The following is a 144179-nucleotide window of genomic DNA, read 5'->3' as shown; positions in this document are numbered from 1 at the left end:
AATAAAAAAAAGGAAAAGTGTTTTGGGGTAAATATGTCTCCTCTGGATAGCTTAGCTCTTTCCTTCTTGGCACTGTTACAACCAGGGAATTGGGAACTCCAAATTCATCCTCTGAAAAGGACCATGAGTTCATTCATTCTTCTAGTTATTGCACAAACAACTATTGAGAGCCTCTGGTGGGGGCACTGTGCTGGGGGCTGGCAGTTGCTGAAATGAGCAAGGTGAACCTGTTCTTACCCTCAGAGAGATTCCAGGCTCCTGGAGAAGACCAGCAAATCAATAGAAAATTGCAGAGCAGCGGTAAGTGGTCTGTTTGACAAAGTTAAGGTCATGGTGCCATAGAGTGCAGAGGAGGGTGTAGAGACAGGTATCAGAGGAAGTGACCACAATACACAGATGGATCCATTGTCCTCTGGGAAACATCGTGATGAAGATAGAAATGCCAGAGCATCTAGGGAAGCAAGTGCTTACCCCCAAGCAGTCCTATCAGATGGTACCATCTCAAGCTCCCTCTCCTGCCCCACTCACTCAGCCTACTCATGCTATCCATTGCAGGACGGCAAAATCACATTTTTAATATGGAGCTCACATGATGTAGCCTTACAATAAAGAGAAATCAGAACCAACACGTGAAATTCTCTTTGCCATTTGCCAAGGTCAGGGCGACTTTGAGACAGACGCGTGTGTGCCTCTGTAAGCACCACGCGGCCTTGCAGCATGGCAGGGGTTCCGTGCTCTGGACAAGCCTGAGCATATAAAACCAAAACTGACATAGTTTGTGGTTGTCTGTATGCCAAGTTCCTCCTATTTAGGGATCCAAAAGTGACAAGGAAGGTACAATCCCACATCTGATTTTAACCCAAGTTGAAATCAAATTCATTCATTCCTCTGTAGCAGTTGCTGCTTATCAGATAGAGACTTTTGCACCTTTGCACTTCTCTGGCATCTCAACTCAGAGGCCTGACCCTCATCGAACGTTTGTCCGATAGATAACTCTGGAAGTCCGAGCACATTGTTTAGCCTGGTGTTGTTGCAACATTAAGTGAAAGGCTGCTGTCTGTGCCGCCTACGTAAACGCTGCAACACACAACCCACCCTCAGCATGCAGAAGTAGTTATTTATTTGGGGAAGTGTGGTCTAGCGGTGGAGGGTTGTGGTCAGAGCACGGGACCGGAAGTCAGGAAGGTGCCTGCAGCAAAATCAACACCCTCTGGGACTTGGGAGGGTCGCTGCTTAGACTTCTTTAGTGCATGCTTTGGGCCTTCGTCTTTTTCATGTGCTGATATTCACTTAGCACCCAGCACAGAGCCTGGCCCAAAGTCATGTTCAATAAATATCTATTGAATGGATGAATGCCCTCATCCAAGCAAGACAAATGTATATTATTGGCCTTTATGTATACTTAGAGATCAAATAGATCTCTAAGTATAGATTCTTTAAAGATTCTTTAAGATTCTTTAAATCTTTGGAAAGGGTGAACAAGTTGAGTCTGTCATTCTTGAGTATGAAGAGGCAAGCATTGGAGAAAAAAAAAAGGAAATTAGCAAGCCATTAGGGCTATTTTCAGCTGGTCCAACTTCTGCGTGTAAAGAACACCCCAGTGGTCATGACAGAATATCAGACTTGCCCTTGTTTAGTGAACCCCATACATAAATGCCACATTGTCTGCAAAAACAATGACCATGTTACCACCACCCTCTAATTTATTCATTCTAAATGTCTGGACCCAAGGAGGAGAAGCATCCCACAATTCCTGCAGGACTCACACGCACGTGAACCCAATTACGAGTCTTGGGGGTCAAGGTTACTCACCCTGTGGCTCAGACAGCAAGCAAAAAGGCTGCCCCTGTTTTAGGAGAGTGGAGACACAGGATTAGCACCACCATCACCATACACACAACCCCCACCACCACTAATTAGTACAAGGGATTTAGCCTCTGAGAAAAACTGTTTTCCTTCTGAACAACTCTTGGCTTTTTGACAAGATATGATGATTCAATGGAATCCCCGTCCTGCTGCTAATGCCAGCATTTAAACAAAGCTCTGTGTGGTCCCTGGGACACACACCAGTTGGAGCCGATGAAACTGGGGAGCAGCTATGGTGTGTAAGGACACACTTCAGCCCAAACCAGCGGCATCTTCCACCACAACCGGCAGCATGGGACCCTCATTCTGTCAGTCCTGCCGACCTGTGCTGCAGAAACAAGAGCGCCCATCGGCAGAGTCTTCGGGTTGTCAGCAACTCAGATGCCCTGGGCTGAACTTCTGCAGCTCTGGTGGACTGGGCTGCTGAAATTCCAAAAGAACCCTATCTGGGTCACTGAACCTATAGGGCTACAACACACCCTGCCTGGAGACGTCAACGGCAGGTCTCCCATCCCCATGAGAAAACCTCACCATCATCAAGGGTGGGGCGGGGGGTGGGGAGGGAATGGCTGAAGAGGGCTGGCTCATGACGTGCTCCAGGGCGTCAAGACTTCTCAGGCATAGTTTACACCAGTTTATCCACCACCTTACTCAACCAGAAAGATCTTTAAAAGAGCCATTAATAATTGTAATACAAAAAAAAAAAAAGATCCCCTTTCCTAAACAAGAAAATCCTGACCAGTCTGTAGGAATTCAGAGTTAGCTGTCTTCTAATCTATAGATCATAGTTTCACCCTGAGACGTGAACACTCTGTACTATTTTACTACTGATTGTGTTTCACAAGGAAACTTCCAGGTCGACTCCCAGCAGAGGTCCAATTTTGTCCACTGATGTTTTACCTGGAGGGTCATTGAGTTACAGATTACTTAGGAAAATCCCCAAAATGACTCTACTGAAGAATTCCACCTCCAGACTGTGGGCCCACCCAAGACTGTGAGGTAATCAGTTAATACAGGGACCGATCATACACTGAAAGTCTACTCTCCCGCCCCATGGGACTCTGCATTAAATCCCAACAATGAACACTAAATCACAAATTCCTCCAAACCTGTTTAGTGGCTAATCTACAGAACTGCACTTAGAAAAAAGTCTATATGTCTTACGGGGTCTACCCAGCCTGGCTGACTGGGGCCCAGGCACCTGAACCACTCTCCCATTCACCCCACTCCAGCCACACGGGCCTTCTGTCTGTTCCTCAAATTTGCCAAGTTGTCTCTGCAGCTGGGCCCTTGTACGCACTGTTTCCCCTTCCCCCAGATCTTAACGTGTCGACTCTTCCTCATGGTCGCTATCTGCTCGAATATCACCTTCTCTCTGAAGCCTGTGCTAGCATCTGTCCAATGTTGCATCCCTCCTCCTTGCCCCTCGGTCACTTTCTGTCACCCTGCCTCGTCTTATTTTCTATCTAGTACTTACCACTGTGGTACCCTGTTTGTTTATTGAGGTGCTTTTTATTCCCTGTCTTCTTTGACGAAGCCATAAGCTCCACAAAAGCAGGGATCTTATCTAATTCAGTAGGTATCTGTCCTCAGTGCCCAGCTTCTGGACATGGTCACTGAATGTCCAGGATATTTGTGGAGTGAATAATCGTTACACAGAATGCTCATCGGCTATTGTCCATGTGGCTGAGAAGGCATCATGGGTCCCCTTTTTGGATAAAGGGGCTTGATGGGTAACTTCTTACCTGTAACCTCCTCAGGTGAGGAGAACCAAAATCCTTAATCAGCACCTTTTTAAAAACAAATCATTTTATTTATTTTTTTAAGATTTTATTTATTTTATTTTTAGACAGAGGGGAAGAGAGAGAGAGAAAGAGAGGGAGAGAAACATCAGTGAGTGATTGCCTCTTGTGTGCCCCCCACTGGGGACCTGGCCTGCAACCCAGGCATGTGCCCTGACTGGGAATCAAACAGGGACCCTTGGGTTCACAGGCCGGCACTCAATCCACTGAGCCACACCAGCCAAGGCTGTGCATAATAATTTAGATGCTTATAAACCCAAGGGGTGCACCCAATCTTAGTCCTGCCTAGACCCATCATGTCTGCCGTCTAAATGCTTCCACTACATGCCACACAAGAGGATATGGGTGCTGTAGTTTCATTTATTTGAATTGATTGATTCTACAGAAAGAAAGGAAGGGAGAGTGTGAGAGAAAGAGATATCAATTCGTTGCTCCACTTATTTTATGTATACGTTGGTTGATTCTTGTATGTGTCCTGACTGGGGATTGAACCTGCAACCTTGGTGTATGGGGACAACACCCTAACCAAATGAGCTACCTAGTCAGGGTCATGGGTGCTGTAGTTTTAAATCCACAACCACCCTGACCAGAAACAGTGATCAGCACAGTAACTACTGTCATCTGGAATGCTTATCTCCCAGGTCCTTTCTTTTCTACAAACTCAGCCTGATTCTACAAGCAACTTTTTATAAAATATTTGGGCATAACAGTAAAAACCTAACCAATTTTTTAGTTTAAAAGTGCTGCACTCTGGCTGGTGTGGCTCAGTGGATTGAGTGCTGGCCTGTGAACCGAAATGTTGCTGGTTCGATTCCCAGCTAGGGCGTGTGCCCTGGTTGCAGGCCAGGTTCCCAGTTGGGGGCATGCGAGAGGCAACTAATCTATGTTTCTCACATGGATGTTTCTCCTCCTCTCTCCTCCCTTCTCTCTCTAAAAATAAATAAATAAAATCTGTTTTTTTAAAGTGCTAAGGATAGGGACATAATAAAATTTTCATTACCCCAATCCTAAAATGAATATGGTACTCTCCCAAGCAGCTCACGATAGTAAATTGTAAAATAAATATTTATTTAAATAAATAAATAAAACTTATAAATACATTGAAATAATGCCAGGATGTAAATTCCATGAGGGGGAGAAAAATTGCTGTCCCCCCAGTGCCCAAAACAGGGCCTGGCATAACAGCAAGCGCTCACTGAAGAGAATGAAGGATACAGCCTTTCTAATTCTTCTTGGAGTGCTTCCTTGAATAACCCCTCCCAACACGTGCTTATTGGCTTCTTGGGCACACCTGCCATGATTGGTCACGTGGCTGGAGCCAGCTTGGCATTTGTTGATTGTTTCACTTGCACAGGACAGAGGACTGGGGTATCACAAGATTATCTGAGGCCTGGATACGGTGCCCACACCAGCCCCGCGTGGGCTGAGCCGATTGAAGTTACAAACAGAGCATTGCATGAGCTGCTGCCTGGTCAGACTGCTTGGCACCAAGGGAGGGGATCAGCCTACAGGATTCTTCATTTGAATCTTTGGCAGAACCATTCATTTCCTTTCTCCAGGTAATCACTGGGCTTGGAATAAAGCATGGGTTACCTGCCCAGAGAGTGCCTATGGATGAAAAACCTGCTTTCCCCTAGTCTCTGTTGGCCGTGAGTAGGAAACTTCGCAGGAGGTAGGGATTTGGGACTCCATTTGCTGCTGGTACTCTGCCATCCAAGTCAGGTTTATTTGAACCTGGGGCTTCATCCAGCTGGTGTCTGTCTGAGCTTGGAACTTGGAAAAGAGTAATAAAGCAAGAGGTTGTGAAACAGGCTGGGGAAATAGAGAAAACCTGATGATCTTCAATTAGCTCTCCACCTCATTGGCCTGCCAAAAGAACGAGCTCACCAACTGACAGCTCCAAGCCTCAGTGAGTATTTCGACACTTCCTACCCATTTCTGGCCTGTATGGTAAAATGACCAGATAAGTGCATAAAGAATAACAATAGAGAAAACCAAAGAGTTTCAAATTCAGTGATTTTAGATTGTATGTTTGGATAAGAGCAGCCCTGAGGTGTTTAAATCCCACATCTGGTGTGAGATTAATTTTGTTGTATTCTTATCAGATAACTCTATCCTGCTTTCATTTTTTCCATTGGTTTCAGAATTCCCTACAGGAAAGAAGGAGGTTTCACATACTTCAAATCATTATTACTTTACATAAGAACCAGAAAAAACAATTACCTGCATGGACTGGGGTATGGCCTCTACACAGTTAATTCTGTCTTAAATTACACAATTACTTAATTCATTTTTTCTGCAGTCAGTGCCTTTGTTGAGCACCTAGTAATAAGCTGAGCAGATCATTACAATGGAGGGATATGTTGTGAGTGGCTGTGTTGCTCCTCTGTATTGAGGGGAAGAAGGTGACATTTGTCAAGCGAATTCAAGGACAAGAAGGAACCCACTTTGGAAGGACAGAGAGCAAAGCATTCTGAGCAGAAGAAAAGCTTCTCAATGTAAAGTTAAGTACCTAGAAGCATAACTTGACCCCCCCCCCCACTCTGAACCCAGCAACCCTTCCATCCATCTGTGTAAGGCGCACCTCGAACTCTAGTGTCTAAGCTCCAGCAAACCACCCCTCCCTCCTCCAGGCTATAAACACCTACTTAGCCATCAGCGCTACCAAACTTGGCAATGTCCCAGCTCTTCCCAGTTTAGTTTCTTTCTTGGCTGTCATGCGATAACCACCCATAAAGATCTTTCTTCTAGATGGCTCCACGCTAAAATGATGGTTAATAAGATCTCTCTCGATAGCTTAAGAGTTTTAAATGAAAACACTGACAAATAGTGACGTAAATTGCCCTAAAGCAGGCTTTGAGATCTTCCAGAGCCCTTTTCAGAGGAATTTGAAAACAGGCGCATGCATTCCATCTTGCCTTTTGTTACAGAGCTATTGACAATAAACAGGGTTCAGCTTAGAATCCGTGCTGTAAAGCAACAGAACTCAGAACAAACAAAGCTTTTTCACCCCGGGCAATACTCCCCTGGAGTCTGCTGATACTTATACAAGGTTGGAGAAAGTGTACTTCGGAAGTTTATGGGGGACTAAACTCTCCAATGCTGGTCTGTTTCTTGAATTCTTTGTTATTTGGACTGTCCTGGAGACTACTCCACAAGCCATTTTTAGAATCCACCCATCTTCAGTTCCCGTAAATATTATGTCTACACAGAACTATGTGAATTATTTCATAGCTGGAATATGAACCAGGCTGTGAAAACTTGCTAATGGGAGTGACATAAGAAGAACATTAAAACTGCAATGAGAGAAAATGCAGCAGCAAAGGGAAGACGTATGTGTGTGTGGTGGGGGAGAGGGTAGCTCAGCCCTCAGACACTGATTATTCAGCCCCAGGCTTGATTATTTAAATCTAGCAGCAAATGTATGCTGACACATTCCTGGGGGCACAAGGGTGACTTTTATTACAGCAAGCAAAAGATGCCTAGTTCAATTCTCAGAGGCCATTTTTATCGTATTTGGTACTAATTGTTCCAAGAAATGAAGGCCATGGGAGCTGAGGCAGTGACTGCCAACCGTCAGTAATTCCCGGGAAGGAACAAACTGGGGGCCACTGCCACCGCGCATTCTGGAGCTGAGGGCTAAATCCAGCCTGGTGGCGCACCACCTTTGTCAGGCCCAGCCTCTACAGCATTTGTGGAAGGGCATTGTAACATGGGAAGCAAGAATTCAATAGAAGTTCCTAGTATTGTACATCTGTTCTCTGCCCCCATCTCTCTTCTCGGTGAAGCCTAGCCTTATCCAGACCTCAAACTTAAAAAGTCACATCCTCATAGAGGACTTTTCTGAGCACCCAGGTGGAGTTAGGAACCCGATAGAAGCCTTCCCTCCACCCAAGCTTTGCACTGATAGCACATACACCCACCATTTGTAATAGTATATACTTATTTAGAAAACAATTGGGCTAGTATCTGAAAGATAAGTTCCACAAGGATAGGGGTCTTCATTTTGTTCATTGGCCATTGGTGGACCCCCAGCACCTACAGAAGGCCCGATATTAGTAGCTGTGAATTGCTGATTGAATTTGTTTGGTGTCCATCTCTCCACTCCAGGAAGGCAGAAACCTTGCCTATTTCACTCATCATTGATCTTCTAGCTCCTAATGTAGTATCCGGTCACATATTATCTGCTTAAAAATATTTCTTGAATGAATGAAAATACAACAGCTAATATTTATTGAGTGTTGGCTCAAGGATTATGCTGAGTGCTTTATAGATAGCGTTATGTTATTTAATATTCAGCAAAATTCAGTGATATAGGTATAGTATTATGCCATTGTGGTTGAATAGGTTCAATAAATTTTTTTAAAATAATAATCTACCCTGGCTGGCGTAGCTCAGTGGATTGAGTGCGGGCTGGGAACCAAAGCATCGCAGGTTCAATTCCCAGTCGGGGCACATGCCTGGGTTGCAGGCCACAGTCCCCAGCAACCACACACTGATGTTTCTCTCTCTCTCTCTTTCTCCCTCCCTTCCCTCCCTAAAAATAAATAAATAAAATCTTAAAAAAAAACTAGATAGTCTTATTAAAAATAATAATCATCATCCTATCATTCTCTAGTCCACAGTGGATAACTGGGCTAAATTTTCTTCCCAATGTAGTAGATAGTGCCCTGGTGACCTGCCCCAGATAAATGAGTGAATTTACTTCCCTAGGTTTCTACTGGAGAGAGACTGATGAGAGAAAAACACAGTCTCCAGGGTCTTAATTACGTTTAAATTGCTTAGAATTAAATTATAGCCTCAGCTTCTATTTACATTGGGTTCTGGAGAGAAAGAAATATATATGTGATAAATAGATAGATGGATAGATGGATGACATGGGCAGGCAGATAGATAGACATTGTGCTCGTTGCATTGGGTTTACATGCAACCACTAAACATGTGAAGCGTTTCCACTTCTATCAGAGGAAACTGAAAGCAGGAAAATGTGGGCCAAATCATGCCCAAGATGCTGGTTAAACTGGCTCTGCCAGTGTCTCCTGCACCTGCCTGGGGAACCAGTTGGAAGGCAAGATTGTTCCCTCCTCTGGGAACCATTCGGCCCATCTGATCCGGCTGAACCAGGCAGAGAGCAGTCAATCATCCATCTTGCTTCCCCAGGTAAAACTGGAAATGTGGGGATGGGTTGGGCATGGTCCAAGCATTGCTTAGACCAATGAGAAACAAGCTGATTTGCCCCAGAGTGGAAGCAGTTCCAAGGGAACTACTCCAAGTACTGTGTTCCCATGATCAGAAACCCATCCTGGTGAAATTATATTACTTAATTTTACCAGATACATTGACCCAAAGATGTTTAGTTCAACAAGTGGTCAGTTTGATTAGGGAACTTAAACAATTCTTGATTTCTCCAGGTGCTCCTCACCACCGCCAGCGCTACCCCGGGGAGAGGGAAGAAGGGAGAGGACTGTCAGAGACAGGGAAAATAAAGGCAAGGCAGGGAGTTTCCACGGAGCTACATATATTCAGTTTTAAAAGCCTACCCTTTAGTCTTAGATTACATCCTCTTCTTGACTTTTTCAAACTGTCTTCTCATTTATAAAATGACAGTGATAATAAATGGTAGTTGTTGTCATTTTGTAAAATTAAAAGTTGGCAACCTGTATTAGTTCGCTTGACCGCTTTTTAAAAACTTGGCTGGTCCCAGAAACCCATCCGTGTGGGAGCCCTGGATGAGTGTGCATAGTGTCTTTGGAGGCTGTGAGTGAGGAGGGAGAGAAGAGTCTCCCCCACATGTGTGTGTGGAGCTACAGGTCTGCCGGGTGGCCCCTGAGCGTCCTCTCTCAGCGACAGGCACAGCTGTGAGAGCTGGCTCTCGGTGAAATGAACACCCTGCTCTGGACTCCCTGCCTGCGGTTTCTCAGACCTACCCACAAGTCCACTGTGCCTGTGTGGTGCCGTCTCACCTGCCGAGGAGGAAAGTGTCTGATAACCTAATACATGTGAAACTTTAGGAGCTTCCTTCTCATAAAGGAATCTGTCTTTTAAACTAAGCCCTGAGGGAAATGGCAAATGCTTACTCCAAAGGCACAGACTGCCGACAATAGGATTTTAGGGACAGGGAGGGAGTACATCATGGCAGAGTGCATCAAACCACACTGGTGGGCATTCATCCAGCCTATCTCTATACTACAGCCCTCAAGTCCACCTTGTCGCTGCTTCATTTACAGGTCACCTCATCTTATAAAGCACTTTTAATCTTGAAAATGCCTTCTGCTCTATGGTTTGTCAAAGCCCTTCCGTAGGCATTACCTAGTGGGACCCTGTAACAGTCCTGAGAGTGAAGCCGGGGAGATTGCTGAGTCTTCGTGTTTACAACCGAGGAAAGCCAGACTTGAGGAGTGTGAGCTGCAGGACTGAATTCAGTCCACAGATAAAAAGTATTGGCAGGGATGTGAAGAAAAGCGCAGCCTGGTGCACTGTGGGTAGGATTGTAAACTGGTGCAGCCACTAAGGAAAACGGTATGAAGGTCCCTCAAACTATTAAAAATAGAACTGCCACAGAACCTGGCAATTCTACTTCTGAGTATTTACCTGAGGAAATCAAAATACTAATTTTAAAAGATGTATGTGCCCTGGCTGGTGTGGCTCAGTGGATTGAGCAGCAGCATACAAACCAAAAGGTTGCCAGTTTGATTCCCAGTCAGGGCACATGTCTGGGTTGGGGGCCAGGTCCCAGTTGGGTGCATACAATAGGCAATGGATATCTCTCGCATATCAATGTTTCCCTCCCTTTCTTTCTCCCTCCCTTCCCCTCTCTCTAAAAATAAATAAATAAAATCTTTAAAAAAGATATATGCACTCCTATGTTCACTGCAGCATTGTTTACTATAGCCAAAATATGCAAGCAGCCTTGGTGTCCATCAACAGATGAACAGATGAATAAGAATGAAACCTTGCCATTGGCAACAACATGGATGAACCTAGAGGGTATTATATTAATTAAAATTAAGTCAGACAGAGAAAAAACAAACAGTACCATATGATTGCACTTATATCTGGAGTCTAATAAAACACAACAAATAACCAAACAAAACAGAAACAGACTTAAAAACAAAACAAACAGAAACAGACTCATAGAAACAGAGCACAAACTGATGATAATTGCCAGAGGGAGAAATGGGTGGAGGGATAGGTGAAAGAGGTAAAGGGACATATAAGATATTATAAAACAAGTAAGTCACGGGGACGTAATTTACAGCACTGGGAATATAGTCAATAATGTGATAAATTTGTATACTGACAAATGGTTACTAGACTCATCATGGTGATCCCATTGTAAGGTATATAAAAGTCGAATCACTATGCTATACACCTGAAACAAATATAATATTGCATGTCAACTATAACTTTTTAAAAAGCTGAATTCAGTCAGGGCTGGGATGTGGGAAAGGTGTGGGGCCTACACTTGCCCCTTGGAAGGCCAGGTAGGTCATGGCTCTTGTGTCTCCTGGCCTAGCACGAGGCCTCTTCGCTGTGGAAACCTGGAGGGAGAAGGCTCCACTCAGCGCTACAACAGCGAGGTGCTGGGGAAAGGTGTACCCATTAACAATAATCAAGCATTTATATACCAGTTGGTATTTCCACAGTACCCACTAATAATCACTGTGCCATTACAATCCTCTTGGCAGACACGTGGGGTCACTGCACTCTCCAGACACCATGTTACAGCCAGGGAAATAGGTGGGGTAGATTAATTACCCTGTGGTTTGAGGGCATCAGCAGCATAGCGGGACATGAAGGTCCTTAGGCTGACATGGCCAGCGAAACGGAGCAGCTCAGCCCAACCACAGGGCAGAGAGGGCCTGTGCGTGCGTGTGCACACGCAAGCACATATGGAGCAAACTGTTGCTTTTAGTGCCATCAGAACTATAATCTGTCTGGTATTTTCTGGATTAAAAACTCCCTGGGCCACACACATGGCCCAAGACCATGTTTGGGTTATGGTCAAAAGAACAAAACAAACAAACACAAAGAAACTAAGAAAGAAGTAAGTCTGGGATGTGGAGAAAAACAGGGAAACGTTGAGGTCATATGATGACCTTGGACAGAATCATAAAATCCAGTTTATACACTGGAGACAAATCTAGGTGCTGAGAGACATGCCGTCTTCCATCTTCCTCCCCGCTTCCTCATCCACACTGAGAATACCTCCTCAGTCCCCCCTTCTAGCTTTTCAGGTCATCTTCAGTGTACAATGTAAACATTGCCTCATCATTCCTCTTTCTGTGTAACTCAGACACATTGGCTCTCAGAGACCAAAACACTCTGTATTCCTGGAAATGTAAAGAGAGATTACAGAATTAGAAAGGGATGTTTGATGGCCCAGAAATGACTGTATATCAGCCTTCCAAATATTCCCTGGCAGTGTAAAGACAGGAGGGAGACTAGCCTAGCGATTTAATATATTTACAGGGTAAATAGTAAGCACTTGCAGTCTCTGTGACTTAATCAGAATGAAGTTCATTACAGTAAAGAGCTGTGCCCTTTGGTCCTATTTGCATTAAGCAGGCTCCCAATTTCATTTATTATCACTCACATCTGCGGAAACTGGAAGCTGTGAGGCTGGCCGAGGGGCAGGGGAAGGACGGTCAGTAAGAATGTGCAGGAGAGAGGATACGGGGAAGGAGATAGTGGGCTAAGATTAGAGCAGAGAGAATAGGTATCCTTATCAACCCCAATCTATGAAAGTAATTTCACTTTCTTGTTTTTAACTTGAGGTTTGCATCAGTGTCTCTCTTTCTGTCTCTCTGGGTTTTGAAAACATATTATCGGGTCATCTAAACCTTTCATGAAACACTTCAGACTTGTACGTGCATGAGCTAGTGAAGATTTATTATATTTGACATCACGACAAAAGATTTTAAGGCATTCTTTTTCAGCAGAGCTTGTCTGAATCCCCCGAGGCTGCCAGATCACTATCTCTTCCCAGATGGTAACTTGTTTTCATTGCTGAGAGCCCAGGTTAAGGTTAAAGCTGTTTCTGGAAACTGCTTGTGCCTCAGAATGTTTAACTCCATCAGTATGTTACTATTACATATGAAGGAACCTGGGGTTTTAAGACCAGAATCCTCTCTCACCCCATCCCCATCTCTGCCCTCAATTTATCTGTTTCTTTTGGAAAAGAGAAATGACCTCTCGTTTTGAATTAAAATAGGCAGAGAGGGCACAAATAAAAGTACCAACCCACATCCTTTGGGCATCTCTGGGCATCGCTGCATGGGAATACGGGTAAAGTACACCATTCAACAGAATTAGGTAGGACAAGACAGGGAAATGTAGCCAAATCCTGCAAGGGAGAGCCCTGAATACTGGCAGTGCTAGATATGGAAGGTCCCGGACTGGGCTTGAGAGCGTAAACAGGTGTAACTGTGGAAGTACTACTGGTCTCTGGTATGAGGCTAAGAGGGTACTCATGTACCCTCTGCAGAGGGTATGTGTGATGCAGAGTGGGATGCAGAGTGGGGCCGGGGGTGTAACATCACACACTGCGCCCTGACAGTTGCCGGGCCTGGGGGTCCATGGCTCCCACAAGGAACTTAGTCACAATGGAACTATGTCATCTGTTGAACTGTAAATGGTAGGCGCAAGCTACACGTTGAGCACGTTTTCTCCCAGATTTCAACCTTGGCGACGGACCTAGACCTCAGGCTCCAAAATCTGTTTGAGAAATAAACAAGGGGAAGACCAACAACCAAAACAGCAACACAGTGGAGCAGGCGCGGGAGACGAAGCTCCGCCTTTGGATGCCTCGGGCCAATCAAAAGTCTGTTGCTGGGGCCCAGTGTTTGGCCGCCTGACGTTGCCATGGAGACAGCGGAACGTTACACACCAAACACAGGGCGACGCTGAGGCCTAAGCACTATATCCACACAGACGACAGTGTAAACGTCATTCCCTCTGGTTTCCCCGCCCTGCCGCAGCACGCCAGAGGCGGAGGGAGCGACGCAGGCGTCACTGTCACGTGCTCCCTGCCCCACTGGGGCCTGGTGGGCGGGGCCTGTCGCTATGGCTGCATCTGTGGCTGTTATTGTTTGGACCTGGAATTAGAAAGTGCTGAGGCGGCAGTGGAGCCAAAACCTATTCTGGAACGGTTGCCTCCCGCCCCCGGGCCAGAGAGGGATCCCCAGCCCTTAGAAAGCCAGGACACCCCCTAGGCTGTCCCAGCACGCCTCAGCCCCAGGTCTGGAGCCAAGATCGCTGTGCTGCCTGTGACTCCGGCCCAAGGGCCAGACCCAGACCACTCCCTCCACCCTTAGTGGGCCGTAATTGTCAGGGTGACCTCCAGAACCGCTTGCCCTCCAGACAGCAGCCCACAGAGCAACCCTGACTAAACTTCCTTGCCCACGAGACAGGAACAAAACCCAACGTTGAAAACTTCACCACTCCAAGAGTAAATTCCAGAGTCAAGAGGAATTGGAAAGATGTTTATATTTGCCTTCGTATACTTTAAAAGCAGCAGTACATGGGACATTTATTCCTTAGACCTTTGTTGAAGACTTGAGGGAGGGGTGCCTAATAACCCCATTCAAGAACCGTTCTTTTCAACAGGAGAGAAAATTCCGAAGTCCCCGAGGATGGCGACCCTGAAAACTGGGAAGGCCTGAAAACCCTAGGTCGGTGGGAGTGAAGCGTTGATTCCTACATAGCTTAATTTCATCTTGATTGTACAAGCTAGGCGAGTGTGAGAAATCTCTCTGTGTGCCAGCCTCCTTTTCATTCATACAAGTCTGGAAACAGTTACAGGAAGGCTGCAGCAACAAATTGTAAACAAACCAGATCGAGTAATACAGGAGTGAAGGCAGCCTTGAGATGACGATATGAAAGCAACCACCCTGAACAGAATGTAACGTTTGAAAGATAAAGCACAGCTAAGGGATCTAGGACTTTGAATTTTCTCCAAATAGGATCTTCCAGCCTAGCTGAATTTAACCCAAATTTAAAAGTTATTTTTTAAACTATTTTTTAAAGTTTTTATTTATTTATTTTTAGAGAGAGAAGGGAGGGAGAGAGAGAGAGAGAGAGAGAGAGAGAGAGAGAGAGATCAATGTGTGATTGCTGGGGGTTATGGCCTGCAACCCAGGAATGTACCCTGGCTGGGAATCGAACCTGCGACACTTCGGTTTGCAGCCCGCGCTCAATCCACTGAGCTACGCCAGCCAGGGCCCTAAAAGTTATTTTTGAAAGAAAGCAGAGGGGGCATTATTTGCTGGAATTAAAAATAAGCTGGCCCTGGCCAGGTAGCTCAGTTGGTTAGAGCATTGTCTTGATACACCAAGGTTGTAGGTTTGATCCCTGGTCAGGGCACCTACAAGAATCAACCCGTAAGTGCATGGTTAGGTGAAGCAGCGAATCGATGTCTCTCTCTCTCAAATCAATACATTTTTAAAATTCTTTCTAAAAATAATAAGCTGTCGAGGTGAGTATGTAACGTCTTTCTGATGGCAGAAGCATAAAGAAGGATTCCATTAGAATGAATGGTGTCTGGGGTTGGTCGGGATTCCTCCATTCCTCCACCAACGCATATCCAATCCCACTTTCTGTCTCTGACAAATCAGCACCTGACGGTTCCCTTGCTGTCACTCCATGCCAGCCCTCCCTGGGCTCCCACTGAGGTATTTTATCACCTGTCCCCAGAGCACATCCGTTTCCTTCCAACATTCCCTTGCTCCATCCTCTGACCTACCTATTACTCACTTCCCCCCGACAGGCTTCTCTATACAACTCACCCTTCACTCCCTCCCCTCTCTGTCGCCGCTCCCAGGTTTCTACCCGCCAGATCGACTCTCCCCCAAACCCTTGCCCCATCTACTCTTCTCCACCATAATGTTTCTCCTGTCTGGCTCTTACTCAATAGAAGCCCTAGCCTTTTGTAAATGTAGGCCAGACACAGGAGGAAGAGCACAAAGAGCTGGACAAAGTCATCTGAATTTAAAAGAAAAAAAATCCCCTAATAATAGTTGAGATTCATGCTATATATCCAAGCATTATGCAGATTCTGCTTGTGACAGGACTGTGGGCAAGGGAGCAATTTACTAATTCTGACCTCTGCAGGGACATAAAGATGATTTCTACTTTTTTCTGTCAACTAATGATCATTGAGTCAGACCCCTTACAGGACTGTCAGTTTTCTTTCTCCTTTACCCCCAATACTTCACCTAGAGCATAAGGCAGAGAGAAGAGAGAAACCTCAAGTTCAGGTTCATGAGAAGGCCTGGCTCAAGGGTAGATTAGATTGAATCAGTTTGGGCATGGAAATAAAGTAGTTTGTGTTTTGTTTCAGATGGATGGGAAAGTAAGGCATTAATTCGATTTACCCCCAGACACATAAATAACCTATTTGCCATCTAGAAAAAAAAAGGGGAGTAGCAGTCCTTCTTGTCTTCCCTACTCTAAACTCAGGCATAAATTAGAATAAGCCAAGTTTTCTTTGCTGTAAGATTCTCTCTCTCTCTCTCTAGGTCTCTCTTTTAATTCTTCAGGCCAATCAGGGACACAGCGAGCCACTGAAGGAGAGTGTGGGGGAAGGAAAAACTGAAGACAAGGTTTGTCTAGTCTCCAATGTGCCAGGCCTATGAAGAGTGCTCTCCTATCCTCCCGGCATGCGTGTGAACTAGGTCTTCTTAGGCCCACTCTGATGATGGAAGACGCTGAGGAGTTAAGTGATTTGCCCAAGGCTGTGCTCCAGAGCCAGGCTTCCACCCCAGGTGTCCGTTTGCAGAGCTCTTGCTCCTCCCTCCTCCCCACGGTGAGGTTGGGTGCGCAAAAACTTCCACTCTGATCACTTGACAAGTTTACCTTTCCACCGTGCGAGCATAGCCCCTCTTTTCAAATTGAAAAGAAAAGGCGGGAGGGAGATTGAAGGTCTTTTGTGAAATCTGCTAGAACATCATGAAAAGGTGCTGACATGATAAAGTACAATCGTGGATCCATTCCTGCTGCCTTGGACTAACCTACATTTACCTATTGGCCCGAGATCCAAGAGGCAAAGAGAGACATGCCCCAGAGAACACGCAGCAGAAAAGTTTGGGCGAGTTCTGGGAGACTCTGACCTGCCCCAGGCTAGGGAGGCACTACCCGAGTTCTCAGGCTACCTGGGGAACTCTTCCCATATTTATCTGAAGCTGTCACTTAGGACTGGCCCCTCCTTTTTCCCCTCTCTCCTTCCCCACCCCTGACCCTGCAAAGAAGCATGTCCAGCACGAATTCCTCCAAACCTCAGATGCCTTTAGAATTTCAGTGTGTCTAAAAAGTTCCCTCCTTGGCACGCAGCATTAGTCAAGTTAAGTGGGTGGGGAGGGCATTTCCCGGAGATCCAGGGCTTGTGGGGGAAGGGGGCGACCTTCCTCCATCCCTGCCTTGGCAAGCAGCTTCTGGAGAGATCCGTGTGGGTGGCAGTGAGTACAGGGTTTCTCGATGGACAGGAATGCCCATGGGCCACACCTTCTTCAGCCCTCTAAGCACCTTATCATGTCTGGACCCGTGAAGGAGGTGGTAGTGCCAGGGAGTGGGTTCTCCTGTGTCTGGCTCCAACAACCGGTTTATTGTGATGATTCTATTTGTGTTCCCTGTGTTCTGTTTGACTTGGCAGCTGGAAGGGGAAAGGGCAGCAGGTTCACTCCGGTTTGTACTGGGCGGTCCCTGCAGCCACACCCAGGCATTAAAGCCAGCGGCTCGCACCAGGATGTCTTTACCTGAGGGCCCTCTGAGTGCAACAGCAAGGTGTGGGAAGTATTTCCTTTTTGCGGCCCAGCCAGGTGTGGCTGGCATTTCACCTATTCCTGTATTAGTAACATCACCCAGATTCAGGTCAAAGGGCAGGCTTAGGAGAGTCCAATCACCCCGGAATCCAGGACCAGGGGATGGTTGACAATGTCCATGGGGGCTGGATGACCCTGAGTCCCTACTGCTCATTGGCCACCTTAACCCCTGGATCTCAAACAAAAATCTGAGGTGACAATATTTTACTTTGGGGGCACTCATGTTTCCAAAGTTGACGTCTAGACTTTTCTAAAGCATCCAAAGTGGGGATTCTTTTCATACAAGATGGTAGCATTCAAAGAGAAGAATCTTCAGGGTCAAAAAGACTTAGTCTAGGACCCTGGGTTTGCCGCCTTATTTATCTGGTCCTATTATCTGGAACTAAAATCTCTGGCATGGGGGAAATACCAGCTAGCACTTCTGCTACTACATTCCTGGTATTGTTCTAAGCAAGCATTTTTATGAAAACTCCCTTCAGCTTCAAAACAACCGAGGTGAGGAGGTGAGTACTATAATTATCATCATCCCTTTTACAGATGAGAAACAGAGGCACAGAGAGATGAAGGAAATTGCCACAGGTCACCCAGCTAATAAGCGACAGTGCCAGGATTCCACTGCAGGTAATCTGGCCCTGGAACCCACGTGCTCAACCACGCTGTGAAAATGCCATTCCTAGAGAGCTAACACCGTGCCAGGGGCTGGAGATGCCGTAGGCAGCAGTCACAGGTATAGCCCCCAGCCCCTACCCTGCCGTCCCCACCCTTTGATTCTGAGCTCCCCAAGTCAACTTGAAAAGGCCCTTTCTACCCAGCCTAGAAACTGCCTTTGGCCCTGAACCCTGGGGTAGCCTTTCTTGAACGCAGGCATATCCTAGGTGAAGATGACACCATAGTCACCCAGCCAGGTCCTGGAAAAAGGACCTTCAGAAGAACATTGGCTTTCATGGCATCCTCACCTGCCCCAGGGGCAGGAACAAGGCCTTGACCAAACACACTCGGGGGTCCGTCTTGAAAGAGCATTCAACGGGGCAGGCCAGCAAGGGCCTCTCTGTGTTCCTTTGCATGCCGGGGGTGGGGGGCAGAACCAGGCTAGAGGGCAGGACAGGAAGTAACCACGCACGCTCAGCACGCAAGGCCACAGAGGTCTTGCCTGAAGAAAGTGCCCCTGACCTAGACAGCCAGGTGATGAAACCATTTCCTCTTCCAGAGAAGCCTCCAGGGCCTGGCGGGGCGCAGGCTTTGTTCACCAGGCCACTCCCTACCGGATGTGATAATGTACACTGTGGGCTTGAGACTGTTAGAATTACTTCTTAAATGGAGGCAAGGTGCAGATAATTACCATCGCCCACATTTATTGAGTGGTTGGCATGCTTTATGAGACTGATACGGATTCATTTATTTAATCCATAAAACAACACTATGAAATAGGTTCTGTGATTATCCTCATTTGCCAGATTAGAGACATGGAGGCATAGAGAATTTAGCTTCCCCGAGTCTGCATAGGCAACAAGTGAAATTCAAACCCAGGGCTGACGACTTCTGAGACTGTACTCTTAACTGTCTAAAGCAAAGTGGGGGCCCTTCCCTCAGAGGCAGTGGAGACACGGGACCAGGGAGGAGTCTTGAGACATTGCCACATCGGACTGGAGGGTTCAAGGCCCCAAAGTCCAGTTTTCTGGGGATCTTTAGGACCACCAGGACCTTGACTCTGGAAGTGTCACCTGATTCTCAGGCTCTCACTGGCCGCTTTGGAGATGCAGGAGCCAGAGAGGGCCTCAGTCATACCCTTAGGCCCTTTTGTAGCCCCTGCTTTCCCTCCACCTCTTCTCGATAGAACACACACACCTTGGTAGTATTTAATACCGCCAGCCCTGGAGCCAGACTCCCTTGGTTTTAATCCTAGCTCCGCCACTCATGTGCATAGTATTTATCCCCTGAATTACTTACTCTATCTGTGCCTCAGTTCCCTTCTCTGTAAAATGGGACTAACAATGGTACCTTCCTTACAGTGTTGCCAGGAGGACAACAAGATGGTGTGTGTGTGTGTGGCAAATGCTCCATAAATGTTAGGCATTATTATTGTGCTGGTAGTTCATTACTTCTTTTCATCCTTCTTTCTTGAGATGTGAGATGAGTTTGGCAAAACCTGGCTCTAATCTACTGTTTCCTGGGCTGTTGTTTGTACTCCTCCTCCCGTGTTCTCCCGCTGTCCATCCTTACATCGTCCTTTCTGAAGAGAGCCGGGAATGGATCTGTTTAGAATGGGGAAGAAATCCCATTAGATTAGATCAGGGGTCTTTGGGAAATCCTTAAAGTCAGTTTTCCTGAAAATTTTAGTAGGTCGACTTGGGAAGGCAGCCAAAGCTGTTCATTCATAACAGCTGCTGAGAAATTGTTGTCAGCACCTCCGTATGGATCCTCTCTTTTGGGCACCGAGGTCAGGTCAGAAGTCATGAAATCTGAAACAATTACTGAGCAACGGCTGTGTAGGGGATTGCTGACGGCAAAATAAACACCATGTAAAAAAAAAACCCACCTCCGCCCCCTTGGCTGTGTTCCCTGGGAGACTCTCACCTCCTTTTCTTAGGTTATCATCTCATTCTGACTCCAAACCACGTCTTAATAGATTTTAGCTTCTATTTGACTTCTAACGTAAGGGCCGTGCAAAGCCACGTGCCCACTAAATATAAGCTGCTGATGATGCGGGCCTGGGATAGAAGGGGAGCGACCTAACGGGTGGCTAGTGAGTGCTGCTGCACGGGAGAGTCGGGGTACAGAGGTGCCTTATCTCAAATCTGAACGAAGGAGTCTATTTCCTGCGAAGTCTGGTGAGGGGAAAAAAAAAAAATGCGGTTTGCCTCTATCACACAGAGTAAGTTACATTGGGTCTTAGCCCTGCCGTAGCACTTGAAAGGCCCGAGCAGCACATTTGTGGTTTGGTTGTGCTGTCCGACTCTGAGGCTGAACATGCCGCGTGTAGTTCACGGCTGCAGAGTTTCCAGTCCTCCTTCAAGCTCTTACGTTATGGTTCAGGTTGGCCGCACGTCTCTCTCCACTGTTCACGGGGAACCGCGGCCAGGTTCCCCCAACTGAGAGACAATATTTACAAAGGTAGCTGCTACTGAGGGGTTGCCAAGTGCCAGACACTGCTTCATCTGCCTCATTTCATTCATGATGCCCACTTCACAGGTTAGGAGACTGAGGCTTAATACAAGTGAAATAACTGGTCCAGGATGACACAAGTAGAAAGGTATCAAGTCTGAATTCACACCCAGGACCATGCCAGGTGACTACGAAAACAGAGTCCTTCTGTACCATGTTACACACCATCACCGTATTCTTTGTTCCCTCCACAGGTTTACCTGTGCTGAGCTTTGCCCTCTTGCACACCTACTGAGAATGTCACCTCCACTCCATCCACCCCTCAAAGACCTCCTCCCCTGTTCTGCTGTCCCAACCATTCTAGCGCAAAGTAATCTCTCACCCCTCTGAATGTTTTTATCCGAACCATTTATTCTTGGCACTTAACTATGCGCTATTTTGTATTTTTATTCAAATGCTTCATTGCATAAACTACAAGCTTCCAAAAATCAGGATCAGTGTACTCCCCCAGCACTTAGCCTAGAACTGTGGACACAGCAGATGCTCATAGCCCTTGGCACGTGATAGCTACCATAATTATCATTAGCACATTATTATTTTCCAAACCATTTGTGGGAGAAATAACTCCAGCAACTCCAAAACAGAGGACTTGGGTCACTACTATAATGAATGAGGTGGAAAACTGTTACATGAGATGATCAAAACAAGCCTAAGCAACCATAGGGCCCGCAGTCTTCTGCACCGTGCTATTTACCAGGTTTCGGGGTTACGCTTTGTTTTCGCTTGTGGCCAAGTCTGTGGTCTGGCCAAGTCTGTGGCCAGGTGGGAACCCCCATGGTGTCTTCCTATGGAACTCAGCGACCCGAACCGTTGCTGCGGGGGCCTGCTTTTCCTTTCTTTATTAAGAAAAGGAAACAGGAAATTGAATGTAAAACCCTCCAACGGTTAGTATCACACCGAAGTCGTGAATTTAACCACACCCCCCCCCAGGAAATGAAAGTACAGTTCTCACAGCGATGTTCCCTCTCCTTCTGTGACCCGCAGTGTTTTTCTGATGTTGGTTAGATAGTGAAGATGAGAGGGCTGAGCTCCGTGCAGCGGCTGTCATCTGGGATTTGTTGATGTGAGCACAGATTAACACAGATTTGATATTGCACAAATGAAGAAGGGACTTTCGTTTGCTGTGTGACAACATGGCTCTATCGGATGTCACAAAGTGGGGGGTCCCCAGGCAGATTCCGACCTGCTGACAGGTTTTCTTGTTCCAGCTTATATAATGTACTTTAAATTTTACTTCATTGCCAAGGCTTAAAAACAGAGATTTCGTACACGGTACACATGCAAACCCAGTGCAGGTCTGTGGCCTCCCTCGGGGGGCGGGGAATGGTGCTAGTGGGTGGGAGCTGACCCCTTTCAGTGGACATATGTCTTTGGTGTGGTGCAGGCACAAAGCTGTGGCTGCCTTTTAGATACGCAGAACCTAAGCCTGGCATCTCGGCTGTCCTGGGGGCAGGCAGACAAAGCAAATGAGGGCAGTTGATGGGCTGCTGATGCTGCTGCTCCTGTGTTTTTAACCTGCTGGTGCGAGTTGTCCCCCTAAGGGCAAGAGCTTTGTACAGTGTGCCTGGCATGCGGGCACAGGGTCAGTGCTCAGCAAACGTTGACCGAGTGAACCTGCACAGGGGTCACCGGTTGAACCCTTCGGGTCAGGGCATCTAGAAATGAGGCTCGCTCGGAGTCCCTCATGGAGTTGCTGCGAAGTCCTGCAGGTGCAAGACTGACCTGGGTCTGTCAGTATTTTTTAATAATGATGTCCTGCTGAGGTACATATAGGATTCCATGTGGATTCCATGCAGTGTTTTCTTTTAATTTTTATTTATTGATTTGAGAGAGAAAGAGGAAGGAAAGGGAGAGAGATCGACTTGTTCTTCCACTTATTTGTTCATTCATTGATTAATTCTTATATGTGCCCCCTGACCAGGGATCAAACTCACAACCTTGGCGTATCAGGACAACGCTCTAACCAACTGAGCTACCCAGCCAGTGCTAGTTTCTCTGATTCTTGTGCATTGAGGTAAAACACACAGCTTGCATACCATCAATAGACAGTTTTTAAAGGGCACGTGGGCTACTACAAAGGTGGTATAGGATAGTGGTTATAAGACTTGGGATCTGGAGCCAGTTTGCCTAGGTTCAAATCTTAGCTCCTCCACTCACCAGCTGTGTGGTCTAGGGCACACAGCTTAATCTCCCTGTGGCTTCATTTCCCCATCCATAAAATGAGCATATTAAGAGTATACGCCTCTAAAGTTGTGAAGATTACATTAGTTGATGGATGTAGAACATTTAGAGGAGCAATGAGCATGCAGTTAGCAGCCAATAAACATTAGCTAGTATCCTCACTACCAAGAGCCCTGGTATATGACTGAGAAAGAAGCCAAAATAAATGACAAGTGTGAGAGCCTATAATTTCTCTGTCATCATGACCCAGAAGCCAAATGTGCTACTGATTTTGAAATACCTTATATACTGAGCACAGAGGATATTGTTTTAACATGTTCTCATCCCTGGAAGGTGTTCCAGTTCATTATTAGTTTCTTGGCAGTTGGAGCACATGTTTTTCTAGGCGATGGTAGTAGGGCCTGATACACATAATCCCTTTAATACCCGCGCACCGAGTAAACCTAGTCCCCTCTCCTCCCCGTCATCGGCTGCGGGATCTTCTCTCCCTTTCCCCTAAGTGGCCCAGCGTCATCTCACTCAGGGGGAGCCACTCGAACCACTGCAGCTGTTCTGGAACTGCGAGCACGCCAACAGCCACCCTCCCCTCCCCTCTGCTCCCCCAGGCTCCGTGCACGCCGGCTCTCTCCTGTTCCCTCTGTCACAGCAGGGTGAGTGGCTGTCAGGATTTATGAGCCTAAAAAAGGCACTATTTAAAATTCTGAAAATTTCCCAGGAAGTGCCAGTTACATTGCCGCCTCTTCCACAGCCAGTTTGCTCCTGGGTTAATATCATTATGTTTCTGTTATCATGGGGCAACTCTGAGAACGGGGACAGAGAACCTGAGACAGCACACAGGCCCCACGCACACGGGTTTGTCTTTGGAAGATCAGTGGGCAGCTTGCCACGCAGTAGTACGTGAAAACGTTTGGGGCGGCAATGCCTTGAAAGCGTTGAAAAGATGGACCCTACTTTAATGAAGGCCAATAAGTGAAAGTGCAACTATTAAAACACATTTGTTAGGTGGTGATTAACCATCTTTTAAAAAAGTCATTTCCTATATAAAGTCTGTATCAGGGATTTCATTAAAGAGCCTTTCTCCGTACATTTGAAATCTGATTTATAGAATAGGGCTTCTTCTAATCCTGTCTTCGTTTTCTCAAAAATACCAGCGTCAGCTACCACCGGGACCCAAAGTGGTCTAATCTAAACCGGTGGAGCATGAGGTGCTCAGCACGCTGGCTTCCCTCCTGAGTATGACACAGCACAGGGAGCGGCCAGCCGGCGGCATGGAGCGGTCTGGTTCTGGGGGCGGTGGCAGAAGCACAGCTGCCTTGGCAGTTCCTTGAGGATTCCACAGGTCCAGCATGGATGGAGGTCAGAGGTCCCCCGTGAAGGACACTGGGGTCCATGTTCAAGTCCTCTCCCTCACTCCACAGATGAATGGTAGAATGGAGCACAAAATAGGCAGACACTGTGTAGACTGCAGGAAACATGCTGACCGGTGACCCCGGTCACTGTGACCACATGACCCTCACAGTAGCTATACAGCCCCAAGCAGCAAGGCTGCCTGCACTGACCCGGGCGGGGCAGGACCGGCCCCTCTGTCTTGGGCATTGGAGACAGAGATTATGGGTCCACCGGTATTGCTCATGGTCAGATTTCCCAGGACCTGGCCTTGCCTCTCCAATTTCATCTGTCCCTGATCCAGGCCTGGAGGGGTTCACACAACTTCTTGGAGAAGGTGCTGTTTGAGTTGAGGCCTAAAGGAAACTCAGGGGGGGAAATGGAAGAGTATTCCAGACAGATGAAAGGGCATTCCGGATAGATGGAAGGGTCCCTTCGACACAGAGAGGGCAAGAGAGTTTAACTCATTCGGGGAACTGCCACTGGGTCAGCCAGCTTTACGGCGTCAGGGGGTGCAATGAGGAGGAGAGGGAGGGGGTCTGCTTTGGGGAGGGTTGAGAGGGTTGCTATGTAAGCTGTACCAGAGAGAAAATCAGGCCCCAGATCACAGAGAGCCTTGTATGCCTGCTAAAGCATCTGGGTTTTCTGTGGAGAGAGAAGTGAAGAAACTTTGAAGAAGTTTATACAGTAGAGTGACCCGATTTGTGTTTTAGAAAGATCACTTTTGGTGGGGGCTAGAGGGAGACCGATGAGGAGCCAGAGGGGTGAGTGCCTGTCCTCAGCCGGGGGCAGAGGGGAGAAGCATGAGTGGTGAGATTCTGTTGAAGTTAATTATTAAGAAACTAGACACAGTGATTCATTCATACCTTCCCCATTCCTAGCTTCATTTCCCCATCCGGCCCCTGCAAGCCCTGTCTTTGAATCCGGTCCAGGGCCCTTCAGTCCTCCGTGGCAGGCTGCCAGATTCTTCCAGACTTCTTCATGGAAAGCTCCTGACTTTTTCTCTCTAAACTCCTTTAAAAGTGCTTTGGCCAGGAGAAGAGAAGGGTCTTCGGTGCCTTTCAAAGAGCAGCTAAGAAACAGTGCCCTAGCAGAGTTACTAGTCATGGGAGCCCCACTGCCGTGGCAGCTGCCAAGGACAGAAAACCCACATCAGAAACGGGAGTGCCAGCCCCGGGCCTCACATTCTGCCAGGATCCAAGAGCCAAGCCGTGTGCCTGCCAAGTTCCCGCTCCCCTGGGTAATGCCTTATGGGCTCCATCACCTCAGCCAGAATATGCCCGGGGTGATTGTATGTGGGAGACACGCAGCTCTCTGAGCACAGAACATCTCCTCTCCGCGGCTTAGACCAGGGGACGGGGCACATACCCGTGTGGTGAGCTCATCAGGCTCCTTCGGGCTTGTTCTGTGTGAACCATGCATATTGTAAGAAACCTGGTTCTTTTAAATTCATAGACTAATGAGCTGTATCATACTAGGATTCTGCTGTATGCTCATCAAAATTTACATACCTAAAATATTAAGATTGAATACTAGGAGATAGAAAGATACATTGGATATCAGACATGACTAAATCTAGCAAGCCCCTATCGTTAACACAGGAGTCACAGTACCAGCTCCATAGGGTTCTGGATCTGTAAGAAAAAATTTCCAAGAAAGATTTGTCTCCGGTGATGTGGGAAATGTCATCTTCTGTCATCGACCCATCCCTAAATTCAGGCTTTCATGTTTGTCTGTCTCACTGCTGGTCCTAATTCCGGATGAAAAATTCCTGCCACTCAGAGGCAAAGCTGTTTGTGTATAATGTATGAAACTCTTGGGTTCCTTCAAAATGAAAAGAGTTATTGAAGTGAAAGTTATTCTTATCGCCGTGCCAACAGCAGACCCACAACACCGACTCCCAAACACGCTCTGTCCGACGGCCCCAGGCACAGACACGCGGCTCCTCCATCAGCACGATCCTTCACACCCTGTCCCCCTGCTCAGCAGTGTATGCAGGGAGCACATGCCGCCTCCCGCAGCGAGCTGGCAGAAGGGCACGCGTGCACACACGCACACACGCACACAGCCCTCTAGCACACACCTCCCTTCCCATGCCCCAAGAGCCCTGGGGATGTGTGTGTGAATGTCTGAGCCGATGACATGTTGTGACAGGACACGCAAGCGTGAGGCAGAGCTATAAAGCAATGCAGGTCACGGCAATAGTCTTTATATAACCCAGAGCCACGGAGAGACCCAAAATAGCAGCCTCCCCGCTGCTCAGTTAGTCTCCTCCATCAAGCAAGGATAAAATTAGAGCAGGCACTGACGCGCACCTGCGTCTGCAGCGGGGCTCCTGGGAGACTGTGAGAGCAGGCTCAGCACTGCTGTCGGCCACGCAGACTGCCAGATTCTTCAGGCCCAATCTGTCACCAGACGGAGATGAGTGTCTGCGTGTGTGTGTGTGCACGAGCTGTTCGTGTGCCCTGTTGTGGAGCCCCGCTCTGGGGAGAACATTGCAAGGGAATGGCTTGGAGCTGGTGTAAGGAGCTTGGCTGTTTGGGGCTTGGAGAAGAATGTTCCAGGCTTTTTGGAAGGAAGTCAGTTTCCATACCAGCCCCCACTTTATCTCCCAGCTCTTTGCTGCCCTCCACACCACTTCTCTCTGGCCTGTATGGGGTCAAGTTTGGCTGGGATGTCCCTTCTTTGGAAGCCCATCCTGCAAAACAAAAGCAAAATCATACTACGTTTGTCTCAGTCTGACCAAACACACACCATGTGGGGATAAAAAAGGCTATACAAAGACATCAGGACGAGGGACAAGGCTGGGTGAGTTTGGCTGACTGTTCTGTAGGCCTCGGGACCTTGACCTTATCTGGAAGCCAAGGTTACTGCTCACAGGTGTCATGGGCAGAAATGCTGTCCAACTGAGGCAGTGGGGTGATCTGTTCTTTTTCTGCTTAAAGATGGGCAGGGCAAAATATTTTTCCCCCCAAAAATATGTAGTTAAAGGTTTGTTATCTTGATCTCTGGGTACCAGATATATAAATTCCAACGTAAATTCCAAGGGAGGAAGCATAGCCGACCCCAGGAAACAGAGACCAGAGAAATTACATTAATAGCACAGACAAGACAGAATGAACTGGCTGGTGTTCTGTTTGTGTTTTTAAGAAAGATCATTATGCTCTACTATGACTTCTGAAATTCTACTAGCACACGTTAATTTCTGGAGGTGGGGGGTGTTTCTGTCCTTGGAGTTCTCTTTTAAGTAAATACTTCAGAGACAGGCTGCTAGTGTATGAAACTATTTCACAAGGAGGCATCCGTGATTTATCAACTCCTTTTCTTTTTAGGGTAACCCGAGGAAACCCTGCAGCTCCCATATGGCCCAGAATCTTCACGGTACCGTCTTCCAAAACAAAACAAAACAAAACCATACTTACATAGGCAAAATAATCTGATTAAAAACTCATTTAACTTTTTATCCTCATTTTTATTTAAGTGTTGAGAAGAACAAAAGATAACATTAAGAAGAAGAATCTAATGAGTAAACACAACTACACTTCTGAACCTCCCCTTTCCTCTCCTCTCGGAACCTTGCAGCTGCTCTGAGCTGCCTAAAATTTCCAGACACTCAGCCCTGGTAAATATTTCTCCCTCTCTTCCAACTTCTCCCCTCTTAGCTTTTTATTTTTGTGTGGATGGACTAGCTCTCCAGCTTCTTTGATTGCTCTCCGCACACACGCACACACACACACAGCATCCAGAAGATGATTCAGTGAGCAAGAGTCTGCTTCCCCTCAGAAGCCCAGGCATGAGTATCCAGGAAGAGAGTGGATTTCCATCTTGTTAGACCTGCAGAGCTGTGATGCACTGATGGGTGAGGTCGGGGATCCCTGGAGAGAGACTTCCCAGGAAAGGACCTTTCTCAAGGAGATGGGGTGGAGGAATGGAGAAACACAAGTGGAGGGAGCTTTAAAGTGAAGTTATTATTGTTTGACAGTTTTTGTCTCGAGCCTACTCTGTACCGTCACCACCAGGCCAAGGACTCACTGAAAGAACGCGGTGCTCATGACTTAGTGTCTCTTTTCTCAGTCCCACGCCAGCCCGTGGCCCCACTGGACAACTCCACAGCGACTGAATAGGTTTCCCCAAGCTCTTGTGCCTTTGTTTATGGTTATGTCCTTTCTGTGCTTCCCTCTGCCTTATCCAAATGCTTCTCTTCCTTGGCAGCCCAGAGCATTTACATTCATTCTTCAGTACTCAGCTCAAGGGTAACCTAGCCTGGCACCTTCCTCTTCCTTTGGTAGGCAGAGTTCTAAAATGGGCCCCAGATTCCTGCCCTCCGGTGTGCCTGTCTCACATGCCCTTGTATACCCTTGAGTGTGGGTAGCTTCTGTGAATATGATGTGACATCACTCCCTTGATTACGGCAGAAGGCATTTGGCAGATGTAATTAAAAGCTGATTCAAAGAAATATTATTATCCTGGGTAGGTCTGAGATAATCAGGTGAGCTCTCCAAAAGAGAAACTGGGAACCTGCCCCCACCCTGCCCTGTCGAAATGAGACCCTCCTGCCGGCCTTGCAGGAGCCAAGCGCCATGTGGTTAGAGGGCCTGTGGTAAGGGCCACGGGGCAAGGACTTGAGAGCAGCAAAGGATTTGGAGAATGGTCCCTACTGACGGCCAGGGGGAAAGTGGGGACAACGGTCATACAGACTGAAGGAAGTAACCATGTGAGCCTGGAAGAGGACCTGAAACTCAGATGGGAAGGCAGCCGAGCAGGCGCCTGGGTTGCAGCCGGGGGAGGCCCTGGGCAGAAGGCCCGGTCGGCCCTGCCTGGACTCCCGGCACACAAGAACTATGAGATAATAGATGTTTGTGGTTTTAAGCCGCCGAGTTTGTGGAACTCTGCAATGCAGCAATAGGAAACCCATACCAAGCCCTACCCAAGAATGAATTCATTATCCTTTGGACCCCACAGCGTATTGTACTTGCCACCATCCCACCGTGCCGTAATTACCCCTGCACGTCTGTTGCCCCCATTATCACAGCGGTCCTAGCCTCAGTCTTCTTTGAGCCTGGCCCTGGTATCGGGGAGCTAGCAGGTAGTACTAGTAGGAAGTAACACATGTTTTCTGAATTCGTGGCACACAAAACAAAAATCACTTTTACCTTCACTTCCTGGGGATTTTAAGCAGAGGTCATCTTTTTGACCTCATATGCGGGTAGGCTTGGCTCAGTTCTCCATGAATATACATATATGTTTTTTCACTCAATTGTTAATATAATGTATTCCATAACAGCCCTTAAAAGAAGGTATTGTTTCAGATTTTTCCTCTAGCTTTAGGCTATAACACTTCTCTGGAATGTTCTGGGAATATCCGATCCCGTCTAACAGCACCTTTTTTGTTTTATAAAGAGAATTTTACTTCTTTTTTTTAAGACTTTATTTACTTATTTTTAGAGAGAGAAGGGAGGGAGATAGAGAGAGAGAGAGAGAAACATCAATGTGCAGTTGCTGGGGGTCATGGCCTGCAACCTAGGCATGTACCCTGACTGGGAATCGAACCTGCGACACTTTGGTTCGCAGCCCAGGCTCAATCCACTGAGCTACGCCAGCCAGGGTTAATGGCATCTTTAAAAGCACATAAAACAATGCTGATCCTTAGTGGGCTGTGGGCGGCTGGCAAATCTATGCTCACATAACCAGGCCTCAACGCTTAGCCAAATATCGTCTCGCCCAGAGGCCTCTAGGACGTCCCCCACAGCACACAGGGCATCTCTGCTGAATTGTTAGCCAATAGCCTCCGGATCTCATGTGGATGGTGTCAGTTTCACTGTTGCTGTACTGTCCCCTCAAAGACAGTTGCTCTGGCCAGTCCGTGTGGCCTGACTTTTGTTTTAGAAAATGCAGTCACTGAAGCTATGTAAGATCCTAAAATGGGACAGGTCTACGAGGCTGGTTTGCTAATTCCTGCCCCACCTTCATACACAGGTGTGTACACCTACCTACACAGGTACAGGCGCACGCACACACACCCCTTCTTTATGGGCTCCACTGGTAACATAAGTACCTGTAGCACGGGACAGAGCTTTTTATTCCTCTCCATGTAAAAAATAATTATGGAGCCCTGACTGCTGTGGCTCAGTGGATTGGGTGCCGGCCTGTGAACCAAAAGGTCACTGGTTCAATTCCCAGTCAGGGCGCATGCCAGGGTCGCAGGCCAGGTCCCCCATTTGGGGGCATGCGAGTAGCCACCACACGTTGATGTTTCTCTTCATCTCTTTCTCCCTTCCTTCCATTCTCTAAACATAAATAAATAAAATCTTTTAAAAAATAATAATAATTATGGAGTGAAAGCTTCCCATTGGGACTCTGGGTGTACCGAAGGCATACATTTTCTTCGCCACTGTCTTGCAACCCTGGGCAGAATTTCCTTTGGCCTTAGTCAAAAGGGAGGGAGGACTTCTCATGGATCAGGGCACCTGGGGGCAGGGACAGGAGAGGAAGTGAGGGTAGCGTGGGAGGCACCTCCCTGTGCCTTTGATTCAGACATTCCAGGTGCTTCCTAGGTGTAGACGCCGTTCTTTGAGCCTATTCTCTTGCACGCAGAATGGGCGAGACAATCATTCTGACATCATGGGGCTGTGTTTAGGATTGTGTGAAACAACGCCTGTAAGGCAGACAGCTCAAAGCTTGGCATACAAAAGCCACTCAGTCCCTTTCAGCTACTACCGTTATTTGACCTGTAATCAGGCTCCAAAGGGGTCTTGTAGGGTCTCAGAAACTGGGTGGAAATTGGCCCACTCCCAGAGTTGCTGGTGGCTCATCAAGTCTTAGGGTGTCTGGAAGGTGAGCAGGTCTGACAGACTCCTCGTTGCAGCCGTCCCCCAGTCACCTCACCCTCATCCCGGGAGTGGCAAGGAAGGTGTTTGGCAAGAAACCCAGAAGGGAGACAATGGGCGCGAATGATGAAACAGGAAGTCTGGTGTGGCAGAGTGCACCAGCGGTGCACCACTCGTGTAGAATGCCTAAGTCAGGCTGCCGACTGGGTGCTGAGCCATCTCCCAGTTCAAGCTTCAACAGAAGGTTTGTATCAGTGCCCCAAAATGAAAGAACATAGCCCTTCAGGTCACCAGGGAAATGGACTGGGTTGGAGACCAAGAGCTCATTTGACATAGCACAGGCTTTGGCCCTCTGGGCTCAAGTCTTTGGTCACCCAGTTATTATGCAACATTGGTACATTATTCAGGCTTTCTGAGCCTCAGCTTCTTTATCTTTCGAAGGCGCAGGACCATTGGGAGGGTTAATTGGGATAATATGCAAAGAGCCTAGCACTGCACCTGGCCCACTCCATAAATGTGTGCCCTTCCCACGTCCCCTCCCAGGTGTCTGGGACACCCCTCCACCCCTTCCTTGTCTCCCAGCTAAAGACGGTTGACTATGATGCCTGAGATGACGCCAGTCCTTGATTAGTTGATATTGCCACATATCTGGCCTTATCGCTGGCTATTGACTGTAAGACTGGCTGCTCTCTCCTCCACCTGGCTCCTTCCTGCCAGGTGGTTTCTTCTGACGCACTTGGGCAATGATGAAGGGTTGGGCCGAGTCACCTGGTGACAAGAGAATTGCTTTGAGCCCTGACAAGCGTGGCTCTGTCCGTTGGAGCATTGTCCTGTGCACCCAAAGTTCAACTGTTAGGTTCCCCGTGAGGGCACATACCTAGGTTGTGGGTTTGGTCTCCGGTCAGAGCACTTACAGGATACAGCTGATCCACGTTTCTCTCTCTCTCTAAAATCAATACATGTATACTCAAGCGAGGATTAAAAAAAAAAAAGAATTGATTTGAAAAAGCTTCTGCTTAATATTCCAAACTTATAGGAAGAAATTATTTTGAAAATGCGTATATATCTCTGAGTCTATAACATGCCTCTCTTGACAAATCTACCTCTTTAGGGTGCCCTGCCTAGTCCTTCCTCCACCATTTTGGGGGTTCCCAGGCTCCTCTTCGGGATTCTCTATGACTTCCTCTTCTCAGCCCATATCCTACGGGTTGGGATTCCAGGGTTCCCCCCACAGGCACGTGCGCTCCAGGTGCTCACTTATCCAGAACCTCAGCCGCAACCATTCTCTGCTGATTTGCTAATTAACCATCTGCTCTGGTACTCCTGACCCCGCCCCTGGTTTGTGTAGATGGCTGCTGCCTCCGGAGCATTTCTACCCGGTGGTTCCCCAGCCCCTCAGACTCAGTCTCCTTAACAGCACCACCAAGCAAACGCAGAGGCCCAAGCAAGCGTGAGTGGTCTCTCTCCTCCGTGAATTCTATTTCCCGAGTCTCTCTTGATCGTATCCCCTCCTTTCCTTCTCCGTTCCACAGTCTGCACTCAGGCTGTCATCGACCTCCCCTGGAATACTGCAACCCCTGCCCAGATGGACTCCCTGGCTCCGGCTGCATTCTCCATAACGCCCCAGAGGAGAGCTGTCTACAATGTAAATCTCCTCTGAAAATCGCTCAGGCCCTTTCTACCACTCAGGGTCCAGCCAGAGAACTGAAATCACACCAGCAAGTCCAATAGAGCTCATTTAAGATTTAAGATTAATTTCAGATCAATTATTTACTACCTCTAACGTTGTGAAGTAGGAAACTAAAAAGACAGAGAATGCTAAGGTATCACTGAAGTAGCAAATATAGGAAGGATCTATCACCCACCCCCAGGGCAGGGAGAGAAGGAGGTGGGGTAATTAATTTCCATTGCCTTAGTGATAAGGAAGCAAACTATTTAACATGCAGAGCTCTCACTGCCTCCTGCTGATTTCCCTGGCCTTCTCTGCAGACCCAGCACCAGCTGCCCCATCTTCCTCCCAAGTCTACAGTCCTTCTGCTTTCAATGCTCCAAGCTTCTCTGCTTGTGCTGCCGCCACCTGAAATGCTGCTCTCCACCCTTTTCCCATAACTCATCCCTCCCGAAAGGCCCAGTGAGGCTTCGGTCTCATCCAGAGAGGCTTTCCTGACCAGACCCCCTCCCCACTTCAGGCAGAGTTCAGTGCCCGCGGCCGCCCCACCTGCCTTCTTAAGGTTTACCATAACATCCTGGGCTTGTCATCACACTGTGTTGTCATTGTCATTTTAACCATCTATGAGTTCCATGGGGCCAGACAGAAAAGTCCCTTGTCCTCTTTGCATTTCCAGCTTTCAGCACAATTCCTGGTACATAGTATATGCTCAATAAACTGTTTAATGTTAGACTCATCACCTCTCATGTAAATAATAATCTCTCCCACCTGCTTTCCCCATCAAATCCATCCTTCCTTAGGGCAGCTCTGATCATATTTGTCCAATGATCAAAAAATATTCAGTGGCTCCCCATTGTCTGAGGAATAAAGTCCAAACTCCTTCACAAACCATGCCTGGCGCTTGTCTCTGACCTTCCTATCGCAGCTTATTGCCCTCTACACCCCTACGTGTACCATGAGCCCCTCCCTTGATGAGCCGCCCACTATTTCCTCAATACCTTGGACTCTCTCTCTCTCCGGATCAGAGTTCACTCTGTTACTTTTACCAGGAATACCTCTCGGGACTTCCTCTGCCTGCTGCAATTCTCCCCAACCTTCAAAGCCTAGTGCATAGGTTGCCTACTTCAAGAAACCTTCCACCTGCTACTTCAGTGGTGGAGAATAAAGTCCAAATGCTTAAAGGGACTTTCACATTCCTGTTGGGCCTGGCCCTCCTGCTCATTGGTCCAGCCTTTTCTCTTCCCACTTTCCTCCTTGCTCTGCCTGCCCTAGAATGCTGATCTTCTCTGGTTCCTGGGACGTGCCTCGCTTTCTCACAGCGCCGAGCCACTGCACAAGTGGTTCCCTCTGCCCGGGAGACTGTTGCTGCCGCCCCTTTACCCCCTCATTTTCCTGAAGCCCAAACCAAGTGCGCGTTCCCTGTTACACACTCACTCAGCGACTGCACCTGGATCTATCAGCTGGACTGTGCACTGCAGGAAAGCCAGCCCTGTGTGTGTCTCATTTGTCATTATATGCCCGGCAGTTAGCCAGTGCCTGGCGTGCACCAGAGGCTCGGTCACTGTAATAAATGTTTGTTCATTCACTAACAAGCTCCCTCATTTATAGCATTCTCAGCAATCTGCAGCAAAGTAGTTACTTTTGTACATTCCTCCCATTTTGATCATTAGCTTCTTTGAACAAAGAGAAATATCCTTTCATTTTGGACATTTTCAAAGGTACGCCGAAGTCAAGAGAATGGCACAGGGTCTGGCAGAAGTAAGGCCTGCCTGAGTGTGGTTGGCAGGGCAATAATATGGGTGTGATAATTTATAGTTTTAATTTGAACATTTCACTTACAATGTCCTATGGTGTGCTTGAGCGTGATATTGTTCTGTTACAGAATTACATACTTATGATTTTATAATAAAAGGTTTTGTAACAAAGCGGGGACGTTACTTGTGCCGGACCCTGTATGATAACCCCCTTTCCTCATGATGCTGCCTCCACGGTCAGCCACAGTTCTCGGCCTTCTTTCATCTCTCTCCCTTCTTGTTCCAGATTATTTCGAAGCACATCTCAGACATCACAAATTAAACACTTACTGAGGGTTCACATGTCTTGTTCATCTTTACTTTTCACATAACCCTTAGCTTAGTATCTGGCCCCTAACAGATGATAAATGTTCATGCATTTATTAGAGAAAAATGTCATTCATTCATTCACTCACAAAGTCATTTGACTAAGACTTATTGAGCAGCCAATACACACCAGGCACCATTGGCATTGACGATGGATTCTAGTGGGAGGATACAGGGAATAAATGAGTGAATGAATGAATGATGACCTTTTTATAGAACCCTATCGTGGTAATTTCTATGCAGATCATTAAACTGCATAGCAAGTGATTAAGTGGCTACTTAGAACAGGTGCTTAGGGAGAACCGCTTGAGGAGGTAACCTTTAGACTGAGTCCTGGATGGTAAGAAGGAACCGGAATGGGCTGCGGAGGCGAGAAAGCAGTCCAGACGTAAAGAACAGCAACAGCAGTGTCCCTGAGGAGGGACCGGCTTGAGTGTTGCAGGAACAGGCAGCAGGGCAGTGTGGCCGGGCTGAGGAGGCTGGAGGAAGTGGCAGGACCTGGGGCCTGAGGAACAGGCAGGCCACATCCTGTATTCAGGGGTATCCAGCTGCGGCCGGCGGGCCGCATGCAGCCCAGGACAGCTATGAATACAGACTAACACAAAATCGTAAATTTACTTAAAACATTATGAGACTTTATTTGTGATTACCTGTCACAATGTATGTAATGTGTGGCCCAAGACAGCTCTTCTTCTTCCAGTGTGGCCCAGAGACACCAAAAGGTTGGACACCCTTGCTAGGGCTTTATAAGCCAAGGTTTTTGGTTTTGTCAAAGCTTTGCTGGACACCCATTAGAAGTTTTTAAGTAGGGAAGTGATAAGACCTGTTTAAAAGATAATTTTGAGTTACGTGTGGATGATAAACCACGATTGCAATAGCTCGGGAGAGAACGGTGGTGCGTCAGGCTAGCTGGAAGCAGCGACAATGGACAGACGTGGGAGACAAAGGTGGTGCTTCGGAGCCAGAGACAATGAGTCCTGCTGAGGGAAGGGCTGTGGAGACGAGGGGAAGAATCCTGGTGGGGGAGGGGGGAAGGTCACTAGGCATCAGTGGCAGGAGGGGAAGTGATAGGGAAGCACCGGCAGTGAACAGCAGTGTGGCCATATGTGACACCACTGGGGTGAACTACGTTCACATAGTTTTACTTTAGAGGTCCGTCCCCACACCAGCCTCAGTTTCCTCTCTGTCCGATGGGCCTGGGGATACCATCTTCAGGGTTTCTCTCGAAGGAGAAGTGAGAGCGCATGAAAGGGCCAGCAGTGCCTGGCCCAGGGTCAGCACACAAGGAATGTGAATTCTGTCCACTGTCCCACCGCCAGCACGCCCCTCGACCCGTCGGCCGCGGCCTGCCTGAGGATCCATCCCCGGGAGTGGGTGTACTTCCGTCCCCGCTCTGGGAGTGTTACAGTTCCCAGGGAGAACTGATTCACCCATTCACTTGTTGGGTAATTCTTGTACTGTTGGTGCTGCGGACAGGAAGGTCTGGGACAACAGGGAAACTGCTGCCCCCAGGCTAAAGTTTTCTTGGGTGAGTGAGACCCAGAATTCCTGGGGGACCCGGACTTCCCCGGAGAGGGGTGAGAATAAGAGAGGGCAGGAAGAGAGAGAAGCTAGGCACTGCCCCTCGGTCCCATGCGGGGCCCAGGGACACAGGACCCCCTAGGGGCCCGCTGGTCTCTGCTCAGCATTCCTCCCGCCCCTCAATGACTCAGTGAGCACAACAGGCCCTGGAACTTTCCTTGACCAGGCCTGAAAGGAAATGCGCCTGGACCTCCCAGAACCAGAACCCAGGAGCAGGGACCAGGGCATCCAAGTGTTGCTCCTCCCACCTTCCCCTCCCCGAGCAGAGCACATGTGCTAATCTTTTTTCTTTTTTAAGTGACATGCATGTGTGTGTCTACACACACACATACACATATATATCCATGTGTCATACTTTATAAGCATGTATATGCATAGAAAGACAAAAAGAGACATACACTAAAATGTTAAAGGTGAAATTTCTCTGGGTGGTTAAAGTGTACATGAGCACTTTTCATGTATTTTTGTGCTGTTCTGTGTTTTCCACAACGCAGTGTTTCCTGGGTGTGCACGGTCTTCCATGGTCCCCCTCCGTCCCTGAAACGGCCTCCATGGGGGTCGTCTGCGAGAGAGCGGCAGCAGAGAGCGCTTGTCCTGCCGCCTGTTCACTCTGGTCGTTCCTTTACTCGACACACGTTTGAGTGCACAGCGGGCGTTACTGCCCTGCGGTAACACGAGACATGGGAGGTACAGTTCCTGTCCTCAGGAGCTTTCACATTCAGATTTTTAAAAATTAAAGCAGAATACTGCAAGGGGAAAAAATGAGTAAAGTGAAAAATAAAGGGTCCTGAGGAGATGAGGTGACTTCCAGCGGGAAGTGTCAGGGATAATTCCATGCAAGAGGCGAGGTCTGAACTGGGCCTTGAGGGCTGGGCAGGACTCGGGTAATGGAGGGGGTGGAAGGGTGTCCAGGCAAGGTGGAACGCATAAGCGAAGGCACAGAGGCAGAGAAATGCCAGGGGTACATGGAAAACAGCAAATAAAAGACACTCTGTGGCTGCCATGGCTAACAAAGTTTACTATGTATACATATAAATATACGTATACTCGCTCGGGAATTTGCTCAGAATAATCCGGTAAAGTGGATGGGGCAGTAGCATGCTCCCATTTCACAGGTGGTGAAAGTAAAAGTCTGAAGGGATAATGGCTCCTATCCAAGGCCACCAAGTAACAGTGGGAGACACAGAAAGTTCTCAGATCTCCTGACCCCAGGGCCGCTCACTCCCGGGAAAACCCATGGAGAGAGGTAGTTTCTCACCAACGGAGAGAAGCAGTCACTAGAAATATGCAACAGCATCCCAGTACTCACAAACAGGTGATCGCACAGATCCATCAGCCCACCGAGTGCCTGTCGATAGGCTGTGCCTCACTGCGGGGCACAGAGAACGGGGTAGGAAGCGGACAACGTGCTGTCAGCAACCCTTTAGGTGGAGAAGGATGCCAGCAACGAAGCAGGAGGTGGTGAAAGAGGAAAGGAAATGAACGAAGAATTTCACAGAACACAACCAGGAAGAGCATCATTATGTACAAATATGTTTGTTTGCAGGCACAGTTTCCAATGGCAAAAATAGGAACGTCGTCTATAATGTTTAAGTATAGATTTCAATTAAAATAATTATGGCGTATTCAGACCATAGAAAAACCTTTTCGCCCTTAAAAATCCGGAAGAGCGTATGTAACCACTAACATGCAGTAGCATCCAGAAGACGTGTCTTTGAGTGGGACGAAATTTCGTGCCAGCGCGCCCGAGACGAGCCCAGCCCTCCACTGCCGTGCACATGGAAGGCACTCCAACGACGGCTGTCGATGGCTACGGGATTATAGATTTTTAACAATAGATTTTTCCTCACGTTGGGAAATTTTGCAAGAATTCTAATCTGCTTTTAAGTCATATATATATATATTTTTTTTTATTTACTGGACTTCATCTCTGGTATTGCCCTTCCTTTACTTTCCTGCTTGGCCTCAGGGCAGCTCGCAGAGCAGCACCGAGGGGGAGCACAGCTGCCCGTGCAGCCTGCTTCCTGCAGCGCGCCTCACAGGGGAAGGCCTGTCCAGTCCACTGCCCGTCCTGGAGCTTATTCACGGCCGGTCCTCAGCCCCAAAAATAAACGCCCAGGGTGTTTCCTCTTCCTAAAGGGGAAGCAGAAGCCCCTGGTGAGCAGAGGGAAGGGTGAGCCCTGTCTAGACCATCATCCAGGGGGAATTCTGTCCGCACAGTTCCCCTCGGAAATCCCCAAACTCTGCTGACTCAGGCCACCCATTCTGATGGTGCCTTAGATCCCAGCCGTCCTTCCCCAAGGAGAGGCCAATTATTCTGGAGCCAGTGGGTGCAGTGGTCTTTCAAAGGACAACTTGCTCAGATAAGGTAATAGGTCCAATTACAGCCTCCCTGACTGATGGCCTGTCAAGTGCAGCCTTGGGCCCTGTCTAGAGATGACCCTCTCCTGCCAGGCTCTGGGGGGGTGGGGGGAGGACCAGGCTGGAATGACCTGAAGGGACTCAAAGAACAAAGAGACCTCTCAGGAATGCAGGTAAACAGGCCCCACTTTTTTTTTCTGAGGAAAAGAATCACTCGCTGGGCCATGTGGCCCTCTGCTCCCACCCCTCCACCCCCCCCCCACCCCTCCACCCCTCCACCCCACCACCAGGAGACTTTCCACAATGTCTGGTGATATTTTTGGTTGTCTCAGCCAGAGGGAATGTTTGTGTGCTGCTGGCATCCAGGAGGTAAATGGAGTCCTGGGGTGATACTAAACACCCCATAATACACAGGATAGCACCCTCCCTTGTCAGAGAATTATCCAGCCCCAAAAGTCAATAGCTCTGAGGTTGTGAAACTCCCGTTCTGAGGGGTGCTCCATGCTGGACAGATGCAAAGAAAGGGGGTCTGGGGAAATCCCCAGGCTTGGGGATCTCTGCAGAGGAAGACCAATGGCGGGGGGGGGGGGGGGGAGGATTTTCCTAAAGGTAAGAGCAAAGTTTCCAAGCTGCCAGTCTCCATCAAAACATGGCATAACTCTATTTCAAAAGTGTTTTTAAGTGATTGTCTTACAAGTAATTTTATTCAAGGAAAAAAAAAAAAGAATGTGAGAAAAGGTAGAGGACAGGAAGGAGAAAGGCTTGGATGCCAGCCAAGAGCTTTGCTCTGATTCTGAGCATTTAATGATGAAAGGCAGACTCTTTTGTCAAGAACTCAGCACATAAAGTAAAACAGTGAAATCCATATTTGTCTTGTTAACTTTTATAAATTGTCTGGAACCTTGGAAATACCTTTGACCGTGCCCGAAAGTCCATCAACACAACATAAACTGAACTGGAAATGTAACAGCACATGAGTTCATTTGACTAATAGGTGGTCCCGTGTCTGTGGTTGAGTTGCATCGGTGAAGATTCAAATGAACTACGTCTGCAATGATCACATCTGCCAGGTCTTCACTTTGCTTCTCCCAACACATCCTTGGTACTTACTTGGGTAGCTTAAGCCCCTGGTAGGATGACATTCTGTGTCCTCCTCCTTGGGCTCCTTTTCCAAGACCTAATTTGATCCAACAAGCATTTACTATGCTGTTCCAATGGGCCCAACAGTATGGTTGCTGCCGTGGGTGCATACATAGTGCATGGACACAAATTTGGGATTGGTCTAGGATGTGGGGACTTAAAGCTTGAAAAGAATGTGTTGTTTCTGATGGAAGGAGACACGAGGTGAGTGAGTGGGAGCTGGCTTGGGCTGGAAGATAATGACTCGGGGCATGAGATGATCCAGGACACCCCAGTGAAAAATGTTTATAAAGTCGCTGGGCCTGGAAGCTTGGATCTCAGGTGAGAACACGAGCTCAGGATCTAAATGTGGAATTATTCCCCGTAATAATGAGTCCATTGAGATGGACAGAAAACAGAGGCCCACGGGCTGGACCTTGAGATGCAGTTCATAGCTGAGGGGTAAGAGGAGGAAGAGAATGCAGTGAAGACAATGACTAAGAACAATCAGAGGAACAGAGAGAAAACCGAGAGAGCACAGCGCTGTTGACCTTGAGGAGGGAGAGTTGTTTTGCTTTGTTTTTTAAAGGACAGTCAAAAAATGTGTTTGGGTGGTGGGCACACAATGCAATATACAGGCCATGTATCATAGAAGCGTACACCTGAAACCCATATGATCCTGTGAACCAATGTCATCCCAGTAAATTTAGTTTAAAAAAAGTCAAAGCTTCATAGCATGAACCCTGAGAAAAGGACCTGGGAGGTAGGGCGACCAACTGTTCTAGTTTACAAGTAGGGTGAGCAAGACTGTCCTGGTTTTAGGTCTGGAAGTCCCACATCCCACGAACATCTCAGCTCTGGACAAACAGGACAGCTGGATGTTCAAAGCCTCGTGCTGGACGCTAAGCTGGGGCACCAAAAATGAATAGTTCAGCAGCCAGTCACATCTGTGCATACCCTCCAAGACACCACATTTAAAAGAAAAATGGATTCTCCCTTTGCCCCATCCTCAGAGCATGGCCCTGGCTCAGACCCAGGCCAAGGTTAATAAACTGAACTAGTTGGAACCAGTCTTAAAAGCCTTTGATCACCTTTTGAGGGTTTTGGCCTGGAAGCACTTCCTATCATAAAATTTAGTTAGCCAAACTCTTATTTGGCTCAAGTACTGTTTCTCTAAATTGCCTTCACTCAGGTGATTGCTTTTACTGGAAACTCAACTGTCAAGATAGAGTTGATGGCCTTTCTGCAAAGAAAGTCTAAAAACTGGTGCAACTGATAGAAAGATTAAGGAAAATTAGCTCGCTCTATCAAAGCTACAGATCCCGTTTTGAGGAAACAAACAGATTTGGGGAACTACAAGGTTATTTGTCCCTGGCAACCTCCAGAAACCCATAGCTTTTCTGAAAAACCAAATATATTGTGTGTTTGTGAGCAGTGTGGCAAAGCTCTTTTTCCAGGAGTATCCTGTGATGCTTGGAAGTCAGAGGAGACTGTGAATGATTTTCGTTTTTTTTGTTTTTGTTTTTTACATGCTTTTGGTTCTGCCCATTTCCTTTAGGCTGGAGGCCAGAAGCTGGCAGCCAGTGGGCCAACTCAGTCTGAAAATGTGTTTTGTTTGGCCCACGGGGTGTTTTTTAAAATTTTGAATTAGTTGCCAGCATTTAAAACCAGGAGATTTTACAGAGGAAAAAAAATCCGGATTTCCTGCTTTTCTTGAAGAACTGGACGATCCAAGAACAGGGGGGCTGCGTGTACACACGGCAGTGACCCACAGGAGCCGAGCAGCAGCTGTCCCCTTCGGACGGGCGTTTGCCCTTCCCCTGCCCCACCCCCACCCGCCCTGCTGCCTCCCTTTACCGGCTAGGCCCCTCCCAAGGCTCCTCAGAGAACGAGGCCCCCAAATACCTCAGTCGTTAGTTCTAAAGTACTTGCCTTGACCTGCTTCCTGTTCTTCATCCCGGCGTGTTCCCAAGCCTTGGAGGCTCTGACGTCATAACCGATTTCCTGTTTGTGGATTTGGCTCAACCCCTTGGCCAAACACCTGGCACCATTCCCCCAGGTTACCTGTGCTTGCCGCCTCTGCCCCTCTAAACCAGGCAGACCCGCCCAGCATTCCATGCTGCTGGCTGCCACAAAACCAAGCCACAGGCACCCCTACTTGGCTTGCTCTCCCTTTGCATCTCTTCCCACTGTTAGTCTCCACTCACCACCTCCTCCAGGGCCCACCTGGTTGCTGATCCCTCAACTTGGTCTCCCGTTTCCACCCTCGAACTCATCCTTTGGACTCAGCTATAGAGTTCCGCTCCCGTGTGAACTCTGGGCTTCTCTCTCTTAAGCTTTGCTTGTGAGTCTTCCTACTTACAAAATCTTCGAGTCAATTCAGCTCCGGCTCTTGGAAATGTGTTAGTCAGAGTAATGCTAGTTGCTACAACAAATAAACCCCCAACATTTCAGTGGCTTAACATAATACAGTTTATTTCTCACATAAGAGTCAAATGGGAGCTTTCCTGGCCTGAAGGCAGGGCCCGAGCTCCTTCCAGCTGTGGCTCTGTAAGCCTCGAGAGCTGCGGAATCCTCTTTGTCCAGCTAGTGGGTAGCTAAAAGAGAGAGAGTGGCAAAGAAGCCCCTGCCATCCTGTCTGGAAACGACACATGTCACTTCCACTCACACTCCATTGGTGAGAACTAACCACATGCTCCCATCTAAATGTCAGACGAGAAGGGAAATGCAGTCTGCGGGCGAGATGCCGTTCCCCAGTGACAGTGTCACGCCATGGAAGAGGGAGCCCGAGTTAGGGGAGGAGAGCTGACCCATCTGCCACAGCTCCCATCCAAGCAGAGGCTGGCGTGGCTGGCTCCTGCTGAGCTGATACCAGTCCCCGTTAGGTGTGGGTAGGAAATGGCACGTCTCTCTCCAGGATTATGGAACTCTCCGTGGCCGAACTCTCTATGGCAACTGACAGAAGCCCCTATCAACCTAAGGAGAAAAGAGGCATTTGTTGGCTCTAATAACTGAGAAGCTCAGGGGGTGAGGTGACCTGAAGCACAGTTGGGTCTAGACACTTAAACGTGGCTGCTCGGTCTCTCTCTCTGTCTCCGTAGCTTGACTCAGGCCCTCTCTCCTTCTGCAGATTTTCTCCAGAGGACAGGAAAAGTGGCCGACAGCTGCCCTTGCATCACATCCTCCCAATTTCATGCTCTAGAAAGAAAAAACCCTTTCTCCTCCAGCGCCAAGCTCTAAAAACTCTGCCAAAGGCTGACTGGCCTGGCAGGGGTCACACTTCTACCAGGGAGCAGATGAACCGTGAGTTCCTTTTCCACCACACTGGCGTGGGCGAGGAGCAGCTGCCTGAGGGAAGCAGGCACTGGTGGACAGACACAGCAATACGTACACAAGTGACTTGCCTCTGTGGCCAGCCCAGACCCCGGGCCTCAGTGCGGGTCCCGGGGAGCAGCCTGCTGAGACCAGCGCACACTCCCTGTGCACTGCATTAGTTAGAGCCATGGTCTCCGCGAGAGTTAACAGGGTCTTCGTGACTTCCCAAGAACTCACCGGAGTTGGAAAAGGTCTGTTGATAAGTTTTTTGTAAGACCTGAACATCATTAAGTTCCACCCAAGTGATAGATTTACATAATAAAAATGACTGGAAAATTGATGTTTCTCAGGCAGGAATTTACTTCAAATGCTGAAGTACCTCCTTTATTCATCCACCTGACAAGGAATTATTGAGAATCTGGGATTGCCCAGTTTGCAGTCGGACACTGCACACACAGGATGGATAAGTTCAAGACCAAGGCCTCACAAGGCTTAGAGTCTCTACTAGATAAGGAACCAGAGTTGAGGCAAAATGTGACACCAGGACTAAGTCTGTAAGGTAATATCGTTATACGAGCAAACAAGAGATTGTCAGGCGTGGGAGAAATTACTCATCTGCTGAAGAAACTAAGGGAAGGATCAGGAGCAAATTCATGAGGAAGGACAGAGCACTTCAGAGTGTAGGTGTCACCGGCGTGCTACCCAGCCGGGTGCCACTGGGACGAGCCATCCTCAAATGCCGTCCCTGATTGCTACTGAGTTTTAGTTGGAGGGTTTTCCCCATGAACACACATTACCAATTTTTTATTAAGTCAATGGCAATTGTTTTACATTTTCAACAACTGGTAATACCATTGCTTGAAGTAAAGAAAATCTATACAGTCTAGTTTTGCATTCTTTTCATAAACTTTTTATTTGGGGATAATTTTAGATTTACAGAAACATGGCAAAGAACAACACAGAGAGTTTCCACATACTCCTCATTCACTTTCCCCTAATAATACACTTGTCAAAATTAAGAACGTGATATTGGTACATGACTAGTTACTAACCTCTTGCCTTTATTCTAATATCACCAGTTTTTCTGCTAATGTCTTTTTTCACTCTAGGATCCGATCCAGGACACCACATTGCATAGCTCTTGATTTTTAAGGATGTTTTTCTTCAGGCCTGGGTCAGCTCTGTCTCTTTTCCTCCTTCCTGCCAACACTTCAGACATTTCATGGTTCATTAGCACCTGTTCTAGAGCGTGAGCAGGGAAGGAAACAATTTCGAAATGTTAATTAGCCAAATGTTGTTATTTATTGGTTTGTGGAAGTTAGCTCAGTTGTTAATAAGGCCAAGGTTATTGGCTTCATCTCTGTAAATGAGTCAGCCAGCTTAGCAATGACAGGGGAAATTTTGTCCTGTGGCCGTTATTTGTACCCTAAACCTTGTCCAGCTTTTCTTAAATGCAAACTTTTTGGCCACTAAAAGTTTGGCTAACCCAAATGTATTTAGGGGTAAAGGTGGGAGTGGCTACCCAATTACCTCGCTACTCAGAGCGCGGTTCATGCATCAGCACCATCAGGATCTCGTTAGAAATGCAGGATCTCGAGTCCCACCCAGATTGAAAAATCAGAATCTGTTAGGTGATTAAAAAGCATGGCCATTCACTGAAAGTTTATTGAGAACTTACCCTGTGTGGGGTGCCGGAGTTTCAAAAGAAAAAAGAATCAAATCTTGTCATCATAGAACATACCATCTGTCTAGTAGGGATTCAAGACAAACAAAATGACGATGACAGAGGCAATTGTGAGGATGTGGTACGTAGTAAACACGATAGAATAGTACTCAGCCATAAGAAAAGATGAAAATGCCATTTATAGGTAGGTCTTGAGAATATCATGCTAAGTGGAGTAAGTCTGACAAAAAGGACAAGAGTTATATGATCTCACTTACATATGGGCTATAAAACAGAAAGCAACAAACAAATAAAACGAACAAAAAGAACTCATAGGCACACACCCAACGTACGGTGGTTACCAGAGGGGCGGGGGTGGCAGGAGGTTGAAGAGGGTGAAGGGGGTCAAATACGCGGGGACAGAAGGAGACTGCATTTTGGGTGGTGAGCACACAGTGCAGTATCAGATGTGTTACATTGTTGTATGCTTGAAATTTACATTAGCTTATTAACCAATGTCACCCCTAATACATTTAACTTTTAAAAAAAAGCAAAGGCAGTTGTGATAATGGGGTTCTGCCAGCAACTAAGAGAGAGCCTAATCAACTGGGGGACAAAAGAAGACTTTTCAGTGAATGTTGTATTTGAGCTGTGACCTGAAGGATAAGAAGATTTAGCCCGCTGAAGGGGAGGAAGGTACAAAGGGGTGAGGGTGGGGGAAAAGCAGGTTGGGGTGAAGGAACTCAGAAGCAAAAGACAGCGTGGTGTCTCCTGGGAACTTCCCACAGTGCAGCGTGGCTAGAACATTAAATGCCAACACTGGGGATGATCCATAAAGTTTCTTCTCTCTGTATTCATCAGCACCAGCACATATTCAGCACCAACTATATGCTAGGCACCATGCTAGGTGTTGGGGATATGAATAATAAATCTCCCAATCTCCCAGTCAGTTCAATGTCATGACTCAAACAACTAGAGAGAAGAGGTACACACTACATCAGATCCCCTAGTGGAATGTCCCAGGGAGGCCAGGCCTGAGGGTTCACATAAGGTCAGTAGAGTGTGACAATTATTGAGGGGCTAAGGAAAGAGGTCCTGGATGAAGCAGCCTGTAATGAAAGGGCACATGAGTCCCACGGAGCCAGGAAGCGATGCCAGGGTCAGCACTGCACAGGGGAGGGGAGGTATCGTTTTCTATTGCTGTAAAACAAATCAGCACAAACTTAGGAGTTTAAAAAGACGCCCACGTTAGCTGATAGTGCTGTGGGTCAGACGTCCAGCAAGCTTAGTCTGGCCTCTCTACTTAGGTTCTCACAAGGCTGAAGCCAAGGTACTACCAGCCAGGCTGGGCTTTCATCTGGAGGCCTTGTGGAAGAACACACTTCCGAATTCGCCTGGGGGCTGGCAAAAGCCACTTGCTCACTTGCCCGTGGCTGTAGGGCTGTGGTGTTGTTTCCTTGCTGGCGCCCCCCCCACCCCCGCTCTGTTCTCTGCTCCTAGAGGCCGCCCACATTCCTCCCGTGAGCGCCTCTGTCTTCAAAGCCCACAGCAGTGCACTGAATCCCCCTCACTCTCTGCATCTCCAACTTCCAGAGAAAGCTCTCAGCTCTCGGGGGCCGAGTGATTAGATTAGGCCTACTGGATAATCTCCCCACTGCAGGTCAGCTGTGCCAAGCAACGTAACACAATCACAGGAATGATCTATTCAGTGCTCCCCGGGATTAGGACATCTTTGGGGAGGGCAGTAGGAGACCACATTAGAAATTCTGTCTATTGTAGGAACTAGGGATCCAAATGGAGATTTGGAATCCTGACTGGCCGGCCTCGGTCAGCAACCTTATGATGAAGTGAAAGCAGAGTGTGCATTTAAAAAAAAATTATTTTATTGTTGTTCAAGTACAGTTGTCTGCATTTACCCTCCACTACTCCCGCCCAACCCCAGCCATCAGAGTGTGCATTCTGATGGTCACCTGGGCAGTGTGCTTTTGCACTATTCTGACTGCTCACTGTCAGAGAAGGTCTCGTACCCACTCCATGCATATGAGACCTTGATCCGATCTCTTGTGGGATTCTGGCCATCACAGTTACATCTGGGGTCAAGCTCCTACCTCCCCTGAATTAGGTCAGCCTGCGAATCTTCTCACCATCACGAAGAAGGGTACTAGTTCCATTCCACAGCGACCCGGATCTGGAATTCAGTCCCGTTCCATTCTTGGCACAAAAAAGAAAAACACACACGCGTGCGCACACACACACACACATACACACACATGAAACACTCACTGTGGAAGTGACAGGCCTCACTGAAGTTTGAGAGAGACATGCTCTCATAATCCTCCCTACCCCCACAGCACCAAGCATGGTGCTCTCTTTTTTTTATTTTTAAAAATATGCTTATTGATTTTAGAGAGAGAGAGAGGATGGGAGAGATAAAGAGAGAAACATCAAGGAGAAAGAGAAACATTGCTTGCTTGCCTCCCTTACGCCCCAACTGGGGTTCGAACCTGCAACTTTCGTATGTTCCTGACAGGGAATCACACCGCCAGCCTTCTGGTATACAGAAGACACCCCAACCAACTGAGCCACACCGGCCACAGCAAGCATGCCTCTCTTGAGAGGTCCTGGCGATGCTTATTTCTCCCTCGTCTCTCGCCTCTCCAACTTGTCTTCTCATGGCGCTTTACCTTTTCCTGACTCTCAGGGCCAACCCATCTCTCCCTTTGTCACGCACAGAACAAGCTCATTTCCCCAGCTTCAGGCTTTCTTTCGCACAGCTGATGATTTAGCTAAAACATTGGTGTCACCGCTACCAGGCTCAATCCTTCAGTCAAGACCACCCTCTTTCCCAGCCTCTGTCTTTCTGTGGGAGTGAGGGTGAAGGGGGTTTCCTTCTTCCAGTCCCACATGCTATGCACGAGAAAAGACAAGGGAAGTGCCGAGAAAAGCGGGAGCCTGGGGTTGGAGCTCCTCCCGGAGCAGGTTACATACAGGTTACGGGGAAGCAAAGACCTGAAAGGGTGACTAGGAGGGAGGAGACCAGGTCCCAGCTGAAGAGAACAGGTTCTTTTAACAGAGGGCTGAGAGCGCAAAGCCTGCTTTGGGAACTGAGGAAGGAGTGCAAAACTGGACCTTGAAGATTCAAGTAAGAGGAGAAAACAGCTTTTTCAGGCAGGGCCCTTTCGACGGGAAAGGCAGGGAGGAGGACTGTTGGGCTGCTTCTTGCCTATCACTAGCGCTCCTTGACAGGAGTGGAGGCCTGCCACAGAACAAGCAGAACACGCTGGGCAGCAAGGCCAGCTTCTGAAAGGCGTAGCGCACAAGGCTATTCTGGGACTTCCCTCTGCAGGCAGCGCGGGGCCACCAAGGTTTTGACATGGCGTGGCATGTCCGTTCATGCTACCGAAGTGACTTTTATTGACTTAGCTGGTGTGTTGGCAAACATAAACCTTCAGATTACAAAAAACCTGCCTTTGCACACACACGCACACCCTCCTCCAATTCACAAAAGAGCAACTGGTTGGTAATATAAAGACCTGCATTGGCCTGTGTTCTGCCCTCGTCTTCGTGATTCCTCGGTTCACAGGGAATCAGCAGCAGAGCTGCTACTGACAGGCAACGTGTTGAATACCATTAACTGCCTCTCAGCCTCCAGTCCCATTTCTACAGGGACTTCTTCAAAGCTAGAGAGCTGTAAACTACGTTTCTCGGATGCTTTGCAGCTGTGGTTCTGCATGGTGCAAAGTAGGGTTCATCAGTTAGATGCAGTTGTCAGGGATAAAAGGCAGAAGAGAGTCAGGGGTCACCTTCCTGATGCTTTGGCAATGTTCTGATGATAAGCAATGTCAAGGCCACGTAGACATCCACAGCAACGGTCCAGTACTCACTCTCTAGACCCGTGAGTGTCAAGTGGAACTGGAGGGAGAGGAGGTGGAGGTAGAGGTGGAGGTGGGACCCGATCCTTGGATGACAGCCACGACGGCGAATTCCGAAACTGAGCCATCTCCTTGGAGCCTCCCAGTCACGGAAGAGTTGCCGCTCCCCAGCGGTCACTTCTGCAGTGCTGTGGTGTTCATTCCCACAGGGAGCACAGTCTTCCTGCCGGCTGTTCTGATCATTATAAAGTCATTCATTTCCTTTTTGATTACAATATCCTGGGTGGCTTTTGCTTCTGACTCTGAACCTTAACTTCTGCCGCAAGAGGTTATAAAAGCATAGCTTTTCACTAAAGAGACTCTCAAAAGAAATTCTTACAGTTGACATCCAAACTGTGATGAATTGAAGGGTCTGGGGCCACATGCCTCTTAGCATATGGGCTCTTCTAAGATAATGTCCCCCAAGTGTGATACATACTTGTAGTTCTCTAATGATATATGTTCCTCCCTCTATGGGAAGATTTTAGATAGCACGTGGTGAACGTTTACACAGTTTTGACAAGTGCTTATTTATTTCAATGTGTACTAGAAGAAAATGTACAGGTAGCAGCATATCAGTTCTGATGTCGTGAATCAGTGACTTCACAAATGTTATTGTTTATGGCAAGGCTAGAGTGGGTAGTGAGTACAGCATCAAAACATGTTAATTAATCTAATGAAAAAGGTTAAGTAAATAACAGATGGCACACAGGTCTGGCAAAAGCCATGAGAATGGTATGCAAATGGCTGAGGTTAGGGAAACCCTGTCCCAGCTACCCATTCTTACAAGCCTTCTCCCTGAACAAATGGAGGGGAGAAATTTGAGACTGTAAATTCTGTTCTCCAGTCTGTAGCAGAACTCATTCGCAAAGACCGCCATTCTTTTTAACTCCAGATGTCACTGCAAGTCTACAGGGCTCTGCAGTGTTGTGGAGAGAACACCAGAACCTGCGGGTTACCACGTGCCAAGGCTGGATCAGCTCATCAGCAGGACCAAAGGGTAGGGTAGGGAGGAGGAACTGCAAAGTGAGTCTGGCTCCAGGAACTGTGTGTATTCCACACGGAGCCATAAGTTTAGAAATAGCAGACTTGGGTGTGTTTGTTGTGGGAGATCCAGCACTCTAGGGAAAGGGAAGATAAGAATCCAGGATTATTCCCCTCACAGGGAAAGTTGGCCAAGTCATCTCCCAAGAATTCCTATCAAAAGCCACAAGCTCCAGACACACTAACAAAGTCAGAGGACAACGAGGAGCCACCCTGCCTCTCTGTCCTTGTTTACGTCCCACAGACCTCGGAAGAGATACTGCAGATACACGACTCTAAATGTAACGAGTACAAATTGCAACGACTCCAAATATATACCTTGATAATGCTTAACTGCAACAGCAGAGAGATAAGACAAGAAACTGGACTAGAGGACATTTAGAAAAAAGGGTCTAATGATTTCCAATGTCTGTCTACAGGTCAGTGTCCAGCTGGCTACAGAATAATCAGCTATCTGGGGGCTGGGTATGGGTGTGTTTTTAAAATTGTTCCCAGCTTTATTGAGATATAATTGACATATAATTGTGTAAATTTAAGGAGTACAACATGTTGATTTGATATGCTTATATACTGCAAAATGATTACTGCCATAGGATGGGTGTGTGTTTAAAATTACAGATTCCCAGTCGCCGCCCAGAGAGCATGCTGGTTTAGGTCAGAGATGGACATTCGGGACTGGCGTTTTTAACAGGTTGTCCCAGTGGTTGCAATGGTCTAGTCTGCAAACGACTTTCTGCGTCCTCGTGCCTCATGTCTAGTTGTTTCCCCTCATTCCCCATCAGCCCAGGCCAGTTCACCCCTTCCACGCTGGTTGACTCCAATCGCTTGCTAACCCATCTCCTTCCTGCCACTTTCTTTCTTTAAAGACTTTAGAGATAAACCACTGACTCTGAAGGACAAGAACACCATAAAGCGTCCCCAAAGAGCATTACCTCTTGGGGGAAAAGTCATGTAACTTCTCAAAACTGCAATTTTCCTCATCTTTAATAAGTATGCCCACATGACTGGATTGTTGAAAAAATAAAACGAAACTATTGATTCAAGCACCTGTGATGTGTGATCTAAGTTAATCGCATTTCTACGCCCAGAAGCATCCAGGGCTGCTGGAGCAGACATGTCTCGTCCATCTCCATGGGCAGCATCTCTTCCTTCGGAAACTGTCTCCCTTCCCCTGTTCTGCAAGCTTCTGGAGGACAACCAATTACAGATCCTCTGAGGCAGGCACATGACTTAAGCTAAGCCAATCAGACTCTCTCCTGGGAATATGAATGTTGAGCGGGGATCCTGGGATGAAAGGTTTGAAGTTTGGTTTTATTTCAATTCTACAACTAGTTTATTAACTATTCTGTGCTTGCTTTCTTTACCTTTTGAGAGGTTTGAAATTGCGTCATGAGTTCGTCCTCTGGAGATCCCCTCTTGCCTGGCCAGTTCTTCTTTTAATTCTGTGAACTCCCCAGCATCCTTCAAACAGATCGCCCCCTTTTGCTTCTCAGTTAGCCCAGAACTGGCTCCTATTCTCTAAAACCAAGAAGCCCTGGCTGATAGAGCTCCCCACCGTCTGCAGAACAAAGCATACAAGCTCGCCTAGTACAGATCGTCCACGTTGTGTTCGTATCTCACTCCACAGCCCCTCCCTGAGTAAGCTGGAGCCGCTGAGTAACAATCCCGTGACAGCCAGTTATTGGGCTGTTTGCTTTTTACGGCAAGGAGGGTGTCTAACTCATCTCTGTCCCATGCAAATGGCTTAATGCATTTGATCAGATTTAATTAAGAATGAGCTCGAGCTCTGACATTTAAAAGAAGTAAAGGCATTCTGTGGTTCAGAGCAGAAATGCTTCCCAGAGTCTAGGATTAAAAAGAATCTGGTGGGATAAAGCAAGTTCTGGGGATACCTTAAAAAGTATATTACTAAGGGTATGTTCTATGCCTTTGGCTAGAAATTAGGTTCCAAAGTTTATGGCAGGGGGCCCAAACGAGCTAGCCCACTGATGGTCAGTGAACCCAAATTCCTCTGTGTTTACACACTATAACCCTCTGGGTTATGCATTTTAGCATCCAGAAAGATTATTTGTGCCCTCGGGACATCCTGATAACCCGGGAAATCTTACTCACAAGTATTCAGTTCTGGGAACTTTAATCAAGTAGAAGAGTGAACATTCTTAACTGATCACAATAAAAATTAGGAAACAAGGTTGATTTAAATTGATCTGGTAACAGACTAGTAGTAAATTCTCTTTCCTTTCTTTACCTGTCCTGCTTCCTCTGTTATTAGCTCTAGTCACCATTAGCCATTGCTCTCCGGGTCTCCATTCGCCTGAAGATTTTTTTTTAATTCCCTGATAGTGGAGAGAGGCAATGATTAAGGCAATTTCTCCTTCAGGAGTGTCCAAAAATGGTTCAATGAACAAGGTAGCCTTGGAGTCCAATGAACTTGGGTGTATACCCTGCTCGGGCACTTGTTTGTAGTTTAACTTCTAGCAAGTGATTTCCCTTCTCCAGGTCTCAGTTTCTTTATCTGTAGGGTGGGATGATAATGTTGAACCCCATCGATTCCCATTCTGTTGGACCATGGCAGCTACAGATCATTGGAATTTTGCAAACAGTGAGTTGCTACGAGGACCGAAAGCCTGAAAAGCCCTGGACGGTGCCTGGCACTGAGTCAGCGTCCAGAACGTCTTCCCTCCCCGCTTTCCCTCGCGCACCGCAGCCCCCTTCCCCGACACCATCTGGCCGTTTCCGCGCCAGACCTCGAGTCCGATTCTGTACAGGTATATGTGCTTCAAAACATGCCATTTTTAAAAGAGGCTATTTACTTATTTACTTATGTAGTATAGATTTTATTTCTTTATTTTTAGAGAGAGGGGAAGGGAAGGAGAAAGAGAGGGAGGGAAGAGAGGCAGCCTGGGGGCGGTTGCCTCGCACACACCCCGGGCCTGTGCCCTGTCTGGGATCAAACCGCCCACCCTCTAGTTCGCAGGCTGGCAGTCAACCCACCGAGCCGCACCAGCCAGGGCTGGAAACATACCATTTTAACATATAAACATATATTAGGCCCATGTTCACTCATTTGCTCAGCAAACAGTTATTGAGAATCCATTTGTGCTAGCGCTGCTACAAACCAGTTAGACAGGTTCCTGTTCTCAGGGATCTCCCTTTCCAGCAGGGGAGTGCTCCCGGGGATGCGAGAGGGCGGCGCCACGTGGGGGAGGAGCGCCGCGTGGACTGGGCAGGTGAGGGAGGCTTCTCTGAAAAGGGGGCCCCTTGAGGCCCAGAGGGTGAGGAGAAGCCAGCCCCGAGCCAGGCTGGGGAAGAGCATCCCAGGGAGAGGAGTCTGGTGTGTCTGAGGGACAGGGAGCATCCAGAGCCAGGAGGGGTGGGGTGAGAGGGAATAGGGGTCCCCGCTGGCCACTGTGAGGGGCTGGGATTGTAATGTGACACTCTGGAGATGCCGAAGCGAGAAAGGGATGGTGATCTGATTTGTATGTTAAAAGCATGGCTCTGGCTGCTGTGTCCCAGAGTGGACTGCCAGGAGCCAGGATGGAAGCGAGTCTCTGTGGCTGCCACACCCACCTCCGACCAGACGCGTGGACTCCCGGAGTGAGAAAGCCAGTGGCGCCTGGGGAAGGCTCCTCATCCCCACCTGCACCGCGTAGTCACCTGGGGGCACTGTTAGTAAAGTTCCAAGGATCCACAGCCACCACCAAAGGCCAAGAGAATTGGAATCTCATACAGGAGGGCCAGGCTAATGGGATTTTTTTTTTTACAAAACTTCCTGGGATATTTTATATGCGTTCAGAAATGAGAATCACTGTGTGTGGGTGAACTGTCCAGGACCCAAGCTCTGGCTGCTGCCTGAGACACGTTTCTGGGATCCAACATCCTGTTACAACTGTCTTTTTCGGGGCGAGCTGAAACGAGCCACTTGCGTGGCTTCCCTGCATCCTCAGTGTCGTGGGGCCAACCAGCAACTCTTTCTTTTCTGCTCAAGTGGCCCCTCCTGTCTCCCCCATGGACACACCCTAGGTAAATCTCAGCAAAAGGGAGTGAAGGAACCCAGAAACAGGAAACCTAGACAGAAAAGGAATTGTCGGGTTCCTGGGAATTCCCCCACCCTCCTGCAGGGTGCCGCCTAAAAGGCTCCTGCACCCAGGGGCGCTGCGTGTGCTGCTCAGAATGGGCACGAAGTCCCCAGGAGGCGATCTGACGGCTCCTCTCCCACCCAGTCCACACGGAGAATTCGAGAACTGGAAGAAACTTTAGCATCAGTAGTTTCATTCTAATTTAACCATGGGTTGGCAGGGGAGGGAGCCAGGCACTAAATATAATCAGTCCTGTATTTCTGAGGCATTCCTAGAAGCTTGGGAGTGGGGAAGAGAACTCGACACCCACGCGCTGGCAGGCTATATTCTGTAGTTCACAGTCCTCACAAAAAGCTCCGTAAAACAGATGCTGTTATTCTCATTTAGAGTTTAGGCAACTGAGGTTCAAAGAGGTAAAGTAACTTCACCACGGTCCTGCCGAGGTTCCATTCACCATGGCACCGTGTCCTCTTGGTGTCCTTTTCCGGAGTCTTCCTTCAGCGGAGGAATGGTCAGCATCACCCTCCCCATGTTACCCCACTTGAGATCAGGCAGGTGCCCGAGCCAGCTCCCTAATTTTTGCTACTCCTTGCCCATCACTCTGTCCCCCCAACCCCCACACCAAGTGCTCTCCCCCAGCGCCCAGCCCCTCTGGCCCTCCACTCCTATTCCTCCCCCAGGTTTCCTACAAACCCACGCCAGAGCGCGGGGCAGCCATAATATATTTAAAAAGAACCAAATGTGGAGGTTTAAAGGCTGTCCTTTTTCACTTGCATATTCTGATGAAGGGGTGGAGGGAGGGAACTGTTTTAACCCCTGTGGTTTGACCTGTCTGTGACGGTTTCACCTGGGTCACTGCGATTTTGCATACTGATTCCTCAACAGTGAGAATTTTCCCAACTACTCCAGGCCTTCCGCGATCTCTCCTTTGTGGGCTGTGTCTCCAGAGTTAGCACGTAGCTAGGAAATCAACTCATCCCGTAACACGGACGTGCTATGACTAACCATGGCCACCACCCCACATCTGTGCTCCTCAGCACGCTGACTGATTGGTGACCTTGTCGTTTGCCGGGACCACTCAGTTTATACCTGAAAAGTGGCACCACACCCACTCCTAGACCTGAAAAGAGCAGGAAATAGAGAAAGAAGCCATTCTTCACAGCATTTTGCTCTCAAGGCAGAAATCAGTCCCTGGAGGAAGCTGCCCTTGTAACTTCGTTCCTCTTCCCCCTCAACAAACCTGCTACAGCTCCTGGAGACCGTGCCTCCCTCCGCCGCCCCTCCCCCAGTAACTCAGGTGCTCTGTCAGGCTCTGCAGATCTCAGGTAATTCTCACAACAAGCTAGTCAGCATTACTCTTATTTTATAGCTAATGAAACTCAGGATCATAGAGGGTAACTTGTTCCAAGGTACAGAGAGCTTGTGAAGAGCAGGTTGCTGGCCACAAAGCATCAGGGCCTCTGCTCCTCACGTCTGTGCTTCTGTCTCAGCCAGGTTCAAGGCTCCTCAAGGTGGAGGCCAGGTTTGGGATCCCAGAGGTCTTAGCCTGCACCAAAGGCTCAGTGAGTGTTTGCTCAGTGAATTGCCAGAGGAAGTTTACCCTGATTGCCTATTGTGTGAGAAGCAGTCTGGGGCAAAGAGGAAGTGTTTGTGCAGCGATAAGGCCTGCGTGTAGGCGTGCCCGCCTGTTGGTGGTCCAGTACCCTGGGCAGGGGCGGACGTGAAGTGGGATGGTGGACTGCAGAATGGCTCAGGGCGAGAGGCTCCCCCTGCCCCCCACCCCACCCCAACAGGGGCTGAGGGAAGGGTTAGGGCAGGATGGGAGCAGCACCTAAGGGCTGACTGGTTGCTGGCTTCCCTGGCTTCCAGGTGTCCTCCCCCAAGGAGCCCCAGACCTGAAGGAAGAGGAAGGGAGGCTCTCAGTGGACACAAGGGCCGCCTGGGCGCCATGGGAGAAACCCTGCGTGTGAGGCCGGGATTTGGGTTTGGGGCACCCTGGGGACAGATGTAGGATTTGAAGGAGCTCCCCAGGAAGATGAAAGAGAAGTGTGGTTTGATTCAATACCTCAGAAAAGAGGACATCTTCTTGAAGGGTACCACACCAAGAAGGCAAGGCATGGGAAAGCATGGTGTGAAAGGTTCAGAAAAGATGGAACCTGGTGTGGGAAAGCTATGTGAGGGGACGTTTTTAGGATGTTGGTTCAGAGAGATGGCCAGGCCTGACAACGGTACGCAGAACACCGTCAGTGACAGTGGGAGTGTAGGGCGGCAGCGACAGTGGGGACTGAGCCAATACCGCACATCCCCCCCTCGCCGTCCACTGGCTGAGGGACTTTGGGTTAGTTACCTAACCTGTCTGACCCTCAGAGTCCTTACGATAGGGGACTTAAGAGTTGGAAAATTTTAGTTTAAGTAATAGCTAATAAGCTTAGTAATCGATGCAAGTAACAGCTTTTGTTCCAGGAACTGAAGGTGTGACCCACCCTGACTCCAGGAGACCATAAGCAGCTCCACCTTTGTGCCTCAGGAGGACTGCAGGCAGTTCAAGATGGTATCTGAGCCATTGTGCTCCAGGGTGAGATGCCCACCGCTGCCTGGGGCACAGCTAAAGACCACTGCCCAGGACACAGCTAAAGACCACCGCCTGGGACATGGCTAAAGACCACCACCCAGGGCCAGAATGCTGAAGGTCTTTTTTTCAGATATGCAATTAATTTTTCCCTGAATTCCAAATGCCTTACTTACAGTTTATTATCCTTATAATAAGGGAGATTTAAAAATGGAATTTAAGATGGTCTGTTAGGGTATGAACCCGCCATCTTCTCAGATCGCCAGCCATCTGAATAAAGCGCTCATAAAGACTCAATTGCTGTCATTGCTTATTGAGTTTGGGAGTGACAGGCAGCCTGAACTCCAGTGTCTTTTCTGGTTTCACTTATCCATAACATGGGAGATTGTAATACCATCTGCCTTCTACCAGCGTTGTGAAGGCAAAACGAGATAAAGCACATACTGAGCTGAGCACAGCAGGCAGATAGTGAAGAAGTACTCAGTACACGTGCAGAGAGCAAAGGCTGATGACGGTGGAAAAATCAAGGTAGCTCCTGGGAGGGAGGGTTCTAGGAACACAGTGAAAACATAAGCAACTGCCAATCTGTTCGACTTCCCAACAGCTTAAATTCACTGAAGGCCTATATATGCCACACTCTGTTCTAAGTATTTTATATGTTTTATTTCATTGAATCCTAACCACCACCTTTTGAGGTGGGGTCTATATATTTATTCCCATTTACACGAGGAAGCTGAGGCACAGGCGGTGCAGGTGACTCGCTTGGAGTTACGGTTAGTGGGTAGGAGAACTCAGGCAGGCATCCTGACTCCAGGGCCACATGCGTCCATGCCACCTCTCACCCACTGCAATGAATGTAAGACATCTAGAGGTACACATGAGAACCGGCCGTGGGGCTCACGGCCTGGCACAGGGCCTCTGAAACCTCGGGTGCATCAGAGTCCCCCAGGAAGGTGATCTGAGATGCCCGCTCCCGGGCCCCATGCCCAGAGAGCCTGACGCTGGCAGCAGTGGCAGAGGTAGGAGCCGGAGCATGGAGGACAGAAATTTGTGGGGTTTTGTTTCAGTTTTGTTTTGGGTTTTTTTTTTTTTTGACTGACAGATTGTGCCTCAGGTTTATTTGTACAAACAGCACAGAAGGACCCAGCCCACCCAGACAGCAGCCCAGGCGCCACACCAGTCCTTCTATCCTCACATCAACAGCCAGAGGCCTCCTCTCTGGAAGCCTTCACAGGGGCCTGGGCACGTGTGGGAGCCTGAACCTTAGCTGGAGCCATAGTCACAGACACCACTGCAGCCGCAGCCTGGGTCTTGGTTTGAGCCTTGGCCTTGGACTTGGGCCAGCAGAGATGAAGACCTTTGGCAAGGCAGGCATGAACATGTTCCCCAAGCTTGGGACGAGTGATGTAAACAACTCAATTGAGCTTGTGGCTGCTGTTCTTTGAGATCTTAAGCTTGACCTCCTTGGGCTTTATGAGGGCCTTGATAGCCTTGGCACGTGCGCTCACGGCCTTGGCATTGTTGGCCTGCGTCTTCCTCAGGCCTTGTTGTTGTGCTTTTTGGCAAAGCACGTGTTCCTCGGGAACCTGAGATCTACCCCACTAAGAGATTCATATCTTTGTGATCAGGGTTTTTCTATGCTGTTTGTGTCATTTTCAGGACTGGTTGTGTGTGGTGTGATTTTTGAACTTGGATGTGTCTACACCGAAGCCTACAGCTCCCAAAGGGCCTCAGAAATTTATATTTTTAACAAGATCCTTAGGGAATTCTCATGCAGGTGGTCTAGAAGTTAAGGAAGAACTCATGGGCAGTACAGAAGTAACCAGATGGCCCAGTGGAGACAATATTTAGGTGATGGGAAGTGGCAATGTCTCCTAGATAAGGTGGCCTTTGACTTGGGGTTTAAGGATAGATAGGATTTTATGTGTCCCTCTCTGCTTCCTCATTTGGAGGCTGTACTGGGTTGAACGTGTCCCCACAGAAGATATGATGAAATCATATCCTGACCTTACACAGAAAAAGAATCTTTGCAGTTTTAAGTAGGTTAAGGGTCTTGAGATGAAATCACCCCGGATTATCTGGATGGGACCTGAATCCAATGACAAGTGTCCTTAGACAGAAGAGAGAGACAGGGAGGAAAGGAGAAGTCCACCTGAAGACAGAGGCAGAGACTGGCGTTACGCAGCCACAAGCCAAGCAGTGCCTGGAGCCACCAGAAGCTGGAAGAAACAAGGAAAAATTCTCCCCTGAAACCTTCACATAAAGCACATCTCTGCTGACACCTTTATTTCAGACTGCCGGCCTCTAAAACTGCAACTAAATATACTTCTGTTGTTTTAAGCCACTGAGTTCAAGCTACATAATGGCAGCGCTAGGAAACTAATACAGAGGCTTTTATCCTAGTCACACCACTCACCCTGGGAAGGTCTTTGCAATTAAACACCGAGTTGTGCAGGGCACAGCCTGCAGACAGTCCAGCTGTGACTGCCAGATCCCCCGCCGGGACGGCAGGCTCTACAGGTGGTGGTGGAGCACAGCTGGCAGTGACGTAGTGGTGGCATCTCTGCAAACTCGAGACTCCCCCACCTCTCTTTGGATGCAGGCTTGTAAGAAGTCAAAGAAAGGTTCTGTCCTCAGCCTCTGGGTTTGCATTTTACAAAGGAGATGTCAACACCTAGAAAGCATAATTTCCAGCTGAAAGTCACCCGTACGTGGGTGGCAGGGCAGGGCCAGACCGCTCTCTAGAGCACACTGCAGTGGGATGCCCAGTGCATGGCTTTCAGAGTGGCTTGGCCGTGAAGCCCTGGTTATTACAAAGCTGTAATGTCATCGCTTTAACTTCACTCCAAAAGGGTCGATTATTTCTAATGACTACTTGGTGGTTGTCTTTCTTGTCCCTGACCAGTCTGTGGGTAGCAGCTTTTGACCTCTGGCTTAGAGACTCTGATGATTCCCTTACCCAGAGCTGCATCTTCTGCTTTAGGGATGCAAGCTGATCTATCTTTGGAAGCCATCCCCAAAATGCAGAAGTTGGCCATCTGTAGAAGGGACAGCACTGGTTGTGGTCTGTAAAACACCAAATCTTAGAGAAGTACCTCTTTAGAACAGCTTATTAATACTTCCGTTGTCCATGTGCCACAATGACTTTCTGCAAGGGAGAAGAAGAGGCTCCCTCATGTGCCTGCGGAGAGAGCTTCCTCCTCATCTGAAGCCCTAGCTTCCCATTCCTCCCTCTTGGCTAACACTGGAGCTGAGAGCGTAGCTGGCAGAGGAATGGACCTTGTCCCCAAGCTGGTGCTCCAACTGCTCCAGTTACTAGAGGAACAACTCCATGCTGGTTCCTAGGAGAAAGGGTGGCAGGGTTTCAGCAGGAGAAACAGGAATGTAAACCCAACTGAGAAATATTTATTGGGCACATGCCACTAGAAAGGCATGGAAAGGTTGGGTGCTGAAATAGAAATGAGAAAGGGTTAGGTTGGAACATTAGTTTTCAACCCTGGATGCATGCTGGATCACAGGAAAGATCTAAAGAATTCTGATGCTTTGGTTGTATCCCACACCACTTACATCATCTGGGGGACATTTTGGCATCGGCACTTTTTAAAAGATCTCCAGATGAGCCCTGGCTGGTGTGGCTCAGTGGACTGAGCACTGGCCTGTGAATCACTGGGTCGCTGGTTCAATTCCCAGTCAGGGCACATGCCTGGGTTGTAGACCAGGTCAGGTCCCCAGTAGGGGGCGCACGAGAGGTCACCACACATTGATGTTTCTCTCCCTCTCTTTCTTCCTCCCTTCCAGCCTGCCTAAAATAAATAAATAAAATCTTTAAAATAAATAAATAAATAAATAACGATCCCCAGATGATTCCAATGTACAGCAAAGTTAGGGAACCCCTGAAATATGGCATCCCTATGGACCATACCCAGGTATTATGTTTTCAGTCATCTGGTTGGGTCCTAGGTGAGACCTAGGCATTGGCAGTTTTTTTTAAAGCTGCTAAGGAGAGTCCACTGTGCAGAGGAGAGTCATGTGAATAATGAAGTGAAAGAAGCGTGGGCATCATCAAGGTGCCTGCAGCTAGCGCTCTTTTCTGTCTGCACATTGCATATCTCTCACAAGATGGAACTCTTCTGGAAAGAGAGTAAGTTTGAGTGTATCTCAGAGACTACTGGATACCAGATACTGCTTAGTGGCCTATCAAGGGAGGGAAAAAGCATTGGAGAGGAAATCCAAAACCTTCTCAGAACCAGGAGTGAAGGCTGACAACGCTGTAGTACCCCGCTCTAGCAAGCTGTAAGACCTCCAAGTGCTTTTGAAATAATCTCAAGCTCTATTGAGGATCCGTGAGTGCACAGTCTTCAGGCAAGGCTGTCTCCAAGTGTGGAGTATAAAATAGGCAGATGTTCGGGGGTAGATGTCATTCGATTCTCTATTAATTCTCCTTTGGAAATCCTCAACTCTGGGGCTACTTCACAAAGTACTAGGCAATTTCCCTCTTTCTTTCTTCCCTCCCCCCTTCCTTTCTCAATATTTTGTCCCTTCTCTGTAGCATCAGTGGGTACAGACACAAGGTGAAGAGTTCCCATCTTACCTACCTGACTCTACTTCCTTCTCCCCTGGCATCCCATTTGGGCAACTCTTTCTGTCCTGTGGTACCTCCACTTCGACTGGTCCAGTGGATTTTTTTTTCCCCACCTAATTTCTGCCTTGAGATTCTGCCTTCCTGGACTCCAGAACTTTCTCTCTCTGCACTGGGCTCTAGGACTGGTGTACTCCATAAGCAAACAGTGATTATGGGGCAGAAGAGACACCTCCCTTCTCGTCCTGTCCTTTTTAACTTTGTTTTGTCCTTAAAGTATGTGGGTAGTGGTGACAGTTCATGGGACAGTTCTTATGTTTTCTGAAACTTGTTCTGTTGGGACACATTTTTTTGTATCTTTTGCTTGCATCATCTCTAAATTTCTTCCTAATAAAATGTTTTGCTAAATCCAGACTCCTTAGTGCTCTCGGCTCACACATATCACTAGAAGAACTTTGATTCTGGCGATCAGGATTTATAGGCTGCAGCATATAAGGCAGGGTCTCGATAGTTTATCTTGACAACATCGTGGAGGACATTAATTGTCATGGAGAACAGGTACTGGAGTTCATGTTTCCCACCCAGGAAGATAAAAATTTAGCACCATGAGAATCTGAGAGGAAAATAAATCTTGTTTTTTCAAGGAAAGTGAATTCAGGGGAGATATGAGTAGACGCTACAAATTTTGTAACATTAACATCTTTATCGATGTTCTAAAAGGCTTAAACTCAATTAAAACCCACAAAAGTTGAATTATGAGTATGAGTAGAAGTAGAAAAATACTGCCCTGAAATCTCAAACTTTTTAGTGGAGTGGGACTAAATAATGAGTATCACGTTTTGGCCTGTATAACGACTCTTGTGTCTGAAAACTAGTCTTCAGTCAGGGGACCTCATTTCTATTCTCGGCTCTAACACTGACTCATAGTATGGATTGAGCCAAGTCACTTCACAGCTTTGGACCTCAGCTTCTCCACATGAAAAATGGCAGTTCAAATGCTACATAGAGGAACTGACATTTATTGAGCAACTGCTCTATGTTGATGTGCTAAGTGGTTTATAGTATGTTGTATTATTTTATTCATTCATTCAGCAAGCATTTTGGAACACCTACTATGTACGGGATATTGTGCCTGGTCTCAGGGATCTATCAGGCACAAAACAAAGACCTTGCTCTCTTAGAGATTAAATTCCAGTGGGCCTGGGTGGTGGTAAACAAGAAAACAAATAAGAAGATACTCTCAAATAGTGACAAGTGCTATGTGGATAACAAAACCAGATTACGTGATAGAAAGTAAGCTTGGCCCTCACTGGTGTGGCTCAGATCACCGGCCTGTGAACCAAAGGTTCACTGATTCGATTCCTAGTCAGGGCACACGGCTGGGTTGGAGGCCAGGTACCTGGTCCGGGGAGCAAAAGAGGCAACCACACAGTGATGTTTCTCTCCCTCTCTTTCTCCCTCCCTTCCCTCTCTCTAAAATAAATAAATAAGACTAAAAGAAAGAAAGTAACCTTGGGAGCTTCCCAGACTAGAAAAAGCTAAAACAGTTCATCACCACCAAACTAGTACTACATGAAATGTTAAACAGTCTTCTTTAAGAAGAAAAAAGAAGATAAAAAATATGAACAATAAAATGACAATAAATACGTAAAATATCTATTGACAATTGAATCTAAAAATCAAAATAAACAAACAAGCAGAACAGAAACAGATTCAGAGATACAGAGAACATTTTGGCAGTTACCAGATGAGAGCGGTGCTGGGGGGATGGGTGAAAAAGGTGAAGGGATAGAAGTACAGACAGGTAGTTACAGAATAGTCATGGGGTTGTAAAGTATGGTATAGGGAATATAGTCAATAATATTCTAATAACAATGTACAGTGTCAGATGGGCATGAGATTTATCGGGATGACTACTTAATAAGTTACATAATGTCTAATTACTGAGGTGTACACTTCAAACTAACATAATACGACAACTGTAATTGAAAATAAAAAATGACGCCCTGGCTGGCGTAGCTCAGTGGATTGAGCGTGGGCTGTGAACTAAAGCATCACAGGTTCTATTCCCAGCCAGGGCACATGCCTGGGTTGCAGGCCATGGCCCCCAGCAACTGCACATTGATGTTTCCCTCTCTCTCTCTCTCTCTCTCTCTCTCTCTCTCCCCCTTCCCTCTCTAAAAAAAAATACATAAATAAATCTTAAAAAAAAATAAAATAAAAAATGACTTAAAAATATAAAGAGCTAAAAGCAAAAAGAAAGCGACCTAGGGACAAGGTTGCTTCTACAGGGTGGACTCTCTCAGAAGTGACTGGAGTCGGGACCTGAATGATGAGGAGCAGCCTGCAGAGGCCAGAGTCCATGGGACAAGCTCTGGGCAAGAGAGCTCCAGGCAGACGGTAAATGCAAAGGCCCTGATGCAGGCAGGCGTTTAAGCTGTTTGGAAGGTGGGAGGAGTACTGGGGTGGGGTGGAGGGAGGTCTGGTGGGAGGTGATCACTGGGGAAAATGAGATTAGAGAGATAGGCAGGAGCCAGAGCACAGTGGCCTTCGGGCTGTGGCAAGGTATTTGGGCTTTATTCTGATTGGTCTGATTTCCATTTTTAAAAATTTTTAAAGATTTTATTTATTTATTTTTAGAGAGAGGGTAAGAGGGGGAGAAAGAGAAGGAGAGAAACATTAGATATGTGGTTGCCTCTTGTGTGCCTGCAACCCAGGCAATGTGCCCTGACTGGGAACCGAACAGACGACCATTTGGCTCACAGGTCAGCACTCAATCCACTGAGCCACACCAGCCAGGGTTGATTCACATTTAAAAAAATAAATCGGTCAAGGTATATTAAGGAGCAGCATTACAGGAGGGACCCAGATGGAAGTAAAGACAATAGTAGGAAAGTTGTCTTGTTCAGGTGAGAGAAGCAAGCTTTTTTTGTAAAGGGTCAGATAATAAGTAAGTATATCAGGTTTGGTGAGCCACATAAACTCTCTGCAGCACAGTCTTCTTCCCTCTCTCCGACTCTTCCTCCTCCTTCTTTTTAACAACCCTCTAAAAATGTAAAAACCCTTCTTGGCTCTTGGATGATTTTAAAAAAACCCCAGGAGGTTGCATGGGGGATTTGGCCTGCCTAGGTGGGTAGTGGTTTGCCAACCGCTAGCTTAGAGAGAAGTAGAAACTGATTGTCATAAATTTAGGACACAGAGCTGGCAGGATTTGCTGAAAGAGGAAACAAGGATGGCCTCAGTGAAGAAGTAGAAGGTGGTGTAATTTACTGAGATGGGGAAGAAGTAGATTTGGGAGTGGGGGAGAAGGGGAAATTAAGAGTTAAGTATGAGTTGCCAATTAGTCATCCAAGTGGAGATGTCGACTAGGGAGCCCAATACAGACTCTGGCATTTAGGGGAGAGGTCAAAGCTGGAGATCCACATTTGGGGGGTTATGGTCCATGGGTGCATTTGCAGTCATGGGACTGGATGAGATCACCTAGAGTGCAGCACAGAAGTTCCAGGACCAGCACATTGGGGGCTCTGAATTTAAGAGACCCATAAAGGAGGTCCTTGGAATCAGTCTGTGGGTCAAAAAGCATGACACATGAGAAATATTGCCCAATTGCTTTCCAAAAGGGTCTTTTGTATCTTCATAGAACCCATCTTGTTTTAGCTATTTAAATACACAGTGAGTAGGGCTGGACACATGAGTCGGGGCGGGGGGGACTGGAGTTAGGAATCCTTGACTGTTTTTGCTTTGCAGCTGGGGATCTCAAGCCACACTGGGGAATGAGGAGGCTTTGAGAGGTCACAAGCGCTTCCACGGATTCCTAGCCACAGAATCGCCCAACAAGCTTATCACAATGCAGATTTTCAATGAGAGCTTCAGGTTCACTGTCCAGGGAGAGGTGTTTTTAAACACGCTCTCTCTATCATGCAAACACAAGGTTGAGAAATCTGGGGTTAAGGACAGACTTAAGAGCAGGGGATGTGTCCTTGTGACGTGTCTTTACCTCCAGAGGCTCATGGGGCTTAGGGAATCTCAGGTGGGTCTGGCTGGGGAAGTTTGAGGATGAAGGGATGGCAGAGGAGTCTTAGGCCAGGAAGGAACATTTTCTTTAGTTTTGGGACACTTTCCATTTGCTCCCCCATTCAAAATGAGGCCTTTTCCCCTCACAGATGTAGAATGGTACCTTTTTTTCATGCAGGTGCAATTTATAAGGCTGGGTTCCCTAGGAGTATCTACTCTGTCCCGTAGTTCCATAACAGAGAGGGGAGATTTTTTTTTTTTGTCTTTATTTGGAAACAAGAACACATTTTTCAACTCAAATACAAGCTATGCATGTTATTGATGAAACTGAAACCACACCTACACTTTAGATATGTTATGGATTTGTGTGAAAACATGAGGGATAATGTAAGGAATTTGCTATTAGGCCTTCTGCTCGGCCTTCCTTGAACCACTATTTATTTTGCTTTCTAAGTGCCAGGCACTATTTTAGATTCAGAAGATGACACAGTGAACAAAATCGATAAAAATCCCTGCCCCTCACAAATAGATAACCTAGCTAGGGAAACAGATTCATAAACACGATATATATAGAATGCATATTATATTAGATAGTGGTGAGTGCTAAGGAGGAAAATATAAAAGAAGGAAGAGGGACAAGAAAGTGTTAGACGACTGAGACTACAGGACCAGAAAGGACTTGAGAGCAGTGATTTAGGAAAGTAATAATTTCTCTAAGCCCCAATGTTTTCATCTGTAAAATAAATAATAGTGCCTTCCTGAAGAAGGCTCAGGCCCTTACACTGACTGTGGCCCTTTTAAACTATGGGACTTTGGCCTCTCAGAATTTCTTTGGACTGTCAGAACCTTCCCTGTGACATGAATGAACTTGCCCAGCCTATGTCGCATGGTTTTTGAAAATGTCACATGAGATACGTGAAACTAGTTAAAAATGTAGATAACTATTACCTAAATGTAGGATAGGAATTTGAAGGAAAAACACACACAACTAGGGTATGGATTGCAAATCTCTTGCTGATGGTCAGCAGAGCCTCCGGACTGAGAATAAACAATGAAGGACTCGGCTGCTTGGTGCTGACTGTTCGCCCTGCAGGGGAAAGGCCAAGGAAAAATGGTGAGGATGTACCACTAGACTAGCAATCTTATCTTAGATCAGAGATAAAACAATCAAACTAAATGTTCCTAAGGGGACACTTAATAAGAGTTACAACGTGATATTGGTAAAAAATTTAAATGCTTCGCAGCTCCTTTGTTTGTTCTTGTGTTGTTTGTGGGACTTCATTTCCAGGAAAAGAACTAGATGGTCTGAAAGGGGTTATAAATATAGAGCATTCACTTTAATTACCATCCTCTGGGTATTTCTGTAGATGTTCAATAAACATTACCCAAAGTAGATGCTTCCAAACACAGGCTGTTATGTAGTTCTTTTTCATTTTCATATTTTCTTCAGCCCTGAATATTTGATAGCACCCCTGCAGTGGTCTGGTCAATCAATAACATTGGTATACACGCATGGTATAGCATCTGGCACAGAGTAGGTACTCAATAAATATTTGTTAAACGAACGTTTGATTACTGTGTACATCTGGCTACTGAAGACTAGCAAACTTGATCCCTAAAATGTTTGTGCCTTTAAAACGCAAACATTTGCTTTCCCTTGACAACGTTCACCTGGCAAACCAAATTAGCTCCATCCCTGAGACTGGACTAAAACACGGTTTTTTATTCAACTGAAATTCAAAATCCAAAGTTAGTTTGTACGTTATCTAGCATACTAAAGGCGCTCGATGTTCGCTAAATAAAATGCATATTCAGAGAGCCGTTACTCCAGCCCACATGTCGGTTAAGAGCATGGATTCACCACCTGTCCACTTCACACTCACCAGGGGACCTCTACACCTTCTCTGAGGTACTGGCGCCCGCTCGCCCCATAGCCATAGAATCTTTCCGCTCAGCCTGCCGAAGTTTGGTCAAATTGTCAGTGGCCCAACTGTCACACAGGGAGGCAAGGCAAAGGGAATACACACGCTCCGCCCCGCGCGCTACGTTCGTGGCTTCCCCGCTGGTCCAGAAAAGGGCCTTGTGGCCGTTTCCCATTGGGGCTTGGTTGCTATGGTTTCATCAGACTAAAATTTGCTGGCACTGCTTCCGTAGGTTTAAGAAGGATTACTTCCAGGTCTGCCCTTGCTTGCTATGGCTGACTGAACAGTCACCGAACTCAACAAAAATAACAGATCTATGGGAAGATTCTAGAAAAATCTTACGTAACCACTCTAACTTGTGGGTGTGACGTGGTATCACAGTCCTTCTTCCCTTTCAAAAGATTTATTATACATTCTTCTTCTATTTGCCAGTCTCCAAAATGGCGCCGGCGCCATCTGTGGGTCAGGGGTGAGTCACGTGGGCCGTCCCGGTTCCGGCGCGGTAGAGGCTCGGGTGGTGAACAGTCTCCGGCACCATGTCTGGTTTGTCTGGCCTGTCTGGCCCGCAAGCCCAGCGTAGGCCTGGCCCGGTAGCGTTGCTGGTGTTTCTCCTGCTCGTCCCCAGATCGGTCTTCGCCATTTCTTTCCATCTTCCTGTGAACTCCCGCAAGTGCCTCCGCGAGGAGATCCACAAGGACCTACTGGTGACCGGCGCCTACGAAATCAACGACCAATCTGGGGGCGTTGGCGGCCTGCGCACCCACCTCAAGGTGCGGGCTGGGCGGAGCTGGAAGACCTTGAGCCAAGGGAGGCCGAGGATTAGGGGTGGAGGGGGGTGTCAGGCCTGGGGAGGCCCAGAGGGCGGCCTGGCCTCCCCCGAGCGCTGTGGGCGCCGGGTGGAAACCGCGCCGTGGAGGGGTGGAGGGGTGGAGGGGGCGGTTTCCACTCCGCGCCGTGCTGGTTGGCGGGCGCGGGGCGGGGCTGGGCACCAATGCTGGGGAACCGAAGAAGGGACGCGTGGCCTCGGCGGATGTGGTGACAGCTGAGCTGGGGCGACCCTCTATTTGTTCTGGTCTTAGGTACTTTGAACTGTAACTTGGTTCTTCGAAGAAACTTCGGACGGGGAATATTTGTTGCAGTTGGCATCAAGTTGGCATCATAAGACATTGAAACCTGCAGGGAGATAATTAATGGAGGCGTTGAAGCTTACGGTGAAGAATGAGACCTGTAGTTTACTGAACACTAGCTGTGTGTCAGATCAGATCTTGTGCTACTTCACGTACATGCCCATTTAGTTCGTACACTCCTCTGTGAAGCAGATACTTACTAGCTTCATTTTACACATACGGAAATTGAGGCTCAGAGAGGTAGTAGGATAAACTGATGCCAGAGCTGGAATTGATTCTTAGTTTGGGAGTTAAGTAAGGTGAAAGAAAAGTGCTGGAATTTTGTTCTCTCCTTACTTTTTATTGGTAATTCCTGTGGTGACTAAAGTCAATTATTGGTGACAGATGGTCTCAGTCTCTAGTCCTTTCTTTCCTGGTACCCCAGAGTCTGGACTTGGCCAAGTTTTTGTTTGTTTGTTTGTAAAGATTTTATTTATTTATTTTTAGAGAGGGAAGGGAGGGAGAAAGAGAGAGAAACAATGTGCGGTTGCTGGGGGTCATGGCCTGCAACACAGGCATGTATCCTGGCTGGGAATCGAACCTGCGACACTTTGGTTCGCAGCCCGCGCTCAATTCACTGAGCTACGCCAGCCTGGGCTACTTGGCCAAGTTTTAAGTAAATTTCAACGATGCTCTAGCGGTGACAACTACCTCCATCATGCCCAGTTTGGTCCCATTTTGCCATTTGGGTGACCAGATTGTGCTTTGAAAGTTAATATAATTTGGTATCAGTCAAGATTGATTGTTTCCTAGGTAATTTTATTCATTCACAGTAAGCACGTGGTTTTGTTTTTGTTTTTAACAGAATGTGTCTTAGACTAAACAGGAAGACGTATTTTTACTTTTTAAATAGCACTTAGGTATAAGAGCACCACGGTTTCTGTTTAAAGTATTGGAAGCCAATCGTGATAATAGAGAGAAACTCTTTTCAGGTCTATTGTTCAGTGACCTATCCTTTTATTAGTCTCTTCAGATACCACACTGATTTCTGACCAAGAAAGCCATGATGGCCTAATGTTAGAGGCTTGAATACAACATTTTGGGGGTTATGCTTCTGGCTTTTCAAAGGAAATCAGAGAATGGAATGGAATCAGTGCATAGAATCAGAGAATTTGAACAACAAAAGAGACTTTGCTGTCATCCTCAGTGTTGCCTCCTCTGATTTGTACTTATGTACATTTTAAGAGCTTTCAGAGGCTCACTATTGCTCATCTGATAAAGTTTAAGATTAAGATTTTATTTATTTTTAGAGAGAGGGAGAGAAACATCTATGTACAAGATACATTGATCAGTTAGTCGCCTCTCGCACGCCCCTACCTGGGGTCCTGGCCTGCCACCCAGACATATACCCTGACTGGGAATGGAACGGGCGACCCATTGGTTCACAGGCTGGCGCTCAGTGCACTGAGCCACACTAGCCAGGCCTCATCTGACAAAGTTGAAATTTCCCAACATGCCCTGTGGTGCACTTCATGATCTGTTCCTGAGGTTTTATATAGTACTTTGTCGCTCTCCACTCTTCATTTTACATATGAGCCACCCTGAATAGTACCCTAACCTCACTTATTTTCATCTTAAAACCACTTATGTTTATGCCTTGTCTTTCTTATTAGACCATTAGTATCCTGTGGGCAGGAATTATTTTCATGTTTGTATTTTCCAGAATGTCAAGTATACTTACTGCCTTGCTTCTAGTAAGCACTTAATAAATATAGGAAGCATAGTGTAGCATTGCCTTATGTATATATCCAAAGCTGCTGAAGGAATGCTAACAGCAGGAGTCTGTATATGTACATGATAGCATATTGCCATTACTCAGTTGCTCTCCCCACATCTGCTCTGTTCTCTGGCTACTAAACTGCTAAATCGCACTACTCTTGTGTTCCTAAACCCAGTTGTCAAGCAGGTAAAAATCAACGCATGAACTGAGCCAGGTGTAAGAAAAACAGCAGCAGTGGTGATATGGGAGATAATTGAGAGTATTGGAAACTAATTTGGAGTGGCCAGGACTCATCTCTTGATATGGGTCATGGTGCCACATCTGATTTTTCAGATGAAGGCAGAAATCTGGATTTTTATGTGAAAGGTCCTGGTGACATTTTTTTAATGTCACCAACTAATTCAAATTGGTTTAGATGTTGGTTTGTTTTCAGTTTTGTGGAGAAGAGCAGAGTCTGTTGACCATATGCCCAATACCCAGATTCAACATACTGCAGACATCTTGCCAGTCTTGTTTTATCTTAACTGCTTCCCCTTTCTCATTTTATACTGAATTGTTTTAAAATAAATCCCAGATGACATGGTATTTTAGTCCTGCATACTTATACGTAAATCTCTTAAAAACATGAACACATGCCCTGGCTGGTGTAGCCCAGTGGATTGAGTGTGGGTGGGCCTGCAAACCAAAGGGTTGCCAGTTCAATTCCCAGTCAGGGCACATGCTTGGGTTATGGGCCGGGTCCCCCAGTCGGGGGTGCTCAAGAGGCAACCACACATTGATGTTTCTCTCCCTCTCCTTGCTTTTCCCTCTCTCTAAAAATAAATCAATAAAATCTTTTTAAAAAAAACCATGAACATAATCACAATGTTAGGCACCTATGATCATACCTCACATGATTATTAAGAATTTTTGCCATCTAGTAACACCCAGAGTATATGCAGATTTCTCCACTTGTCTTAAAAATATCTGTTTAAAATTAGTTTGTCAGCTCTCAAGTCTCTTTAATCTAGAGCCATCCACTGGCCCTCCCTTTATTTTATGCTTGCAGTTACATTGTTGGAGTCAGTTGTTTTTGAAGAATGTCCTATGTTTTGGATTTGTCTGTCTGCTTCCTTGAGGTGTCATTTAACCAGTTCTGTCCCCTACATTTCTTATAAAAGGAATTGGATGTGAAAATGTAATTAAACGCAAGTTTATCTTTTTGGTGCGGGTTCTTCATGGGTGCTGTCATGTACTTGATGTGGCATCACGGCTGAGCACACAGTGCTGTGTGTGCCCCATGGTGCTGCTAAGATTGATCAGTGGGTTCAGGTGTGTGTGTATTAGTGTCTTACTGCTGCCGTAACAAATTCCATGAACTTAGAGGCTTAAAACATTTATCTTGCAGTTTTAGAGGTCATAAGTCCTAAAATCAAAGTGGCACCAGGGCTGTGTTCCTTCTCATCTTATGAGAAGGCTCTAGGGAAGAATTAATTTTCTTGCCTTTTTCAGCTTCTGGAGATCACCTGCATTCTTGGGCTGGTGACTCCTTCCTTCTTCCATGTTCAAAGCCAGTAGCGAATTATCTCCAACTCTTTCTCTCCCCCTTTTGCTTCCATCATCTCATCTGACTCTGCCGCTTTCCTCCTTCCCTTATACGTGTCCTTAGGATAGCTTCTTTATCTCAAAACCCTTATTTTAACCACCCCTCCAAAACTTATTTAGCCATGTAAAATAGCATTCACAGGATGCATTTTGGACGGTATGTGGCGAGTAGGGGGTGCCATTATTGTGTCTACTGAGGTGACAGCATCCTGAAGCCTCCACTTCAAAGGTGCCCTTTAATTGTTTTCTTATGCATGCATTGATGACTGATGTGTGTATTGTTTCATTAAGGTTATGAAATGATTTTCTAATTCTATTGTTCCTTCCGTATTTATTAACTGGAATTATTATTTTGAAAAAAAAATTTTAGAGAGAGGGGAAGGGAGGAAGAAAGAAAAGGAGAAAAACATTGATGTGCGTGAGCTACATCAATTGGTTGCCTGTCACATGCCCCCAACTGGGGACCTGGCCCACAACCCAGGCATGTGCCCTGACGGGGAATCAAACCTATGACCTTGTGGTTCTCAGGCCAGCACTCAATCCACTGAGCCATACCAGCCAGGGCTAACTGGGATTATTCTTAAAGAATTTACATATCAATTAAGACCATTTCATTACCCTAAATTTATAATTCACATAGGAAAGGAAAGAAAAATGCAGAGTTCATTTCTTTACATTAACATTTTTCAGAAAGGAATTATTGCCCTTGTCATTTCCAGTGTTGCCCAGAGGGTTAACTATTTTTCTGAAATCATTTTTTGTCATTGTTTGTTTCTGTTGATAGAGTCATTGTTTCAGTCAGTTGCATTCATTCCTATGTTCTCACGTCTCTAGCCCCCATATTCTTTTGACACAGTCCTATTAGACTTTGATAGTTTCCCTGTTTTGTGGAACAGTAAGGTGTCCTAGGTTCATCTATTGTATGTCCAACTCCCAATCTGGAAGCAGCTATTCCTCCAGGAGTTCTGGTTCCTTTTTGTGAGGAGTGGTATTTTAGAGACCACAAGCTGGGTGTCATTTCAAAAATGGTAATATACTGTGCAGGCCACAAGATGCATTTGTGGGCTTGATCCAGCTCCTTATGATTTGCAACCTTTTTCATAGGTTGTACCTGTTCACTTAGTTCTGCTTTCTCTTAAATGTTGACCACTCGTGGTCCAGGCTCTGCCTCAAGGATTCTTTCTGTGCATCATTTCAGCTTCTGAAGTGTAACTCCTGAGCACAAGGCTCGGATTGGTTCAGCTCCTTTTATGCCAGGCCACATTCTTGGTCTCCTCTTTGGTCATATGTCTACTTCTCATTCAAGCAGCCACGGTTTGGGGCGAGTGTAGAACTGGAGACTTCGTGTAGTGCAAAACCTGGCCAAGTGGATTTGGCACTTAGTTGTTTATCTGAACAAGCAGTCTCTCTTACAAGGATCTTTGTGAATGGAGTGCCTTGATTGGCCTAATTCACCTTCTTCCTATCAAAAAGCACCTTAATGTCCAACAAGTACATCACTGTTATCATACATACCATTCTGTGTTGTAGTGTGTGTTTACCCATCTACTCAGATAGACTAAAAGCTCCTTCAGCAGAGACTGTCTCATTCATCATTGAAATGCCTCTAATACAGTGTCCAACACACAGTAGGACTTCAACATAAAGAATAAATGAGTGAATGAATCGACACTGTCCTAGCCTCATCTCTGATATTTCCCTCTCCCTTCCCCTTCACTTCTCTCCTCCTACTCCCTGCTCGAGCCACACGAAACACCATGCCGTTCTTTGAATAGTGTTCTCTTAACCTGAATCAGTCCTTGCCTGTACTCCCCTCTGTCTACTTGCATTACATTCTGTTGGACATAGTTTGGTGCTTACTTTGTGAACCCTGTAATGTCATATTCATCTTTGTATCCTCAGCTTATTGTACTCTGTATGCATTGTTGTGCAACTAAGTTAGATATTTCAGTGTTACTGGGAAGCCCTGTGGTATAGCGGAAAGAGCATGGACCAGCCTGCACCTGGAGTCAGACAGTTTTGGGTTCAAGTCCCAGCAGCTCCACCACTTACAGGGTACATGGTCTTCGAGGGATTACTTAACCCTTTTCCTTGGGTCCCTTATTTGTAAGATGATGATAGATCTCATAGAATTGCTAGAAGGACTAATTGAGATGGACTCTTTACTGTGCAGGGCCCATTATGGTGGGCCATAGATATTAGTGTTCTTTCCTCTCTGTTGAATGAAAATTGAATTGCTAATCTGACTCTCCTGCCATATATCATTGCAGTGACCAGATAAAGAACATTTTAATGGGAGGAATTCTGAGTATTTTGTTTGTAATTCTTCCATTCATTCAATAAATAATTCTTTAATACTTAGTATATGCCAGACCTAGCTGAGTGTATGGAAATGAACAGCAGACAAAATTCTTGAACTCTGATGGGGAACAGACAAAAAACAAGTTAAATATATAATTTTAGGCCATGATAAGTACTATAATGGAAAATCAAGCAGTAGGGGGAGGGAATGATTGATAGCATAAGAGTGTGTGGTCGGAGATGGCCTCTTAAACAGAGACAGCATGGATTTAGGTGATGGGTGAGAGGGACTGTGCTGCAGAGATTTCTTCTTCAGGCCTGTATGAGGCGTGTTTTGTGTTGAGAGATCCAATTGAGTTTATCGCATACACCCTCCACAAAAGGAGGCTAAACCAGGCTACACAGTATCATATTTCAGGATTTTGTTGCACAGAATTGAGGCAGGAAGTATCAACTCATAGTGAATATAACCATTTTCTCATTACTTCTGGTCCATCATAAAAGCCTGTTGTGTAGGGACTTGGAGTCTCAACTGTCGATTTTGCATGGAAAACCACATTTTTGTTAAGACTAGATGATACTGTAATAATGTAATAGACTCCACTACCATTTATTATTTAGAATGCTTGTTAATAGTGAAGATTAGAGGATGAATTCATTTTAGGGGATGAGATGAGTTGATGTTTAAGAGTGATTTATACTTTGGAAATAGATCACAGAAAGAAAAAAAGGAACTGTGAGGAGTTGTAATAATCATCACCAGAAGGGAGAGAAAAGCCCAGTGGTATAATTTAAGTCATTTATAATTTTTCATCCTCTTCCAAATAATCTAATTGGTCTACGTTTTTTTCATTATCATTTTTCAAGAGTGCTAAAAGCTGTATGAAAAAGTAAATGTGTGTGTGTGTGTGTGTGTGTGGCGATAGTTTTGAGATGATTTTATTTGGAACACATTTCTGCTTATTACTGGTGTCTGTTGGAGGGCTGATCTTCTGTTGGGAGAAATATTTCTCTTCTGAATTTATATTTGCTGGACCATTGTCCAGTGGGTTAGAAACAGGTCAATAAGTAAGCGGTTTAATACAGAAGGGTAATTGGTAAATTCACATTTAATGGTATTAAAATCTAGTTTTTTCCCAAATCATATCCAGCATTTCTAGCTTCAAATTAAAACCCGACCTTGTATTTTCTTCTCCATAAAAATTAAACAGTGTGATATGCCATTTAAATCGCTCTTATTCAGTGAACAGTTGTCCACAGTCATCTGTTTTGAACTGATCTAGAGAAAAGAGGCAGCTTAGAATTTGAAATTGTGCACTGTACCTTTATGATGACTTCTGAAGACTGAGTCCAGTTTCTTGGAAAATGGAACAGATTTATAGAGGTAATCTAGTGGGGTGCAGTGACTTCTATGCTGTTTCTTGTGTGAATCGCTGACTGGTGGTTGGTCCTGAGCCATTGCCCCCATACGCATACGTAGCCTGGCAGCCTGGACAGTAGAGCCCTCTGTGAAATCAGCCAGCTGGCCACACACCAGAATTTGGGCTCCCAAACAAGCCTCTGACTGGAGGGAGGTTGATGTCATCTGCTTTGTCCTGTGCCCTGCCTCATTGTTCTGCGTAAGGTGTGGGAAGTCAAGGGACTAGTTGTTAAGAAAGAACAAGGCTTTGTTTGTGCCTAAAAGGGTCACACTGGAGGTTTTTACCGTAAATAACTTTGGAACAGTATGAAAAAAAACATTTGATCTGGCTTCACCCCCGCAGAAATATTGTTAGGGCAGCAACTGGTCTTTAGTTCTCCCTTCCTCTCTCCCCCTTTCCCCTTCCTCTTTTCCCCCAACTCCACGCCCCCGCCCCCCACCCCCCCCAGTCAAGCATGACGCATTGCCTATGTTGAGTTAATGTAACAAATGCTGATAGAAGCAGGAAGAGACCATCTATCCAGAATCATATTAGTGCCTGGAAATTTTTTATTTCTGGTTTTCAACACTTCTTCAAGCCTCCTTAAGCAATACTTCTGTGCTGTGCTATGCCATTGCTGGCGTGTGTTGTAAATTTTAAAGAATTTAATGTTGCTAAATGCTGTTTGTGGCCTGAGTTTGACTTTGTTTTGGGTTAGATCTAGATGTGATCCTTTGATTTCAGGGATGCAGTTGACAGATTTGGACTTAGTATTTGCTGTTGTTTGAAAGATCAGGGGAAATTCATTCTGTGTCCATTAAATATAGCTTCTAGGCTCCGAGTTGTCCATGTTCCTTGTGTTTAAGAACAGTGGTGACTTGTGGTAGTCTTTTGAAGGTATTTCTAATACTATTGAATATTTCTGTAGTTTAAAACCACAACATCTTTGATGATTGGGTGTTTTTTCTGCTTTTTTTTATATCAGAGTAACAGACCCAGTGGCACAAGATTCACTTGTGAACGCTTAACCAAATGAAGGGTATATATGACTGCACATACCATTCTCTCTTCCCCTCTCCCATGTAGTTTATTGCTTATCAGGTTAAAAACAAATGCAGGAAATGCTAGGGTCATCTGTCTTACCGTTCTTGCTACCCCTTGTTAGCTAGAGGTTTCGTTGAACACCTGCTTTCTCACGGATTTTGGTACCACTTCAGTTTCTAAATCTGGCTGCTGCTTTCATGAGAGTTTACCTGTGTCTTTTTCTCTCTGTTTCCATGCAGTAATTATTTGGGCCCTAACCATCCCCAGATTTAGTCAATCTAGCAAACTTTATCTAGTTTGCCATCCATGAGCACTGTCAGGTCGGAAGTATGGTTAGTGACCTAAATGTTTATGGAGCTCTGAGCTATCACTAACAAATAATTATAATAATAATCCTAACAGTGACATTAGTAACATTTATTGAGGGCTTGCCATGTGCCAGACACTGTTGCAGGTCCTTTATCTGTATTAAATTTAATCCGCAGCATAGCCTCATGAAGTTCGTCATCTTATCCTTACTTTTCATATGAGACACAGAGAAGTTAGGGAAGCCAGGGCCTTACAGCTAGTAAGTGGCACAACTGTTATTTGAACACAGACCTGAGGTCTGACTCTGGAACCCTTAGTCTAACAACTGTGCTGTACTATCTCAAAGGCAGAAAAGGAAGGTGTTTCTGTTTCAGTTCATTTTTATTCAATGCACAGAGCTTCCACAAGGGACTTGCTGTTTATAAACTCCCGAGTTTTTCATTAAGGAGCTATAAGGTTGATGGTTATCCTTAAAATAATATGTGCACATTGTATATTCAGTATTAAACTATAGGCTGATCGTAAACCTGAGAGGGAGTGCAGGTAGGAGCCTATTTGAAGGAGATTACATCTTCAGATTTGCACCAAAGCCACAAGCTGATTGACCTCTGCTGCCATGGTAGCACTCCAGGAAAAGAAGTGTTTTTGTGTGTGTGTTTTTTTCTTCCATATGCTTGGACTGGAAAGCTATGGAGCTGATTCAGCAAATGAAAGCAATGTGTGACCTGTACCAATAAAAGCACACAGACTTGCCACCTCCCCCATGGATCGTATGTCATTTTGCAGGAGTAAGTTTAGACTTGTCTAAAGGAACTCTTTGTAATCTGCTTCATAAAAGCATGTAAAAATGCTGGTTTGCTTGCTTGGCTCTCAGTAGACCAAAATTTTTTTGAGAATCGGAAGGGGTGTGTGTGTGTACATATGTGCGTGCTTGACTTTATTTTTTGGATATATATATATATATTTTTTTTTTAATAAACTTTTTATTTTAGGACAGTTTTAGATTTACAGAAAAACAGTGAAGGTAGTACAGTTCCCATATACCCCACATCCAGTTTCTCATATTAACATATTACATTAGTATGGTGCGTTTGTCACACTGAGTGAACCAGTATTGACACATTAAGGTCCATACTTCATTCAGATTTCCTTAGTTTGTGCCTGATGACCTTGTTTCTGTTCCAAGGTCCCATCCTGGATATGTTACATCTTCTCACAACTCTTTGGGCTCCTTTAGACTATGACAGATTCTCAGAATTTCCTTGTTTTTTGATTACCTTGTGAGTTTTGAAGTGTATTGGTCAAGTATTTTATAGGAAGCCCCTCTATTAGGATTTGTCTGATGCTGTCATGAGAAAACAGGTTATGTATTTTGAGGAGGAAGATTACAGAAATGTCATTTTCATCACATGATATCAAGGGAGCTTACTGCACATGATTTATCACAGTTGACATTGACCATGTTGTCTGGCTGAGGCTGTGTTTGTCAGGTTTCTCCACCGTCAGGTCACGTTTTTCCTCTCCCTACTGGCTCTTTGCAAGGAAGCCACTGTGAGTAGCCCACACTTAAGCAGTGGGGAGTTATTCTTGACTTCCTTGAAGGTTCTGTTTCTACATAAACTATTTGAGAGTCTTTGGCACAGATTTGTCCCTTGTCCCTTGTTTGTTTAATTTATAACATGGATTCATGGATGTTTATTATGCTCTGGATTATAATCCAATACTGCTTCCCCCCCCCCCCCCCATTTTAGCTTTGACTATTGGGAGTGCTTTGATGTCGCTCCTGTGTCCCTTTGACATATCCCCATTTTTGTTTTTCTGTTTTGTTGTGCTTTTGAGCACTTCCTTACTTTTTGGCACCATAAGTTGCTCCAGGCTTCTCTTGTGTATATCCTGCCTCAGTCCTGGGATCAGCCATTTCTCCGAGGAAACCTGGTTCCTTTTATTGAAGAATGGCATTAAGACCTGAGACCTGGATGGATAGTATTTTTTTTTTTAAGATTTTATTTACTTTTAGAGAGGAGGGAAGGGAGGGAGAAAGAGAGGGAAATAAACATCAGTGTATGAGAGATACATCAATTGATTGCCTCCCACGCACTGCCAACTGGGGATCTGGCCTGCAACCAGGCATGTGCGTTGACTGGGAATTGAACTGGTGACCCTTTGGTTCCTAGGCCTGCACTCAGTCCAGTGAGCCACACAGCCAGGGTGGATAGTATTATTTTTAAGACATTTTTTCCTGGCACTTTTTTCTCCCGAAACAAACTGTGGTAACAGTAAGTGGGCAAAAGTAGTCTCAGCCTTCCTGCAACTTTAGAGTAAGGCCGGGAATTTTTGTGCAGTGCAAGAGGAGAGAAAAGTGGTAGTGCTGGAGGGCAGAGAACCAGAGCATGGGAGCATTCACCTAGCTCCCTCAAGTCCCGCCTCTGCCCTAGGTCAGGCACATCCGTCTCATGGAGGATCACTGAAAACTATGGTTGAACCCTAAGAGTCTGTAAGTCACAGTCCTGTTGCAAGCACCTCCCTGGTAAATTGTTTTTGGTGTTCCAAAAAAATTATCTCGGAAGATAAATTTGTGAGTTTTCATAAGAAAACAAATGATGTGTAAATCAACTTGTTTTTCTCTCTTAGTCTTTTAATCTTGGCTTCCAGAAAACTTAGAGTCAGGTATCATTTGCTCAGTTTGGGTTCCTGATGGCACCTGTTTGTTTCTTCCTGCAGGAGAACTCTTTCTCTTTTATTCCTAATTGCTTTATTTGCCTAGTGTTTGGGCCACTGCTGCTTTAAGATGCTTTGAAGTAGGCAGGGTATTATCTTGAATGTTTAGTAAAGGCTTCAGAAGCAGGAGCTGCTCAAGAACCGAGTTTTCCAGCCACTGCCTAGAATGGCCTAAGAAAATTCAGTTCTAAATGAGTTTATATTCCCGGTGACCTAGTATTCTCACTTATTTGACAGTTTCAGTGTGAGAATATTCACATATTCCTGACATTAGCTACTCGGCACATACAATTAACACTTTCCCCCTACTTCTTAAGTTGTGACCTTTGGTTTGCTTTTCTTCAGGAGGTGTTACCTAAAAACAAATCTTTATTGCTTCCTATTCCTTGACGTTATATGGGCAAATTTTATGACTTGTATGACCCTTGTTTAATTAAGAACTTTACATAATTGTTTAATTATGTTTTTATTGTTAGAAGGGAAGAAAGGAATCCTTTAAAAAAGAGCTTGCTGTTACAGTAGGTGTAAGTGGCAGTTATTTGTCATTACCTAGGTCGCTTTCTAATAAAATTTAAGAATAAAATCTCAATTCTTTAGAAACCAGATAATCTTTTAAGGTGATGTGTAATCAGAACATTTTAATTAAAGGATATTTAAAGCCATCATTTCAGCCTATTAGACTTTGCCAGTTCTGGCCAGTCACTGAGCTTGGCCCAGTTTTCTGTTCCCTAATTTTAGCTACCTGCTGATTTATGTAATTATGTTGGGCTTACAGAATGTGGTTTTTTTCCCTTAAGATCAGTGGCTTGGTTCCTAAATAACTGCAAGGCTATGAACTACACGGGAAAGCTACTGATTTTCAGGAAAATTCCAGGTTTTGTTAGAATGCCCAACAGTCCGTACAAGCATGCCATGAAGGTTAAGTAGTCGTGTTGCCTGCAAGGATTTCCAGATTTCTAGGTGAATATACCTTTGTGTAGTTCTGCTAACTCAAGGTCACGGGGAGTATAGAAGTGTGGAGGCCCCGAGGAAATTGTGGTCATTGTCACACACTATTTCTGGGACGTGCAGTAAATTTCGTGCTGATAGAAGGTACCAGCAGTCGTGGGGCCTTTGCCTTCTGCCTCTTGTAAAGCGTTTGAGTTTCTGCCCTAGAATGAATCTTTAATAAATTTTCAGATGTTATAGAAAGAACCAACAAAGCAATCGGTTCTGCCATGATTACAGTTCCTCAGTACAACGCAGAAGAGGAAAATTTAAATAGTTTTTACCCCTTCTGAGTACTAGCTGGAGGTATGGATTGTACCAGAGTCTTTCAGAAAAACATGGCCAACTTCATAGTTCATTTAGCAAATTAACTCGATGAAGGAATTTTGCCAATACCTTAATAAGATTTTTGTGACCTGTTTCAAGTCTCCTTTATCTTTTAGAGTCTCTTTAAATCAGTAGCTGTTTTTGAAGAATATTTTTAGTATCTTAGAGAATACAAAGAAGTCATAAACTATTATTCTAGGAAATAAGATGGCAAATGTGTGCCAAATCTTGTAAGCCCCATTAAGTTGGGTTGTTCTAGGCCAGTGACCCAGCCTCTTTCTTTGCCCAGCTGTGGAGATGTGGCCATCTGTGAGGACTGTTCCGTGCTGTGCCCTTGGTGTTCATTCCCTGCCGTCTTCCACTGTTCCCGCTAACATTTAAACATTTCTAGCAACCTGGAATCTTTTCCTTTTCTCTTAAAAATTAAGACAGTAGAAGGAGGGACTCCCCCCCCCCAAACCAGAATTTATTTATAAAAAACTTGTGTATTTATTCTTACATATTTAAACTTCAGCCACCTTTAAAGTACTCTCCATTTGATGCAAGATGTGTTTTCCACTGCTCATAACAGTTTTTGAACTCACCGACTTTGATGCCTTTTAGTGTTTCTGCAGTTTTTTGTTTCACCACTTCCACATCAGCAAAACGTTTTGTTTTCTTTTGAGGACTTTTTTCATCCGGAGTAAGATCAGGTATAGGGAGGGTAGAGCACGGGGGTCATGCCGTTTTTTGGTCAAAAACTGCTGAACACTCAGTGCTGTGTGGGCAGGTGTGTTCATAAATCACCCATCATAAAATGGGCAACTATGTTGAAAGTGTCTTCAAAAAAAATTTACTGAAGCCAAATGCAGCCTCTCACAACAATGCCAGCTGGGTTCCTAGAACACTCACCTAGTGGAGGAAGCCTGTACTACAAGGGACCTGCCTTCCGGAAGGTAATTCCAGGTTTTTTCTGGGTTCCCCCCTCATACACCAAGCAAATCTAGAAGTTATTTTTATCTAGATATGCCTTGGAGAAGTTCTGTGTATTCAGCTTTATTCATAGGAGCCAAATCCAAATCAGAGTTTTTTAGATCAGCTTGGAATGTGAAAATCTGTTATTCCTTCAGTCTGTCTTTTTGAGCTACCTCTTCCCTCTTAAGAATTATCATTGTGCTTTTAGGGACTGCAGAGTGGGGAAGTGAGTGCATCCGATGGGTGAACACGTTCTGAAGAAAGGAAGAGTGGCGCCACACTGGTGACGGCGCATCATTTTGGGATCATGTTAGTTCCCAGAGGTTTTTTTGCCCTGTAATATGTTTATCCAAGGTTCTAAAGCGATCCTTTGTTATGATTTGTCTTTTAGCTGATGATTCAGAAAAAGCATCACATGAACAAGAGGCATTTAGGAATCTTCAGGGCTATGTATATTCTTGCAGACTATCTCCTAGGTATTGCTGACATCAAGGACTAATCTCTCGAAGGTGGAGAATGCAGACTGCAAGGTGCTATGACCCACTCCTGAGGGCTGTCAGGTTCTCTGACGTGCGCTGACCCAGAGAATCCATCAGATTCTATTAGACTTTTTTCCCAAAGCAATCAATCAATCAATCAATCAATCATTTATTTATTTATTTATTTATTTTAGAGAGAAGGGAAAGCAGGGAGAAAGAGAGGGACAGAAACATCAATGTGGGAGAGAAACATTAATCAGTTGCCTCTCATACATGTCCCAGTCTGAACCCACAACCCAGTTATGTCCCCTGCCCTGACCAGAAATTGAATTGGTGACCATTTGCTTTGCGGGATGACATCCAACCAACGCCCAATCAAGCCACACCAGTGAGGGCAGATTCTATCAGTCTTTCTTGGCTTCTGTGCATACCACTTCTTTCAGACATTCCTCTTGTGGGTATGCAACACGACTGTGAAAAGAGCGCTGTGTTTTAGACTGCTTCAAATACATGTATGCAGTTTATTACCTCTGTGACAATGGACAGGTTTCTGAGTTTCCTTGTCAGTAACCTGGGGATAATAAGACTGGCTTCTATGGGATTGTTGTGAGGACTGAAAATTAAGTATATAAAGTTTGTAACATAACTCCTTGATCCCTTTAGCCTTCCAAATTACTCAGTTGTAGAACTCCAAGTTTAAATCACTGAATACTTTTCTCTGCTCCTCCATCCCAGCTGCTAGGTGTTGCCACTGGACATCCGTGGTTCTTGATCTCAGCTGAGATCGCAGCGCCATTCAGCAGTTCTTCAGTGTGATTTTAGTCAGCTTTCTTCCTGTCTTGTGCAGAGGTCAGAAATTGGTGGCTCAGAAGAACTTAGTTCTATAGACATCCTTTGTTTGACCTTGAGACAGTTTTTCAAATGTTGGGATTGGTTGTAAGGATTTAAAAATTAGGAGATTTCAAATAAAAGTTAAAATGTCTAGCTTCTTTTGAAAAATTGGATGATTTGAGAATCTGGCGTGCCATGGCTTTGAGACAGGCCCACCCAGTGTGCCACCCTGTCCACCGCACCCTGTGTACTTATTCCGGTCCATTAGATTTGGTTGTGTTGCTCACTTGATCCTTGTGGGCATTTACTTTTTGGTCTTGTCCTGTGGTCCCTCCCTCCCTCCCTAATATCCCTCAAATCTGTCCCATTGTTGTTAGTGCAAAGCCATCATCATTTTTAATCTGGAGTACTAGAATAGTGTCCTAACCCATCTTCTTATCTCTAGCATTATTTCTCTTGAGTCTGTCTTCCTAGTGGTATCACCTTTCTACATTGCACATTGAATCCCAGCACTCTCGTTTCAAATTCTTTATTGCCTTTCCACTTTGAAGTTTAACCCCCTCACATGGTGTTGCAGGTCTGCCTAACCTCTCCAGCCACTTTCTGGGCCTCACTTTCCTCCTGTGGAACACGGGGGAAATAATAGCTCTTACCTATAGGGTTATAGTGAAGATTAGGTTAAAAACGCATGTAAAGCAGTTGGCACAGTACTTGACATGTAGTAAATGCTCAGTAAATACTAGCTTTTAGTATTAAGATAATACCATGTTTTGTTTTGTTTTGTTTTCCTGGACTCCAGGCCTTCATATTTGCTGTCATTTCTACCCTGAATGTCTTTACCCCAATTCTTGTCCTGATTGCAACTCATCCTTGAGGACTCAGTTCAGGTGTCACCTCCTCCATGATACATTCCCTGATCCTCCGTAACCCTGGGGCACCTGTGCATACCTGTGGCAGTGCACTCTTCACCTCGTAGTGAAGGCTCATTTCTTATTCCTTCTCCTCATTGAGACTTTTAAGCCCTTTAAAGGTAGGAACTGTTTACTTTGAAGCGTCTTAAATGCTTGACAAAGTCATGAATGATCAACATTATTCATGGCAGAAGATGCTTGACTACTATTACTGTTATTTTTAGAGAATTTAGAAGATGTTCAAAATTTATCTAGTTGTGATAACTATTCTTTAGTTATTATTTTTTCCCAGAAATGAAATAACTTTATTTCTGACCATAAGTGATACTTGTGCCTTTGTAGAAAATGAAAAAAAAAGTGTAAAGAAACCTCATTACTCATCAATATAACTAGTGAAGTGCTTTAAATATATAAGCTTATATGTGTGCTACTCAATTTTTGTATTTAAAATCTCACCTATAAACGAATCTTGTTTTACATACAACATTAGAGAATCCAGCTTAATATTGGGTTGGCCAAAAAGTTCACTTGGTTTTTCTTCAAGATGGCCTTAATAGCACTTAGTTGCCTTTAACTTCATTAGAAACAATTTTGTTAGATTGTATTGTGACAGCTCTCATATCAGTGTGTCCTTAAAAAACAATCAAAATTGGTGAATTTTTGTGTAGCCATTTTAATATTAAAGATGGAAGAAAACAACCTTTTTGGCATATTATGCTTTATTATTTCAAGAAAGGTAAAAATGCAACTGAAATGCAAAAAAAAAGATTTGTGCAGTATATGGAGAAGGTGCTGTGACTGAGGGAACATGTCAAAAGTGGTCTGTAAAGTGTCATGCTGGAGATTTCTCCTGGACGATGCTTCAGTTGTGAGTGGACCAGTTGAAGTTGACAGAGATTGAATCGAGACATTAATTGAGAACAATCAACATTATACCACGTGGGAGAAAGCCAACATACTCAAAATATCCAAGTCAATAAAATTATTGGTGAAAATGAAAAGTATGTCTTTTATTTTACGGAAAACAAACCATGTGGACTTTTTGGCCGATCCAATGTAATGAAGCCACTGCTTTTGTGCTTCACATTGCAAGTAGCTTCTGTCTTAGGTAAGGAAATTGCCTTCTGCTAAGGCAGCAGTGTGCCCTAGGAAAGAGGCCTAGGGGCCTCTTAGAGGCCTAGTAATATAACAGATCCATTCTGTCATATTACTGTGTCGTTCCCTTCTTTGTAGGTGACCATTCACTTATCAATATATTCCACCTCGTCTGTGCTTACAGGCCGTTCTCTAGGAATAGAGCAGTTTAAGTTTAGCGAACTAACGCTAACAGCCTATAACAACGGCATTACCATTTGGAGAAGCCCAGAAAGCCTCTTTTAGGAGATCCTTCTTGTTTATCCCCTGTGCCTCTCTCCCACCCTATGTAGCCATTGACATAATTGACAAGGCATTTGGAAGAATACACCTACCAGAGATTTTCTTCTGTACGCATATGCTTTCTTTTCCTACTCTCCGTGTTCAGGTGTCCCATTCCACTCTCTACCCCACCTCAACCCCATCAAGAGTTGTTTCACAGAAGAAATGCGTTCCTTTGTATCCTTTTTGTAGTATATTCTTTCAGTAATTGTCCACTTCTGTTTTTGTGATATGTCCCTTTCTGGGAAATAATACTTTTCTGTATTCTGTAAAGTGAACGTTTGTTACTAAACCCAGTTTATATCTCAGCTGTCATTCCATAGTGGCAACCGATTTTAACATGTGGTGTGGATAGGCTGTTTGAATGAATGAAATTTGCTGTATGTGGGTTTCATCCTCTAATTCAACTCCTGTCTTTGGGAGTGGTTGGAACATAGTTGTCATAATGAAAAATGTCAACTGTCTTTTGTGGACAGTGTTTCTTTTCATTTGTCCAGTTTTCTTCTTGAGTGCTACTTGCTGCCTATTCTTACTTACTTTTTTTACTTTTTTATTTTAGATCACAGATTCTGCTGGCCATATCCTGTACTCCAAGGAGGATGCAACCAAGGGGAAATTTGCCTTTACCACTGAAGATTATGACATGTTCGAAGTGTGTTTTGAGAGCAAGGGTACGTAATCAGTGTTGTCTGCCCCTAAATTAGGCGTCTTCTCTCAAGTTAGGTAGAGCGTGAACTTTCTCTCTTAGGCCAGCAGAAAGAGGAAATGAAAACTGCCTTTGCTGGGGTGCACACCCAAATAAGTGAAAGTAGCATTCCTCACGTGCAGGAATAGGTATTTCTTAAATGCCGTGACATGCTTGGTTTGAGTGATATGAGTTTAATTTGGGATAGATGCTAGAAAATGCAGTATAAGTGAGGACACTAAGTCCTTAGTGAGATTGTTGATAGGTCCTGCAACTTTAAGGAAAATGATGTATAATTAAATCAGTTTTACCATAGACTAATTGATATAAACAAGAGTTAAGTTCCTGTGGTATCTCATCAACATTATCACAAAATAACATTGAATAAAACATGATTCAACAACCTGCAAAGTCAGAAGCAGCTTTGGTTTTCAGAGCACTTGTTATTTCCTGTCCTAACATCTTGCTGTGGATTCTTCTGTGCATCTCAAGGCCAAGATCCCGTAGTAACTTTTAGGCTGATTGCTTGATGGTTTCTATGCTCAGGGGTGGGTGAAAAAGCACATTCCCCTTTACTTCCTATTCTGTCACTTCAAGGACACTAGATTCTAAAAGCTGTATGTGTTTATATTTGTTATGTTAGTTGGGACCCCTTTGGACTACAAGGCACAAAAAACATAACTCAATCTAGCAAAAAGAGAAAGACCACTGAACTCTCTGGACCTGGGAGTCGTCAGCGTGCTGCTGACCTCAGGCCTGTCTGGATATTGGGGTGTTAACAGGATTGTTGGAACTCTCCCTCTCCATGCTTTAGTGCTTCCTTTCCGTGCCTCCTTTTGCCTTTATTCTCAGACTTTCTTCATATGGTAGCCAAAGGACTCTTGGCAATTTTACATTTATAGAAGGTTCAGAACATACAATCCTAGAAGGAAAATAAACACCTTGGCTGACAGCACCAGTCGGTTCCAGGAAGAGCAGATCAACTTGATGTTTTTGACAATTAACCGAGAATTGACTCCCTTGATCTGAAATGGGTCATTTGAGCCTAAAAGCTAAGGGAGTTTGCATAAAGTAAATGGAATAATAGATTAAGAGTAGAAAAGTAAAGGACTTTAATAGTGATTTCATGACTGGTATCCTTTTCCTTGCCCTCACCCATATCGGTTCCAAGATATCTCAACAATAGTCTAAACAGTTTCATAATGGGGCTCACGTTTTTTAAAATTATTTTTGTCTTTTCTAGTCTGTCATCAAGCTATGCTGATGGTTCTTTCAAAATATCTTTTGTATCTATCATCACACAAACCTGAACTCTCATTTTTTAAATTATGAATTATGTCATTAGCCTTCTAACTGATATTCCTGATTTTAATATATCCAGATACTAGTACCAGATTTATCTCTGAAGACATATCTTTCATTATGTCAGTCCATTTTCAGAAGCTTTCCCTCCTCTGTAGTGGCAGTCATATTCCTATTCTGTAGAAGGAAACCTAGAATCACAGGATCTTTGAGCTGGATGGGATTTCAGGTATCAGGGCATTTAGTAGCCTCTGTACCTTCACTCCAACCTTATCTTCCACTGCCCATCAGGCCCCAGCTGGTCTGGCCTGCTCTGCCCTCTAAACATGTCACATTTATTCATTGGCTGGAGTGCTCTTCCCCCATGTAAACATGAGTTCACCTTTAGTTCTTTTAGAGTACTTTCCTCAACTTTCTAATCTGCTTAATTTCTCATCAGTTAGTTGAATCATTGAGCCAGTAATTATTAAGCGCCTTATATATTAAGCACTTTTCTAGGTTTGTGGATATAGCAATGAATAAAACGGAAGTCTCTCTGTCCTTCTGTGGAGCTTACATTTTCACTGGAGCAAATAGACAATAAACAAATACAGGGCAGGTGGTAATAAAGACTTTGGAGAAAAGACAGACACTTGGAGGTGCTGAGCATGTCTCAGAAACAACAAAGAGGTTAACATTGCTTCCTCTAAATACAACATCACTTACAAGTTAGGTTAGTTATTTAGGCACTTAAAGACATAGATAAAATTTAAGCATGTAAAGATTGATATCTATATAGATATATATGTGTGAGGTATATAACACACAGCCAGTGTTATTTAAATGTATGTATGTATTACATTTCTAATTTTAAAGAAAGCTTAAAATTAACCCTAACCCTAAACCTACCTATTAACCTCCCCTAATTCTAGCCCTAAACCTTAACCTAATCCTAACACTATACCTAAACATAACCCTAAACATACCTTTTGTTCTGAATTTCTTTCTTATATGCTGATGATGTGCATGTAGATGCCTAGGAACTCATGTGTGTGTGTGTGTGTGTGTGTGTGTAGAGATATATAAATATGCACACACATAAATTATATATACATATATAAAATATATCCATGTATAAAACACACACTTACTACATACATGCACATTGACACATTATAGTAAGCACTCAATTTCTAGTTTCATTTATGTTCTCTGTTTATTCCCATATGGAGACCATATACCTTCTAGTCTTGGGAGCACCTTTTAAAAAATTGTCTTTTTGCCAGGCAAATGTAGAGAGGTTACTGCAGGGTCTTTTTACAGAGGGGACCCTTTATGGCCATAATGTTAGCTAAGGGGATAAACTGGCTGTTCTGTGCAAGAGATTGTATGGTCTGGACTCAGACCGGACTGAGTGGTTTTGCGGTTTCACTTGTGTTTGAATAATGCCAGTGTTTATGTTGTGGCAAATGGAAAGTGGGAAGAGTCTGTTAGGAAGAGAATGTCTTGATCATGTGGACCAGGTAGGGCTGTGAGCTGCTTGGATTTCACAACTTTTTAAATGAGGAAGGAGCAGCAAAAATTTGCATTGTATCTCTGTGGGCAGTGCTGTGTTCAGGACTTCACATCGGAGTGGGGAGAAGGGACCTGTCTGGATGCCTGTTTTGTTTTGTTTTAGAGACTTAATGGTTTAAATGCCCAGAAGACATTTGTGACTTGTTATAGTTTCTTTTCTTAATGCTACCTACTCAGTCTTATCTCTGTTGATTTTATATTGATTTTTCTAATGTAGTCAAAAGAACTTCTTACTGTTAACATGCCATACAAATTTTAATACCTGAACTTTGCCCATGCTTGTCTTCTGCCTAGAATACTTTGTCCTGTCTTTGACCTTCACTTTAGTGAAGTTCATCCACAGCTAATCTCTTTCCTCCTCTAATCTTTGCTCCATAACTGGGATTATCTGAACCATTTTTTTTTCTCCTAAAGTTTTATACTGCTTTGCATTTTCACTGTAGCTGTTATTCATGCACATGTCGTAGATCCCCATCAAATTATTTGAAGGCAGAGATTGTAACCTCCAGCACATTCTAGCACCCAGTGAGTTCTCAGTGAATAGTTACTGAATTGACTTCAGTCTGTTTCGGAAAACGTCCGGTGCCTCTCAGGCAGCAGAAGGTACAGTACCAGTCTTTGTTGCTTATGGTATCAGGAGCCCCAGTGCTTAAGTGGCACTGTTTTCCATACAGGCGTTTTTTTTATTTTATAAATAATGAGGTGAATGCCAGGGGATGGGGCCGAGCAGTTTCCTGGGGCTCTTTGAGGCTTTCCCTTTCTCCTACGCAATGAAACAAGGTTAGAATTCCTGTTCGATCAAGGTGAATCAGATTATCTTTTTTAATATGAACATTGCTGTGTTGGCCCAACTAGACCAAATCGACATTTCTCTAAGAAGCATCCCTGAGGATTGTGCTCTTATTATCCAGTTTTTTTCTTGGGCTGTTCCCTTTCAAGGGCTTTGTGGAAATAGTCCCTATAATGTTTTATTTACATATTGAAATGGCCTTACCTTGACCAAAATGTTTAAATTAAAGTGAAATGTTAGATAAATCCTGTGTTCTTTTCAGTACTCATGTTTATATTAAGTAAATCCAAGCTAATATATGCCCAGTAATCCTTTTCTCAAAAGAGGACAGGACAACCTTTTTAAATGTGGAAATGTACCTTTTCAACCTAAGTTGGTCCTGGTCTATATGTGCCACTCAGTTTTATACAGTTTTGACTTTTGAGTTTTATTTCTTATTCCAGTAAGCCTGTGCGTTTTCTCGTATTCCACTCCTGTGCAGCACCAGCTGCAGTATCTTGTGTACTGCCTGCATAGAGATGTTTGGCAGCAGCCTGTTCTCTCTGCTTTCCGGCGCCCCACACAGACAGGGGCTTTGTCTGGAATGCTTGGGATCGTAGCCAGAGCCAGGGATTTTCTGCTGCTGAGGATGGGGAGGAGTTTCATCTGTTTCTGTCTGTTGAGAGGGGAGGGGTTAGGAAGACGGAGGGGGGTGGGTGATTTCCCGGAATTTTAAATATTCCGCACAATGAACCCTTTGATTTCTTTCTCAGGAACAGGGCGGTTACCTGACCAACTCGTGATCCTAGACATGAAGCATGGAGTGGAGGCGAAAAATTATGAAGAGGTATGTCCTGCTCTGACAGCTGGAGGAGGCAGTCACTCGTACTGTGCCATGAGGTTTTGGTGACCTACCTACTCAGGCCAACAGGCTGCGCTCTGCCCAGAAGGCTATGGGTTTTCTCAGCAGTCATGTGACAGCCAGTAACAATTTTATTGATATAAAAAGTTGTATTAACGGCCCTGAACAATAATTCTGCCTGTGTTGTCAGCCAAATGACTAAGCCGACTGTCCCACAGAAACGCTGGTGTGATAAACATTCAAGCATAAGCCATTAGCACTCTTGAGACAGCAAGTAGATGCGTGTTTATGATTTTTAAAAGCTGGAATTCATTTAAATGTTAATGTCTGGTGAAGAAAAGTGATTTGTTTTTAATTTCTAAGGCTTTTATCCCCAGACAGACAGCTCTAAACAGAGTGCAGCAAAAGGTTTACAGTTGTGAGTATGTGAAACACAATTTTCCTCTTCCATTACTGTTTATTAATTTCCATACTAACAACTGTAAACCTACTTTTGCACCACCCTGTATAGATCTAGGGCACGCATTCATTCAGTGCTGTTTAGACATGAACATCTCTGCTACCTTTGAGAAACAACAATATCAAAAGTAGCTTTTAGTTAAAATAATTTTAAACTAAGGAAGAGAACAAGATGGAAGAAAAAACTGCAAGAGACTAGGGGTCATGATAAAGACATTTTTTCTGATGGGGAGTGTTATAGAGAATAAAAACTGACATCTATACGGGTGGTAGGGAAGTAGAGGTATGCATAAAATAAGGGGGAAAGGGACTGAGCCTTTTTCATTTCTATTATGACAGACTTTGGGGGCAGCACAAAATGGTTCTTAAATCAAGAGCACCTTTGAAAAACAAAAGAACTGTTTAAGACCAGGGGATTGATCTTTACAGTATGATAAGAGTATTTTTACCCAGATCAGAGTCTTTACCGACACTACCCGTGGGCATGAACAAGAGGTGGGGCACAGGAAATGTAAATGGCTTTTGAAGAATGTAAACTAAATAGACAAAATTATTTTAAGTGATTTAAGAGAATTTTCTAGGAGGGACAAAGCAGAGAAATTGCTTTAGCTTTGGTCAGGGTTTGAAACAGAATATCCTAAAATGGAAGAAGAGTGGAAGTGACTAATTCTGCAACAGGAAGTAGTGTACAGTTGCAGCTCTTCAGGTCTTTCCTCTTCTTTCTAGTTCAAGTGTGCAATTGAACAAACTAGATCTAGTTATTTGTAAGCAGTAAACAGGAGCAAATATGCAACAGTGAATGGAAGACAGTTCCCGGTAGATACTTTGATTTGCTTCTTTCTGTATCCAGGCTAGTTTAATGAAAATAAATAAAGCAAGAGAGACTCTTTATTTGATGAACTTAAGAGTAAAATGAGGCCCCAGTCACTGAGCTGCCACTGAGGACTCAGGAGCCTCCCCTTGAGCCCTTCTTGCTTCCCCACACTTTGTCCCTGTCCCCTCTCCCCCTTCTCTCACCACAGCCTTCCTCAGGCTGCTGCCACGAAGGAAAAGGAACTGTAGTGTATGTCTGTTATCTAGGACCTCCACTGTTTTGGCTCCTTTGCTAATGCGGGTAAGGTTAATGACCTGCTTCCCACTGGCACTGAGGATTATATCCATATAAGAATTCAACAGAAAAACTGTAGAAAGACCCTTGCTACTGTCTGAGGAATTGCTGATGATTGCAATAAAAAGAAACTAGTGAGGTGTTTAAGAAGAAATTTGCTTGCCCTGGCTGATGTGGCTTGGTTGGTTGGAGTGTTGTCCCGTAACCGAAAAGAAAGGTTGTGGGTTTGATTGCTGGTCAGGGCACATACCTAGGTTGCAAGTTTAGTCCCTGGTCTGGGCACATACTGGAGGCAAACAGTTGATGTTTCCTTGCTCTCTCCCTTCCTCTCTCTCTAAAAAGCAATTAAAAATTGTCCTTGGGTAAGAGTAAAAAAAAAAGGAGAAGAAGAAATTTGCCTGTGACGGTGCTGTTGTTGAGCACCCAGACTGTGGAGAAGTAATGCAGCTACAGAGGGACCAGCGCAAGCACATGGGCCAGTTCCTCATCGAGGCTGGACTGGCGGAGAAGGGCAGCTGGAGGTTCATGGGTCCCAGGTGCTCTTGGTTCATGGAAGCCTAAGTGAGGGTTTTCCTTGCAATGAGTGGAGTTTCCCTTCTGGCCCTTGTCACAAGTTTAAAAACCTCATTTCTTATGTAATAATACAGTGGTAATCGTTTGGGGTCTGCTTTTAAATGGACTAGTGTAACTCTTTCTTGCAGTAAACTGAAATAGCCATGTAAAACTAAATAAATGAGTGAAAAATCCTTTTTAACTTTCATGATATAGAAGAACCATAATTATATTTAAATAAGATAGCATATTAAAGTGCTGTTGCAAGGTATGAAACACTAAGAAAAATGTTGCTGTAGTTATTTATTATGAAGTGGAAGAATAGGTAAAATGATTTTCAGGTTTTGGTTACCACTGCTATATCCTCAGCCTGAGACCATCCTCTGAGCAAACATTCACTGAATTCCTACCATGTGGAGTTTTACCTGCTGTAACGTTTCCCCCAATGTGACGGTTATCATTAGGTGGTACATATTAAATAACAGGCCTCTTGATTAGACTTCAGACGTAGCTTGTTCTCCTCTAAAACAGATGGTAGTATCATGAGCTTACATTTAGAATAATGTGGACATCACTAGCACGTAGCATTTTAGAACCCCCATACCTCCTGGAATCTTTATTATTCTTGAACTTTGTTGGCACCAGGAAAGAGCCATTGTCTTTCCTGACCTTTTGCTTAACCCGAGAGGGGAATCCCTAGCAGAAGGCAAACCACAGTGCTTCCTTTGCGCCGTTTCCTGCCGTGGAAGTCTGGCACGTCCTAAGCTGTTCTTTACGCACATGGTTACAACACATCTCTGAATTCAGTTTCTTAATCAAGAAACTCCTCCCACTTACTTCTTTGGCAACCCCCGCCCCCCAGAAAAGCAGACCACATTGAGATAGACGAGGAGAAAATGGTTACGACACAGGCCAAAGTCCAGTCCTCTTCTCAATTTATGGCCAGGCTTCCTTAACCTTGCTTAGAAATAGCTGTTAGTTGTCTCTGGGCTAAAGCCTGTGACAAGAAAATGGATAATAGAACCACTTGCTGCCTGCTTAATTGCCAGGGAGCACTGAGCACTTGTAGAGGGTTTGAGGCATTTAATTTCAGGCCCTTGAGATAATGGAGAGCCTTTGTCTAGAGGCTTTGGGCCATTTGGCATCAGTATTTAGATTCAGGGAGGTGGCACATTTGTTTATTTCCTTCACATCCAATGTGTCTCTCCCTCACATTTGTGGGCTTTGTGATTCTAAAATCCCATGTGGCTCTGGAAAGTGCACTAGTAGTTGTAATCAGTAAACACAATACAAATGTCAGATATTATTTGGAAGACGGAGTGGTTGCCATATTGCAAAGAAGTATAGTCTTGCAGTATGAATTCTTTAAAGAGAAAGAATGCTGTATCTTCAAAAATAAAGCATCTTTGATTCCCTCGGTTGTATTTTAGGGACTTCTCACCACTCTTTTGCCTGGGAGGAGGGGGCATCTTTGTAGAATCAGTATGTTAATTAAGCCATTCCTTTCTTTTCTTTTCTTTTTTTTTTTTTTAATCCTCACCGGAGGGTATGCTCGTTGATGTGTGAGAAAGAGACAGACACTGATGTGAGAAACATTGATTGGTTGCCTCCTGTATGTGCCCCAACTGTGGATGGAATCCACAACGTAGGTATGAGCCATGACTAGGAATTGAACCAGTAGTCTTTTGGTGCACGGGACAGTGCTCCAACAACTGAGCCACCCAGCCACAGCAAGCCATTTCTTTTTAATTTGTGGTCTGTGAACTAGAGCAGCCGTTGGTGGGGATTTACTGTCTAATTGTGCAGTTGTGGGAATGAAGACAATTACTATCCCACAAAGAAGGAGCTACCTGTGACCTATTCAGTGATTCTTGGGCTGTGTATGGGAGGGGTGTCCCCTCCCAAAAAAAAAAACCCCAAAACTGGAATTGTCTGCCCTGGCCAGTATGGCTCAGTGGATTGAGTGCCTGCCTGCAAACCAATGGTTCGATTCTCAGTCAGGACATATGCCTGGATTGTGGGCCAGGTTCCCTTGTGTGGGGCGCTCGAGAGGCAACCACACACACTGATGATCCTCTCCCTTTCTCCCTTCCTTCCTTTCTGTCTAAAAAATAAAATAAAATCTCTTTAAAAAAAAATGGAGTTAACTTCTGGAGGACAGCCCCTTGTAGTACATACAGGCTTCCCCTGTTAGGTGAGTGTTCTAGGAACCCATCTTGTATCAGTGGACCAGCTGGCGTTGTTGTGAGAGGCTGTGTTCAGCTTCAGTGAAATTTTTTTGAAGACTTTCAAAGTGTTTGCCAATTTCATGATGTGTGATATACAAGTGCACCTGCCCACACCATGCTAATGTTAAACATTTTTTTGACGAAAATCAGCATGACCCCCATGCCCCACCCTCCCTATTCACCTGATCTTGTCCCAAACAACTTTTTTTGTTTTCCGGATGTAAAAAGTCCTCAGAGGGAAAGTTTGCTGATTTGGAAGAGGTGAAACAAACAAAAAAACTGGCAGAAGCCCTAAAAGGCATCAAAATTGACGAGTTTAAAAACTGTTTTGAGCAGTGGAAAAAAAGGTCTCCATGAGTGTATTGCATCAGAAGGAGAGTACTTTGAAGGTGACTGAAGTTTAAATGTGTAAGAATACATACTTTTTAATAAATAAATTCCTTTGCGGGGGGCTCGTATGACCCTTCTTGCTATGTCAGCATTTCTGTTGCAACTAAAATCCTGATCCATGATGAACTAAAATCCTGTTCTGTCCAGTGGATCTTTTAGTCATTTGCTATCAACAGACACACGAAAAGCACGGTTTCCTTCATTGCAGCAACAGCTGGAGACGACAGCTGAAGACTTTCCGACATGTCTGTTTCTCTGAATACCCTCAAGGAAGGAGGAACTCTGGCGCTGTGTACTTGATCCAAAATTCCTTTGTTGACATAAGTTAAATGAAAGCACGGGTGAGGCACCTGACACGTAGTTGGTCAGTTCAGTGGATTTTAGCCTTTTAGTGCTTCTCCTGCCCTTTCTGGAAACTGCCAGATGGCTGTGACGGAGTAAATGGATCTTCCTAAATTTCTTTTAGCCCTCAGATTGGCATATTAACTGCACTGACTTTGGCACAGTGACCTTTTCAGCTTCTGTGAAGAGGCCTGTGACTCACTTACCCCACGTGCAAGTAGGCTGTTCTTGGCTGTAGTTCTGTCTTGTCTTCATTGTGTTAGGCTAGATGGTCTCCACGTTTATGGTGTGCTTCTCAGATTTTCAGGGGCTGTGGTAGAGGGCGTGGAGGTGCATAACAGAGCGACTTGACTGAGTTTGGCTTACCACAGGAAGCTTCTCTCTCCAGTCTCAGTGCTCCACCGAGGAAAATAATCTAGTGATTCTCTAGAGGCTGGTTGCACACGTGTTTAAGAAGCAGTTCGTTAGAGCTGACACCTTTCATTGGTACAATTATATATAAGTCTGTGCTCTTTAGATTCAGATCATCTCGAGAGGAGTACCAGATTTGAACATGGGTTAAGAAGAGTAGTTCTACGGGTTTTTTGGAGGTGTAGATATGCAGGGAAAGGCTTTATAACTGAGCTTTTCCAAACTACCTGTCACTGCTGATGAGAGTGGTGGAGGTCACAGTGGAGAGAGCTTACAACTTTCTCCCAGGCACTGGGCCTCTGAACACGAATGCCCAGTGAAAGCAGATGTAGAATGCGCTTGGCAGGCAGGAAGCACATGCTTCAGGGGACCAGTAGCACTTCGCTGTGAGAAAGTTGGCTCCTTTGAAGTATGTGTGGAATGGCCAGAACCGGTCATTTACAAGTGTTTGCCATGGATCAGGTGTGCGGGACTATACAAAGTATGCATTTTTAAAATTTCTTTGAGTTCAGGGCCAAATGAGAATGGGGGGAAAGGGTGAAAATTAAAACATTGTAAATATGACAGTGTATGAGGGAGTCTTAATTATGTGGCTGGTTTAAGTTCTGTAGGGCTTTAGGGAGAGGGAGTCAGTGTGGACAGGAGTGGCTAAAGGAGGCTTCATGGTTTTAAGGTTTGAAAGAGGTAGGTATGGATACCCTAAGTGTGTATGCTTTTGCAAGTCAGGTTTTTGGTTTTGCTTGCATTTTACGGTGGAGCTTTGCAGTTTTGATGCTGAATGAATGCTTTGGTGACCCTGGGTAGGGGGTCAAAAGACCATCAGTCTGTTGGTCTTCCCTTCAAAGGAGTACATTATCTTGTTTCCTCATTTGTAAAATTAAGTCCCTTGTACTAATATTTAATGGCAGGTACAGCCTGCAAGAGGAATGCTGCCCCCTAGTGAAAAACCTATGGTCCACACGGACAAATAGGCGTTGCTTTTATCAAGCTATTGGCAAGACACGCATCGTCCTTCCAGCTGTGGAAGAGAGAAGACAGACTGGAAGAATAATGGCCGGCCTTCATCAGATGTTTAGAAGAGCACCACAGTCAGGGGGATTTTGGTAGAGGTTTCCTGTTAGTTTTTTGTACTGACTGTGACATAAAGTCTTGATGTGATACTCACTGAATGCTTAGTCCTGGAAAAGCGAAGAGGGTTTTCCTGAGTATACTTACGATCGTTTGTTTTAAAACTTTATTCTCTTAGTCTGTAAAAATTAGAATAACAGCATAAAACCTAGGAAATTTGATAAATTGGACACCTTACCCAGATTCTTGCGACCTCATATAGCTCGTTCACTTCACCTTTTATACAGAAAACACTGCGTGCGGCCATCTGGTTCTCTTCATCACATTTTCAGTACAGAATAAAACACACGCTCAGGCTTGGATTCCAGTCCCAGCTCCACAAAGCTCTGAGATCTTGGGAATGTTGTGTAACACTCTGAACCTGAATTTTTTTATCTGAAAAATTTATGGACAATAATATTCACCTTACATAGGGTATGAGGACTAAGTGAGATTACAAGTTATAAAACATACATATCACGTTTTGGGTATATACTAATAGGTCTAATTCATTATACCGCCTTCTTCATCCTCTTGCTCAGTTTAGCTGCAGTAGCTGTTAAGTGCCACCCTCCTCCCAGCACATGTATGTGTTGACACATGAGCGCCTGCATGCACATAAACATGCACGCACACAAACGTGCGTGCTGGGCAAACATCAGACTGCTTATAATTAGATACTAGTGGTCTCCTAAACACAGCCTGCACTTGCCTTCCTCTGTGTTTTGATCTGCAGGTACCCCTTGGCCTTAAATGTGTTTCTCTTTCATCTCTTTCAAAATCCTACCCAGCTTGAGAGTCCCAACTTGCCACTTCCTGTTAAGCTTTTCTTTATCCTTTCAGTTGTAATTAATCTCATGCCTTCTTTTCACTTCACTGTTAATGTGCGCCTTTGTTGTAGAAGTTAGTGTGTAACGTCTTATATTGTGGTTAGAACTTTTTGTGTGCACCTTTCCCAAACCCTGAGCTTCTAGGAGCAGAGGTCATAACTTCTCCTGGGGCCTTGCACGTAGTAAGCACACAAACAAGGTTGTTAGGACCTTAAAGTTCAAAACAAAATGAAACAAACAAACAAAACCCTCCTTACGTTTGTTTTGATTTCTAGATTAGGTTAAGCATAGAAATATATTCATTATTGTTGTTTTTTACCATTAAGTATCCATTTGTTAGATGACGAAATAGTGAGTTGGTTTTAAATATTGTTTAAATATTCTTTAAGTTTCCTAGATCTTAAATTAATATGAAGAATAAAAACAGTTACTAGGTAGAGATGTTTTTTTGGAAAAAGAGACCGTCATCCTACTCATAGAAGTCTGAGAATAATTTACCCAGTTAAGGACAGGATTGAGTAGGAATTTCATTGAGGAAATAAAATCAACTTGGATGACAAGAATTGGGCTGTTTGGTTATGAGTAGTCGTCAGTAGAACCTGTACTAGAAAATGGGTTGGGGAATCGGATGATTAAGTGGACAATGGCCCATATGCAGTGTGTACTGCTGTGCGGCAGTTAAGAAGGAGGCGAATCTGCAAGCACTTAAGTTTTGGGAAAGATCTTATTAAATGGAAAAAAAACTCAAGTAAGCCATAGAACAGTGTATATACATTATAATCCGATTTACAAATAGTTTTTAATATTTTTCTTTGTACATTTATATTCATACAAAAGCATAAATAGTGTGTATCTTGTAACAAGGTCTAGAAAGATATACGCCAAGTTCATAACCATGGTTACCTCAGAGAAGGAATATGTGGATATAAGAATGGAGGAACTATGAAGGTGGACTTTCTGTTTTTGTTCCCTTTGTTTCTGAATAGTTTAAATTCTGTAGCAGAAGAACATATTTATATGTTGCTTATACAACTAAGAAAGAAAAGAGCCCTGGCTGGTGTGGCTCAGGGGATTGAGCGCTGGCCTGCCAGCCAAGAGGTTACCAGTTCGATTCCCAGTCAGGGCACATGCCTGGGTTGCAGGCCATGTTCCCCGTTGGGGGTGTGCAAGAGGCGACCAACTGACGTTTCTCTTGCACAACCATGTTTCTCTTCCTCTCTTTCTCCCTCCTGTCCCATCTCTCTGAAAATAAATAATTAAAATCTTTAAAAAGAAAGGAAACACCAGAAAGGAGCAGCATTGGGAATAATTTTTTTAGGCTCTAAACTACAAAAACAATCTTAGTACCAAATTTATCTTCACTACATCATCCATTTTCAGGTTTTTGGCCTTTGGGTTACTGTCCTTTAACAATTAAAAAAAAAGTGGGGGAGGCGGTTAGAAATAGTCTTCAGAGTAATTTTTACAAATATTATTTTTATTGGCAGAGGTAGTTTCATTTCCAGTTCCTTTTGCAAGTTTCTGCTTATGGAACCTTAAATCATGTATCTCTAAAGAATTCTCATGCCACTGCTTCTGTACTAGCTCACTCAGAAAGCTTTGGAGAGGGAAGTATAGACCAAGAGGGAAAACATTAAACAGATTAATGTTCAGCTTATCTCCTATCTCTTGTATTGGTATCTTTTTCCTGGGATATTTTCTTGCTCTGTGTCTCTGTGTGAAATCAATCAACATACATGTATTCTAGGTTAATGGCAAAACCTGGCATTTGGGGTTTCAGCTAGAATTAGCTCAGTGCATCATCTATTGGTTAAATATTGTACCTGGTTAGCCTAATTCTGTTCTGCAGCTGTCAGTCACACCATTAACTCTAGCAAAGCATTTTACAAATAACGAATAAATGTACATACAGTAAAAGAAAACTTAGGTGGATCACTACATTTTAAGTACTTTACATATTGACTCAATTTTTATATCCTAAACTTAACACTTTCTACTTTTATTTTAAATAAATTTTGTCTTGTTCACAAGTTCAGTGAAGATTACAGATAAGCAAGGGGAACATTAGAACACTCTTAAACTCTTCGCATTCATTCCATGTTAATTGCTGTTAACATTTTACAGAGAAAGAATTGCACAGGAAGGCAATTGACAAGAGAGAAGGAAAAGTAGGGAGGTATGTGCAGGGTCCAGCAGAAGTAACACCTGCTTCAGTGAGGTTGGTAGGGTGCATGGATGTCTTACACGAGGTGGACAGCAATTTGAACATTTCACCTAAAATGTCATATGGTGTGCTTGAGTGTGACTTTGTTATGTTACAGAATTACATGCTTATGACTTTGTAATAAAACTTTGTAATAAAAAGTGGGGGCGGCATTATTTGTGCTGGACCCTGTAGGTAACATATGGTGAACTAAGGAGTAAAGAAGCAGATGTAGAAAAAGAATTTTTGAAGTATTCTGTATATAGAAAAATTTAAAAGCACCAGGTCTGAGGTTTAGGATCTGGAAAGTTCTGGTGGTAGTATAATCTCATTTTAAAGCAAATGACACCCTGGCTGGTGTAGCTCAGTGGATTGAGCGTGGGCCTATGAACCAAACGTTGCAATTTGATTCCCAGTCAGGGCACATCCTGGGTTGCAGGCCAGGTCCCCAGTGCAGGGCAGGTGAGAGGCAACCCACATATTGCTGTTTCTCTCCCTCTCTTCCTCCTTCCCTCCCCCTCTCTCTAAAAATAAGTAAATAAAAATAAAAATAAATTTAAAAAATAAAGCAAATGGCAGTCTAAGATAGGTAAGAAAAACAATTAGAATAAAGAAATCCTTGCTCTTGTCATATCTTGGAGGTTTCATAGATGTCTAGGTTGAGAAAGGAAGACAGTTAATTTCTTTCTCACATGTCAATCTAAAAACAAAATGTAGTGCAATTTTTTTTAAGCAGACCTAGGATTCATCTGGACTCTGGAGCTATAAACCTAAGGCTGTGGTGGCATTTAAATGAGCAAAACACAGTCCTCAAATTTTGTAGTCTGAGTTAATTATCTTACTCGTATAGATCACAGGTGGCAAACACAAGGCCCTATAGGGTGCCAAATCTGGCCCTCCACCTTGTTTTATCTGGCCTGGCACTGTGTTCTGCCTGGTAGCAGCTCTGAGCTCTCACCTAACTGTTAAGGAGCAGTTACATTTATACAGTCTTAAACTTACATTTGGCCCTTTGAAGGCAATTGCAAGGTTGATGTGGCCCCTGGTGAAAATGAGTTTGACACCCCTGCATAGTTATACCTACTCTGTCATTCCTGTGCATTCACTATTGAGAATTTGGTGGCTTTTCTTCTAAAACCACATTTAACTAATATTTTGACTCTCACATTTACTGTGCTAAGACGTGAGGGGAAGGATGAAGTTCTTTATTACAGTCAGAAATCTTGGGAAAATAGTTTGTCTTCATAGCGTACCACATTATAGTATTTATTAAGGTTTTAATAAAAATAAAATGTAAAAAAATCTGCGATAGAAACATACAAACATTTGTAGGGGAGGGAAGAAGCCCTAGATTTAAAATATGTTAGAATGATGACAGAAGAGATTTTAAGTTTGGTGAAACTTTTTAAAAGACTTGCCTTGTGTCCTTGACCAGAGCAGTTTTTTCAGGGAGTAGGTTCATGATTCCCCTCTTTTCCAGATTGCGAAAGTTGAGAAGCTCAAACCTTTGGAGGTGGAGCTGCGGCGCCTGGAAGACCTCTCCGAGTCCATCGTAAACGACTTTGCCTACATGAAGAAGCGAGAGGAGGAGATGCGCGACACCAATGGTGAGGCAGGGGCAGCTCTCGTTTCTCAATCAGTGACCGCAAGGGAGTCAGGTCCCAAACTCTAGATTCTGGTGTCCCTTTTCTCAGTTTTGCCAAGGGTGGCAGGGGTGGGGGCAGGGTGTCGGGAAAGATAATTGCTTATTTCACTGTTGCTGCTATAGGTAAACAAGCTTGGTTAGATTTTTCAAGGGAATAGAAGTTTCTTCGTGATATGCAATTGACCATATTCTCAGCTTGTTGTGTATCAAATTGGTAGTACTAATCTTTGTAGTTTTTAACATTTTATATAGAATAATGGAAATAAGTTAATTAATTGCCTTTTCTCCCTGGCCACTGGCCATTGTTTAGCCTGCTGGGCCCCACTTCATCACATTCACACCTTTGTTTTGTTTTTTTAGAGTCAACAAACACTCGGGTTCTATACTTCAGCATCTTTTCAATGTTCTGCCTCATTGGACTAGCCACTTGGCAGGTCTTCTACCTTCGTCGCTTCTTCAAGGCCAAGAAGTTGATCGAGTAATAAGGCCTGCGCTCCTCCCACCTTGTCTCTCAGCCAGCAGAACATCACCGGACATGCCTGGCCCTCAGGCATGCTACCAACAGCACCATCAAGGCACACTGGGACTTCCTTGCCGGAACTGATCTTGCTTGGTGTGGGAGGACATGGGTTACCCCAACACCCAACAAGTCATCAAGGGACTTTTTTTTTAACTTGATAGCATTTGGACTGGTTTTGCAACAATAGGACTGTTATTAGAGTCACCTATGACAAAAAATAGGGGTTACCCAGGTAATGCCAAAGCCAGCATTTGTACTGGGTTTCCTCATGTGATCCGGTTGAACCATGTTTTATTTTCTTCTCCCACTTGCTCACTAGCTTGGGCTTCCACCCTAGTTCCTTTACCAAGATTCGAATGACCATGTGGAACTTGTTTCATTCTAATTGTCCTTTTTCAGATTTCTGTGTGAAAAACACCCTTATCTTAACCCTTAGCTGAAATGTTTAGGTAGCTTCTGGTGATATCCTTTCATAATTCTTTGTCTCTTAAAAGGGTGATTTCTATGTGACACATAGAAATGAGCTTTGAACTATAGATTATTCTTACAGAAAATTTCAAAATTTCATTTTAGAGAATTAAAATAGTTGTGCACAAGTGCTTGAATTTTTTCGTGTATTTAGTTCTCTGCAGTTCTGTTACATGTGTAGATTCATGTGACCCCCCACTGCAAAGTGCAGCCCGGCTCCATCACACGGGTCCCTCGTGCTACCTTTTACAGCCACAGCCCCTGCCCTTCCTTATCCCCAAACCCCCACGCCTGGCAACCACTAATCTGTTTCCCATGTCTCCGATTTTGTCACTGCTAGAACATAATATAAAGGGAATCATACAGTATGTGACCTTTTGATTAACTTTTCCACTCAGCATAATTCCCTTGAAGTCCATCCAGGTTGTGGCATGTATCAGTAATCAACAGTTTTTTCACTGTTACTGCTCAGTGGTATTTCATGGTAAGGGTGTACCAGTTTGGTTTATCATTCACTCGTTGAAGAACATTGGGGTCGTTTTCAGGTTTGGGCCATTAGGAATAAAGCTTCTGTGAATATTCATGTACAGGTTTTTATGTGAACATAAATTTTCATTTCTCTGGGATGAATGCTGAAGAGGGCGGTTGCTGGGCTGTGTGGTCAGCACATGTTTATTTTTTAAAGAAACCACCCTACTCTTTCCAGAGCGAGTGTGCCATTGTGTTTATGTTCCCACCAGCAATGGATGACCAATCAGGTTTCTCTGCCCTCTTTGGTATTTGCTGTTACTACTTTTTATTTTAGTCATTCTGATAGATGTGTGTAATGAGACCTCATTATGATTTTTATTTGCATTTTCCTGATGGCTGATGATGTTGAACATCTTTTCATGAGCCTGTTTGCCATCTGTGCATCTTCCGTGAAATATCTGTTCATGTCCTTTGCCCATTTTCTGATATTCTTGGTACTAATGAATTTTGAGAGCTCTGTATGTATCCTAGATCCAAGTCCTTTGTCAGATATGCGGTTGCTTGAATTTTTAACATAACATCTACCAAGGAAAAAAATCAGTACAATTTCACCAGGTCTTCTTACATGGCCAGTCACTGACTTAATTCTTGTCCTTCTGTGTCCCCCTGAGACATATGAGGTTTAAAACACACACATAACACCAGGAGGATCATCATGACTAAATACTTGAGAATATGTGTTATGAAAGCAAAAGCAAGAATCACTCTAAGAATATGAGGTTCGCAAAGGACAATACTAACGTAAATAAGAACGTGGATAAAAATGACCATGTTTGTAAAAAACGGTTATAAAAAAATACTATCACTTGAAATTTTCCCCACTTCTCCCAGGAAAGGAGGTAGGAATTTGTCCCTTTGTAATCTCTGTTTTAACCCTCCTGACTGTCACGGGCCTTGTGTAACTGCAGTGGCAAGAATTACAGGACTTGGGGCCACACAGCTTGCAGTTAAGCGGCACACTGGAATTAACAAGGGAGGTGACCTGGATGAAGTACAAAGGCGGAAGAGGACGTGAGTTATGTCATCAAAATCTCAGGCTGTTCTGTTAATGTTCCAGCTATTGTGAACCCCAAAGCCTTTTTCCCTCTTTTTTTGGCTCCCTGTATGAATTTCTCTGGTGTGGCATGGAAGTGGTTCTTTCATTAATCTGTGCAACATTGCCACCTGCTGTTAAGAATTGATAGGCACTGCTGAGAACCTGGCTGCTGAATCCTTGCTGTAAAGGCAGCAGGTGTCGAGAAGGTCTGTGTTGTTAACTGTACAGAACGACAGGATACACCAAAGTAGGAAAGAGAATGACCAAATTTGTGGGTTAAGATCAATCCTTAGACATTTAGAGATGAAATGTTGTACCGTTAGCCTGATAAGATACTCGCACATTTCTGACTGGTGCTTTTCCCCTTATAGCAGCAATGAAAACGACTCAGTTGGTTATGATACTGTGTTCTGACCAAATGTCAATGAAGGAAATAGAAGAGAATATTTTATTTTGCTGATGATTTTGTTCCCAAATGTGACTTTATGAAACTAAAATTATTTCATGTCCTTTTTATTCATGCCAAAACTACCAACTCGGACATTTGTGCTTTTGGTTTAAAATTCATTGATATTACACCTAGATGTTATCTAAAGAGTAAATTTATTTGCCTTCGATGAAAGGCTAGTGCAAGAGCAAATCAGCTTTAGAAATGAGAGTGTTGCCTGGTTTCTTCTTGTTTCTGAGCCTATTCAACACGATCTGTATGATATGGACGAGAGTGATGCAGTTTAAGAAAGCTGTGTTACACCATTGTCGTAAGCTCGTCATAAGCCATTTTTCTGCTGTTTAATGGGAAGAGGCATGTGAGATTGATACAGATTCACTTGTGTTGGACGGATTTTTGTGAAAATTTTTCTCAAATAAAGGCTAGCAGAAACCATTTTAAGTGTGTTTTGGTGACTCTTGAGTACCTCTTTGGATTGGCAGTAACTCCTTCATATTCCTCAGTTTTAACACACAGAAAATATACTTGATGAAATAAAGAAAAATATGATCGTCCATAATTTACTCCAGATGGATAAAGTTTATGTGAGCTAGCAAGTTTATTGTATTTGACATATATAAAGAAATTATAAATGTACATTAAGATGCACATCTTCAGAAAGAACAAATCAGGATTCTGTAAGCCAGGCAAGAGCTTCTCTTGGAAACGGCCAGTGGGGTTATTCCTACAGAGTGTCTTCTCCCTTGCCCTCCTTTTTTCAAATGTCCCTCCCAGTGTAGAACCAACCCCTCAGGACTTGCTTTTTCCCCCATCGCATCTATGAAAAACCCCACCCCAGCAAGTAAAGGCCATTCTCCTTTTATTTGCAGTTGAATGTTTTTCATAAAGCTGCTTTCTAAGAGCAGCCTGAAGTGCTGTGCCCTCCACCTCCCGTCCCCAGAAAAACAGGTGATTTGTCAGTGAATGTACACAAAGTAGTGGTTCCCAATATTTGAGTATAAATATTTTAACACCAGAAAAGTCCTATTTCTTACTGAAGTTTTAGTTTTAGAGAAAATAATATTGATAAATGCAGCAAAACTTTTCTACAATATCATATGTGTTAAATGGTGGTACATTTTCCAAATTAGTCTGCTCCAGTGGTGTCCCACATGACTAGAGCCCTGGGCATAATTTTAAATTTGTACACCCCATTAAAAAAGCAGAATTAATTTTATATTTAGTTTATCTAAAATATCATTTCAACATGCAGTCAGTATAAAAATAAATACATTATTTGTTTCATACAGTCTGAAATCCAGCATGCATTTTGCAGCTATAGCTTATCTTTCAGACTAGCCATACTTTATCTGTCAACAGTTGCACGTCCCTGGTGGCGGCCGTATCAGACCCTGAAGTTACAGATTTTGCTTCGTACTTTGGTAGATCCTTTAATCTGTAACTATGTAGGCCCTGGGGATCTGCCATTCATAAGTGATAACTTGCTATATAACATCCTAACTATTCACTTGTTAAGATACAACGTGGAAATGCCTGTTTTCTTACCAAAGGCATTTTAAAATCAGTTATGTCTTTGGAATGTTGAGTATTTCTGGACTTACGAATATTCAAAGGTCAGATACTTAGTTTTATTTATATCCATTATAAAGAAGAACTGAATATGAGCATTTCTGTTCTATATTCTCTAAGATGGAACAGGACATTTGTCTGTTAAGCTTATATCAATGCATTATAAATAGAACAATTCACAATATCAGGCTAACCAAGTTGTAGAAACCAGTTCATTACAAAGGTGCCAGAAAAATGAATCTTTAAGCTTTGACTGGAACCTATTCAATTTCTCTGAATGAAAGTCACCACTTGTAATTTTAAGTAATTGTTTTTTCTGTCTTTTAACTCAAGAAAACATTTATTGAATACCCATTCTGTTTAATGTGTTGAGTTAAACTCTGGAGTAGACCCAATAAATAAGCAACACCTGTCCTCAAAGTACTTCCTAATTAATAGGAGGAGGTAATGGAATGGCCTCTATCTGGAATGGTCGGCCTGCTTCGTTTAGCATTGCTGACTTAACATTTTGGATAGTCCTCCAGGAAGCCTTCACTAACCCCACAAGTTTGTCTTGGAAAGATGCCCTTCCTAAATGCCTTTCTAGAAGTCTGTTCTTCCTTTATAATAGCAGTATAACATACAGAATTATCCTTAGAATTGCTTCATTCCCTGTCTGTCATATGAGCTGTGAGCTCCATGACAGTAGGAACCGTGTTTGTTTTCCTCGTGTAACCCAGCATCGGGCACAAGTTGGTACTGTGTTGAATGAATAAATTGAAAAATATCTATACAATAGCTTTCTGGAATGAAACCAACCAAATAAAATTTAATGGCTTATCAGTCTTGCATTTAGATTTAGAAAATGTTATATACATACAAGATAAATAATACTCAACAAATCATTTTTAAGTCTGTTAAAATCAAGCACTTTTCAAGCCACTGATGATATACAGCTGTGAACGAGAGCCCAGCATCCTCTCGTGGAGCTTACGTTCTCATGAATGGAGACAGCCAATAAAGTAAACATGATAAATGACATCAATATTTTATAAATAAGCACTGTGAAGGAAATAAAGATGGATGTGATCTAGGGGATGTGATCAGTGTTATTTTAGATCGGACTGGATGTGAAGAAAAAGGTGTAGTTAATTATTGTGCAAGCACCATGTAAGCAGACCACCATTATGAAGGCTGGTACACTAATAGAATAGAAATATTGGATCTAGGTCAAAGGAGACAGACCTTTTACTCTACTATTCAGACCTGATACGCAGAGTATAGGGTACTTGAAAAGGAACGTTGATGAACTGTAAGGTAAGACGAATGTGAAAGCATTAGTTAGCCCTTGCACCCCTCACCCCACTCTACCAATTCTCTTCCTCTAATGTGCTATCACTGCCCACCTAGTTAAAAACCTAGAAGTGTCTCCTGGATTCTCACATTTACCTGACCAGCCATACCCCAACTGATCACAGAGTTTAAACTTTCTTTGGGTGGATTTCTGCAATCTGGATCGTCTCTCCACTCATACCAATAGCACTTCAGTGCTGCCTCTTTTCTTAGAACACAAGTTGTCTCTTGCCTGGTCTCCCCGCCTCCAGTCTTTGTCTTCCACACTGTCATCAGAGTTCTTTTTAAAATGTAACTTTGTTCTTATGTAAGGTGACCACATTGTTTATTGTATGAGCTGGGCACTTGAGCAAAAGAAGACTATTATGCTGAGGGGGGGGAAGGTGTAAACAGGGACTTAACCATCACGCTAATCATATAATCCCTGTTAAAAAATCTCCAGTAATTATCCCTTGCCACGGAAGAAGCCAAACTCTACCGTATTTAAGGCCCTGTCTCCTGTTACTCCCCATGGCACTCTGGCCTCCAGCCACATGCTCTTTCCTTGGCCCCAACACATACTGCTCTATGAAAGAGATCTGGAGCCCGATTGCTGGGCTTGACTCCTGTTAGGATGGCCACTGATGCGGGCTGTGAAAGAATCTGCAAAGAAAAGCAAGTGCAGAAGGTAAAGATTTTAGTTTAGTTTTTTTTTTTTTTTTTTTACTTTCCCAAGAGAGGGAAAGTGCTAGACGGGGAGAAATGCACCAGCCCTGAGGGGTTAGGGCTTTGGGCTTTTATTGGGTAACGCGGTGGTTGTAGAGCAGGATGTTTCAGCTAGGCTGCAACTCATTTCGCTGTTATCTTTGGGTGCAGAGTCCCATGTTGTGGTCTGGTAAGTCCTGTTTCGTACCCTCTGCACCTTCAGGGCGCTTCCAGTAACCTTCTAATCATAAAACAACTAGGGTCATGCTTTATGAGGTCCAGGTAACTCCTGCAAAGAGGGCCTGGAAAAGGGGCTTTTGTCCCATTAACTCCCAGCTCAGCTCCCCTTACTAGCTGTGTAACACTGAGCAAGTTACTTAATCACTCCATCTCAGTTCCTTCTGTAGAATGGCAATAATAGGATTAAGTGAGATGACACGTGAAAACACTTAGAATGGTGCTAGGAACACAACACTCCACAAATATTAGTTGTTATCTCTCTAATGTGGATCGTATTCCCAACTTCACAGGTTGAAAAACAAGCTTGGAGATGTGAAGTTGCCCAAGGTCACATAACTGCTGGAACTCGTTTCTCCACGGTACTGCAATTCTCTGAGTGGCTTAAGGTCAGGGAGAATCTTATTGCAGATTTTCCGCCCCAAAATACAGTGGCAGCTAGCTCTCAAAGAATGTTGCATGGTATCACACGGTCAAAGATTTGGAAAGCCACAAGAATGCGAAATACGAAAAAAGAGAAGAGTGTCAGAATTGGCTTAAAACTTTTTTGGAGTTGGGTATAAGCGGTAGGAACGTAGGAGATCATGGGAGAAATAACTGGGCCCATTAAATATTGAGATGACAGATGGAAAATATTTCCGCTTACTACAGTATCTCTCTAAACAAAGAGCGCTGAGCAACGTTGGAAGGGACTGCTTCTCCTATCACTGTCTGAGATAGGCCCGGCGCCAAGATGGGACTGGACAAACTCCGCACTTCCAAGCTGTCTTGGGACCTGGCCAGGGATCAGGGAAGTGATTCCATCGCTCCTACCGGAGTCCTTCGGTCCCACGCGGTCCCTACCACGCACCCACAACCCCGCCCCGCGAAGCCCTACTTTAACCGCCAGGTGAAGAAAGGGAAGCCGAGGCCCGGGTGCTATAAGCAGTGGGCCAGCTAAGGCGGAGGAAACCCCACAAGCCGGAAGCACCTGCAACTGCTTCCGGGTCAGGGAGAAGGGGCCAGCAAGGTACCTCGCGCGGTTGCGGGGCTGACGGAAACGCGGGCTGGCTTCTGAAGCGACGCGACCGCAGCGCGGCAAGCGCCACTGTTAACTCGCAGGCCGGTCCTGCGGCCGCCGCCATGTCGGTGCTGGGCGAGTACGAGCGACACTGCGATTCCATCAACTCGGACTTTGGGAGCGAGTCCGGGGGTGGCGGGGACTCGGGCCCGGGGCCCAGCGCCAGTCCCGGGCCGCGAGCCGGTGGCGGCGCGCCGGAGCAGGAGGAGCTGCACTACATCCCCATCCGCGTCCTGGGCCGCGGCGCCTTCGGGGAGGCCACGCTGTACCGCCGCACCGAGGTAGTGGCCCCTGGCGCCCGCCGCCCCCGCCCCTCCTTCGTGGGCGGCCGCGCTTTCCCCGCGTCTTGCACGGTGTCCTCACTTAGTGCTTGTGTGCACGCGGGGTATACGACTCAGGGTCCTGTCCACCGCTCCTCCAAGTCACCTGCACTAGGAATTCGTTAGCTAAGTGGTTTTATTAATTGGGTTTTTTTTGTTTGTTTGTTTTTTATTAACCCAGGGAACTGAGCAAGTCATTGAATCTTCTCTTAGCTTTAGTTTCCCCATCTATAAAATGGGGTTACTTTTATTTTAGGGTAACCTTTATTTTAAAGGCTGTTTGGAGAATCAAGCTAAAGTGCTTTGCAAAGTGTAGATTACAGTGGTACACGAATGTGACGTGTTGTCAACACAACTTCCTTTGCCACTGCATAGCTTTCCAAGGTCAGGGTGGGGAGCACTGGCAAAGCTTCAAAATCCCCAGGTCGGTGGCAGCTCCGATTTGCCGTTATCTTTAAGTTTAGACATAAACACTCGGAGATTTTTCTGGAAGATAATGGGGAGATCGTCATATGTTGGTTTCTTCATCAGTGTTTAGTAGCTTTTATGCCCAGGGAATACGTTTTTGGTATATTCTAAGCCACTAATTAAAAAAAAAAATTAATCTGAGGACATGCTTATTGATTTTAGAGAGGGGAAGAGAGGGAGAGAAACATCTACAGGGACAGAACACCTCCCGCATGTACTCCAATCAGGGACTGAACCCACAACCTAGGCATGTGCCTCCAACTGGGAAAACCTTTCGGTTTAGGCATCCATGCTCCAACCAACCCAGCCACACTGCCCAGGGCCTGAGCCATTAGTTCTGAATTTTGGAGGGCACAAGGACTTCTTTGAGAATCTAATTAATGGAAGAATCAGAGATATTGTAAAAGGGAGTGGATTTTGGGAGCTGCAGGTTAGTTTTCATGAACAGAGAAAAATGTGATACATAAAATTGACAGAAGACAGACTTACAGAATGGGCAACATGAGCTAAGTGAACTTAGAGCCCTTAGATATGACTTAACTCAGAAAGGCTAAACAAAAATCACTAGAGAAACCTAAATTTTATAAAGTTAAAGGCAAGTTTAAGATTTCCATTTTGCAAAAAACTATGGTCACCTGTAGGTAACTACTCTCCAGTCCTCAAATTCTCTGATATTCTAGCCCTACCACAGTTCTCTTCATGACTAACAGTGTGTCATAAAGTCCCTCAACAGAAACTTTGGGATCTACTTCCATTCCATATTTTTACCTGGAGTCAGCATCATGCAAAGTAAGTGTAGCAGCACCTAATGTCCTGCAGTAAATGATGATGCTCAGTTGTATGCCAGACCTTTAATGTCTGTTCATGCTTTTTTTAAACTTGATCAGGTGCGTTCAGGGTGGTATGGCCCTATACCGTTCATACTTTGTTTAAAGGAAAAAATAAAAGCAGTCAGTCTCTAGCCATCTAGGAAGTTTTCCTTCCAGGTTTGCAGATCCATGTGTGGATTCGTCCGCTGCCAAGCAAGAGGAAAGCCCTGTGCCTCTATTGCTGTGTTGCAGGATGACTCACTGGTTGTGTGGAAGGAAGTTGATTTGACCCGACTGTCGGAGAAGGAGCGCCGTGATGCCTTAAATGAGATTGTTATTCTGGCACTGCTGCAGCATGACAACATCATTGCCTACTACAATCACTTCATGGACGATACTACCTTGCTGATTGAGCTGGAATATTGTAATGGTAAGGTGGAATTCTGTGGGACTTCCTCCAGCAAGAAAGTCTTGAGCTCACACTCACCTTGAAGGAGAGAAAAAGAAAAGGCATACACAGTAATAAAAACCTTAATTGAATTTCTTGACTTTAGAAGATTTGTTCAGGCCCTAGATAGTTTTGAAATGATATACAAAGTAAAGGGAGGGATTTTCCCTCGCATACTCAAATTCTGCCTTGTGATTATAGTTCCATCTTCAAATTACTTGTTCAGTTGGATTTTGCTTTCATTTTTCAAGGCTTTTCTGATAAAAAGATGTGTTAGTCATTAGAGAACACATAGTGTGGCTTGATAAAATATTTAATGAAATCTTATAAGTGATAATGATTTATGTTGACTTCAGTGAAAGCTGCCCTATTAAAAAGTGGTCCAATGCACAGGCTTGGATTTATGGCAGGCCCATCCCCCTGGGTCTCTCATAGTGCCCTGTGCCAGAGCACCCTGGCCTGGAACCATTGCCCAGCCTCTGCCCGTGGGCTGCAGGCACTGAAGCAGGCTGCACAGTGGAAAAAAAAAAGTGGTCCAAAGATCTAACTGAATGAAAATTATAACATAATAAAATGTGACCTTATTTATCGCGTCTCTGATTTCTTTGGACCATTTTGTTTGTAGGATAGCAATATGATCTAGTTGTTAAGAAAATAGACCCTGCTCAGTGGATTGAGCGTGGGCTGGGAACCAAAGTGTCCCAGGTTCGATTCCTAGCCAGGGTACATTCCTGGGTTGCAGGCCATAACCCCCAGCAACCGCACATTGATGTCTCTCTCTCTCTCTCCCTCTTTCTCTCTCTCTCTCTCTCTCTCTCTCCCTCCCTCCCTCCCTTCTCTCCCTAAAAAAATAAAAATAAATAAAAATCTTAAAAAAAAAAAATAGACCCTGAACCCACATCCCAAGCTTCACTACTTTTTAGCTCTGTAACCTTGCACAAGAAACTTAGCTTTTCTGTGACCCAGCTTCCTTATTTGAGTATGAGTTTGTTGATAACTTACCTTCTAGGGTTATTGATTAAATGATTGTAAAGTCCCTAGCATCATACTTGGTGCATAGCAAATGTTTGATACATGTTGTACTAGGTAGTATCCTCCTTATCACATAAGAAAATGTCCAAATTCCTTTCTTGAACTGTATGCTAAAGTTATCCCAGCATGTTCTTCACTTAAATCTCTAAGAGAAAGTTCCTAGATTCTAACTTCTCTTGTGTAGACTCCTGTGCCTCACAATTGTTCCTGGTGCTCATCAACCCTAAATGTATATGACTAGAGATTTCTGAAGTAGCAGAAGCCTCAAGTAATTAACTTCCTTTGTGGTTAGGAGGATGTAGAACAAACGGTGTATTTATTGAAACTTCAGGTTACTAAATCACAGGGGGGAAAAGTTGTGAAACCCAGCCAGGGCTAAATTATAAGTTATAGTTGCAGGTAGGAAGTAAAATGACCCGTGATCATTTGTAGCCTGTATTACTTGATAAAGGAAAGGGAGAAGCACATTGAAACTTACTCTGCAGGAATGAATTAGTAAAGGGAATAATGATTAGAAAGAGTCTAGGGCAGTGGTTTCCAACCTTTTTCATCTCATGGCACACAAACTACCATATTTTGCCATATATAATGTGTGTCCACATTTTTGGCCAGACTTTCAGGAAAAAAATCTTTCAGTCTTTTTATTCAATTTTTTATTTACTTATATTTAGAAACAAAACCAATTATAGTATTCTAGGGTATTATTCTGCATACGGGTATCATTATTGCTTTCTAGAATTACACTTTTAACTCATAAGCATAAAAGAATTAACATTTATATACAGAATTAGTACTACCCATGTATAATGTACATTCTTGTTTTTTCCTCAAATTTGGGCAAAAAAGTGTGCATTTATATACACGACAAAATATGGGTAATTACTAAAATTCTGTGGCACACCAAAGAAATACATTTTTGTCCAATCTGATAAAAGAAATAGGTATAATTTTGATTCCTTTACATCAGACAGCTATTGTTGTGGCTGTTGTCATTTTTTTATTTGACAGTCTAAGGGAAAAGAGATCAGTGCCCCCCACTGAGTAGTCAAGTATTGCGTATTTTAGAAACTCTTAGAGCGCGCCTGTGTGCCTCAGCATGCTGGTTGGAAATCGCTGGCCTAGCCTGTTCCCTAAACTTTGGCAAACTTCCTCAGGTGGACCAAAAAAGAAGTTGATGCACACCCACATATACAAAACACTTTTATCACAGGTACAACCCAAAAGTTCCAGTAGTCCCACTGAGAAAATTGTTACCAAAATGTTGCAGATTCTTTTAAAAGGAGTTCTAGGAAAGAAAATCACCTGATTTTGAAGACATTCAAGGTAATTCCACTAATAGGGGTACTACAGGAATGGTCTTTCTCATCTTTTCAACGATGTCTCACTTCCTGTTTTTGTATTGAACCTCTTCCATTAGAGAGAGGGATCTTTGAAGAATATTTTTGATACCATCCTTGAGAGATGGGAAGAGTTCTGAAACCAGTGAAGAGCCAAGAGGGAAGAAGGCCTTCCCTTTGGAGAGGAAGCGGAATCCCTTCCTTTCCTTGTGTTACTTGTTAAAACCCTGGTAGATACAGGAGCCGAGCTATGATCTCTGTTAAGCAATTCAAACCTGTCTCTTGTTTAATTGCAGGAGGGAACCTGTATGACAAAATCCTTCGTCAGAAGGACAAGTTGTTTGAGGAAGAGGTAATTCATATTTCTATGGTAGGAAGCTAGAGTTGTAATGTGTTGCTTTCTGGTTCTGTATTAACTCTTCCAACAATGAAGAGTATGTTTTTTCCTTTTGTTCAGACTCCTTCCAGGCTCTGGTTGATATTCATGAGAAAGGAAACCTCTAACAAGGAAGCTGTCTATAGCTGCTTCCTAAACAGTTTACCTCCACATCATGATTCCCTATGGGCTTTCTTTCCTGGTTCTGTTACTGCATACTGGTATGCCCAGTTTTCTATACCTTTGCATTCTTCCTGGAGTTCTTTCCACAAGTCTGCTTCACCATACTATACTTTATAATGACCTGCTTTTTCTTTTTACCCTATCACTTTTCTTTGCCTGTTCAACCTACAAGCAAGAGATGTCAAGTCATGTTGAATCATAACCTCTGGTTGCAGCTTCCTTTGTTTATTTGTTAGAGAGAGTATATTTAAATGGAATTTTTGTTTGTTTCCAGTCCAAATATAATTTGTTTTTTCCCTGCAGATGGTGGTGTGGTACCTGTTTCAGATTGTTTCAGCAGTGAGCTGTATCCATAAAGCTGGGATCCTTCATAGGTAATGAGTGTAAGAATATGGGGTTGATTCTTCCCTGCCAATCCAACCCTCACCTTGGGGGCCTCCTCCTATCAGCACTGTTATTTCCTTGCTTAAGCAGTCAAGGCTTTTATATCGGTATATTTTAGAAAGGAAAGAGTGAATAACAAGGGGTGTTATCTCTTCTTTCTGAAGTTAAACCATGTTTGTGATGAGTAGCTAAGTATTGCTTAGTCATTTCTTTAAGAGATATTTTAGAGTTTATTTCATTAATTCATCAGTAAAGCCTAGAAGCCACTATGAGAATTGGTGTTAGATTGGTTGGACTTCACAATAAATATTTTCTCTGAGCAATAGTAATTGGCAATTGTTTTTAATTCTATAATTCTTTTAATTTGAATAAAGCGTGTTTATTTTCTATAATTAATTGTACAATTCTACATCTTTGGGTAGGGGAACAGTTTTCTCTTCATTTCAAGCTGTAGAAAAGAACCATTATGAACATTTCCACCTCACTGTGTCCTTGAGTCATTGACCATTGCTAGAGATTAATATTAACATGCCAGTATTTCTTTTTTCGTTGGCTTATTAATTTTCAACATGTATTTCTGGGTAGTTTGATTGAATGGCTACTGTTGCATATTATTTTCTTTTCAAAAGTTACAAAGAACATTATTCTGATTTTTTCACATCTAGTAAAGGAAGCCAGGTTATAAATCAAGCACAGTTTATCTGTTTTACATATGGTCAATTCATCTGTAGGAAAATAGCCAGTGATTTTATTGAGGTGCTCTACACAACCCAGTCGTGTTGCTGCTGGGATAAGTAGCTGTTTCTCTTGCCTTAACAGGTTTGAAATTTCAACGCCAACCAAGTGTTAAAATTGCCTTGCTATCACTTCATTCAGTGTATAAGTGGTAATGGAAGAGGCAGTGTACCTGACAGGGATTATAATTACCTGGGGCACCTTTTTTTTTTTTTTTTTTTTTTGGTCTGACCCTCTCAGCTTTTCTTCTCTGCTCCAGTGGTATGGGAGGCGTGCCAGTGCTGTGAAGCCCTGGAGGATGAAATTAATTTCCTGTCTTCACTCCCCCAAGTTCCTTTTCAGTGTTAAAGTGTGTGTGAATGTGATGACCACTGTTTGGATCCATGGCTGTCTGAGCAGTGGTGACACACTCGTTTTTATTCTGTACTGATCCTGGGTGCAGTGGGAGATGAGATAAAACAATTGACTGTATGGCCTTACTTTGTAGCATCTTTTTATTTTCAGAGATATAAAGACATTAAATATTTTTCTGACCAAGGCAAACCTGATAAAACTTGGAGATTATGGCCTAGCAAAGAAACTTAATTCTGAGTATTCCATGGCTGAGACAGTAAGTATGTGTTGCTTTTGTCTTATTTGTTTTCCTTTTCTTTTCCAGCACCGTGAAATAGAACTATACCCCCTAAATCTTGCACCCTTTTCTCAATATTCTTATAGGTTCTCCATACTTATAAAGCAAATCTTCAGGAGTCTTTTTCCTGGGCTTGCTTACAGGCATTTACATACTCAGGTACTCATTGTCCACATTACAGCTCTGATCTCAAAGCCCTTTCTGACACTTACTAGAGACTTCTAGAATCTTTACATTTCACTTTCTCTCTTATTTATCATTTGAGGTTATCATGTTAGACATTTCTTTTGTGTTTCCTTTGTATTTTTCTTGTTTGGAAGCTGTATATTACAAATAAAGGCTGATGCCCAGAGAACAAATTTTATTATACACAGTCTGAACTGCAGGGCTTCTTTCTTTTTTAAAACATTTTATTTATTTTATTTTTAGAGAGAGGGGAAGGGAGGGAGAAGGAGAGGGAGAGAAACATTAATGTGTGGTTGCCTCTCGAATGCCCCCTGCTAGGGACATGGCCTGCAACCCAGGTATGTGCCCTGACCAGGAATCGAACCAGCGACCCTTTGTTTCGCAGGCTAGCACTCAGTCCACTGAACCACACCAGCCAGGGTGCAGAGCTCCCTTCTCACCTGACCCTGAGAAAGACCATTAGTTAAAGAGTAGACATAGTTGACCCTTAAGGACAGTGATCTTATCATTTTAGGGATCATAAAACCCAATTATTACTTTCCTGGTTTCGTTATGCTCTGTCCTTAAAAGAACTTGAAAATTTTAATTTAATAAAGATTAACTTTGTTCTAAGTCCTGGCTGGCATAGCTCAGTGGATTGAGCGCAGGCTGGGAACCAAAGTGTCCCAGGTTCGATTCCCAGCCAGGGTACATTCCTGGGCTGCAGGCCATAACCCCCAACAACCGCACATTGATGTTTCTCTCCCTCTCTCTCTCTCTCTCTCTCTCTCTCTCTCTCTCTCTCCCTCTCTCTCTCTCTCTCTCTCTCTCCCCCCTCCCTCTCCCTCTCCCCCTCCCTCCCTTCTCTCTCTAAAAATAAATAAAATCTTTAAAAAAAGATTAACTTTGTTCTGATCATGTTCTTTGATAATGTTGAAATATGCCTACAAGCAATATAGAGACATCCAAGGATGCTGATAGCCAGGGTTGGAATTCTCTGCTTCAGGGACTCAGTCCGCTCGTATGGTGGTGCCACATTGAGCTTCTGAAGAAGCAGTCTTGTCTTATGTGGATTTTTCATATCAGGAATAATCTGATAAAACCAAGATTTGACTTTTGTTAGCCAGTTAAATGTAAAGAATGAGATGAAAATTTATAAATGTCTTGTTAGCCCTCTGAAAATTTCTTAGCTTTGCTGATTAAAGATGTCTACTAGTCTTATTAGACTTTCTGGGGCACTCATTGTCTCTCATCTTGGGAAACATATGATCTTCGGTATATTTTTATTTCCAAATTCTTGAATTCAAGAAGTCTTTTTAAAATTTGAAAGAAATTCACTAGCTATGTTAGTATTACAGGTGTCAAATAGAGCCATTTAAAAAGCTTCATTACTCTGCACTTCAGTTAGAACTTTTAACCCCTTTATTCAGTTACCTTCTCCCCACTGCCAGTTTTTTTTTGTTCTCTTTTTTCCCTTGGTGAACTTTTGCTAAGTACGTCTTTGTCTGCATGAAGTCTTCAGCGGGTCTTGAATGCTTACAGCCTCTGTGATCCATGGATCACAGAGCTGTTGTGGCTCCCAAACGGACCACAGTGCCTTCTCCCCAGAGATTGGTCCTTCATGTTAGGCCCAGGAGGTTTGATATGAATAGATTTCTTCCCATACTGACATCATTTCAGAAAAACCATTATGGGATATACTGATGAATGTTTTATGATTGTTATCACCAGTTCCTGGGAAATTTAATTTAGTTGTCAAAATATTAATGTGGTTACTTCAAAAAAATAAGTTATTCTTTGGTTGTTTTCTTTGTTGTTTAGCTTGTAGGAACTCCATATTACATGTCTCCGGAACTCTGCCAAGGAGTAAAATACAATTTCAAGTCTGATATCTGGGCAGTAGGCTGCGTCATTTTTGAACTGCTTACGCTAAAGAGAACATTTGATGCTACCGTAAGTTGATGTGTTATTCCCACATTGTCCTTGCAGATGGTGCAACTGGATTGAGATAATCAACTTCATTTATCCCTGAGCTTCTGATTGCTAGAACAGAAATCAGCTGTGGGCAAAAATAACAACCAATATCCTGGCACTGGCTTAGTAGAATATTATTAGGACACTCTAAACCAGATTTATCTCCAACTTGAATTCCTTGTTAAAGAATCGTAATCAAGTCCAGTAGTTTGAGCAGTGTGCTTGAATTTGTCAGCTATAATTTTAAAACTAACCCTAGAATATGCTACGTGATGCTACAGGTTAGATAAGCCATTTTATTTCTTATGCTTCAACCACATTATTCTTTTAAAGCTAAGGCAAATTAAATAATGCTCATTAAAGTGTTTGGATCTTTTATATGAAAAAAATTACCAACTGTTAGTAAAACTTGATATTGTTTTGTGGGTAACAAATTCCTTTAAATCTTTTTTCTTCTTAAGTAAAGCAGTGCCACTTAAATGTTAATATGCACAGGAAATCACCTGGGCATGTTGTTAAAATGCAGACTCGGTTTGAGTGCATCTGGGGAGGGGCTGATAGCTTCCAGCTAGTGCTGATGCTGCTAGTCTGTGGACCACAGTTTGAGTAACAAAAGTGAGTTCACATCCAGTCTCCTTTACAAACCATTTGTGAGAACTTAGGCAAATCACTTCATCTCTTTAGTCCTCTATTTTACCATCTACAACAAAGAAAAAATACATATTCCTCTCACAGAGATAAAATGCAAATGTCAGATAATGCATACTCATTGGCCTTTCATGAGACCTGTTTATTTTTCTAAATTTTGAAGCTTATTCTAGTATGTCATCTAATTCTCCTAAATATTGTAGTGGGAGGAAAATGAATTTTAGAGTCAGATAGACTTTGGTTGGAATTATGGCTCCATTTTTTACTGTCTGTAGTCGGGAAAGTTACATCTCTGAATTGGTAATGACAGTAACCTTGTGTGGTGTTTGCAAGGGTTAAAAAAGATCAAATACATATGCCTGCTTAGTACCTATTGGTCTCTCTATAAAGGTGGTGATAGTATAATAATCATCATCATCATCATCATCTCTTTATCAGTTGCTTATTATTCACTACCTTGTCTTTTGGAGCATTGTATCACCTGTATAATTATTATTAGGTTATATAAACTAGAAGGCAAATTAATTGGCAAAGGAGGTACTTAAAGCCAAGAAGCATGACTAACCTTGCTTTCCTTTTTGGGGGGATTCAGTTGAAGGGTCAGACTATAATATACTCTTAAGTATCATGCAGTTGGCCACATAATCACATCTCCATGTTGGCCAGTTGGCTTCATTCTTCATTCCATCTGATAGCAGCAGTGCATCCCTAACAATTTCTTGTTGATGCGTACTAATAGTTATAGAGACATCAGGCCTACTGCAGAACTATTGCCACTCCTTTAAATGATAGTCATAGACATCTCAGAGTCCCTACTGGTGTATTATAAAGTCATCTTTACAAAAGCAAGAACAGTGCAATCCTCATTTTTTTTTTTTACAGAATCCACTCAACTTGTGTGTTAAGATTGTACAAGGAATCCGGGCCATGGAAGTTGATTCTAGTCAGTACTCCCTGGAGTTGATCCAGATGGTGCACGAATGCCTTGACCAGGTAAGTGTGACTACTGATTGATCACTGATTTCAGTTTAGTAATTTTTCTGTCAGCGTTAGTGTTGGGGTGTGAGATAGGTGAACTGCGCAGAAGCACATCCACTTCCCTGGGCGGGATGTATTTGTAGGCACCGGCAATTAATGATAGTTGTGCGAGTCGGCCAACACATTCTTACTTTATTCTGCTTTGTTCTTTATTAATTTGTGAAATTGTGCTCCATTTTTTATGGTCAAGATTTTCATAACTTGATTTTATAAAAGTATAGTCAGAGGTAATTTAGAGTTCTTAATGTACAGAATGTATGTAATTCTGATAACTCACAGTTTGCCTTGCAGTGTAACTCTGGGTCAGTATTATTCAAAATATGGTCCATGAACCACAGGCGTGGGGCTGGTTTACAAGCAAAATATGAAGATTCCTGGGCCCCAACCCAGGCCAGCTGGATCAGAATCTGTGTGGATAAAGCTCAAATCTTTATTTGTAACAGGCATTCCACAAGAGTCTTAAGTTCTATATATGTTGGAACTTGAGAGCCACTGCGCAACTGAGCAAGTGAGGAAGGCGCATTTTCATTCGTATGGAAGTGTTGATGTTGATGAGATAAACATGAAGCATGATGTGTGACATAAATTGTTTTTTCAAAACAAAAGGATAATTAATATACAGTGGTCTTTGAATAACTAACCAACAGCCTTCTAAGAGGAAGTAAAATGCCTCTTTAGATTCCATCTTGTCCATTCCCTTTAAATTAAAACTAGCCCCATTTGTATTTTTAGGATCCGGAGCAGAGACCCACTGCAGATGAACTGCTAGATCGCCCCCTTCTCAGGAAAGGCAGGAGGTAAAGTACGAAAAAGTCACTCTGTTGCGTTTCCGTGGGTGGTGGACTGTTAAGAGATCTGATCAGGGCACCACAAGGAGGGTGGCGTTTCCTGACTTGGCCACTCTGGTGCTATTTTCAGCCAACATCTCTGCTTTCATTGTTTGAGAGCAGCTCCTGACTTTTGCCTCCTTGGCTTGTGCTGTTTTGTTCTAAATTTATATTGATGTGACTCTAGAGTTGGGGCATTAGAGTGTAGTAACTGAGAGAGGACATCTTTAGGTTTGAATCTGAGTTCTGTCATTATATTTGTCACGGCATTTAACATGCCTGTTCCTTAGTTTTCTCCTCTGTAAAGTGAGGGAGAGTGAGGACTCAAGGAGGGCCTGGCACGAAGGTGCCGGCCCAGTCACTGTTGGGTAGTAGCGTGGGTTTGGACCAGGCCCTTTTTTTAAGTGCACTCCTTACATGGTAGGTTAGACTCGGAGCGGTCCTCTTCAGATACTTTTTACCCATTTCCCAAAGTAGAGCTTGATTGATTCCTGACAGGTTGTTTCCTGACATTTATTCTGTTAGGAGGCTCTACAGGTAGGGAAGGAGATCTTTTTAATTGTTAAGTACAGTTGTCTCCATTTTCCCACCACCACTTTCCCCCTCCCCACCCACCCCTACCTCCTACTCCCACCTACCCCCATTTGACTTTGTCCATGAGTCCTTTATACATGTTCTTTGATGACCCTTCCCCTTCTTTACCCTGTTATCCCTCTCCTCCCTCCCCTCTGGTTACTGTCAGTCTGTTCTTTATTTCGGTGTCTCTGGTTATATTTTGCTTGTTTGTTTGTTTAATTTTATTTATTCATTTTTAGAGAGAGGGAAAGAGAAGGAGAGAAATATCAATGTGTGGTTGCCTCTCACACACCCCATACTGGGGACTTGGCCCGAAACCCAGGCCTGTGCTCTGACTGGGTGTTTTGTTGATTAGGTTCCACTTATAGGTGAGATCACATGGTATCTGTCTTTCACCTCCTGGCTTATTTCATTCAGCGTAATGCTCTCCAGTTCCACCCGTGCTGTCGGAAAGGGTGGGAGCTGGAAGGAGGTCCTTTATCCCTCACTTCCCACAGACTTCAGACCCTAACTTAAAGGAAGAGGTGTTCTTTATCCTTCTTAAATGTTCTAGTCTGTATTGCATCTTATTACACTATTTTTGTTTTACAACCCTTCTCCCTCCCATACGAGTTCTTTGTTTCTGTCTCTTCCCAGCATTCAAACATTTACTCTGCTGTTTCTCAAGTCTTGCCCTTTAGATACATTAAATAGACGCCTAATTCCACAGCCTTTTCTGTTTGGTCAGTAACTTTCATTCAGCTGTGTCATTTAATTAATCTTTTTCTGATTCTTTTATGAAACAGTGTTTTAGTGCCTAGAATTATGTGTGATACCCCATATACAGCAGCGTACCTGCACACCTGTTTCATGTATATTCAGGCAATATCACCATTTGGAGCTAATTAAGCATATTTAAATTTTTTATCTGGGAAATTTTTATGTTGGGAAATAAAGAATCACTATTGTAATGTCTCATTTAACTATTTCCACTATTTTTAATTGCAATTTGTATTGAGATAATTGTAGATTTACATGCATAGATTATATAGAACTTTGTAGTTTGATGGGAAAATGTAAGATGAAGAGCTTTCCAGATAAAGTACAGATACAGGAAGTTTCAGGAAATATTCAAGAAACACTAAGTCCTCTTTGGCTAGATTAGTGGTTCTAGTCGCAGGGCTCTTAAGACCAAAACTTCAGAAGGTTTCAAAAAGTAGTGATGCCTAAGCACCACCCCAGGAATTTGGCTATAATTGATTTAGTCAGAATGAGAACCCTGAGCTAAAATGTGGGCAGTAAAGAGGGAAGGAAGGCTGAAAGGATAGGTAGAGAATTTTGAGTGCCAGAGGAATTTGTGCTTAATTCAAGATATCGTACATAAGTATTGGATGTTTATGAGAGGACAGTTTATGTGATGAGAGCCGTGTCTAAGAGTTAGGTAACAGTACTAACATCGGTGTTACATTAGTGTAGAACTGGGTAAAGTGTTGGAACTATGGTGTGACCAATTAGGTGGGAAGCAAAGCTGCCCCGAACTAAGTTGGTGAGACTGGCAAGGAGAGGTGAGTATGTAGGGCGTTGGATAGGTAGAATCTGTAGAACTGTTTAACTGGGAGAATGGGGGTGGGGGTGCAGGTGGCAGTTACAGAAATAGGAGAGTCACAAAGAAAAGCTGTTTGGAAGAAAGATAATGAGCTGAGATTTAGACGTTTGGGGAGTCAGTGGGCAGGCTAGATGGCGATGTGGGCAGGTACTTAAAAATGTGTGTCAGAGGTCTGAAGGCTCTCTGTTCCAGCCTGGAGCCTTTTTCAGAGATAGAAAACAAATGGCCCCCAACTGCTGGCCCCTTGTGTTTAAAGAATTGCCTAAAGCCAGGCTTGTATGACTGAGTTTCACCAAGGTACTTTCCAAAAAGTACTGTAATGTTATAGGAAGTATGTGGTTTATAGAGGTTTCAGTCTGTGAAATGTATTGATTGAGACACTGGTGCAATACAGGGTCCTATAATTTCGCTTATCTATCTTTGCCTTTCTTTTGGTAGAGAGATGGAGGAAAAAGTCACACTGCTTAATGCACCTACAAAGAGACCAAGGTAAATGTTCAAGAGACTCTTAAAAAGTAATATATCTTAAATTACGCAGGGGGATCTTTGCTGGGTCTGTGCAGTGATTCCAGTTGAGCCTTGGCCTCCTTTCAGAAGCCAACATTCACTTCAATGTCAGATAGTCATTTATGAAAAAAAGAAAAGAATGCTGTAATTTCACCCTCATGCCGAAGTGGACATCATTACCATGATGCTTGTTGAAAAGCTGGGAAATGTAGATGTGTAGACTGGAATCTGAACTGGCCAAGCTGCGATGGAGCCCTGAGGCAGGAATTGCAAAGCCAGCAATGCTAGAGGGTCCAAAAGGCTGTTGAGAAAGAACATACTTTCTCATACCATAATTGGCAGTTCTTCTCAGGGAACAGACTGGAAGCATTGTTCTGTGATACAGTTTTTGTATAAATGTCCCTTTGTTTGGGGGTGTTGGCAGGTCAAGCACTGTGACCGAAGCACCCATTGCTGTGGTAACATCCCGAACCAGTGAAGTCTATGTTTGGGGCGGTGGGAAATCCACTCCCCAGAAACTGGATGTCATCAAGAGTGGCTGTAGTGCTCGGCAGGTGTGTGCAGGGAATACTCACTTCGCTGTGGTCACAGTGGAGAAGGAACTGTACACCTGGGTGGTAAGTGAAAGCTAATAAGTACTTTAGAACAGTGATGTAAGCATAATTGTGTACCGGACCCAGGGGGTCTAAGTATTTTTTAGTTGAACATGTGCTGCTACAGTACCAGCATGGGGTGATGGAATATAAACTTTGAGAGCAATGATTTTATCTTTTTAGAGTTCACTGATAGTATGCCCAAAGCCTAGAATGTATTAGGTCTCTTGTAAATGCTGAATGAATGAATTAAAAGAGCCCTAGGTTTGGACTTTGGAGACTGGACTCTCATTTACAGCTGGGTAATTTCAGAAAGTTTTTTAATTACTCTGTTCTGTTACCATGAGGTTCAGGGCAACTAGTATCTGTGAAATAGCTTTGTAAACAAATGAAGCAGTGTACTGTGTCAGGAAAATCCCAGGGCCTCCATCTCCAACGGAAGATGGCAGGGTGTTTCTTGGGTAGCATGTTCCTCTGTTCCCTCTGGATTCCACCCCGTCTCTCACCCTGTCGAACAGATCACCCGTATTGCTGTTCATTTTATCTCCCACTCACTCCTCATTCACGGTGCAACTTTCATCTTTGTTGTTTGATTGAACCTACTCTTAACAAAATAACTTATAAATTGTGAAAATAAAAGATACTTTTTACAAGCAATTCCCTGTCATGCTTGATCTCCCAGCGACATTGGATACAGTGACCACTCTCCTTCTTGAAACTTGGTCTTCTCTTGGAGAGCGTGCTCCCCGGACTCTGCTCCTGTTCCTTCATTTATGCCTTCTCAGGCTCCTCTTAGGCTGTTTTTCCTTTACCCCGGCTAGTTTTAGGCCCTGGTTCTCTTCCTGAGGGAGCTAGCTTTTTCCAGTAATTTCCGATAACTTCTCCACAAGTACAGGCTTTATTCCCAGTGTGCGACAGAGTAGAGAAGCTCAACTATTGATTGATAGAAAGGATGAATGTATGATATGGCCTCGATTGTTGAGTATTGTTATTTCGTAAAACACCGTCCCTTAAAGAACTAGCTCCTGGGTGTGCAGCCAGAAGTAGCATGAAATTAGCACCTTAAAAAACATTTATATAGGGACTTAGAGTTGAATTACTGAATGAAAACAATTATTTGTCTACATTAAAATGTTGAAAAGTCATTTAGGATTATTCTCAGTGCTCTATAGCAGCCTCTTTGATGGAGCCAGATTCTTTATAACTGCTCCATATTTCAGAGAAACTGACCAAAGTTTCTAGTAAGGATTTTCTAGTACTTCTAGTAAGGATTTTCAAGAGGATGTACTCCTGTAGAAAGTAAATTAGACTATATAAAATTTTTTTCACCATCACTCTTATAAATACGTAGTTTATTTCAGACTTGAAAGGAAAAGATAAAATTGGGACTGCCCTTTCAAAGCCTGATGGATATCAGTCTGGGCACTTTTACCTTGCCCCCTGGCAGGGGTTTCCTACTGCCTACCATTAAAAGGCTCCATCTCCATACCCATTTTTTTTTTCCATTTCTAAATTTCCAGCTGATTCTTTTCCTACTATTTTTCTTAATAATTTGTATTGAAGATTAGCTTTTGGCATGAAAATTAAAACTTCACAAGACCTCTTTATTTCACAGAACATGCAAGGGGGCACTAAACTCCATGGACAGCTGGGCCATGGAGACAAAGCCTCCTACCGACAGCCAAAGCATGTGGAAAAGTTGCAAGGCAAGGCGATCCGTCAGGTGTCATGTGGTGAGGATTTCACTGTCTGTGTGACAGGTAAGCCAGCAGCAGAAAGCACCCAGGTGTATTTAATGTGGAGTATCGTACTTAACACTGTGCGGTTTTAGTTAGGATTTTATAACAAAAGACAGTATTCACAGAACGAAAGACAGTGAGGAAATGTACACATTAAAACATGCTCCATTTGCTGTACTGTTATGGGGGTGGTGAGCAGGTAGAGGGCAAGTGACTGACGGAGAAGAGGTGGGATGTGCTAAGTCCCAGGTGTGGGGAAAAAGAACCTCCCCACCTAGTCGGGTGTAGATAACACTAAATCACGAATCAAGAACTCATTTAGTTTTGGCCTTGCCAGTACTCATTTTATGAGTCCTTAGCACTTCCCTTTTTCTCTACAGAATAGCGATGGTCCCAATAATATTGTAACCCTTCTAAGATGGTAATACTACCACTTTTTAAAACCATTACTATAATGGTTTTAAAACACCATTTTTAGGGGGTCAGTACACGTGACCCCCTAAATACAAACAACTCTAGACTTCCACAGTCTATATTTTGTATTTCTCTGATATAATCATCTCATGTGAGATCATTGGCTGGGGTAGTCCTCATTCCAGCCCTGCCCAGCTTTCTGATTGGACAAAACAAATCTTGTTTGATGGGTTCTGCTTTCCTTCCTTTTGCAGATGAGGGTCAGCTCTATGCCTTTGGATCTGATTATTATGGCTGCATGGGGGTGGACAAGGCTGCTGGCCCTGAAGTGCTAGAGCCCATGCAGCTGGACTTCTTCCTGAACAATCCAGTGGAGCAGGTCTCCTGTGGAGATAACCATGTGGTAGTTTTGACACGAAACAAAGAAGTCTATTCTTGGGGCTGTGGTGAATATGGTAGGTGTAACCTAGTCTGTCCATTTATTCCCAGGCACACAGCCTGCCTTCTGGCTTGTGTGCATCTAACCACATCATGTAGCCTCTCCTTGAGACATGTCAATTCAGTAAAGGAGAATCTTGTGGAACATTTTCATTGGGAAGGACACCCTCATGTTAATGATTTTCCTTCTCATGTGTGTCTCAGGACGACTGGGGTTGGATTCAGAAGAGGATTATTACACACCACAAAAGGTAAAATCAGAAACAGCTTCTTGCTAAAGCGTATCTAGGTCACATAGGCTCCAGTAACATGTCCTGTTTCCCCGAGTCCTCAGAGCCAGGTGTTTATTTCTGAAACATTTCCTATCTGGGATACTGGCAATCCTGAGTTAGCGCTGTGTGGTCTTGTCATCTGACTAAATTATAAAAAGTTAAGAAAGAGGATATAGCCGCTGTGGACACTCTGCAGTCACATCTTACTCGGGACTGAGAGCTAAAATTAGCTCGTACAGTGAAAAAGTCACACTGAGCTAAATGCACCCTGGAAGATTCCTTGGAAACATACTGGGAAACAGCACACTAGCTCGTACTCCAACACAGCTGTTTTCCCTTCTTGTTGCCCCCGTTGAACACCAGGTGAAATAGTTGTTTGCTTTTAGGGGTCCTTTTGTATGAAACAGTGTCTCATTACTCCTGTCCCTGCAAGCAAGCTCGGGCAGGGGCACGGGAGCCGAACTGGCTGAGGGAGGAGCACGGTCCCATCCCTCACAGCCGCCCTGGGGCACGGGCTCGCGCACTCGGAGGTCGGCTGCAGTCAACTATACCACTCACTGTGAACGACGTTTATGACATTGCAAAATTAATTTATGTGTTTGTGAGGCCATTCTCAGTGGGACTGTCAGCTGTTGCTCTTCCCCTGAAAAGGCCGTGGTGGAAACTGAGGTTTGAGTTCTCAGGTTTCACAGATGCTCCACATGTTTCCCTGCTGTTCTCCAGCCCTGTCCAGGTAACTGTCTGGCTAGCGCAGAGGGTGGGGGGTGTTTGGAAGTCCCGGCTGGTACCTGAGTTCTCTGTCTCCCCACTTGTAGTACGGCCAGATGGGGGCCCCACCAGGCTACTGCATCTCTCTGATAACTGCTCTGGGGCCTTCCACCTCAGAGGACAGCATCAGCAGTGGGTGTTGTCCTTCCCCCGTGTTTCATGAGAAGTTTTCCGAAGTAGGACCTGTTGCGAAAACAAACCTTGACGGCGTATCTGTTTAGCTGACCTGGACTGCTGCCTTTTACTTTATTTTAAAACTGGAGCTCCTTGTTGAAAACAGTAGTGTCTCAGCTGCTGTGCAGATCTGAAGAGCATGGTGCAGTCTGTACTTCCCCTGCAGTCATTCCCTTAAATGTAGAACTGTGTTTTTTTTTTAAACAACTCTGAGGATTTGTCCCTAACACAAATTATGTTTGAGGAGTCTTGCTTTTTTTGCAGGTGGATGTTCCCAAAGCCTTGATTATTGTTGCAGTTCAGTGTGGCTGTGATGGGACATTTCTGCTGACCCAGTCAGGCAAAGTGCTGGCCTGTGGACTCAATGAGGCCAACAAACTGGGTCTGAACCAGTGCATGTCTGGTATCATCAACCATGAAGTGAGTGCCTCCTTTTGTGTCCTGACCACATTGTCAGAATCTCTCTGAGAATGCTGTTGTTGGTTAGTGACCATGCAACTTCACTTAAGAATAAAGTGAAGATCTCACAGATATGTTCAGCAGACGAAGCCAGCCACAAAACAGTACTTACTATATAATTCCAATTATATGAAATTTAAGAACAGGCAAAATTAACTTATGGCTGAAGTTAAAATAGTGCTTACTTTTGGGAGGAGGGTCGTGGGTGTTAACAGGAGAGGTGGAAGAGGGAATTCTAGGGCGATGGGAATGGTCTACAACTTGATCAGTGTGGTGGTTTTACTTTTATATGTATATAGAAAAATGTATCAAGCTGTATAGTTGATACTTTGTTATACCTCAATAAATAAATTGATTATAAAGAATCAAGTGATGGAATTCAGGTTCTGCCTTATCACTGAAATAAGTGTAAGAAAATTAACCATTATGAAAGAACCATATTTCTTTGTATCACCTCTCTGGAGAGTTTTATAGATTTATTGCTCCCAAATAACTGGTCCTGTACAGGCTTATTAAATGTAATTACCATCCACCTCCTTCAGGGATGTCATGAAATTCACCACTGATATAAATTTTAGTCTCCTTTGTGTTAGTATGATGTGTGTTTATCACTTTCTAAAGAAGCAAGCCCTGGCTGGTGTGGCTCAGTAGATTGAGCACCAGCCACGGGTTTGATTCCCAGTCAGGGCACATGCCCGGGTTTTGGGCCAGGTCCCCAGTGGGGGGCGTGTGAGAGGCAACTGATCAATGTTTCTCTCTCACATCGATGTTACCCTCTCTTTCTCCCTCCCTTACCGTCTAAAAATAAACAAACCTTTAAAAAAAAGAATCAAAGTAAGAGATAAGTTTCCTGACTCAATGGAAAATATACGAATTAATTTTTAAAGCAGTCTCTGAAGTAGTGATTCTCAAATTCAGGGCCAGCCTGGGGGAGTGTGTGGTTTGAAAAGGCATATTCAGTATACTGTTACAGTAGTTCCCCTTTATCTGAGGTTTCACTTTCTGAGGTTTTGGTTAACCCAGCCAGCCACAGTCCAAAAATATTAAATGAAAATATCCAGAAATAAATAATTCATAAATTTCAAATTGCTCTCTCTTCTGAATAACATGAAGAAATCTCACATATTCCCATGATTTGTTTAAAAAGCCTTTTGATTACCATGACAACATTCTTAGCTTGTTACCCGGCTATTTTTCACCACATGAGTCTCTACTTTTGTTTTACCTTTTTCCAGGCATACCATGAAGTTCCCTACACAACCTCCTTCACTTTGGCCAAACAGTTGTCCTTTTATAAGATCCGTACGATTGCCCCAGGCAAGACTCACACAGCTGCTATTGATGGTGAGTTGGTTTACAACTGTATACACAGGCCTTAGTAGCTCAGGCTGTTTTTCTATTGAGTATAAGCTTTTCTAAACAATATATACATTCTTTTGATTTCCCACTAGCATCCAGTATTATTAATAAATTAGGCATTCAAGTAGATGTTTGTTGATAATCGTTATAAATGTATAATCATACATTCCTTAATGAGAATGCCACACCTATAATTCCAGACAACTGCTGTTTTAATTAGCACATTCCGTAAGTTTTTTAAGTTAGGTAGTACTGATTTTCTATATTTAAAATACGACATTAGAGAGAAAATACACTATTGAGTCGCTTCCGGGCTCTAATTGGTCACGGTTCTTCATAGCCTGGCTGCCTTAGGTCCAGGATCATGTGGCTAGCTTCGTGTTTATATAAGGAGTCTAACAGCCAGAGGCTAGTCCATGGAACTCTGCATTGACTGCTCTTTCTCTGTGATCCATGGCCCATTTGTGTCTGGTTATTTATTTTTGCTTCTCTCTCAGAGCGAGGCCGGCTGCTGACCTTTGGCTGCAATAAGTGTGGACAGCTGGGTGTTGGGAATTACAAAAAGCGCCTAGGAATCAACCTGTTGGGGGGACCCCTAGGTGGGAAGCAAGTGATCAGAGTCTCCTGTGGTGATGAGTTTACCATTGCAGCCACTGATGGTGAGTCTGTACGCATCCTTCCAAGCTTTTTGGGTGGGTGGCTATGTTTTAATCTCTGGTTGGGAAAGAGGTGGACTGGTTGTTTGCGTGGCTGGATCGTGTGTTGACCTCTTGTGGTAAATTGGTCGTCAGTCGGGCACGTGGAGCTTCATTAACTTTCCACGTGTTCAGCATGGTGGTTGCCTTAAAAAGACCAGATATCTTGATAACGGCAGGTTAATGTTCTAAGTTCCTACTTTTTTTACTTTAACTTTTTTGGTAAAATGTTTTAAGAATTATTAAATACTAGCCCTGGCCAGGTAGGTCAGTTGGTTAAAGTGTCCCCATATGCCAAGTTTGTGGGTCCAATCCCCCATGCACATAAAAGAAGCAACCAGTGAATGAGTAAATAAGTGAAACAACAAATCAATGTTTTTTTTCTCTCTCCTTTTCTCTCTCTAAAATGAATAAAATTTTTAAAAGAATTATTAATTAAATACACACACACATACCTGCCCCCCCCCCCCAAACCCACCCCACCCTCTGTTCAGCACCATGCGGGTTTCAGTAAACATTGGCTGGGTGGCTGGGGAAGAGAACAGAACTCACCCTTGCTCCTGGGTGAGGGCCAGCTGCACTACAGTGATGTCCTTAGGAGTTGCTGAGGCTTGAAGGATTGTGTGTGTCTCTTGGCTTTCTGAACTGCTCTAACTGAATTTTCTTCTCTTTCCTCTCATACCTGTTTCTTCCCTGCGGCATCTTCTTGCTCCTTTTACCACTTTCCTTTTGTACTGTCACATCTGCGAGTCTTCATTTCCTTCCCTCTTCCTTCTGCTTTTTCTTCTCTTTTTCTCCCTGCATTACCCCCTGAACATTTTTGATTTGTGTAGCCGCTGCTTTCTTGTGACTGGTGAACAGTAAATCACATTGCATCTTCTTCTCTTTTGGCTCTGTTGCTCATGCTCTGAGACGTCTCTGTTTTCTTCTGGTCTACCTGTTATATACACTTGAGGGACCTGGGGTTGTGTCAGATAAGTTACCTGTTAACTGTATTTAGTTAAGTGAACAGCTTTCAGCGTAGTACATTAGCCTCTGTTTGTCCCAAAACAAGATGTTTTAGAAAGCAAACTGTTTACATTGGACAATGTCATGTTACCTAGATAAATGGAAATAAATGTTACCTAGAAAGACAGGGTCAGGATGTCACTAAGGATTAAATTTAGTTTAGTAGTACTTTCTGACCAGATGTCAAAGAGGTAATGTTTCTTTAATAGATCTGTGTATTTCATGAATTAAACTTCAGAATGAGGGGGGTAGAACTGGATTCTGTAGCTGGACTTGTTGTTTCTTGATCAACATTCCTATATTCTTCTAAACTGTATTTATTTGCCTCATTCACTCAGCAGATAAATTCAGTGCCTGCTGTGCCCCAGGTTCTCGTTTAGGCTCTGGGAATATAGAAGAGCGTCTCAGAAAGACCCCCTGAAGGAACTCACAGTCTAGTAGTGTAGAAGAGACGTACATATGAACAGAGTAGACGGGCAGGTAGGTCAGGTGCCAATGGCAGTACTGAACTCCTCTAAGCCCTGGAGTGCCCAGGGCTCAATCTTTTCTGTCCTTTCACTGTCTCCCCTTACTTCCTAAGTGAGCTCCCACTTCCCGCCCCTCATACGCTGGTGGCTTTATATACTGCCCCTGACCTACGTACTCCCTCAACAGCACCTCAACTTAGAGATCTAAAAATAGGGTGGCTCTGTACTAGCCTGGTTTTCCTGGATCAGTCCTGATTCATGCCTGTTGTCCTGGCTTAATCATTAATAGCACCCCCCTTTTCAATCATAAATGTCCTCCTCTGGAGAAGAACTTACAGGTATCTCAGATAAACTTCATATACTCAAAATCAAACTTCTGATTTTCTGTGCAGACCTGTTCTGCCTGCACCTTTCCCATCTCAGTAAATGGCACTTCCACCCTATACCCCATATCTCTTCCATCAGCAAACCTATTGATTGTCTTCAGAGTGTATTCAACCACGTCTCAGCATCTACTACTACAGCTGGTACTCTCTGCCTCCACCTCTGGTGCCCTGAAGTCAGTTCTCCTCATGGTATCCTGCTGGATTGTTTAAGTACCCACTGTTCAGAACCTCTAATAGTTTCTTAATCAATAAAAGTTAAAGGCCTTACAGTGGCCTGCAGAGGCCCTACATGACCAGGACCCCAGCTGCCTCCTAACCTCTTTGACCACTGTCCCCTCTCTTACTTTGCTGCAGCTTCAGGGGCCTCCTTGCTCCTTGTTTGTGATACTTGCTTTACCTGCAGGACCTTCGCACTTGCTGTTTCCTCTGTTCGGAAAGCTCTTCCCCTGGGTATCCACATGGCTTGCTCGCTCTCTCCCTGCATATAGGTTTCAGCCCATTGTCAACCAGTACTTCTCTGATTGCCTCACTATTTTTTATTTCCGCTACTTTACCATTTATCTTCCTTCATAGCACTTATTACTTCCTGAAGTATTAGATAATTTTATTAGTCTCACCCACTAGAACATCAGTTTCACGGGGCAGCTACTGTTTTGTTCACTGCTCTGTCCCCAGCATCACAGGCGGTGCCTTTCATGACATAGGTGCTCAGTGAATGGTTGAGTGAGTGAATGAATGGCAGTATGTAGGAGCAGCGGTGGTTTTTACCTCGGTGGGATCAGGAATTGTTTAGGCTTACATAGGGGAATAAACAGTTTTCCCAAGTTTTGCATGTAGTGGGAAATCTTTCTAGCTCTGTGGCATAGAGATGGGAAACCCAAAGAGTTGGGACGCCAGTGTTCTGTTAAGCTATCTGCCGTTTAATGTTTTCCCCCTTAGATAATCACATTTTTGCCTGGGGCAACGGTGGTAACGGTCGCCTGGCGATGACTCCCGCAGAGAGAACGCACGGCTCCGACATCTGTACTTCCTGGCCTCGGCCCATTTTTGGATCTCTGCACCACGTCCCGGATCTGTCTTGCCGTGGCTGGCACACCATTCTCATTGTTGGTAAGGGTTTCATTTGTGTGGGTCGAGGTGGCTTTGACAGAGGATAGACCTGTACCTGAGGTACTGATGGCTCCATTCTTGGAAACAGAAGTGTCCTGAAGAAGAGAGGCTACTTTACTTCTCTTAGTCTTAGAACGTCAGCAGTGCCATGCCTAGTGGTAGGAACAGAACGTTGTCACTTCCTGAGCTTTGTCGTTGGCCACCTCTTGATTTTTTTAACATGACTTTGTTTTCTGCCTCCCTTAACATTGAATTTGTCGCTGTTAGTCCTCTACCGATTAATTTGTTGTTTGTGTTCATGCTGTTGTGAGAAGCAGTTAGTACATCTTTACAAAGAAACTGAATCATAACTGCTTTCTACATAAAGATTGCTTTGTTGGGAACTAAATTGTATAAAGGCCTGCTGTGAGGATTCACAAGTTCATTCTCTTAGATCAGTGGTTCACAGCCTTGGCTATACATTAGGTTCCCTTAGAAGCTTTTAGAAATCTCTGTCCATTAAATCCAAATCTCTTGGACCTAGGCATTATTACTTTCTGATGCTTTCCAGGGACTCCAAAGAATAGTTAAGGAGAATTGCTGCTTTACCCAGTGCATATGGTTAGAGTAGCTCGTGGTGCTTGGCTTAAGATAGTCATACCTAAAACTAATTAATCCATCTGGAGTGAGGGACAGCCATTATCCCCTAGATGAACTCCCTCTCCTAGTCCTTCTCACTTTTCCTGCCTACTGCATATGATGCTTAACTACTGAATATTTTTCCTCAGAGAAAGTATTGAATTCTAAGACCATCCGTTCCAATAGCAGCGGCTTATCCATTGGAACTGGTAAGTAGCAGTGTCTTAGGTACCATTGGTTTTGTGAGGTGTGGGACTTGGGGTTGGATTCCATGCAGTCTCCCCCAGCCCCCTCCACCCCACCCCCCAAGAAAAGAGGAAATGGGAAATATCTTTGGGAAATGAGGAATACAGTGATCAAGAGGGAGGATCATATTTTGGTGGATTTCACAATAAGTTATGACTTGAACATTGTGGTCAGAGTAAGAGCACATCTTTGCCACCACACATATGGAAGTAATTCAGTGGCTCACCCAACATTGTAATACGACTTATGTATTGTTCCTTTCCTTACTATGCCTAGGAGCTATGGATTCTGTCTCCCCTGTACTTCCTTGGTATTCCTAGGGGTATTCTAGTGTATAGAAATAGTTCTTCAAAACAGGCTCGCAAAATTAAAAGTTGGCTAAACTTCCAAGTGGTGAGGAAAATTAGCCCAAAGCTCTCTGGTAGTTTTCCTTTGGCTTTTTTTTTCTTGGTGCTACGTTATTTGCGGCCATGCCAGGAAACTGGATCTGTGTTCCTTTTTGATTTTCTATTTATTTACTAGAGTACCTGTAGTCTGATGTCTCAGAACCTGGATTCTGATATTTTGTGGAATCAAACTGATAAAAACCCAGAATAAAAGCAGATTAATCCTTCAAAAAGAAATAGTTGAAAATCTTATCTAGACTTGTTGAGCTTGAATTTACACACACACATACAAATACCTCTTATTAGTTTCCTTTAGTAACTAATTCCTCAGTATCTATTTGTGCATATTAATACCTGTCAAATGATACAATAATCTTTTTGCTAAAGCACAGCTGTTCTGCTAGGGCTTTGTTTTGCTGGAACAGTATTTAAAGGAAAAAACGTAAGATTAAAAGCACATGTCCACTGGCTAGAAAATGTAAACACTGTAAGGGTAGGGATTTTTCAGGCTTTTGTTCATTAATTTTATCCACATTGCCCAGAAGAATGCCTGGCAAATGGTAGATGCTCAGTCAATATTTGTTAGTCGAATGTGTTACGACCATCCAGTAGTTATACAAGAGTGAAAATGAACACCTACAAATATTTCCATAATGTAAAATGTAAAAAGCAAGCTACAGCAGACTACATGCCTTTTATAAAGTTCAGAACCCAGCAAAATAAATAATATATTGCTTAAGGATACATAAGTATGCGATAAAGTTTTTTTTAAGGAAACAATGATAAATACAAAATTAAATAATGGTTACATCTAGGTAGGAGGCCAAAGAAGGAACTTATAAAGCAGGTTGAGCTGTGTAGGCAGTGTTCTAGTTCAGCACAGTCCCTTTGCTCTTTCTGCATCAGTGGAAATGTTCTATATCTGTGCCTCCCAGTGTCATAGCCGCTAGGCACAATGGCACTTAAAAAATGGCTCAGTATCCATATTTGGCTACCATATTGGAAAGTACCATTCTAGTTCTTGTTGTTTTTCGTTTTGTGTTTTTTGGAAGATTTTATTATTTTTAGAGGGGAAGGGAGGGAAAAAGAGAGAAACATCCATGCTCGAGAGGAACATGGATCAGTTGCCTTTTGCATGTCCCCAGTCAGGGACCTGGCCCGCAGCCCAGGCATGTGCCCTGACTGGGGATCAACTGGCAACCTTTTGGTTCTCAGACCGGCGCTTGTTCCCTGAGCCACACCAGCCAGGGCTCCATTCTAGTTCTTCGAGTGGTAGATTCTTGTGTATTTATTTTGTTAGGCATCAGAACTTACACATGTGTTAAAAATAGTCTTATATCTCAAATGTAACATAATTCTTAAAAGCCATTTACAACAAAAGGCAAGCTGCAGACTCACTGTGGCGTCTGCAGGGCTGCTGCAGTGGTGTCGCACTCTGGCACCAGAGGGTGTACCATGCAACTATGTTCTTTTTAGCTTTGGTGAATTTACTTTTTAAATTATATTTTCCTTTGGCCCATAGTAAAATGCAGTTTCATTTCTTGACTATACATCAGCTGGTCTTCATTAAGGTAACTTGGAATATGTTCATGATATGAAAGAACCAGCCATCATATTTTTTAATTCTTATAAATAGTTATCAAAGAATTTAATGAATGTAATGGTTGAAGACTTCTCCATTCACATGTTTCTCCAGAAAGGGAGTTGGTGGTGAGTTTATGTGGCAACTTTAAGTGGTTTTGGGCCCAAATGTGAAAGAGATTTGTATATACGATGAACCTCTGTAGAGGATGCAGGAGTCTGGACCGATCCATCCAAGTGCGGGCGCTAGATTTGGTGAGCTTTGGTTGGGGTGATCGTTCAGCTGTGCTTTGGAACATTGGTCATCTGCTACGAACATAGGGATAGCCAGACTTGGAAAGTAGAAGTGAATTATCATTATGAAGATACGGAACTAAAAATTTTAGTCCCAAATACCTGACTTCACTGTTGCTACTCCACTTCATGCAACTCACTCAGGGTCAGCAGGGCTGTAAGATGGTAAATCTTTCTTGCTGCATAGCAAAGTTGTATATTTCTGTGCTGTGTATCTGTCAGTGGTTCAGAGCTCTAGCCCGGGAGGAGGAGGAGGCGGCGGCGGTGGTGGGGGAGAAGAGGAGGACAGTCAGCAGGAATCTGAAACCCCTGATCCAAGTGGAGGCTTCCGAGGAACAATGGAAGCAGACCGAGGAATGGAAGGTTTAGTCAGTCCCACGGAGGCCATGGGGATCAGTAGTGGGGCCAGCAGCTCCTGTCCTGGCTGGCTTCGAAAGGTAATTCCTTTGGCGGAGGTGCCTTAGATAAAGTATCGTGTCCTTTGCAGGGACCAGAAAGGAGTTGTCAGAATCTGTCTGTCTCCAGTGTCCTATTCAAGTGCTTTACAGCAGGGACCTGGGTTTCTGATTTCTACCTGGAGCAAAATCAAATCTCAAATCCTTTTTTCTTTCTGACAAGAAGAGATACAAAATGTTTTCATACTTGTATTATTTAAATGAGTGTAAATTAGTACAGCCTTCCTTCCAGGCAATTTTTGTAATGCATGTGTGCAAAGATTAAGCATATGATTCTGTACTGTGGATTGTAGAAGTGGAATACTGGGACAATGGGAATGTTTTACAGCTGAGAAATGGATTATGAGAGTCAAAGTGCAGACAGTAAAAATGTTGCAGTATATGTTTTTATATGGAAAGGTGATTATAGCATATGGCTGTGCATAAAAGGATGGAATAATACCTATGCAGTGTGATCCCATTCTTTTAGCAAATATTAATGCACAGAAGAATGTCTACTATGAAGACTATATATTATTTTAACAGCAGTTATCTATGAGGGATGGAATTGCTGGTGATTTTTATAATGCCCCTTTGCCCATCTGTATTTTCTCATTTCTACAGTGAACATTTGTAGTCTGTGAAATTTAAAAATTTTTACTGAAAAAAGATAATCTGTATAATTTATAGCTCCTTGTATAATAATTTGATAACCGAACTTGATAGCCATGTAGGAGGATAAATGGGGAAAACAGCACACCGTATACTACATAAAGCCCCAGCCTTCAGAAGGCTGGCAGTCAGCCTCATAACATCACCCTAGAGCTTCCCAACTTACTGAATAGCCTACGTAGAATAATAAGTGTATTGGGGAAACATGCCAGACACTCCAAAGTCTGTGCTCAAATTTGAATTCTTACCACTGTAACAACTCTGAGGAAGGTCTGGCAGGTTGTGGACAGACAGGGTGAGCTGTGTTGTGCCCATAACTGTCCTGCCCCGCTAGGGGGTGCTGATGTCACAACAGAGTGAAAGCTATATAGCAAGAAGGAAATTTGGGAGAAAGTAGATGACTCAAACAGAACTGATGAGATTCTGTCTGTTAAACGCAGGAGCTGGAAAATGCAGAATTCATTCCCATGCCTGACAGCCCATCTCCCCTAAGTGCAGTGTTTTCAGAGTCTGAGAAGGATACCCTGCCCTATGAAGAGCTGCAAGGACTCAAAGTGGCCTCCGAAGCACCTTCAGAACACAAACCCCCAGAGGGAGCCTGGGTAACCGAGCTTTTTGCCTTTGAATCTCAAGTGGGTAAACAGTGGCTGTGAGCTCTGCCCAGTTCTCTCGGCCTCACCGTCTCCTCCTCTAGCTTCATTGGCCTCCTAGCCACCCTGTATCAATTCATTATTCTGTTTGGTAGTACTTCAAGTCTGTCCTGAAGGATAGACTGATGGTCTCGGAAGAGTATTCATCCTTTCACATTACTGACAGGCTAACACTTTTCTGTAGCAGAGAGTTGTCTTTCTTTTCTCTCTGCCTCAAAAGTACCAAAATGGAAATTCCAAAATTCAAATTTTTCATGACACTGTTCAAGTGGGTTGGAGGCTTTAAATTCAGTGTGGGGCAAAAAGAGGTTTACAGTTGTGAATATGCGAAACAGAGCGTTTTTTTCTTGTATTATTTAGTAATTATTGTATTATTTTTCGTGCAAATAACTATAAACCTACTTTGCTTAGCCCTATATAGGTAAGAACGTAGTCCAATGAGTGAACAATACATGTATACCTAATCTAGACAGAAGTCAGGGGTCATCGAACTTTTGGGGCCACATAGTAATTATGTTAGGCAAGTTCAGACTAGGAAAATTGAAAAGCTCTCCAGAAGAGGTAATAATACAGCCTTTGAAATGTTGGGGTGAACTTTATAACTCCTCTGGCAGTCCTGTTTATGGAACACCCCTCAGATCTCTCCGAAAGTGCGACCCACTACGTGGCATGCACATGGACCCGTCGGACCACGCTCTCTGGCTGTAATCAGAAGGACTTCCTCCATTTCAGCCTTTTAATGGGAAGATAGCAGTGCAATTTAAAATTTTTTCACAAGGCCCTCCAAAACAGATGATTGTTCTTTTATCTTAGCGTAATGGAGACGGAGGCAGTTCTCTTGCCCTACTATGTCAGAGCCAGCTTCTCTTGTAATCCTGGCTGTTTTCTGTTTTCCTTGCATTTTCCTCATATGTATGTATGTTTTATCTCATTATTTTAAAAGTAAAATCTGATAGCACATACAAGAAATTTGGACTGGGGAGCTGCAGCAACCAGAACCCCTTATGACCTCTTTCCGCTCTGCAGCCACCTCGGCTGAATCCTGCGGGAACGTGCACTGGAAAGAGCACGCCATCGAGTCCTCCGAGCTGTGCGTGCAGCACTCTGCGGGTGGAGGTCGAAAGATTGCAGGGCCTGGTGTTAGATTGTCTGGCTGAACAACAGAAGCTACAGCAAGAAAACTTCCAGATTTTTACCCAACTACAGAAGCTGAACAAGAAATTAGAAGGAGGGCAGCAGGTAAGAGCATTAAAAGAATAATTCAATTTCAGATTCTGGTTTGAAAAGTCACAGAAACAAAGCACCAATACTTACTCCTTTGCAAGTACTTACCTTTTAATGATACAACTTTTTGAATTAATCCCAGAAGCTCTGGGCCTTGTGCAAGCACCTGGATTGAATTATTTTTATCATCTAATTTCCATTGCTTTTTGTTACTCTTTGTTTTTTAGTTTTCTTATTATTATGAAAAACTTGAAGCATTACAATTCTATGAACACCCATATGTCCACTGTGTGGATTCAGCAGTTGTTAACATGTTACCATGTTTGTTTCACACACATGTGTACGTGTGTTCAGAATTATTGTGGGTATATATCTCAGTGTGTCTAAAATGTTTGTATTTTTATTTTGCTAAACCATTTTCAAGTAAATTATAAAAGTTACGATATAGCCTAAACACTTTATTGCACATATCCAAAAATAAAGACATTTGTTCTCCTGGATAACCACAATATTATCATCACACTTAACAAAATTAACACTAATAATATCAATTATTTTCCAGTATCCAGTTGCTACTTTAATTTTTCCAGTTTTCCCACAAAAATTGTCCTTAACTGTTTTTATCGGACCAGAATCCAGTCAGAAGCCCACTTTACACTGTTCTGTCTCTTGTTTCTCTTGATCTAGAGCAGTGCCCTCCACCACCATCACTTTTTTTCTTTTAATGTTCATGGCATTGACTTGAAGAAGAAACAGGGTCAGTTGTGTAACAGAATGTCCTGCATTTCTGGATTTGTCTTGTTTCCTTGGGACATTGCTTACCTTGTTCTTTTCTACCCCGTCATTTCTGTAAACTGTAAGTTAAACGTAAGGCTCAGTTAGATTTAAGTTAAACGCTTGCTTTGTTTTTAAAGGGCCATAGATAGAGTGAACTAGGACAAGGAAATATGCTTCAACCCTTGGCTTTGCCATTGACCAGCTTCATGTGTTTGATCAAATTTCTCTTTTTCAATGAGCCCTGGCTTCTCACCAAAAAAAAAAAAAAAAAAAAGAAAATACTATCACCCACTTTTATGGTGGTTTTGATGATTAAATGCAATAATGTCTATGACAATACTTTGGAAAGTAATGCACACACTTGAGGTAAGCATGGCAGGATTGTTTTGCTTAGGGCTGTCTTAATTTAAAAGTGAGAGTTCTGAATCCCAGAAAATCCTGCAGTCCCGGGCAAACACGGGCAGCTGGTCATCCTACCTGCAGCTAATGTAAAGGCCTAGACTTCACCTAAAGTAGCATTATGAATTCACCAAACTGTGGCCACAAGTCCTTGGAGTCTGACCTTGAAAATCTAGTCCTAAATTGCTGTGACAGGCAGCAGTGGTGCTGATGTGGAACTGTGTTTTATCTGGACAGACGGGGATGCATTCCAAAGGAACTCAAACAGCAAAGGAAGAGATGGAAATGGATCCAAAGCCTGACTTAGATTCAGATTCCTGGTGCCTCCTGGGAACAGATTCCTGTCGACCCAGCCTCTAGTCTCCTGAGCCTGTATAGCCTCCAGGAAACTGGGATCCAAAGAACTTCACAGCACACTTACTGAATGCAGAGAGCGCTTTCCTGGCTTTGTTCACTTGCAGACAAGGAGCGCAAGGCGCAGGCTCTGAAGCACTTTCCACATACACTTGGAGAGTGGGATTGCCTATTAGATAGGATCTAGGAGTGGTTTTGTTTTGGAGAATGGAAGGGCCCATGGCCCTGGCTTTGTCCTCAGTGACTGCCATAACACGCAGCGCTGTACCTCATCTGGTGATCCCACCTTTGAAGAGGAGACACGATGCTCACCTTAATCTCGCTGGTAGCAGCTTATAGCCCATTTATCATTTTCACCATTGATTGGAAGCTGCCTTGGGAATTCAACACCGGACATTGCACCTCTGAGCGGAGGAGGGGAAGTGTCAAGCTGGAGTGGGCTGAAGCAGGTGCGGCCCGTCCGGGGTCATCTGGAGAATGGTGAAGTGTGCGGAGCTCTCTTGGGAGCCCTGAGTCCAGGAAAGTACTTCTGGTGGAGTCAGTGTCTAGGGCTTGTTTTCAGAAAGTTCAGTTACGTTGTGCAGCTCAGTGCTTTAGGAGGAGAAGTGGGCTTAGATTGCTTTTCCTCTGAGGCTGGTGGAAATTTCTAGAGTGAGGAGTAGAGAAAGAAGGGCAGGTCCCTCCTCATCACACAGCTGGAGCGTCAGGCCGTGGCCGATGCAGGGTGGGCTTTCCTGGCTCTGGCGGACACCTCTCAGAGAGGAGGCGGCTTGTCGAGAGTTCAGTCCTTGGAACGGTGGGAACGGCCATGAGAGCAAACCGTGAGGGAGAGGGAGTCCTCCTTTAGCCTCCTCCTCTTGGTGTCTGTGGGAGGGCCTGGAGTGACTCCGAGTCTTCTGCCCTTGAGAAGGCTTCTTACGCCTCTTCTTTCATGGCTCTTAGGGTTCTGATCGTGATGTCATCAGCCGCAACCACTCCCTGTCTATATGTCTAGTCAGTATTTTCTCCCCTTTGGTGTTTTATGAAGCCATATCAGTGAATCTGTTTTGTCTTTCCTTCTTGAGTGGCCCAAAGCCAGCCCTGAAACCTGGTCGTCCCTGAAGCCTAACAGAACAGGTAGAACCTGCCAGGTGAAGGAACTGACAGAGCGCTCTCCTAATCCCAGAGTCATATCCTTGTAGACAGGAGCAAGCTAGCTTTCCCAAGAAAGTGTTCTAGAAGCGTTTGATGATTTTACTGAAGGATGTGAGCTTTGTGTTACTACAAAGGCTTATGGAAGGTTCCTTTGCTATTTTGGGTCCCAGGAGCTGCCTTGATGAGTCTTCACACCCTACCTTCCTAGGAACAGCTACATCACTTTTGTTTCATTTTCCCTAAACCAAAAAATGATACTTGATGTCTAGTATTTTGGAAGGATATGTGCAATGGAAATTTTGTCATTTCCCTAAAACGGGTGATGCAAAGGCTGATGCTCCGGGAAAGCCCCATGGCTGGGGCTGGGCAACTCTGTTCAATGGGATATTCTTTGGTTTGATGTTCCCATTGTTTTCTCAATTCTGGGAAGCCTAGTACGATAGTACTAATGTAATCACTGAAGCCTTTTCTTAAAATAAGGGAAGGGGCCAACCCTGGATTTAGCTACAAATTCTGGGGACTTGGGGGTCTGCAATAAACCCTAACAATGGGTTTTGGTTCATCATGTAAATGCAACTTTGATTTTTTAAAGGACTTAACTGGCCTTTCACCTTCCTGTATTCCTCATGCTTACCATGTCAGCAGGCCTAAGAGGCAGGGTCAGTTTTGCTGTTAATCAAGAGTGTTGCTTCTGCTGTGGATCAGAGGAACACGGGACGTTGCCGAGACAGTGGGATGGAAGTGAGCATTGAAGGGAGAGTGTGAGACCCTGCCCTTGTTCCAGCGGGGAGTTATTTTCCAGCAGTGGAATGCTGTGGTCATTTTCTCTAACATGTTCCCTGGGGAAACCTAGGTTTGCTATGAATCTGGCTGAAAATCTAAGTTCTGTGCCTTAGAAACCATTTGCACTTTCCCCAATTGTGCCTGGGACAGCCACATGATTTTCCCCACCAAACAGCTATGCAAACGGAAACCAGTTCAAAGGTGGCAGCCGTGCATTAGATAAAAAGTGAAAGGTGAGGCAGCAGAAACGCCTTTGAATGGTTTTCTGTGCCTAATTCTCTACTTTTCTTCTCTGTGCAGTGCTAGGTGGTTTAAGTTCTCCAGTGGTCATGCTTTTGAGCTACAGTGTAGTGTGAGTCCCTCCTCTGCTCTGACCCTGTTGCTGAAGAACTAGCTTTTGTTCGCCAGATGTTTGCAAGGTTGAGGGTGGAGTGGTTTGGCATTTCTGTTTTAAATAAACATTTAAACTTTCAATAATGCTGTGCCTCAGTAAGTCTGTGCACGGATCCCAGTCACCACGGGCACAATACTCCAACTCTGGGCCTTCCTGAGTCTTTGAATCAAAGGTCTGTAACAGACAATGCAAGGGACATTTGCACAGAAATCATTTTTGCCTCTTTTCAGTTTCTCCTTGCTCTCAGAGTCATTTTCTACTACAGCTCCGCACCCCCCCTCACCCAACCCAACTTCTGAAATATAGTGCTTAAAATGCAGAAGGAGAAAAATAAAAAACGCCATTAACAGGAAGGATCATCCGGGCTGGTGTGGCTCAATGAACTGAGTGTCAGCCTGTGAACCAAAAGGTCGTCTAATTTATTGCCAGTCAGGGCACCTGCCCAGGTTGCCAGCCAGGTCCCAGTTGGGGGTGCAGAAGAGGCAACAGATCCATGTATCTCCCACATTGATGTATCTCTCCCTCTCTCCCTCCCCTGCCCTCTCTCTAAAGTAAGTAAAATCTTTCAAAAATAAATAAAATACAAGGAAGGATCACTTCTGGTACTTGTCTCCCCAGTTACAGTGGGCCTTTTCGAGTGATAGTGCCTGTTTATGTTTATAAAACTTTTCCCTCAGAGGCTGAACTGTATTTTGGTCACCCTGGCATAACATAGCCACGTTACAACTTCTGTTGGCTGAACACTTCAGTGAACTTGAAAGCTAGAGCAGCCTTGTACTCACATTTCATTTGGTTTGCCATAGATTTGCAAACATTCACAATAGAACAGCTCTGGAGTTAAG

General features: G+C 44.2%; 2 protein-coding genes, 1 non-coding gene and 1 pseudogene across 3 annotated transcripts; all 4 read left to right on the top strand.

Annotated features, from left to right (window-relative positions):
* The first annotated feature begins 67470 nt into the window (after positions 1–67470).
* Positions 67471–105019, top strand: TMED10 (transmembrane p24 trafficking protein 10). Its single transcript, XM_045823027.1, has 5 exons — positions 67471–67757; positions 85694–85805; positions 90218–90291; positions 101417–101543; positions 101942–105019. The coding sequence occupies exons 1-5, from the start codon at positions 67524–67526 to the stop codon at positions 102061–102063; spliced, it is 669 nt and encodes a 222-aa protein (XP_045678983.1). The 5' UTR covers positions 67471–67523; the 3' UTR covers positions 102064–105019.
* Positions 91831–92434, top strand: LOC123808380 (annotated as a pseudogene).
* A 4358-nt stretch (positions 105020–109377) lies between the features above and the next one.
* NEK9 (NIMA related kinase 9) lies at positions 109378–143417 on the top strand. Its single transcript, XM_045822363.1, has 22 exons — positions 109378–109747; positions 111316–111493; positions 114177–114232; positions 114743–114813; positions 116063–116168; positions 118176–118307; positions 119859–119969; positions 120747–120811; positions 123441–123491; positions 123934–124126; positions 125718–125862; positions 126510–126710; positions 126898–126944; positions 128172–128327; positions 129602–129710; positions 130223–130384; positions 133221–133391; positions 134159–134218; positions 136739–136953; positions 138063–138224; positions 139299–139511; positions 140910–143417. Exons 1-22 carry the CDS (start codon positions 109529–109531, stop codon positions 141030–141032), a joined length of 2946 nt encoding a protein of 981 aa, XP_045678319.1. The 5' UTR covers positions 109378–109528; the 3' UTR covers positions 141033–143417.
* Positions 111899–112030, top strand: LOC123809038. The gene has a single exon (XR_006783914.1). It is a non-coding gene; the product is annotated as a small nucleolar RNA SNORA42/SNORA80 family (small nucleolar RNA).
* Positions 143418–144179: the final 762 nt, after the last annotated feature.

The sequence above is a fragment of the Phyllostomus hastatus genome, unplaced genomic scaffold (genome assembly GCF_019186645.2).
Source record: "Phyllostomus hastatus isolate PE091 unplaced genomic scaffold, TTU_PhHast_1.1 phas_scaffold_501, whole genome shotgun sequence".
Classification (NCBI taxonomy): Eukaryota; Metazoa; Chordata; class Mammalia; order Chiroptera; family Phyllostomidae; genus Phyllostomus; species Phyllostomus hastatus.
Note: the sequence above shows the minus strand (reverse complement) of the source record. Positions and strands in the feature narration are given on the sequence as shown.

Coding starts and splice junctions, on each gene's coding strand:
- TMED10 (XM_045823027.1), top strand. CDS start 67,524: ATGTCTGGTTTGTCTGGCCTGTCTGGCCCGCAAGCCCAGCGTAGGCCT. Junction 85,806..90,217: donor AGTGTGTTTTGAGAGCAAGG/GTACGTAATCAG, acceptor TTTCTTTCTCAG/GAACAGGGCGGTTACCTGAC. Junction 90,292..101,416: donor AGGCGAAAAATTATGAAGAG/GTATGTCCTGCT, acceptor CCTCTTTTCCAG/ATTGCGAAAGTTGAGAAGCT.
- NEK9 (XM_045822363.1), top strand. CDS start 109,529: ATGTCGGTGCTGGGCGAGTACGAGCGACACTGCGATTCCATCAACTCG. Junction 114,233..114,742: donor ACAAGTTGTTTGAGGAAGAG/GTAATTCATATT, acceptor TTTTCCCTGCAG/ATGGTGGTGTGGTACCTGTT. Junction 119,970..120,746: donor TGCACGAATGCCTTGACCAG/GTAAGTGTGACT, acceptor TTGTATTTTTAG/GATCCGGAGCAGAGACCCAC.